At 53.9% G+C, this 121,896-nt stretch overlaps 5 protein-coding genes across 6 annotated transcripts; 2 read left to right on the forward strand and 3 right to left on the reverse strand.

Annotated features, from left to right (window-relative positions):
* Positions 1–16,632: 16,632 nt before the first annotated feature.
* ACSF3 (acyl-CoA synthetase family member 3) lies at positions 16,633–23,864 on the forward strand. Its single transcript, XM_049786297.1, has 9 exons — positions 16,633–17,289; positions 17,790–17,945; positions 18,579–18,733; positions 19,031–19,176; positions 20,224–20,336; positions 21,298–21,424; positions 22,754–22,888; positions 23,158–23,269; positions 23,708–23,864. Exons 1-9 carry the CDS (start codon positions 16,639–16,641, stop codon positions 23,838–23,840), a joined length of 1,728 nt encoding a protein of 575 aa, XP_049642254.1. The 5' UTR covers positions 16,633–16,638; the 3' UTR covers positions 23,841–23,864.
* A 3,237-nt stretch (positions 23,865–27,101) lies between these two features.
* On the forward strand, positions 27,102–34,672 carry CDH15 (cadherin 15). Of its 2 annotated transcripts, none has more exons than XM_049786294.1 (14): positions 27,102–27,174; positions 28,947–29,108; positions 29,191–29,346; positions 30,080–30,224; positions 30,683–30,843; positions 31,018–31,146; positions 31,723–31,908; positions 32,096–32,349; positions 32,441–32,583; positions 32,659–32,895; positions 33,063–33,302; positions 33,538–33,674; positions 33,832–33,999; positions 34,354–34,672. In XM_049786294.1, exons 1-14 carry the CDS (start codon positions 27,133–27,135, stop codon positions 34,552–34,554), a joined length of 2,361 nt encoding a protein of 786 aa, XP_049642251.1. In that variant the 5' UTR covers positions 27,102–27,132; the 3' UTR covers positions 34,555–34,672. The 2 variants fall into 2 exon arrangements, with proteins under 2 accessions (XP_049642251.1, XP_049642252.1); XM_049786295.1 differs by having other exon boundaries at positions 28,950–29,108.
* Positions 34,673–34,739: 67 nt separating this feature from the next.
* Positions 34,740–36,903, reverse strand: SLC22A31 (solute carrier family 22 member 31). Its single transcript, XM_049786308.1, has 8 exons — positions 36,730–36,903; positions 36,490–36,644; positions 36,200–36,368; positions 35,971–36,116; positions 35,773–35,878; positions 35,442–35,656; positions 35,156–35,267; positions 34,740–35,079 (listed from the first exon to the last, which is right to left on the reverse strand). Exons 1-8 carry the CDS (start codon positions 36,861–36,863, stop codon positions 34,809–34,811), a joined length of 1,308 nt encoding a protein of 435 aa, XP_049642265.1. The 5' UTR covers positions 36,864–36,903; the 3' UTR covers positions 34,740–34,808.
* A 314-nt stretch (positions 36,904–37,217) lies between these two features.
* Positions 37,218–38,039, reverse strand: LOC126028389 (putative solute carrier family 22 member 31). Its single transcript, XM_049787387.1, has 2 exons — positions 37,548–38,039; positions 37,218–37,329 (listed from the first exon to the last, which is right to left on the reverse strand). Exons 1-2 carry the CDS (start codon positions 38,027–38,029, stop codon positions 37,218–37,220), a joined length of 594 nt encoding a protein of 197 aa, XP_049643344.1. The 5' UTR covers positions 38,030–38,039.
* Positions 38,040–44,913: 6,874 nt separating this feature from the next.
* Positions 44,914–119,868, reverse strand: ANKRD11 (ankyrin repeat domain containing 11). The gene is made up of 13 exons (XM_049786292.1): positions 119,784–119,868; positions 78,581–78,661; positions 62,239–62,381; positions 61,357–61,495; positions 56,284–56,454; positions 55,992–56,195; positions 55,377–55,519; positions 54,712–54,859; positions 48,147–54,568; positions 47,631–47,729; positions 47,408–47,551; positions 46,472–46,564; positions 44,914–45,749 (listed from the first exon to the last, which is right to left on the reverse strand). The coding sequence occupies exons 3-13, from the start codon at positions 62,323–62,325 to the stop codon at positions 45,564–45,566; spliced, it is 7,836 nt and encodes a 2,611-aa protein (XP_049642249.1). The 5' UTR covers positions 62,326–62,381; positions 78,581–78,661; positions 119,784–119,868; the 3' UTR covers positions 44,914–45,563.
* Positions 119,869–121,896: the final 2,028 nt, after the last annotated feature.

Raw genomic sequence — 121,896 nt, forward strand, 5'->3', positions numbered from 1 at the left:
TTGATTACAAAGCCCAGCAGGCGACAGCGGGCACAGCTGCAGATAAGGTCCAGCAGTCTGCACCCGGCTGATAAGGGCCGTAGACACCCTCCCTCTGCGTCCCCTCCTCCTTCCAATCAATCTCCGTCCAGGCCTATGGCCGCCCTCACCTCCATCCACCATCTCCTGCAGCTGGCACCGCAATGACTGGTGTGGCTGTGGGCAGAAACCTTCTGAGGTGGGGGAGGCCCATGCTGGGGGTAGTGGACATTCCAGGCCCCTGAGGGCAGCAGCAGCACAGTGGGGCATTGGGGCAGCTGTGATTGGGACAGAGGCAGGACAGGACACAGCTATAATCTCACTTTAAGAAACAGGAAGTGTCAGGTTGTGTCCCTATGTGAGAGACAAGCTGTGTGGGGCTGAGGTCACTGTAATGCTCAGTGTGGGAAGCCTGTTGCATGAAGGGTACTCACTGCCCTCATTGGGCTTCGCCCCCAGATTCAGAGGGCTCAGGCCCTGCCCTCGCCCAGCCAGCTCCAGGCCCTGCTATGTGCTGGCTCCCCATCCTTCCCTTAGGTCTAGGCTGACTGAGCTAGAGCTAGGACCCCTCAGCCCTCCACAGGACACCCTGGGGACATTGCCTGCCACATGGGCCAGATCTGTTGGCCAAGACTCAGTAAGAAGACTCTGAGGACTTGACCCTCCCTTCCTGGTCTGTTTCTTCCCCTCCTACCTTCAACAGCCCCCCAGTGAGGTCCCTAGGGCAGAGCAAAGTCCTTAGGCTGAGGGCTTGGGGTACACTATGTGGAGTGACTAGGAGCCCCTCAAACATGAGGTCCAGTGCCTGGGTAAGGGGCATTACAACCATAACTCCTGGGGCCAGGAGTTGACCAGCTAGTGAGGAAGGAGTCCAGAAGGCAGGTTTGAGGGTGAAAGGCTGGGCTTCGTTTTAGTGATGGGTCTGGGAGCCACAGTTCTTACAACTGGGCATTCAGCTGTGGTCTCCAATGTGGGAAGGTAGGCATGGGCTGGAGCAATAGCACAGCGGGGAGGGCAATTGCCTTGCACATGGCAGACCTGAGACCTATCCACGGCATTCACATGGTCTCCTGAGTACTGCCAGGAGTGATTTTTGAGTATTTGGGAGTGACCCAAAAACTAAAAACCAAAAACCAAATGTGGGGATCGGGCATGGGGTGGGACACAGGGGTGGGCTCTTTCTCTCCCAGGAGCTTCTGGGTGCTGAGTTCTTTCCCCTCCCCTTCGGTGTCCTCTCTGTCCCTGTGTCCCTCTTTCCCAATACAGTATAGGGCTGTTAGGCTGGCCCCAGGGGATGGGGCCACAGGTAGTTTTGGCACAGGTGAGGCCACCTGGTGTGGCACGGGTGGACAGACAAGCTCTGGGGCCTTTCAGGGCCACCCCATCTCCTCAGGCCATGGCTTCTATCATATACACTCACCGAATAAGCCTGCAAGCCCTAGATCTTGGGCAGTGTTAAGAGGAAAGTCGTAGAGGGGCTGGAGCAATAGCACAGTGGGGTTGGTGCTTACCTTGCACATGGCTGACCTGAGTTTGATCCCATATAGTCCCCCAAGCCCTCCAGGAGTGATTTCTGAGTACAGATTCAGGAGTAACCTCTAATCTCGGAAAACAATTCACCCAACTAAAGCCCAGCAGAGGGACCTCAGGGTAAGCCAAGTGGCCTGGTCCTTGGGCAGCACTCTCTGCTCAGAGGCCAGAGGTGCCCTTAATCATGGGCTTCAGTGCTACTCAGAACCCAATGTCCCCTCTGTATCTAAGACCCCCCATTCCTCTTCTCCAGGTACCCACCAAGTCCTGTTCTCCCCAGAAGAACCAGAAAGGTGTGGCAGCCATGTCCCTGGGAAGGTGCTACAGCTGAGCAATCCTAAGGGGCTTTGAGCTAGGAAGGGGCACTTCTGTGCCTGAGAAATTCCCAGCTCAGGGCAGAACATCCCTCCAGACACAGGCCCTGTGGCTGCAAGTTCAGCACTGAGACCCTTTTCCTGGAGGCTTGGACCTTGCAGGGCATAAACTAGAGTCAGGAGCCCTGGAGGGGCCTTGTGGGAACTGAGACCACACAAGTACAGCCCTGAAGCTTCAAGTTTTGCATTTCTTGAACATGTAGTGCAGGAGCAGGTTGATCTGGTCTTTGGGCTACTGGTAGGAAAATTTCTTGCACAGCGGGATTCAGGGCCCAGAAGTCAGAGGGCAGAGCTCAGCCTGGGAGGCACCATGGAGGTCATTTGTCTCAAACTAGTGTGTATCTTATTGTGGGTCCTTGCTTGAACCTGGATGGACCATACGTGTATAGGCTCCTGTCCAGCTGAGCATCACTCGGCCATAGCCAGGAGTTTCAGGGTGCAGCTGCCAGGGTTGGCCAATGGGGTAGGTGATGGAGACAGAACAATGGAGGAGAGGGGAAGGCAGTGGGCGTGCTTGGTAAATGACCTGGGCAGAGACCATGAGGAGGAGGAAGAGCAGGAAGAAAGGAGGAAGGATGGGGAGAGAAACGAAAGATGTGGGGAGATGGCTTGGGGGCCCACGTAGGATGTGAAGAGGGCGGAGGGGAAGCACTGAGCTGCTGGCCAGGTACATGTACAGATCGGGAAAAGCATGAGGTAGGGGCTGAAGCAATAGCGCAGCAATGAGGCATTTATCTTGCATGTGGCCAACCCAGGTTCAATCCCTGTCATCCCTTGAGCCTGCCAGGAATAATTTCTGAGCACAGAGTAAGAAGTATCATCTGGGGACTGAAGCAGTGGCACAGCGATAAGGCGTTTGCTTTTCACGTGGCTGACCTAGGAAGGACCTCGGTTCAATTCCCCAGCATCCCATATGGTTTCCCAAGCCATGAGCTATTTCTGAGTGAATAGCCAGGAGTAACCCCTGAGCATCACTGGGTGTGGCCCAAAAACCAAAAACCAAAAAAGAAAAAAAAAAAAGAAACATCTGAACATTGCCCAATGTGGTCCAAAAACAAACAAAAAAAAAAAGAGGAGGAAGAGGAAAAGAAGAGGAAGAAGAGAAGAAGAAAAAGAGAAGAGGGAAGAATAAGAGAAGAAAATAAGAAGAGGGAAGAAGGAAAGAAGAGAAGATAAGAAGAGGAAAGAAGAGGAGAAGAAGGAGAAGAAGAGAAGAGAAAAGAAGAAGAGGGAAGAAGAAAAGAGAAAAAGAAGAGAAGAGGGAAGAAGAGAAGAAAATAAGAAGAGGGAAGAAGAAAAGAAAAGGGAAGAAGAGGAGAAGAAAAGAAGAAGAGAGCCAGGCGGTGGCGCTGGAGGTAAGGTGCCTGCCTTGCTTGCTGCGCTAGCCTAGGATGGACCGCAGTTCGATCCCCCGGCGTCCCATATGGTCCCCCAAGAAGCCAGGAGTAACTTCTGAGCGCATAGCCAGGAGTAATCCCTGAGCATCACAGGGTGTGGCCCAAAAACAAAAAAAAAAAAAAAAAAAAAAAAAAAAAAAAAAAAAAAAAAAGAAAAGAAAAGAAGAAGAGGAGGAGAAAATAAGAAGAGGGAAGAAGAGAAGAATATGGGCCAGGAGAGATAGCACAGCGGTGTTTGCCTTGCAAGCAGCTGATCCAGAACCAATGGTGATTGGTTCTAATCCCGGTGTCCCATATGGTCCCCCGTGCCTGCCAGGAGCTATTTCTGAGCAGACAGCCAGGAGTAACCCCTGAGCACCGCCAGGTGTGGCCCAAAAACAAAAAAAAAAAAGAGAGGAATATAAGAAGAGGGGAGAAGAGAAGAAGGAAGAAGAGAAGAGGAGAAGAAGGAGGAGGAGGAGAGGAAGAAGGAGAAGGAAGAAGAGAAGAGGGAAGAAGAAGGAGAAGGAAGAAGAAGGAGGAGGAGGAGGAGGAAGAGGAGGAGGAGTAGAAGAAGAGAAGAAGAAGAAGAAGAAGAAGAAGAAGAAGAAGAAGAAGAAGGAAGAGGAGGAGGAGGAGGAGGAGGAGGAGAAGGAGAAGGAGGAGGAGAAGAAGAGGAGACGGAGAAGAAGAAAAAGAAGAAAGAAAGAGGAGGAGAAGAAGGAGGAGGAGCAGGAGAAGGAGGAGAAGGGGAAGAATGAGAAGAAGAAGAAGAAGAAGAAGAAGAAGAAGAAGGAGGAGGAGGAGGAGGAGGAGAAGGAGAAGAAGGAGGAGATGAAGAAGAAGAAGGAGGAGGAGGAGGGTGAGGAGAAGGAGAAGAAGAAGAAGAAGAAGAAGAAGAAGAAGAAGAAGAAGAAGAAGAAGAAGAAGAAGAAGAAGAAGAAGGAGGAGGAGGAGGAGGAGGAGGAGGAGGAGGAGAAGGAGAAGAAGAAGAAAAGAAGAAGAAGAAGAAGAAAAGAAGAAGAAGAAGAAGAAGAAGAAGAAGAAGAAGAAGAAGAAGAAGAAGAAGAAGAAGAAGAAGAAGAAGAAGAAGAAGAAGAAGAAGAAGAAGAAAAGAAGAAGAAGAAAAGGGGGCCGGGTAGGTGGCGCTGGAGGCAAGGTGTCTGCCTTGCAAGCGCTAGCCAAGGAAGGACCGCGGTTCGATCCCCCGGCGTCCCATATGGTCCCCCCAAGCCAGGGGCGATTTCTGAGCACATAGCCAGGAGTAACCCCTGAGCGTCAAACGGGTGTGGCCCAAAAAACCAAAAAAAAAAAAAAAAAAAAAAAGAAGAAGAAGAAAAGAAACCACAAGGCCACCTAGAAGCCCAGGATGCCTGCCATGAACAAAACAGGACAAATTTCAAATTTTGAGCCTCTGCACCTCAGGCAGGTGGTTGTTCCATGACAACTTCTGACAGGCAACATCAAGGCATATATGTGCCATGCTAGGAGCATGATTGTCTGGGCTGGATGGGAGTGGTTTTGGGGGCAGCTGTGCCCTCAGAAACCAGGCAGTGGGGGACTGTAAGATGACACTCAGTTATTAACCCGAAACAAAGTTATTGCTCCAACTTTCTCTTTCTTTAAAACCTATCTTTGATATGTAAAAGCCTTCACTACCTTCCCTCTCGCGGGGAATTGGTATTGGTTTAATAAAGAGTCAGGCTTTTTGTTTTTTGTGTTTTTTTTTGTTTTTGTTTTTGTTTTTTTTGTTTTTGTTTTTGTTTTTGGGCCACACCCGGCAGTGCTCAGAGGTTACTCCTGGCTGTCTGCTCAGAAATAGCTCCTGGCAGGCACGGGGGACCATATGGGACACCGGGATTCGAACCAACCTTTGGTCCTGGATTGGCTGCTGCAAGGCAAACACCGCTGTGCTATCTCTCCTGTCCCAAGAGTCAGTTTTTCATCGATGAAAGAAACGCACAGAATCCAGAGTCTTTAAATATAAAAGTCTGATACCAACTATAGCAAAATTGTGCAAAAGTTTCACTGGGACCTTGAGAATGACTGGAGTTGGATAGACTGGTATGCCTGGAACCCAGAGTCTGTCTTATGCCAATAAACTTCTGGTGTGAGGCCTTTTTGTAATCAGGTCAAGGACTTTTTTTTCCATTTTCTCCATTTTTCTGGACCTATGCAAACATTGGCGATTGCCACTATCACACCTTTACTATATTTTTTTAACTCTTATCCTTTAAGGAAAAAAAATACAACTTACTGAACTTAAAAACAAATTACTGTAGTAGAATGCCTGTCTCGAATACAGGTAGGGGACGGGAAGGGGGGAGGGAGTAATGTTGCACTGGTGAAGGGGGGTGTTCTGGTTATGACTGTAACCCAAATATGATCATGTTACTTAAATAAAAAATATATTTAATAAAAAATAAAATAAAAATAAAGAGTCAGTTTTTGGTTTTGCATGCTTGGAGACATCATGAGGGAGAAACCACTGACTCCATGACTCTCTCCTGACTGGCTTGGTTTATCTATGTGGCTACCCTACCTGCATTAGGCCCTTCCATCTGGGATTAGAAACACAGCATGTGGGGTAATCTCACAAACCATGGGGATTTATTTTATAGGGGACCCTCGAGACTGTATGCTCACAGGGGATCCCAGTGGAATGTCCTGTGTGTCTCATCCATCAGAGCATGGGAAAAGGGGGCCGTGAGGCATGGAGACCCTGGGCCAGTTCCTCAGGTATAGGCAGGGCATGGTATCCACAGCTGGACAGTGGCATCTGTTGCATGGCTGAATGGTGAAGTCTGTCTGTCCTGTTGGCTCTGAAGGTGGCCCACGTGGGTTGCTCTCATGTCCTTCATGAAGCCCTTTGCAACGCCCCAGTAGAAACAGGTTCTTTTTTCTGCCTAGCCCTTCTAGTCATCTCAAAGAGGCCCCTCATCAGCATTGACAGGCACCCAGGCAGGTGTCCCCTGTGGTCTGCCCTGCTCTTCCCTCACTAGGCAGCAGCTGCTGAGTTCATGATGCCCCAGGGCACTCACAAGAGAAGAATCAACAGTGAAAACAGTGAAATCAGTGACTGGCCACTGGTGAGGTGGTGGCCCTGTCTGCCACCTACAACATGGAGCTACAGCGAGGGAGCCTGGCCATGCCCAGAGAGACCAGAACCCTCTTCCCACTATGTGTGGTGCAAGGCCATCTGTAGTGGTTCCTTCCCTGGACTCCCCAGGCTTCTGGTGTCGTGGAGAAGTGAGAAGTAGGGTCAGTAGCTCTGCAGCACGGGTGGCACCATCAGCAGTGCCTGTGTAGACTCCACAGCTGACATGATGGTCTGTGCACTGTGGAGGAACCCAGGCTGGTAGGTGCACATGCCACACACAGGCCCTGTGCACACACGTGTAGCTCACACGGATTCTGACACACAAGCCCAAACAATGCCCTTGTTTTCTCACCCCATGCACAAGTGTCACAATGTAGGAGCACCCACATAGCTCTACTAGGCTGCATATACACTCAGACATGCCCATGGGTCCCCCCACTCTCAGACATGCCCAGGGATCCTCCACTCTCAGACATGCCCATGGGTACCACAAACACTCAGACATGCCCAACCCCTACACCCTGAATTTAGAGGGATGAATGCCCAGCTGCTGACCCTTGAGAACGGCCTTTAGGGAAACCCTGAAGCAGGTGGAAACCCAGGCTGGGTGAGTAAGGGACCCTTGGAGCTGCCTCCCACACCCTTTGCCAGGTCCCACCCCAGCAGGGATGAGCAGAGCTCAGGTTTGGGCCCATGGACTGCAAGGGAAGAAGGCTGGAAGCACTTTGTTCTATGGCTGCACCTGTAGGCAGAGCCTGGCACAGCCCAGCGCCTGCTCCTCACCCTCCCTACCACCAGACTCCTCGCCTCTGCCTCCTCTTCCAGCTCGCTCTCCCCTCCCCTGCACCTCTGCCTAGTCCTTTATCTCTCTCCCCTCCCCATCTCTCCCTCTCCTGAAAGATCTTCTCCCAGCGATAATTATTGAGAAAGTTCAGCACAGACAGTGGTGCCAGGAGCGGGAAGGGAGGACATTAGCATGCGTGCGCACAGCTTGGCTTTGCAGCAGATGTTGGCATAATTAGAGAGGGGAAAAATTATGAAATTAATTTGTGGTTCCATGTAAATTTCAGTGATGGGGGCAGGGGGATCTGGGCGCACTCACAAACGCACACACGCGTGCATGCGCCCAACTGTTGTGGGTGGCAGAGGCTGGCATCGGGTTGGGAATGTAAGGCCCCTCACTGCGTGGATGAGCCCCCAGGAGGAGGCTGGCACTCGGTGGATGCCTGGCCTTACTCCACATGGCACAGTGGCCTGTGGCTCGCACCACACCCCAGCACTGGTGCCAGCCATATCTCTGCATAGCTGGCCTCTGGACATGCAGTGGTCCCGTTGCTGTCCAGCCTAGGTGTGGGGGACAGGGGTTAGGCAGAATGGTCAGTTAGGCCCTGATCATGGCACAGAAGCCTGAGAGAAATGCAAGAGCATGGGGCTGTTTGTCTCTTTGTTGCTGTGTGGCCCGACTGAAGGTTGAGGTAGACCTTTCTTCGAGGTAGGCCCTCTGTCCACCACTGTCCATCTCCTGGGGAGTTGCTGGACTTGGCTGGCACCCCCCTCCCCTGCCTCAGCCTGTTGCCGTTGGCCTCCTCCATCAGATCCCTCCAGCTCTGTCTGATCTCCTCCTTGCTGGAGGGTTTATACCTGTCTGGGGGCGGGGAAAAGAAGGAGGTGCCCAGCAGAGCATGCCCAGGGGACAGAGCAGATGAGGAGTCCGTCCCCACTGGAGCCGTCACATGGGTACAGACACAGGAATTCTGGGGCAGACCCTCAGCCCGGGTCCGAGTATCTACAGGGCTTGGCCTCAGGGAGGATAAGATTACCTGTGTGTCTGATCCACATTTGTGTGTAACACTGACACACCCTCATGGCTGCGTTGGAGGCCAAGGAGTGGGGGGTGCCAGGTGGTACAGAGGCTCACTGTCCACCTGTCTGTCAGCCTGCCTGTCTCTCATGCATCTGTCATCCACCTGTCCATCTGAATGTCCATCCATCTGTCTATGCACCTGTTTCACCTGTTTGTTCATCTATCTGTCCTCTTTCTCTCTGCCCATGCATCTATCTGTCCACCCACTTGCTCATTCATCTGACCATCCTCTGTCCCTCTGTCTATGCATCTGTCTGCCCATCCATCTGTCCACTCATCCCTCTGCCCATGCATCTGTCTGTCCATCCACTTGTTCATTTGTCCAACAGTCTAGCAGTCCAACAGTCTTCTGTCCCTCTGTCTATGCATCTGCCTGCACATCCATCTGTCCATTCATCCATCTGTCCATGCATCTGTCTGCCCATTAGTCTTCTGTCCATGTGTCTGTCCATCAACCTGTTCATTTGTCTAACTGTCCTCTGTCTACCTGTCTGTCCATCCAGCCATTTATCCATCTGTGTCCCCAGGCCCTGCCTGCTGCCCCTTCCTCACGGCCCCACATTCCTCTGACATTTGTGCACATCACGTACTGGCAAGAAGCAATTTACTCAGAAGAAATTAAAAGTTCATTTTAATTGAGCACACACTGCAGTATGCAAATGAGCACATTCTGCGCTGGCAGACAAAGCATTCCTCTGCACTTAACCCTGCGTGCACCGGGTTCTGTTTGGGTGCGGGGCAGGGTGGGCACAGGGCTCGGCCACGGTTCCCTGGATCAGCATGGTCAGGCCCCCAGGGAGGCATGTAGGTGCCCGTCTGCCAGGCAGAGACCTCACAGACTGGCCCCAAGCTTCTGTGGGCAGCAGAGAGGGCCCTGTATTGGCGCTCAGAGCCTCTTTTCGTGGCCCTAACACTGTTAGGTCCCATCCTGACTGTCTCCACCTCTCAGTGCCCAGGCCAGAGGCCTCACAGGGTGTCAGCCACTTCTAATTTCTCTCCATCCATCCAATTCCAGCATGGAGCAAGAGCAGCACACCATGGGAGCTGGGTCTGGGCTGGAGCTGTGCGGGGTGTAGAGTTGAGCTCGTGGAAGGGACGGTACCCCCGGGCAGCAGCATGTGAAGGGACAGCACCCGTGGGCAGCGGCAGGCCACACAAGTCTGCCTAATTCAGTGGGCAAGGGTGCAGAGTACTGGGCCCCTAGTTCTGACCTGGTGCTTCCTGGGTAGGCAGCTGCAGGGTCTTCAGGGGACCTAAGTGCAGATGCCTCTGCATGAGGCCCTGAACCTAGGCACTCTGAAGGGAGCCAGAGATCCCAGAGCCCCAGACTCTAAGAGAGACCCCCAGATGAGCCTCACAGACACAGGGCTGTCCCACTCTCCACAAACCACCAAACTTGGTGAGCATCAGGAGTGAGCCCAGAACCTCAGTTTTATGGGGCACCTGCTTGGGGCACCGGTTCCACCTGACTCAGAGCCCCTCCCCATGCTGGGTTGTGCTTTTGCGCCTGAGCTGAGACCACCTACCATGGTGGGTATTAAGGGCAGGGCTTGGGTGGCTATGGATAATCTCCCACTTTAGCCCTGAGTGAGCCCAGGCAGGAAAGGGTGCAGAGCAGGAGGGATGAAGGAGCCACCCTCTCCACCCAGGGCTAAATTAATATGCAAATTCTCAGCCTGAAAATCAGCCTTGGAGAGCAGCATGGCTGGGGGGGACCCAGCATTGAGAGGCACCCCGCACAGCTGCAGCCCGGAGCCGCCCCCAGATAGCAGGAGGGAGCCCCCACGTGGTGCCCCCAATCCCTCCTCAGTACTAGAGCCCCCACCATGGGGGGGTAGCCTGCTCCTCTTTACCTGCACAGCTGCAGGGTCTCAGCCTCAGACCTGCTTTTGTGCTATGTGGGAGGGGCAGGATCCTTCTGGCCAGGTACCCACACTCCCTACAGCAAGTATGGTGGGGGCAAAAAATAAATAAATAAATAAATAAATAAATAAATAAAATTAAAAAAATAAAAATAAGGGCCCGGAGAGATAGCACAGTGGCGTTTGCCTTGCAAGCAGCTGATTCAGAACCAAAGGTAGTTGGTTCGAATCCCGGTGTCCCATATGGTCCTCCGAGCCTGCCAGGAGCTATTTCTGAGCAGCCAGGAGTAACCCCTGAGCACTGCCGGGTGTGACCCAAAAACCAAAAATAAATAAAATAAAATAAAATAAAAATAAAATAAATAAAATAAAATAAAATAAAATAAATAATAATAATAAAATAAAAATAAATAAAAATAAAAATAAATTAAAAAAGAAGTATGGTGGGGGCGCTAGACACAAACCAGCATCCTGGGACCCAGGAGGGGCAGCAACCTACACCCTGCATCCTTCACCCTCCCCCCCATTTCCTCCCCCCATATCCTCCTCCCTCCACTCTGCACCCTCCATCCACCACCCTCCACCCTCCACCCTGTACTCTGCACCTTCCACTGTGCACCCTCTGACCCCACCCTGTACAATCCACCCTATATCCTGTACAATCAAACCCTGCACCCTTTACCCTCCAACCTTCACCTTCCACCCTGCACCCTGCACCCTCTGCCCTGTGTTCTCCATCCCGAGAGGATCACCAGAAGTCCGAGGAAAGGACTTGGCATCTCCTTAGATTCTGTGACCCAAGTAAATCATACCTTTGTTATCATGCAGGGGCTGTGATCAGGCACCCCACCCCAGAGACCTGGGCACTCTGAGGTCAATAATGGGAACCCATTATGGGTACTCCTAACTGAGAAGAGAGGGATTTGAGTACGGAGTCACTAATGAGCGCTGCCCACATCCCTGTGGTCACCACCTGTGGTGGTGACCATCAGAGCTGCCAGGAAACACTGCTACAGCATGACACCCACAAAGGAGGCACGACCCTAGAATCTGGGGACAAGTAAGGGCATCCTGAGCCTCAGGAAGGGGACACAGTCCAGTACCCATTGCCCAGAGATGCACCTGCCTGGGGGCCTGTCCTGCCCCATCAGCCATGGGAGACTCCAGAAACTCCATTGTCTGGCTTCTCTGGACTCAGGCCTGTGTCCTAGCCCCCAACCCCGAAGAGCAGACCACACATCGCTGCCCTGCACAGCACAGCCCCTGGGTATCCCATGGTCCCCGTCAGCACACAGGCACCCCATACTCTATCCCATGCCAGCTGCCCCGTGGCCCCTCATCCGAGTCTACACTGGAGATTCTGACCGCACTCAGCTCGTGTCCAGTCCCTGTTTATTTGCAGTCACTTCCAGCCTAGTCCTGAGGGTCCAGCTGGTGCTCCCACAACCTGCCCAGGGTCCTCCGCAGCTGGTGCTTTGGCACCGTTATTGAGCTCCCCCAGCTCCCCCGTGAGGGGACCTTGGCTGGGGTCTACCATGCCAGCCTGAGGATGCCCAGCAGATGGGCAGGTAAGAGCATGGAGGTAGGAATATGAAGAGGATACCCTCAGAACTGGCCTTCCACCCTCCGACCCGAGTACCTGGCTGGCTTGAGAAGAGCTCCACCCTGGACACGGACAGAGTGAGCCCCAACCCCCCAGCTCTGCAGAGGTCCCCTTGCTCGTGTTCTAAAACTCACAGATGTCCCCAGCACAATGGACGAGAAGGGTCGTGATGTCCCCCATGCTCCCCAGCACTCTGCCCCACCCCAGCTGGCAACCCCACAGTGCCTACCTGTGTCCCACATGCCCGCTTGGCTGGTCCTCATGGCTTGTTTGCCAAGAGGCTGCTGCTTCAGGCCGGCTGCCAGCGCCCAGCCCATGTGGGTTTTGTCTGAGCCTACCCAAGCACCCGCTGGCAACCCATAGCCGCCTCTGTCCTCCGCACCCCATGCTTGCCTCTCCCTGCTGTCCCCACGCAGCGGTGCCAATTGGAGGAGTTGGCATGGACAGAGTCGCTCTCAGTGAAGCCTGCACGCTTCTGTCTCAAAGACAGGCACGCTGTCGCACAAACACATGCCAAGCCCCCGCCCCTCGCAGCCCATCTCCTGAGAGCACCCAGGAGTTGGCCTGTGCCCGTGCCGGCTGCCCTCAGGCTTCTGAGAGAGCTATCCTGGCTCTCTACACTGTCCAGCCGGTCCATCTAACTATGGAACACCCACAGTCTGAAGCCCCCAAGGGCCATGCTGAAAGGCATTGTCCGTGGATGACATGTATGTCTTCCTGCGGACAGCTGAGCCACCACGGGCCAGGTAGGGTCATAATGTCCACTAACGGGACTCCCAGACCCATCGATGTGGGAGTCCAACCCAATTCTCCCACAACTGCCCTGGTGATGAGACCCAACCTCAGCCCCAGCTGATGCCATTTCACATCTCTCTCACAGAGTCTCTGCCCCGATCACCTCCCCCTGTGTCCTAGTCGGGGTCTAACTAAGGTTCTAGGCTGGCCATGGGCCAACAGTCACCCTAAACTGCCCACCTAAGTCCATTCTGTAGAAACCTCATAGGCCTCTGGGACCTGTGGGGCAGCAGCTCCCAGGTTGGGGATGGTCAACATGTAAGTTATTCTTAGGGGTGCTGGAGCAATAGCATAGCCGTAGGGCACTTGCCTTGCATGCAGCTGACCCAGGATGGACCCAGGTTTGATCCTTGGCATCCCATATGGTCCCAAGAGCATGCCAGGAGCTATTTCTGAGCACAGAGTGCAGGTGGGTATGACCCATCCCCCCCAAAAAAAGTCCTTCCTAGGATACCCAAGAACATCATGCACCCCTTTTTTTTGTTGTTTGGTTTTGTTTTGGGGCCACACATGGCGATGCTCAAGGATCATTTGGGATGCCAGGAATCAAACCCAGGTCTGTAAGCTGCACACAAGGCAAATGCCCTACTGCTGTGCTATCTCTCCTGCCCCCTCCACTCCTCATTAGTTCTAAAGGTGCCTCCTGTTCTGACCAGGCCCTGTCCCAGCTCTAACCCAGGCTCCATCCTCTCTGAGCTCCCAATGGTCTCCCAGTTCAGATTTCAGGCTCTGCTCACTGCTCAGGCACCAAGGTTCCGCCCCTGCTGTGTCCCAGACTCTGTCCAGGCTCCGACCCCTGCTTGGCCTGAGCATCTATTGCACAGACATGGCAGAGTTTAGGGCCAGGGCACCACTGAGCTGTTGTCTTCCATCTGTGTTCACTGCAGCCTTGAGACTCCTGGTTCTACCTTGTGCATGAGACTGTTGGGCCCCAAACAGGGGCCTGTAGGACTCAGGTCTCCATCATTGTGCTTGCTGCCCAGAGCCCAGAAGGCTGCCAGAGTTGGGTACTGAATCTCATCAGTGCTTTCTGTGGTGGTCATGGGAACTGGGTCCCCTGCTCATCTTGTTCTTCTGGAGCAGCACAGAATTGAGGCCCACATGCTGCCCCCAGGTCCTGGCATGTGTTCTCTGCCTATCTGTCCCAACCCAACATGACTTGTCCTGCTGCCTGGCCTCACTGCCCAGCTTCCTATATGGGACACTGCAGCCAGTCTTGGAGGATTCCAGGCTGCACTGCAGCTACTTCTAGAAGTCTCCATGAGCTTAAAGGCAGGCTCTCCCACTGGGCTAGTAACACACATATGTGGAGGGCGAATCTGGGGTGGTAGAGCCCAGACCTGAGCCCGAAGCCCTCAGAGACCAGACCTGTGCAAGGAAGGGGTGGATACCAGGAGGGTTGGGACACCGAATGTAATGCAGCAGCAGAAGTGGCTGGATGCGCTGTGTGTCGTGTGGGCCTGACACACCTGTCCCAGAAGGTGGGGTTTGGGGACGGGGCAGAAGACAGAGTCTGGGAGGTCTTGTTGTCCACATCAGGTACAAGGGAGAGGCTGATCTGCTGGGGTCTGGGCCCGGGGGTTTGGGGGGGCTGAGGGTGGGTTCGGGGTCACTCTTTCCCGCTAGAGACCCTCCTGACCCAGGCCCAGGCTCCTCCTCAGCTCTCCTGGACTGTGTCCCTGGGGTCCAGCCCTGTCTTGCGGTTATCACCCCAGGACGTGGAGCCCAGGAAAGCGCTCGAGGCGGCCTCTCAAGAGGATCCAAGAACTCTGGCTGCCCTGATCGGGCCAGCTTCGGGTGAGGGAAGCCAACAGCTGTGTGTCTGCGTTCCCTGAGCCCGGAACCTTCGAGCCAGGAACCCGCGCGCCCCGGCCGGCACAGCCGGAACGCGGCCGAGGACCGAGTGTCTACTTCCAGTTCCGGCGGCAACCCCGGGGCAGGTGAGCCCCGCCCCGCGCGCCCCGCTTTGTCCGTGGCCGGTTTGGGGGGACGCTGGGCGGGGTCGGCGGGTGGCGGGGTCAGCTCCCACCCTGGGCACCCGCTGCTGAGCCCAGGACGTGCTCCCGAGTCTCTCCAGCCTGTGCGGACCGTGCTGCTCCGAGCGGAGGGCGCCGGGCCGGGCCAGGTCGGGCCGAGGCCTCCGGAGCGGGCGCCCCTGGAAGCAGCCTGCCACGCAGCTCGGCGGCCGTGCAGAGGGACGTGCGAGTCCGGCCTGTGCAGCAGAGAGAGGGGCCTGGTCGTCCATCTGCGCTGCCGGGAGGGTCCAGTCTCCGACTCGCGCAACCGCCCTCTGCCCCTGCCCTTCCGCCTGGAGGGTTTTGCAGCTGTGCAGGCTCCAGTGGACAAACAGTGTCTACCCCGTCTGTCCCACGCACGACACAGCGCCTAGCTGTACATCACTCTTCTATACGCCACATATACCCTTGTCTATACCCACGTACAACACTCGTCTATACTCCACAAACAGCACTCTCATCTCTACTCCATGTATATACCCTGTCTATACCCGGTGTAAAACTTCCTGACTTTACCTATGTACAACTACCTGTGTACAACATCTTTCTATACCTTATATACCTCATATGTTGCACCTCCGCCTATACTCCACGAGCGCACACACTCACACCCCATCTAGACCTTTTCTGTACAGTCTATTCACGTATTGCCCCGTAAACAATTCTTGTCAGCTCCCCTGGATGTACAGATTCCATGGGCAGCCTCTTGTAGACAAAGTCTGTGGACAGCGCCCAAAGGTGGAAAGAGCCATGTATTGGTGCTCAGTGGAGGAGAGAAGCGGATGGGGCTGGAGGGCAGTGCTCCAGGCAAACCAGGCAGGGAGAGCACTGGATGCAGGGCCAGTCCATGTTGGATGTGGCCCCATCAGCCATGACTTCTTTGTGGCTCACTCACCTCCTCTCCCCTCACTTTCACTCCCTGCTGGCCTGTGGAGCCCATGCAGAGGGCACTGCCCACAGCCCTACTGGCAGCCTAGATCTCTCACTGGTACCCTAGTAGGCTACTCTATACTTCTTGGGCCACCACAGTGATGCTTTATTTCTGCAGGAGGAGCAGAGGCCCTGGATGTGGGTGTGTGAACAAGCATTCTCACTGCTTCATGCTGTGCTCAGTGCTTAGTGCCTGGGCTCCAGGCTTGTTACTGCTGCTCTTGTTCTTTGGGGCCTGCATCAAGCACCAAGTTCTGATAGCTTCTGTCCACTCTGGGAGTCTGTTACTTGACATTTCTGTGTGTTCTCGAAATCTTTAAACATTTTCTTTGTTTTGGTGCCGCACCTGACAGTACTTTTGGGACCATATGGATACCAGGGAGTGGGTGTCTAACCTCGTTCAGCTGTGTGCCAGGCAAACACTCCACCCACTGTGCTATCGCTCTGGCCCTAAACTTATTTTCTAGTAGGAGCACACCTGATGGTCCTCTAGATTCTGCTCAGGAGTGAACCTTGGCAGTGCTTGGGGAACCATTTGTGCTCCAGGGATGGGACCAGGTTCAGTGAGATACAAGAAAAGTGCCGTAACCCCTGTACATTTCTCTGTTCCTGAAATAGAAATTGTAATGCAAAGGCCAAAGTGATAGCATAACAGATAGGGCATTTGCCTAGCACATGGCCAACCTGAATTCCATTCTCAGTGTCCCATCTGGTGCCCCAAGCACTACCAGGAATGACCTGAGAGCGTAGAGCCAGGAGTAAGCCCTGAGCACTGTTCGGTGTGATCCAAAAACCAAAAAATATATATCTTTAATAAAATTAAATTAAAAGGGGCCCGGAGAGATAGCACAGCGGTGTTTGCCTTGCAAGCAGCCGATCCAGGACCAAAGGTGGTTGGTTCGAATCCTGGTGTCCCATATGGTCCCCCGTGCCTGCCAGGAGCTATTTCTGAGCACACAGCCAGGAGTAACCCCTGAGCACTGCCGGGTGTGGCCCAAAAACAAAAACAAAATTAAATTAAAAGGTGACGTGCTGGGCATCCAGATTCTCAAGATGGGGCCTCCCGTGTTTCCATAGATGAGAAGAGGCCTCTTCTCTGGGGTCTCCGATTCCTCTCCGGGCTCAAGGGCTGACCGGTGCTCCCTCCCCTGTCTTGCACAGGTCACCCGCCATGCCACCCTACCTGCTCATGTCCTTCAGGCCTCTGACCTATGCCCTGGCCTCCTCCTGGCGGCGGGTAAGCCGCAACCTACATGTGGCACCCACTGCCCCGCCGGACCAAAACGCCCTGGTATTCACTCGTGCCCTGGCCTTCAAGGACAGGCTGGCCTTGGTGGACTGGCAAGGCCCACACACCTACAGGCAGCTGTACTGCCGCAGCCGGCGCCTGGCACAGGAGATGTGTGCGCGGCTCCGGTGTGCAGGCGGGGACCTGGGTGAGGAGAGGGTGTCATTCCTGTGTGCCAACGATGCCTCATACGTGGTGGCTCAGTGGGCGTCGTGGATGAGCGGGGCGGTGGCCGTGCCCCTTTTCAGGAAGCACCCTCTGGCTGAGATCGAGTACTTTGTGCGCGACTCCCGAAGCGCGCTGCTCCTTGCAGGCCCCGAGTTCCATCAGCTACTCGGCCCCCTGGCCCAGAAGCTGGGCATCCCGCTCCTGCCTCTCTCATCCGAGGCAAAGCCAGATGAGAAGGACGATGACGATGAAGAGAAGGTGCCTGAGCGGGACTGGCAGGACCGGGGCGCCATGATCATCTATACCAGTGGGACCACGGGGAGGCCTAAGGGTGTCCTGAGCACCCACCGCAACATCAGGGCGGTGGTGAGTGCCAGGGAGGGATGGAATCGGCTGGGAGGGGGGGCGCTTATCAAGGGCGCCTATTGGGCTGGTCTCATCAGGGCGGAGCCTATGGGTGAGCTGGGCCTTATTAGGGGGAACTGTGAGTGGATGGGGGGCCATTACTGGAGTGGATCCTTATTGGGGCAGTTCCTGTGGGTGGGCAGGTTATTATTAGGTCAGAGCCTTGAGTGGACGGGGCCTTATTGGGCAGGGCGTTAGGTAGCTATACCTTATTGGGGTGAGTCCTATGAGTGAGAGGCCTTATCAGTGTGGTATCTGTGGGAGAGTGGGGCTAGAAATAGGAACTGTGGGCAGGGCTATGTGAGAGGTTATTGGTGGATGGGCCAGAGGCAGGCCTCTTGATAGGCAGGGCCGTGGGTAGGGCATTTGCCCCTTTGCTTTGGGGGACAGTTCATGTATCCCATCCACCAAGCCTGAAGCACAACCAACACAGGTTGAGGCTATGCCTGCCCATGCTACAGGTGACGGGGCTGGTGCGTTCATGGGCGTGGAGCAAGGACGACGTGATTCTGCATGTGCTCCCACTGCACCATGTCCATGGCGTGGTCAACAAGCTGCTCTGCCCACTCTGGGTGGGTGCCACCTGCGTAATGCTCCCTGATTTCAATGCTCAGCAGGTGAGTATCTGGGGCTGCCGTTGCTGGATCATCCCTGGGTCACACCTCTCTGGGGCCTGTGTCTCTAACCTTTTATTCCCTCCTGAGCTGTTGGCCACTCTGGGGGGCAGCTCCCTGGCAGGGATCGTGGCTGGCTGTGCCAGGAAACTGGCCACAGTGGCTTTTTTTGTGGCCGGGGTGATCCTTGAGGGTATTGGTTGAATTTGACAAGGTTGGGCAGCCAGGACCTCTGTCAACCCCTCTATCCTGCACTCACTGCAGAGGTGTCTGACAGCAGATCAACTGTGAGTACAGGACTAGGTGGAGCTGGGGGTCCTGGGCAGGAAGAGAAAACAGTGGGGAGGGCAGACAATGGGCACAGAGGTGGCTGATCTCTGATGAGGGTGTGTCCTGAGCCTGGGGTGGATCAATACACTGAGCTGGGGTCCCCACATGGTCCCTGTAGTGCTCCTCCCCAGTTTCATGTCCTGCCTGGTGAACTCTGCCTAGCCTTCCCCCACTCCCCACTCCTCTGTCTCACTCTCCTATGAAAACCCTGGGTCCCCTGGCTCCATTCTGACCTGTCGCCTAATAGGGTGTGGTGTGCACCTGGGCCCCACCCCAGCTTGTCTGTCTCTTGCTTCTCTGTTCCAGGTCTGGGACAAGTTCCTGAGCTCCGAAAGCCCCCGTGTGAACGTATTCATGGCCGTACCCACCATCTACGCCAAGCTGATGGACTATTATGACCAGCATTTCACCCAGCCACATGTCCAGGACTTCGTGCGGGCTGTCTGCGAAGAGAAGATCCGGTGGGTGAGACACAGCAGCACTGCCTGCTCTACCTCTGCTCCCACCCGATCACCTGTGCCTAGCAAGGCAGCTACCAGCGACACTATATGCCTGTGGGCCCCAAGCTTGTGCTCCTCTGCCCCTGCCCAGATTCTGGGCACTCCAGGAGTGGGACCCACACAGGGGTGTGGACAGTCATAAATATGGAGTGCCCTAGGGTGTGACCACTCACAGATGAGAAGAGGGTGTGGTGTGGTCAACAGTGGCACTCGATGCCTGATGTACAGTGGTCGGTTGTGTCCTGCTGTACCTGGCAGGTTGATGGTGTCAGGCTCGGCGGCTCTGCCTGTGCCCATGTTGGAGAGGTGGCAGCGCATTACAGGCCACACACTGCTGGAGCGCTATGGTATGACAGAGATCGGCATGGCCCTGTCCAACCCCCTGCATGGGACCCGCCTGCCAGGTATGTCCAGAGCACGGGGCTAGCACACTCTGGGCTGCCCTAGGTGATGCCTTCTCCCCGTGTAGACCCTCCTGGGGACCATATAGAACTGAGGGTGAGTACCTATACTGCACTATACACCCAGACTAGCCTCTGGCCAGGTCAGAACCAAGCCACAGCGAGGAAGGTCCCTCAGGCACTGTGCAGGGGTCCCTGCCCTGGCTTCTGCCATATTTTCTGTCTTGGTCCTGGCCCCCCTCCTGCAGGCTGGCAGGGCTCCAGATTGAGCACATGCCAGATTGAGACATGCTGCATGTCCCCCCACTCTGGACTCCGCAGAGTTAAAAATGGCATTCAGGGTTCAGCATGGCTGGGGCCTGATGCAAGGCTGGGCACAGACCTCACTGTGTGTACCCCTTCAGGCCATCCCTGACACAGCCAGTGTCTTGGGTTCCCCAGCTCTGCAGACCCAAGTGGCATAGACTCCAGCTCTGAGTCTTCAGCTTCCTAGGATCTTGAGTGCCTGGCATCCCAAGCTACAGGCAGAGCTGTGGAGGCAGCTTCCCTAGGCTCTGCCTCCATTCTCACATGGGACCATAGGAGCTTCTGGTGTTTCACAGAACATGAGGATATGTAGGCAGCTCTTCTGGCTCAGCTTCTGGGGGTGCAAGGTTTCTTTTCAGATCCTGTGAACTCTGCCCTTCCTGCAATTCAGCCATCAGTAAATACATCATCAATAGGTTTATTCATAATAGATCCTCCCATCTGTAGATTCACAAGTAGATCTGTTCACAATACTCACACATTAGTAGATCCACCCATAAGTAGATCCATCCATAATAGATCCTCCCACCAATAGTTATATCCATAATAGATCCACCCATCAATAGACCTACTTATCTGTCCCTCATCCCCCAACGTTCTTCCCTCCGCTGAAGATGCCCATAGAGCTGCCCACTGCCAGTGACCAACAGCAGCCCCAGACACTCGGTACCCAGCCTTTAGGACTCTTGTGTTGACCCTGTCTTGGGAACATATGAGCCCTAACACATCCTCCTGTTCCCATAGGCTCAGTAGGCACCCCACTGCCTGGTGTCCAGGTCCGCATCGTCTCTGAGAGCCCCCAGCAGGATGGCTGCCAGTACGTGCTGCATGCTGAGGGGGACGAAGGGGGCACCCAGGTGAGTCCCCAGTCAGTTGGAGGGTCCCCCTGCCAGGCTGCTTCTGTCTCAGAGCCCCAGGCCCTGGGCATCAGCTGCCCTATGACTGTGTGGGAGCATATGCAGGGGGTAGGAGGTGGGGATGCCCTGGTTTCACAAGTGCCCAACAAATACCCTATTGCCTACTCACTGGCCCTGCCCATAGGCCTGTCTTAGACCCTCCAGGCCACAGGGGTGAGTTTGGGGAATCTACTTGCTGGGGACAGGATGGGGCCTTTCATTTGATACCTGTTCCCCTCCCCCAGCATTGGCAACACCAGACTGTCTCCTCTTTCCTCTTCATCAGTCCCAAATGGCCCCTGACTCCCTTCAGAGCAACTCCTTGACTCCAGAATAGTGGGAAGTGGCTTACAGAGGGTCAGGGAAATTTTGGGTTCCTTGGTTTCCTTCCATCCTGGGCAGAGTATCTGGAACAGGGTGTTGGCTCTTGAATGCCATCTGCTCTGGGGAATGCCCTCGGGGCTGCTCTGTCTGCCCTGGCTGTTGAGGCCTGCAGGACCTGCTCTTGCCCTGCTGTATTCTGCATGTCTGACCTGGCTACCTCTGTCCATGTATCTCTCCCCTATGGCCCTGGGCACTTAACTCATGGCTCATCTGGACGGATCCTGCCTCCATGTCGTGAGGCCTAAGGCACTGGCTGCCATGGCTGAGCTGTCCGGATAGCCCCTCCATGCTGATCTCATCCTCCCCAGTATTGTACATTCCCATGAGCCTCTGTTGGGGAAGACCCTCATCCCCCGACTCTTGATGTCCTGGTCATCAAGCCAGGGCTGACCCTGATGCCTCATCCTAACTGCGGAGGGCCCATGTAGGGAACCAAGTCTGGGACCAAAGAACTGGGGCCTGTGCACAGGGAGCAGTGGGGAGTCTGGTGTCTGGAGCACTCTTGGGTGCGGGTGCAGTTCAGAATTCCTTTGCCCAGGTGCTGCCTGGCTTCGAAGAGAAGGACGGAGAGCTCCTGGTGCGGAGCCCGTCTGTGTTCCGTGAGTACTGGGACAGACCCGAGGAGACACGCCGTGCCTTCACCCCCGACGGCTGGTTCAAGACAGGTAGGAGCCAGCAGTGTCCCCTAGGTGCCAGTGGAGGAGAGCCTGCCCCTCTGATTGCCATCTCACATGCTGAGCATCTCTGTGCCCAGTGCCCAAGTCCCCTGCAGTGGCACCTGGGGATGAGAAGGTGGAAGGAGCAGTCTCTTTCCAGCTTGTCTGGCCCATGACCTGCTTGATTCAGAGGTTGGTCATGGTTTGGGAACAGCTGTGGGCCTGGTGGGGGAGTCAGTTGGGGTAGGAGCCCAGGGGGGCCAGGACATAGCCAGGGTTCATGAAGGGATGCTTGTGTATATATGTGTGTGTGTGTGTGTGTGTGTGTGTGTGTGTGTGTGTGTGTGTGTGTGTGTGTTAGGAGCCCTATTCAAGATGAATATCTTTGTATTAATTATGGTAAAGAGGTGTCTTTAGGAGAAAACGATTCCGAAATCCCTTTTAATTTCATTGTAATGCGCTGCAAACAGGAAGGAGTGTTGAGTTTAATTGGCTCTCTGGGGAAGGCCTGGTCACAGGCCATTAGCAACACAGTGTAGAAGCTCTCTCACAGCTGCCACCCCTGCAAGAATGGGGCCAAGCTGGTTTAACCCTTCCTTGGCTGACTCCTGAACTGTGCAGGGAACATGGCAGAGGGTCTGGGTTAGACTCCTGTCAGGTTCGAGGCCTGGGTGGGGCCAAAAAACCTCACTGGGAAGGGCTGGATAACTCTGCGGGTCCCTGCTGCTGTGAGGGGCAGGGGTGGGGGGCAGGGATGGAGTTCAGGGGGCTATGACCCGTCTCCCGTGGGGCAGCCTTTACCTCTAGATGAGCTCACAGATGTGGGGGGTCCTGTGTAGCCCCAGTGGCCTCTGCCCTCCTGTCTGCCCAGTGATTCCATCCTGAGTCAGCTTCCCATGGCTGAGACTTTCAGGGTCTGGCACACAGCATCTGGTACACCCCTCTACACACATACATGCATGTGCTCCTGGGAGCATCCCCACCTTGTGTACTCCTATGTGTTTAGCTCAGTCTCTCAGCCCCAATGGCCCTTTCCCAGGGGCCCCCTGGAGGTGGCCCAGACTCCACAAGGTAGCGGGTGCCTGGAGGCCTCCAGGTCTCACCTGTGTGACTGTGAAGCCACAGGACTGCCCCCCCCCTTCCTCAGTGATACCCTAGGGGTCCCTGGGGACTCTATAGGGTCTGCAGGGATAGAAGCCCCCTGGACACAACCTCATGCCTGCTACTGGGTGCCCCAAATCGCCCAATAGCCCCAAGTTCTGCTGGTGGTCTGCTCCTATTTGTGTTGCTGGTGGAGCCACCCTAGGCTGGGCCCTCAGGTGACAGAGTCTATCCCAGGAGACACCGCAGTGTTCAAGGATGGGGCCTACTGGATCCGGGGCCGCACATCTGTGGACATCATCAAGAGTGGCGGCTACAAGATCAGCGCCCTGGAAGTGGAGCGCGTCCTGCTGGGACACCCCAGCATCACCGGTGAGCCCGCCTTGGTCTTCTTGTCCTCAAGGGTTGGGCAATGCATTCCCTCCAGCCCTGTCCCCTTGTGGGAGGCCTCACCCTGTACACCTCAAGTCCACCTATCCAGCTCTTATGTATCTGCTTGGTGAGTGACCATGAGCTGCTACTGATCTGGTGGACAGTGTCTGAGCTGCACTGTGTATGCCTGGGCCACAGCAGAACCTACACAGAGATGCCAGAGACCCTGCCTCTACCCTCATTATGGTCCCTGTCTCTCCTCACCCCAGATGTGGCTGTGATTGGTGTCCCTGACATCACCTGGGGCCAGCGGGTGACAGCAGTGGTCACCCTGAAGGATGGACACTCCCTGTCCCACCAGGAGCTCAAGGCATGGGCACGGTGAGGACTGGGCAGCAGGCAGCAGATACTGGGCAGTGGGCAGACCACCCACCATCATCCCTTCTGGGCCCATGTCAGTGTCATGCAGTGAAGGGCTATGTGGCCACCCTGTTGCACATATACTCACACACATACATATATACTTCTCACATACACTCACACACTTACACATATATACACTCACCTATATACACTCATAAACTTACATACACTCACACACACACTTGCCCATGGCCAGGCCCTTTGGCGTCTTTCCGAATGTCAGAGTAGCTCCTAGCACTTTACCATATGCCCTTGGCTCCAGCTGAGAGTCAGCATTACCCCAGGGGCAGCTTATGCTGGGTGGGCATTCTGGGACACTTCTGGCTATGGGGGTGGGGGATTTAGAAGCTGCCCAGATCCCTGAGGAACAGCATGGCTGAGTCCCTTGTCTCACAGGGAAAGGCTTGCCCCCTATGCTGTCCCCTCGGAGCTGCTGCTGGTTGGGGAGCTGCCACGGAACCAGATGGGGAAGGTGAACAAGCAAGACCTGCTGCGACACTTCTACCCTGAGCAGGGCACCAGCCCATGAGAGAGGATGGGACAGCTGACCAGAGGCCCCGTTAGAGAGCACAGCTCAGCCCCTGGTCTCTGTGAATGGGCAGGGAGTGAGGGGCCTGTGTGGGGTGTTGGCGCCCGGCCTGGACCTGCCTTAATGGAGCTCCAGGACACCTGACACGGCAGTGACAGCCCATCAGGTGCCAGGCACCCCAACTCAGCCCTGCACCCAGAGCAGAGTCTGGAAGCTTTGACACTCCTGGGCTCCAACCTCTCCTGCAGGCTCCCTTCCCTCTTCTGTAATGTTCTGTGACTAGGCAGATGCACGAGAAACAAACATGCCAGGCCTAGCAGAGGACCCTTCCACCTCTGTGTGGCCTGTGAGTCCTCCATGTGTTCTCTTGAGGGACCCCGGCAGTGCCAAAGATACAAATGCCACCAGGGGGGCTGGACTTGGCATTGTGATGCTGACACCATCCCTCTGGCCAAGGGTGGGGCCTGTCCCCACAGTGTGCATTGTGCTGCCCAGCAGACACACACCTATCCCTGCTCACATTCAACCCACAGATCCACGGCCACTCCAGTTAGGTGCTAGGCAGGCACTCAAGTGGCCAAGCATATGCCCTGGATTTGACCTTCACATCACAGAGCAGCACCACGACGATTAAAACACGACTTTGAAAAACACTTGGGACCCGTCTATCTCCTCATGAACTTGCCTGACCCATCAGCGACGTGAAAGTGTCTTGGGTCTTCCAGAATGTTCTGTCCTTTGGGAGCTGCTGTCAGCACTCATACACCTCACACCTTACACCGGTCTCCTGGAGTGCCATACCCTTGCTGAGACCTGCAAGGGCCTGTCTGCAGCTTCTGGGCTTGGAAGGGTAGGGGGTTGGGTGGTGTTGCAAGGGGGGCTAGAAGATCCAGGCTCCTCAGGAGCCTTGTAACATAGTGGGGAAGTCCCTGCCATGCACAGCCCACCAGCCCTGTGTTCTAGGATAGGCCTCTGTGGTCTGTCTACCCAGATGTGTCAGTCTGGCCCATCTGGAGAACAGAGGGAGAGTTCAGCACTCCTTCCCGTTTGTAGCTCATTACAATAAAATTAAACTGGATTTTTGAATTGTTTTCTCCTAAAGACACTTCTTTACCATAATTAATACAAAGATATTCATCCCAAATAGGGCTCCCTAACACACAAACACACCTGCCCACCTGAGGATCAGCCCCACCCATTCTGCAGTAGCGTTGGGGTCAGCCCAGCAGTTGACCTTGCCACACCTACCAGGCTGGCCCAGGTCAGGTTTTGTGTGTGAGCAGGTCATGGGGATGCTCTTTCTGCTGCTAGTGGTTGGACCTGGGTGGTAGGGATGGGGCCAGGGCAGGATCTGCCTGTGCCCCGGAACCCCACCATCTCCCCTCATGCCCAGTTCTTCCCTCCTCTGTCCCCCTCACCTCATCCACCCCTTCCTCTATCCCATCATTTGTGTCTGCACGTCCACCCCTGGTTCTTTTTTTTTTTTTTGGGCCACACCCTGTGACGCTCAGGGGTTACTCCTGGCTATGTGCTCAGAAGTTGCTCCTGGCTTCTTGGGGGACCATATGGGACGCCGGGGGATCGAACCGAGGTCCGTCCTAGGCTAGCGCAGGCAAGGCAGGCACCTTACCTCCAGCGCCACCGCCCGGCCCCCACCCCTGGTTCTTGCTGTCCTTCCATCCCTACTTCTCTGTCCCAGGCACAGTTCCCTCATCAGCCTCTGTTGCTGCAGCGACACTGCCCCCTGCTGGTCGCAATAGGACATTATGTGAGGAATGGCTCCTTGAGAGTTAATGTCAACAGCGAAGGCCAAGGTCCCATGCTTTCTGTCAGCATGCTGGGACAGAGGACAGAGCTCATGCAGACTTAGCCCAGAGCCCACCACTTTCCCCTCCTTGCAAGGGTCCAGCCATACTCTCATCTCTTTATTTGCCTTTTTTGTTTTTAGGCCACATCTGGCAATGTTCAGGCACTACTCCAGCTCAGGGATCACTCCTGGCAGGTTCGGGGGGACTCTATGGGATGCTAGAAATTGAATCTGGATATGCCACCTGTAAGACAAACACCCTTCTTGCTGCACCATCACTCTAGCCCTCCCCTTGCACACTTCCATCCCTATAGAAAGAGTTTGGCTTCAATTTCCCTTCTGCTGCAGAGAGGATGGAAGACCTGGAGCTGTGGAGGTCTCAGGACTGCCACCTCATCAGTGACATGATGCAGCAAGGCTTATTGGAGGCAGGACTTAAAGCATCCCTGGCACAGCCAGCCTATCTGACCCACCTAGGGAGATCCTGGAGAGGCTCCAGTATAAGCAGTGAACACCCAGACTTGAGCTCCATGGAATTGGCTCCTGCCTGCAGCCTAGCCCCATCCACATAGGGCAGAACGTGGCAGATGGTGCTACCCTGCTGGGCCAGGCAGCCTGGGAACCCTCAGGCCTATGTTCCCCGCCCACCCACCTGTCCTTGCTGGGCCAGGCCTGGGCACACTGAGGGCTGCGCACGCGCACACACACACACACACACACTTGCATACACACATGTGTACAAGCTCATAAGCAACATAGCCACACACATTCAATGTTAACACTCATTTACACTCATATATGCTCATCATATTTGTAATACATGCTCAGACATGCCTGCATGTGCAATCATTGGACACATGCTCATCCATACATGTGCACACATACATGAACATGCATGCATCATCACAATGCATGCTCTTGTGAATTCATACACATGTTTTCACATGTGTAATTACAGTTCATCGCTTCTCTGCCTTTTGACTAAGATCAAGTATAATCACAGTTCTTGTTCTCACCAGACACACATTCATGCTCCCACTGGCTGGAAACGGGGGCAGGGCCATGAGGCCAAAGGATAGGGTGGTGCTGGATGTGGGCTGGGTCAGGAGATGCCAAGGCAATTTGATGGAGGCATCGTAAAGCCTCTGTTGGGCACCCGCAGGATCACTGGTGACTGGCAGCCTGAGCTGAGGGACAGTGAGCCCTGCCACACCCTGGCTGGGTCCACCACAGAAGCGTGACTTATATGGGGAGGGGGTAGAAAGTCCCTCTGGTCCCCCCATGCCTGCCCTTCCCAGCCCTGGCACCCCACTGCAGGCCTCTGGCACCTGTGCTGTCACTCGGCCCTTCCCGCCAGGCCCACACATGCGCTGTCACTCACGGTGCCCCGCCCCCCCCCATGCTATCCCTCCCAGGCACCTGTTCTGTCACTCAGTGGGTGCCCTGGACATCGGGCGGGACTCAGCCTGCTGCTCTTTCTGGCCCATGGACTTGATACTGCTTCTCGTGCTGGGGTTGCTGGTCCAGGTAAGCCCCCTCCAGGCACCCCTGGGACCCTGGCTGGGTACAGGGACCTGAGGGCACCCTGGGATACTTGGAGGGCAGCCAGGGAACAAGAGTAACTGCATGGCTGGGGAAGGAGCCTGGCCCTGGGGCCACCCTGCTCCTAGCTGGCTAGAGTCAGGCTACAGGAGAGCAGTCCCTTGTTGACGGGTGCTCTGGCCCCAGTTGGCAGCTGCCATGGGTTCGCCCTGCTGGGGGGGTGCCCAGCAAGTCACTATTGCAGCCTCCAGGAAGTTCTCAGGGACCTATGGGGAGTCGGGGCCAACCTTCATGCAGGTTCCCCGTCCATGCTGCCCTGTGCTCCTTGCATGGGCATGTCCTACTCTGGGCTCCTTTCTGGCAATGGCATCAGCAAAGTCACACTGGGCCCTGTGTGAGGGGACTTGGCCCTACAGCAGAAGTACCCTACTCTTGCCCCAATCCCTGAGCATCCAGGACCCTCCCTCAATAGCTCATCTTCCAGGCTGGCTCAGGGGCACTTGGTGGTCTACAGCTACAATGGAGACCCAGCCATGCAGGGTTCTGGCTAAGTCCCAAAATCTCAGCAAGGGTGGCCTGCTAGCCCCTCATGGCCCTCGGCAGCTGGGCAGCAGGGTGATTCTTCCTTGGAGTACAGTGTTGGGGTGCAGCCCACCTAGGACAGATTCCAGCCAGTTCCAGGATAGTACATGGGCCCTGGCTCAGGGTTCGAGGCCTAGAGGCAGTGGGCACAGGCCCAGCACCCTGAAGCACAGCAGCTGGGGCTGCCACGCTGTGGGGCGTGGACTCAGCCCTGCATTCCTACTGTGCCTCTGTCCTCCTGGAATGCAGAGGCCTGGGGCCAGCCTGAGCTGAGGGCACAAGCCTGAGAATCTGCGGGTGCCCCGTGGGAATCTGTCCTGTCCCCCAGACCGAGACCCATATGTCAACCTCCTGGGTTCTTGATCAGACACAGTTCCCCAAGGGAGAGGCTGCCCTGAGTCACTCAGCCCACATCATCCCTGCTCTTTCCCATCAGCTCAGCACACTACACTCCTGTTCTGTCTCTTCAGCTCAGCCCATTGTACTCCTGCTCTGTAAGGGTCCTATCAACCCTGATTCTTTCAGATGTGTTGAGGGACTCAGGGAACTGGGAGCCCTTAAGCATCCCAATTGCCCCTGGGCTTTGTCATCTGCCACTGGGAAGCCCCCACAGCCCAGCTTCCTTGTCAGATTTGGGGGTACCTCTCCTGCAATTCTTTGTTCTCAGCCCATGAGTGCTCAGGGTCTCCCACATGCCTTACATTGCAGTCCCCAGTCCTGATACCATCTCTTGGTGCCACAGTAGAACAGAGATCCCAGGGAGCTCTTCTCAGACCCCCCAGGAACAAGTCTCAGTTCAGAGCCCATATATATCATTCCCTGAATTCCCTGAATTCTCCTGCATCTCACTGGGGAGTCGTGGTCAAAGGGGACTCTGGGAGCATCTGAGATTTGATATGCTGGACTGGGAAAGGCCGGGAACTCAGGGTGAGAGAGGGCTGAGGCTCACCTGCCACACAGCTGCATCTCGAGCTGAGCCTCACTGCTGACCAGAGGGGTTCAGCTCGAGATGCAGCTGTGTGACAGGTGAGCCTCAGCCCTCTCTAGCTTCTAGCCCTGACTCAGCTTCTAGGCCCCAGGAGAGGGGCCGGGCATGCCTCTGGAGGTGATAAGGGACCAGCTTCTGGCTGCCCTGGGAATATCTGTGCTCTGGTTAGCTCTATGTGTATCTCCAGCAGAGCCCAGGCCTGTCCTGGGGGGCCCCTGGACTGGGCGTGCCGGACACCTTGTACCCTTGGCGCCACGCACCCACGCAGAGCCGCATGCGCAGAGCCTGGGTCATTCCACCCATCAGCGTGTCGGAGAACTACAAGCGCCTGCCGTACCCCCTGGTGCAGGTGAGGCTGGGGGACCACAGTGACAAAGACTGGGGAGCAGCTCTCGGAGGACAACCCCCAAACCCTCCTCCTGCCGTCGCAGATCAAGTCGGACAAGCAGCCCCTGGGTGGAGTCATCTACAGCATCCAGGGCCCTGGCGTGGATGAAGAGCCGCGCGGCCTGTTCTCCATCGACAAGTTCTCGGGGCGGGTATTCCTGAATGCAGTGCTGGACCGGGAGCTGACGGACCGCTTCAGGGTGCGAAGCACACTGCAGACAGGATTTTCACTGAATGAGCCTTAGGGATGATCCTGTCTTATCTCCTGGCGGGCTGGACCAGAGGGGGCTGGACCAGAGGGGGCTGGACCAGAGGGGGCTGGATCAGGGGGGCATGGCTTTGGGTCCTGCCCTCTGTAGGCTGGAGCGTGGCCTGTAGGGAGCTCAGTCCTGTCGTTTTATGTCAGGGTTGTGGCCTGCAGGGTTTTGGTTCCGCCCTCTGCTAGCGGGGGCGTGGCCTGAATAGCGCTTGGCCTCGCCCTCCTAGTGGCACATCTGAATGGATTCTGGAACCTAGGGGCATAGCAGGAGATTTGGGGTCTTACAGAGGAAGTTAGCAGCTCTCTGAGCTAGAGCAAACACCTAGTCTCCCCCAAAACTTTGTGGGGGCCTGCCCCTGCTCTGCCATCCCCCTATCCCTGCCTTACACCCCTTTTCCCCCCTCCCCTGCATCCTGTGTCCCTTTCCCTGTGCTCCTGTATCCTCTCACCCTGTATTTCTTCTTTGGGCCCTTGTGCCCATCCGTGGAACCAGGGGCCCCTCCTGGTGCATCCCTGCTCCTTCTCCTGTGCCCTGTGTCCCCTCACCTGGTTGTTCCCTCCCCTCTGGTTTTCCACCAGACCATCCATCCATCTCTGCCCAGTTGACCCCTCTGCCTGACCTGGTGGCCTCTCCCTGTGCAAGGTCAGGGCCAACTTTGCTCTTGCTCCGACAGCTCAGGGCCTTTGCTCTGGACCTGGGCGGCTCTGCCCTGGAGGAGCCTACGGACCTAGAGATCGTAGTTGTGGACCAGAATGACAATAGGCCAGTCTTTCGCCAGCAGCTGTTCACAGGCCACGTGCAGGAGGGTGCTGTCCCAGGTGAGCAAAGGGACAGAGCCCAGGGCCCAGGGAGAAAGTGGGAGTGTCTGGTGGACTTTGGGCCCTGAAATGGTTGCTGACAATCTAGATGTTTCAGCAGGTGGGGGGCTGGTGTGCTTATAGCGGGTGTGTTCACATGTGGCAGGTGCATGCCTATATAGTATGTGAACACATGTGTATGTATGTGCACCCTGGTATTTTCTGTAGGTACATGTGCTCTGCACACATTCATGTGTCACATGTATGAACAATGTATACATGTACCACACAGGATAGTGCCAGGCACTCTGCATGTGAGTATGCAGACCTACTGACTCCACTCAGTGTTGTACAGGATGTTGTACAGATGTTGTACAGATGTTGTACAGGATGCCTGAGGGCCGGGGTGGGGCAGGTGCAAGGATAGCAGCAGTGGGGCATCAGTCCTGGGTATCACCCCGCGTTTGTGCCCCTTACAGGCACCTTTGTGACCAGAGCTGAAGCCACAGATGCAGACGACCCTGAGACCGACAATGCGGTGCTGCGTTACTCCATCCTCGAGCAGGGCGCCCCACAGCTCTTCAGCATTGATGAAGTCTCAGGGGAGATCCGAACTGTGCAAGTGGGGCTGGACCGCGAGGTGAGGCCCCCCCACAACGTGTCTTCCCTGAGGTGCCAGGTCTCCCATGCTGCGCTCTCCTGCCGACACCTGCCCTGAGGGCTGCCTTTTCCCTGTCTTGACCTTTCAGAATAGGGCACCATAGTAGGGCTGTCCTGAGACCACCCACCTGACCCAGTGCTCCTGTGTCCCCAGGGGGTCGCTGTGTACAATCTGACTCTTCAGGTGGCAGACATGTCTGGGGATGGCCTCACGGCCACTGCCTCAGCCATCATAACCCTTGAGGACATTAATGACAATGCCCCAAGTTTCACCAGGGAAGAGGTAAATCTAATGATGCTCCTGGAAGTGTGGCTCTTGTGGGGTGTGGCTTCTGGTGGGGTGTCGCTCTATGAGGGGCGTGGCGATATGGACTGAGCTTATGTAGGTATGTTGTTCTGTGTGGGTGGGTGGGTCTATGCAGGGAAGGGGCGGAGCTCTTCACAGCAAGTGAAGCTCTTCAGAGTGGGGTCTATGAAGGGGGCTCTGTGCAGGATCTACCCCTCCAACGGCTGGGGCTTTCCCAGGTGGAAAAGGGCTCTGCAAGGCTGGAAGGAAATGGATCTCCTTAAAACTTGGGAGTACAGGGGCCGGAGAGATAGCATGAAGGTGGGGTGGGGCATATGCCTTGCATGCAGAAGGACAGTGGTTCGAATCCCAGCATCCCATATGGTCCCCTGAGCCTGTCAGGAGTGATTTCTGTGTGTAGAGCCAGAAGTAACCCCTGAGCGCTGCCGGGTGTGACCCAAAAACCAAAAAAAACAAAAACAAAAACAGAAACAAACTAGGGGGTACCTCAGGCAGGCATTTGGGCTCCCACTTCGCAGCCTTGGGCGATAGCACAGCTTCCCACCCCCACAGTTCTCCATGCAGGCCACTGAGGCCATCAGCGGTGTGGACTTAGGGCGGCTGGAGGTGGAGGACAAGGACCTGCCTGGCTCCCCAAACTGGGTAGCTAGATTCACCATCCTGGAGGGGGACCCAGATAGGCAGTTCGCCATTCGCACGGACCCCAAGACTAATGAAGGCGTGTTGTCTGTGGTGAAGGTAATTTCAACCTGCTCCTTCTGCCCCATGCCTGGCCCCTAGTGTCTGTTACCCTCTGCCCCACAAGGGTTCCATTTTTACTGGCTGAGCAGAGAAGAACAAGGATGGGGTGGGGCTGTGGGAATGCCAAAGGACTCTCACACCAGCTGCTTCCAGGTGTGACACAGCTAGGCTCTTCTCCCTGCAGCCCCTGGACTATGAGAGCCGTGAGCAGTACCACCTCCGAGTCGGGGTGCAGAATGAGGCACCCCTTCAGGTGGCCACACCCAGGGCTGAACGAAGCCAGGCCAGGGTCAGCGTGCGTGTGTTGGATGTGAATGAGCCCCCCGTGTTCCACGAGAATCCGCTGCGGACCAGCCTGGCTGAGGGCGCGGCCCCGGGGACTTTTGTGGCCACCTTCTCTGCTCAAGATCCTGATATGAACCAGCTGCAGAGACTTCGGTAGGTCCTGGGGGGGCGTCCAGCTCCCTAGAGGACCAGATCAAGATCAAGCCGGCTGGACCCCTGAGGCTTGTCCCTCCTCTGCCCACAGCTATACCAAGGACTATGATCCTGGAGACTGGCTACAAGTAGACGGGGCCACGGGCCACATTCAGACTCAGAGAGAGCTGAGCCCACATTCACCCTTCCTCCAGGGCGGATGGTACAGAGCTATCATACTGGTGGAGGATGATGGTCAGTACCAGGGCAGCAGAGGGCAGGGTGGGCCCACCTCCGAGGGGCACACAGCCCACTGTCTCCCTCCACCAGCTTCCCCACCCAACACGGCCACTGGAACCCTGTCCATTGAGATCCTGGAGGTCAATGACCATGCACCTGAGCTGGCACCAGCAGGGGGCAGCCTGTGCAGTGCCCCTGATCTGGGTGCTGGCCTCCTTCTTGGGGCCACGGATGAGGACCTGCCCCCCCACGGAGCTCCTTTCCACTTCCAGCTGAGTCCCAGGATGCCAGGGCTGGCCCAGAACTGGACCCTCAGCCAGATTAACAGTGAGCTTCCCAAACTGGGGACTGGAGTGTGGGATACGGGGAAACACTGGACACTGGTTTCTAAGTTCTCACGGTGGGGCGTGGGCTCCAGAATAGTCTTGGAGCAGGTGGGGAAACTGAGGCTCACTCCCCATTTAGCAAGCACCCCCTCCTGCCCCTATCTGCAGTGAGCCATGCCCGTCTGCAGCTCCGGCACCAGGTCCAGGAGGGGTTGCACCGCCTCAGCCTACTGCTCCGGGACTCGGGGCAGCCCCCGCAACAGCGTGAGCAGCCCCTGAATGTGAGCGTGTGTCACTGCAGCCAGGATGGCACCTGCCTGCCTGGGGCCTCGGCGCTGCGGGCAGACGGCGCAGGCATCAGTTTGGCTGCCCTGGTGGTGGTGCTGGCCAGCCTCATCCTATTGCTCAGTGAGTGGCCTGGCCCCAACTCTGCCTCGTCCTGCCCACAGCCTCTGTGCCCTGCTCCTATCACAACATACTATGCCCCATCTTTCATGCCTCATCTCTACTTGCCATGTCCTGCCCTGCCCTTCCTAACCCTTGACCCTCTTGGCTGTGACCTGTCCCAGTCCCTATCCTGTCCCCATGGCATCCAGGAGCCCCTCCATGCACTCGATCCACACCCTCTCCTTTGTGTGCCCAGTCCTCTCCCTAGTTGCTGCCTTCTTGGCCCGCTCCCGGCAGAGGTCGTGGGACAAGGTGGCTCTGAATGGACTCCGAGATGATCTTCGGGATAACATCCTCAACTATGACGAGCAGGGAGGCGGGGAGGAGGACCAGGTAGGCTGCGAGCATCACGGGAAGGGGCCGCAGGGCCCAGGCCAACCACCCCGCCCCTGGTTTCTCTGGGCCTGCACTGCCCAGAGGACCCTTCCCCCAGATTATTTCTTCAAAATAAAACTCCCGTTACTCAGACTTGTCCCTCTTCGGCCCCTAGGATGCCTATGACATGGACCAGCTCTGCCACCCTGCTGGGCTCCGGGCCTTGAGTGTGCGCCTGGGACGGCCTCTACTCCGCTGGGATGCACCTTCCAACTGTGGGCACCCCCAGCCTAGACATGTGCTGCCTGCAGACCCTGCTGCCATCCAGGACTTCATCAATGAAGTAGGTGCTGTGGGAAGCAGGGCTATGTCCTCCACCCCTCCATCCCACCCCATGCTCATACTCTGCATGGGCATATGAACCAGTATGCGCACACTCATGAAAGCACTACCCACACACCCAATCACATCCACGCAGGACACACACACAGCCACACAAGCAGACACACAAAACCTCACGCACACATCTCTCCCCCAATACGTGTCTCCTTCCCCATGTGCCAACCCTGCACTAGTTGCCCCATGTGCCCCAGTTCAGAGGCAGCCCAGAGGGGACCAGAACTCTTGGCGCTTCAGGGAGGGACCTGGACAGGGGATGCTGCTTCAGGGCGTCAGCTCAGGGCCTGGTGCTCCCCAGGGCCTGCATGCTGCGGACTCGGACCCCAGTGTTCCCCCATACGACACGGCACTCATCTATGATTATGAGGGCGATGGCTCTGTGGCAGGGACGCTGAGCTCCATCCTGTCAAGCCATGGGGATGAGGACCAGGACTACAGCTGCCTACGGGACTGGGGGCCCCGCTTCGCTCGCCTGGCCGATCTGTACGGCCCAACGTGAGGGCAATCGGGTACACCAGGGCCTTCCGGTGGGATCCACCTGGGCACCCTGGTGGCCCATGGTCCCTTGTGCCCTCCCTAGCACCTCAGAACATGAATTAAAGATGCTTCTCTTGGCACTGCCTTGTCTCAGTAATGCGCGCATGGCCAGGAGAGGTCTGGGGAAAAATTCACAAGGTTGGGGCGCACAGCCAGGTTTTAATTATGTGTACATAAATAGTGCGTGCCTTTTCCGACAGTCCAGCTCCTCTAGAGCTATGGAGTCTGTTGGTGGCCGGTCATGGGCAGTAGCAGTACATCCCGGTGTCGAGACGGCCGGCGTAGGCGGTCTGCGTCCTGCAACGAGTGGGGCAGGGCACGCCCTCGGCTCTCGGGCAGTAGTAGGACCAAGAGCAGCGCCAGCACCGAGAACGTGGCAAATAGGAGGTGGTGCAGGAAGAAGCCTCCGTGGCCATGTATGTCAGCAAGGGGCGCTGCTGTTTGGCCCAGGAAACCAGCACCCAGCACGAGACCAAACCCAGCGCCCCTGCATGAGAGGAAGGGAATCCGCTTAATGCATGTGAGGGAGACCCCTGCTGCCCACCTGGGTGCTACTGGCTCACCTGTGCACAGTGGGGAGCACTTCTGCTGCCAGGAAGCAGCTGAGGGCGCCCAGGGCCTGCGCGGCCAGAAGCCCCAGCGCGGAGAGAAGCAGTGTCACCCACCGAGGGAGGTCTGGGGACAAGGAGTGGATCTTGCAGTGCCACAGGGTGCCCTGGGAGCCATCTGCTGGGGTCCCTGTCCTTCCTGCTCCTGGGCACCCTGGGTCCACCCTCTCTGGGGCTATCCACAGGCCCTTCTGATCTCATGAGTGCACATGGGAATGACCCAGCCCCCGAGCGTGCTCACACTGGATCCCAGCGAGCAGCAGCAGAGATGTCAGGCCTGTGGCCAAGGTGCTGAGTAGAAGCAGCAGCCGCCGCCCCCAGCGCTCGGCAGTCAGCAGCAGCAGCAGAGTGGCTGCTGCATCCAGGCCAGCTGCCAGGAAATACAGCAGGTAGAAGCTGGACGATGACCCTGTCAGGCCACGCAGGAAGCTGGTGCGAATGCCCCCAGCGATCAGCCTACAGGGAGGGCAGAGCTGGGGTCCTGTTCAGGGGGATTCTGGTGTGCCCAACCCCTGGGAATGAGGATGGGGGGTTCCTGCTGCCCCTGCCCACCCTCTCCCAACCCTCCTCACGAACTGAAGGCCAGGATAAGACCGTTCCTCCAGGCAACCTGCGTGTGCCACAGCTCCAGCAGCAGGCAGTGGTGCTGTGGGGCCCCTGAAGGCTGTGTGCCCAGCTCTGTGCCCAGCAGAAGGCAGGATAGTGAGGGAGGGACTGTGTTGCATTTCCCAATCCCCTTGCCTGCTCCTTGTTATGGACAGGGTCATTACCGGTGGCTAGGGAACTCTCCTCCTCTGAGCTGTCCTCTGGATCCACCTCGCTGGTTTCTGCCATGTGCTGAAGGATCTTCCTGGCGCGGGCCAGCTGCCCTGTGGCTAGCAGCCAGCACACAGATTCTGGGAATAGATCTGGAAACCTGGGCAGCAGGAGAAGGTGGCCTGGGTGCCTGTGGAGCCCAGGTGAAAGGTGGAAGGGCAGTGCTGAGCCCCCCACACTCACCCCCAGAGGAGCATCAGGAGCCCCATCACCATGGCAGTGAAGGTCTGCAGCAGGCGCCAGTCCTGGGCTAGCAGTGCCAGGCCGGGCAGCAGCAGGACACCGGCCACCAGGAAAAGGCGAGCGCCCATAGCAAAGGCCAGACGGTGGGGGATGTCACACAGCTCCAGACCTGAGTGGGTGGGCACCGAAGCAGAGCTGTGCTCAGTCCTCACTGGTCTGTCCAGGAGTTCCACGTCTGCCTTCTGGACAGACACCACCCTGCCCCCCACCCCCAGCCTTCAGGTACTCACGAGCCACATAGAGGGCGAGGAAGACACCAGCCAGGGCACCTCCATGCAGCAGCCTCATGACCAGCAAGGCCAGGAAGCTGCTGGACAGAGCCTCGCTGGCACCCAGACCTGCGGCACCTACCAGGGAGGCCAGAAACACAGCTCGGCGACCAAACCTGTGGGCAGCAAAGGCAGGGCTGTGGTCAGGGCCATGGCAGCAGGTGAATGGTTGTACAACCCAGCCCACTCAGAGGCACTCACCAGTCACAGGCTGCACCCAGGACCACACAGCCCAGCAGCCAGCCCAAGAGATGGCTTGTGTGCTGCAATGGCACCTTCCATCTGTCCTCGCACACAAGGTTCCACTGTGGGTGAGGACACATAGTCAGGAGCATTGCAGCTGTTTGCCTAGCCCAGAGGTTCTGGGATGGGTCACCCAATCTCTCCCTGGGAAATTCTTCGGGTCAGAGCCTGATGTTGGGGCCTGGTGGGGGGGGTCCCCCTTTCTCCTGCAGTCTCTCTCCCACCTGCTGGCTTTGTCTTCCCTTGATTTCCCAGCTGGACTGGGACCCAAGGCCCCCACCGCTCATTTCTAGGGATCCTGGGGACAGGTTGCTCAGGTCGAGTTCCCCTTATCTCTGGCCTACTACACCCCCATCTGGAGAGCCTTTTTCTTGGGACTCCAGTGAGAGAGGGGTGGGTGGAGAGGCCAGACAGGTCCTGGCAGGGTGCACCATCTTTCCTCACTCTCACTCTGCCCAGAGGCAGTAGGGAGGGTGTAGGGCAGAGATCGTGGCTGAAACGGGGTGGGGTCCCAGGGTGAGGGGGCAGCACAGACGTCCTTCCCGCTCTACTTCCCACCTGCATAGTTGAACCATCTTGGGACTCAGCGTCCTGCCTGGAGGACGACCCCTGGCCTCCCCACCTGCTCCTGCCTCCAGCCTTGCCTGTCTTCCCTACACCCCCCCATGCCCGCCTACCTCGGCCGCAGTGGGCAGGGCTGCCCCTGGGCCTGCCAACCGACTTGGGCAGGGGCCAAGCCTAAGACAGGTGGGGCCAAGCCCCCAGCAAGAGAGCACCTTGGCAGCCCAAGAACAAGAGTGAGTGGGGGTCTGTGAGGGGGGAATAGGAGTGCAGCCGAGCGGGAGCGGGTGGCGGGCCGAGGGCAGAGGGCAGGTCCCACCTGGGTCACAGGGCTACTCAGCAGGCCAGCAGCAGGCAGCGCATAGTGCCAGCCTCGCGTGCAGGGTTGCGTGCCATTGGGTCGGGCGCGGGGCCCGGGCTCCGAGTAGCGCAGGAGCAGGCAGGGACTCAGACCCCCGTCGGGCCCCAGGCGCGGCACGCTGGCGTCCAGCAGCGAGGGTCCCCGCAGGGCGCGCAGCGCTGGGGGCAGCAGCGCAGGGTCTGGGCGGCAGTGATGCGGAGGCAGCGCGGTGAGCAGCGGCTCCGAGCCCAGCGCCAGCCCCAGTGCCACGCACGGCAGCCATGAGGCGGCAGCCAGCAGGCGCCGGGTCCGGCCGAAGCGGCCCTCGGAGCGCAACACCCTCCACTCGCGCTCCATCCGTAGCCTCTGCGCCCCGCCGCCGGGAGTGACGGGCGGGGCCTGAGAGGGCGTGGCCAGCGAAGGGGCGGGACCCGAGGGGCGGGACTGATAAGGGGCGGGGCCTGATGGCAGGACCAACGAAGGGGCGGGATCTGCGGGGACGAGACAAATGGAGACTGGCGAGGCCTGCAACAGGGGGCGGGGCCGAGGGAGAGGAACGAGACTGGAGAGGGGCGTGGTCAACTGGAATGTAAGAACGGACTCGTGGGCGGGGCCCCGGTAGGCGGTGCCAAGTGGGCGTGGCCTAAAGCTGGTGAAGGAAGGCTGGGCTTGAGGTAGAAGACCTGGGAGGGCGGAGTCAAGGGGAGCAACGGGACGTGGGCGTGTGGGGAGGTCCCAGAGTGGGGGTCCAGGTCCGGGGAGGTGAGGAAATCTTGTGGGCGGAGCTTATGACCAAATGGAGGCCGATTCGTCTGGTTCATTGAGACAGGCCTTAGAGGGAGGGCAAGGCCAGTTGAGGGAGCTCAGGCCTAGCCAGGCTGCGGGAACTGCGAGGGCAAGTTTAGCGTCCACACAGGTAGGCGGTCTCATGGGGCGGGGCCTAAGAGCAGGGTGGGCGGGGCTTCTTCGAGGGTCTGTCAGTCATGTGATAGGCGGGGAGTTCTCGGTGGGCGGGGCCTAAGTGGCAGGAGGAGCGTCGAGGTGTGTGGGTGTGGCACGCAGGCCTGGGACTAAGGTGTGGTGGGCGGAACGTCACTCGAGGGGCGTGACCTCGGTTGTGTGCGGGGCGTCACTTGCGGCCTGGGACATGTGGGCGGGGCTATCTCAGTATGGGCGGGGCTTAGAGGGTTTCCGGTGCTCTGAGATTATTGGCGGGGCTGCCTTACTCCTGTGGGCACAGAACACGCGTCTGTCCCTCTGGGCGGCGGTGTGGGCCCCAGGTCGGAGCGGAGAAGCGGCGGGCGAGAGTCTCGGGTTCAACGCTCAGGACTCGCCATCCAGGGCCGAACCCGCAGGACCCTGCTGCCACCTGACGGCCGGCCTGGGCGCTGCAGCCCCGGGAGTGAGTGCGAAGACTTCCTTCCCTTGGGCCGCAACTTTGTCCTGGGCGAACCGAACCATCCAGCCCCAGCGGTCTCGAACCAGGACAGTCCTTATTCCCTGCCCTGCGCCCAGAACGCGGAGGATCGTCGTGATTCTCTCCAGGAGGAGCGAAGGAGGCCGGGAGCTCCTAGTGCCCCTCTGCGGTGTTAAGAGCTGGCTTGAAAGTCAGGGTCCACGGACCCCCTTGCTCTGGTCCGTCTGCATTCCCTTTAATACCTGGAAACTTTTTTTTGGTTTTGGTTTTTGGGCCACACCCGGCGACGCTCAGGGATTACTCCAGGCTCTGCGCTCAGAAATCGCCCCTGGCAGACTCGGGGGAACATATGGGATGCTGGGAGTCATCAAATCACTTATGGTCCTGGGTCGGCCCTATCGCTGTGTTATCTTCTCCGGCCCCATGGAAACGTCTTGAATCTAAGAATCGATATTCGTTTAAAAAGTTAGACCGATGGAACACAAATAATCATTTTGTGGGGGCCTGAGCAATAAATAGTTCAGCGGGGTGGTCGTTTGTTTTACACGTGATAGACCTCGGCTTCCATCACAGGAATCCTATATAGTCGTCGCCCTAATCCATCATGAGATCAGGGATCTGAGCAGAGAAGAGTAAATCTTGAGCACTGTTGAGTATGGCCCCCAAACAAACAATAAACAAACCCCCAAATGAAACCATTATCTATCTAAAGTTTCAAAGTACTTTCATCATAGCCTGAAATAAATGGCACAAATATCTACTCCCTGGACCACGTCCCACCCCGTCTCTCAGGCTGGTACCTCCAGGGCTGTGTGGCCTGCTGTTGGCTTATTCCTGTTAGCATGACAATTGTCACATGGCCAGGATCCCATTCCTCTCTGTGGCTGAGTGACACTCCATTGTTCATATGTTATCTCTAGCCAATATTACAGATTTGGGTGTGTGTCCACTTTCTGCATAATTGTGACTAGTGTTGATATAAACACATGTGCAAGTATTTGTATAAGTCCGTATTATTTCAGCTAATTTGAGAGTCCACTTTATAGTACAGAAAAAATCGGGGCCAGAGCGATAGACAGCGGTAGAGCATTTGCCTTGCACGTGACTGCCTAGGATGGACCTGGGTTCTATCCCCGGCGTCCCATATGGCCCCTAAGCCAGGAGTGATTTTTTTTTTTTTTTGGTTTTTGGGCCACACCCAGTGACGCTCAGGGGTTACTCCTGGCTATGCGCTCAGAAGTCGCTCCTGGCTTGGGGGACCATATGGGACGCCGGGGGATCGAACCGCGGTCCGTCTCCTAGGCTAGCGCAGGTAAGGCAGGCACCTTACCTCGAGCGCCACCGCCCGGCCCCCAGGAGTGATTTTTTTAAATTTAATTTATTTATTTATTTTATTTTGGTTTTTGGGTCACACTTGGCAGCACTCAGGGGCTACTCCTGGCTCTATGTTCAGAAATCGCTCCTGGCAGGCTCAGGGGACCGTATGGAATGCCGGGATTCGAACCACACCTTCTGCATGAAAGGCAAACCTTACCTCCATGATATCTCTTCGGCCCCTAATTTTATTTTTTTTGGTTTTTGTTTTTGGGCCACACCCGGTGGTGCTCAGGGGTTACTCCTGGCTGTGTGATCAGAAATAGCTCCTGGCAGGCACAGGGGATCATATGGGACACTGGGATTCAAAACCAACCCACCTTTGGTCCTGAATCAGCTGCTTGCAAGGCAAACACCACTGTGTTATCTCTCCTTCGGCCTCTACTTTTAATTTTTTCAGTTTATTTATTTATTGATTGGGTTTTTGGCCGCACCCAGCAATGCTCAGGGGTTATTTCTGGCTGTCTTCAGAAATCGCTCCAGGCATGTTCGGGGGACCAAATGGGATGCCAGGAATTGAACCAGGTCTGTCCCGGGTCAGCCACATATAAGGCAAATGCCTTACCACCATGCTAGCTCTCCAACCCCTCCAGGAGCAGTTTCTTTTTGTTTTTGGGCCACACCGGTGACTCTCAGGGGTTACTCCTGGCTATTCGCTCAGAAATTGCTCCTGGCTAGGGGGACCATATGGGATGCTGGGATCGAACCAGGTCTGTCCTGGATCTGCTGCATGCAAGGCAAACGCCCCACTGCTCAGGCCCCACCAGGAGCAATTTCTGAGCATGTTGCCAGGAGTAACCCCTGAGCACTGCTGGGCGTGGCCCAACCACTCTTCCAAATCCATGGGGCCGGAAATATAGTGCACTAATAAAAAATTTTTTTTGTCTGTTTTTGGGCCACACCCATTGACACTCGGGTTACTCCTGGCTATGCGCTCAGAAATCACTTCTGGCATGGAGGGACCATATGGGACTCCGGGGGGACTGAACCTCGGTCCATCCTAGGCTAGCGCTTGCAAGGCAGACACCTTACCTCTAGTGCCACTGCTCTGACCCAGTAATTAAAAAGTTTTAAAGATAGTACAGTAATAATTTTTTTTTTTTTTGCCACTGCCAAGGCTGGATAGTAAATGGGTAGGATGCTCGCTTTGCATAACTGGACCAGGGTTTGATCGATTCCTGGCACCCTTTATAGTCTCGAGTCCCCTAGGCTTGATTCCTGAGTAAGAGCCAGAGCACTGCTGGATGTAGCCCCCAAACAACACAAAACCAGAACAAAGAAGCTGCATTATCTTTAGCAGAGTGAGTTAAAGAATGGAAAGAATTACATTTGGAAGGCATAGGTGCGGATAGGGGTGGGATGGTGCTGAAATTGTGGAGTGGGAAGGAGTGGGGCTACTCTCCCTGCAGCCTATTGAAGGCGAGTGGGTGGGTGGTTCAGCAGCTGAGCTAGACAAGCAAGTGGACAGCTACAGTTCTGTCCCAGCATCGTCTCCACTGCTCCCCTAAAACCCCAGGTTCTGCCTCAGAATCCTATACATTTGTTTTTTAGTCATACCCGGCCCGATGCTCTGAATTCAAACCTGGGCAAGGCTCACTTCCTGTGAGCGTCTTTTTTTTTTTCCCTCCTATTATTTTGTTTGTCTTGGGGCTACACCTGGCGCTCTGGGTTATTCCAGGCTCTACACTCAGAGAAATTGCTCCTGGCAGGCTCAGGGGACCATATAGTCTGCCGAGGTCCGTTCCAGGTCGGCTGTGTGCAAGGCAAACGCCCTGTGCTATCGCTCTGGCCCCTAAACTTTAACTTTTTTTTGTTTTTGGGTCACAACTGGCAGCACTCAGGGGTTATTCCTGGCTCTACGCTCAGAAATCGCTCCCGGCAGGCTCAGGGGACCATATGGGATGCTGGGATTCGAATCACCAAACTTCTACATGCAAGGCAAACGCCCTACCTCTATCTCTCCAACCCCTAAACTGCAACTTCTATAGAACTGCACTGCATGGTCATGGCCTGGCCCACTGTGCACACCTGGGACTCTTTGCCCTCTAAGTTCCATCAGTATGTCTCCAGCTTTTTTAAATCTTCTTTTGGGGGCCACACCCTGTAATGCTCAGGGGTTACTCCTGGCTGGGGGACCATATGAGATGCCAGGGGATCGAACCGCGGTCCATCCTAGGTCAGTGCGTGCAAGGCAAACGCCCTACCACTTGTGCCACCGCTTTTTAATTTTTTAAATTTTATTATTATTTTTTGTTTTTTGGGCCACACCCGGTGGTGCTCAGGGGTTACTCCTGGCTGTCTGCTCAGATATAGCTCCTGGCAGGCACGGGGAACCATATGGGACACCGGCAACCACCTTTGGTCCTGGATTGGCTGCTTGCAAGGCAAACACCACTGTGCTATCTCTCCGGGCCCAATTTTTTATTTTTAATTTGGGTTACAGCCGACAGTGCTTAGGGTTACTCCTGGCTGACTCGGGGTACTATATAGGATGTCAGGATTTGAGCCACCATCCATCCTGGGTTTGCTGCGTTTAAGGCAAACACCCTACCACTGTGCTATCTCTCCAGCCCCTCCAGCTGTTCTGATGGTTGTGAGTGTTCATCTGCTTCTAGTTCACTCTGATACTAATGATGATCATTTTTCCTATGGGCCTGTGAGCCAGATGTGTCTAGAAAGGCCTTTTGCCTATTGTTTTGTGTTTTTGTTTTTGGGTCACACTCAGTGGCACTCAGGGTTACTCCTGGCAGGTTTGGAGACCTCAAAATTTTGCTCAGAAATCACTCCTGGCAGGCACGGGGGATCATATGGGATGCCGAGATCCGAACCACCGTCCATCCTGGATCGGCTGCTTGCAAGGCAAATGCCCTACCGCTGTGCTATCTCTCCGGCCCCGTTTTTAAATTTTGTTTTTGGGGCCACTTCCAGCAGCACTCGGATTACTCCTGGCAGGTTCGGAGGACCGTATGGGATGCTAGGTAGGGCGAGTGCAAGGCAAACACCTTCCCTACTGTATTATCATTCCAGATCCAATTTTTTTAATTGCTATTTTAAAGATGTTATTTTGGTGCTCAGAGCTTACCTCTGGCTTTGTGCTTTGGATGCCTCCTTGTTGTCTGTTGGGAGCATATGGGGCAGGTGGTGGCTCCTGTGGAGTTGGACTGAATCCCCAAGACCTATGGAAGAGGGCCCAGGGTCCTGCTGTAGGGTGTCTGCCTAGCTCTACCCCAACCCCTCACTGGCCCCTAGTGTCAAAAATTCCAGTCTATCTCCCAATGGTGGCCCAGCACTTGTGCACAGGGGCAGGGGTCCAAAACCCCCAGGGTCAGGATTCCATTGTCACCTCGGATACCCTTAGCTGTTTCTGGGTGTCATATCCTTCCCAGTGGCCACACCCCTGCACATGCCACCCTTAGGAGGCTGTGATTTTCCTGCAGATACTCCTCTGTTCAGTGGCTATTGTGGGTGGAGAAAGCAATTCAGTCTTTAAATGAAAATTTAAATTTAAGCCACTTTACTGTTTTGGATTTATGCTTGGGGATCCCTCCTGGTGGGGTTCAGAGGATCAAATCTCGGTCAGCCGCAAGGAAGGCAAATGCCATAAGCCTTTGACTCCTCCCTCCTCAATGTTTCATTTTGGTTTTTTTTGGCCACACCCAGTGACACTCAGGGGTTACTCCTGGCTATGTATTCAGAAATTGCTCCTGGCTTGGGGGACCATATGGGACAACGGAGATTGAACTGAGGTCTGTCCTGGATCAGCTGTGTGAAAGGCAAACTTCTTAACACTGCGCTATTGCTCTGCCCCCCCCCCCCCAATGTCTTCTAACAAACCATCCTTGGTATATAATGCCCAGCATGGAGGTGCCTTGGGTCTTGCTCTAGCAATCTGGCTTCCAGCCAGCACCCTTCCATTCTTGCCTCTGCCCAAGAATGTGGGCCAGAGTGAGTGACTGGAGGATGCCTGCTTCTGACCTAACTGGGGACTGGGCTAGTGTCCCTAAAGGACCCATGTTTGAGGCACCTAGTGGACTGTCAATTTGTCTCCAAGTTTGGGCCTTGATGGAAATAGACAGCACAACACGGCCTCAATCCAGCACTTGCCCCTTGTGTAGAATACCCAGAAGCCACGGCAGGACCAAGCTGCACCCTGGACAGAGCCCGAAGGGGTGTCAGGTGGGCTTATCTTGCTCTAGTGCAAGGTGTTGGGGTGCAGATAGAGGGAGCACCAAGTAAGTGTGTGAACCTGTTGAAGGTAAAACTAGCTGCAGTGAGCACACCTGCCCAGACAACTGGTGGCCTGAGCAGCTGCCAGATAGAACGTGCTGAGCTTGTACCTCCAGGGATTAGGCTATGCTCCCACCCTCATGGTGTGTCCAGGATGTCCCCATAAGGACACACAGAATGGGAGTCCTGCTTGGGCCCTGACCTGGAGGGGCCACAGACAGCATGTAATTAATTTATTTATTTTTACACATAACTGAAGTGATGTTACAGTACATAAGTTATTTACAACTGTGCAGTAATGTGTTGCAAAATAAATTATCTAGAAGGCAGCAAAAGTACATTGTGAATGTGTATAAAACTGTACAGCGCTTACGGGTACACTTTTTATATGATTATTGGCTCCGTAGTGTTTCAAGTTATGTTCTCAGAAAGAGAAACAAAATGCCCAAGATTAAAGGAAAATATACAAACCACGTGGATTTGACTCCGTTAAAAACGCCACTGGAGAGCCTGACTCAGTCCTGTGGCGGGACAGGGCGGCACAGCCAGGCCCTGCTCCCCGGGGCGGCTCCACGCCCAGCCCTGGTCTGAGGCTGCGGCCCAGCGCACTCCTTGCCCCCCAACCCGCTGGAGGCCACTGCTGCGAGGGCCGGAGCCCAGGCTTTTCCGTCAGAGGACCAGAATGGAACAGGGAGTCATATGAAGGTTCTCGCCTGCAGCTCCTGAGACGCTGATGTGCTGGCTGGAAGCAGACCTCGGGTCACTGAGCCCCTGCTCTCCGCTCTCCACGCAGCCTGGGGTCCGGAGCCGCAGCAGCAGTGCCGAGTGGGCATGTGGCCCTTGCCTGTGTCCTGTGATGACGGTGGCGCAGTGTCAGGCGGGCAGCAGCACGAAGTCGTCGTTGACGTCGACCATGGGCACGTAGAAGGATGGTACCTCGTTGACACACAGAGACTTGTGCCCAGCAGGGTCGAGCTCCTGTACCTTGAGCTGCCACTCCATTCTCTGCACGGCATTAAGAGCTGCGGCCTCGTGCTGCTGCCGCATGAGCAGGCAGGTCTGCAGAGATAGCACAGAGGGCGCATGATCACCAGTGGGGTGGGCACTCTCTGCGCCTCCATCATCAGCCCACACTGACATGGAATGGAGGGGCTATGTATAGGAGTTAGGGGGACAAGGAGCCACCAGGGGCAGAGCTGACAGCAGGGCCACAAGGTTCAGTGTTGGGCTCAGGGGGAAACCTCTAGCTCCAATGCCCCAGGTGCAACTTAGGAGGGAGCATTCCAGAGCAATGAATGGTCCACAGCCCTATACTCTGGCCCAGCACACGACTGAGGTGGACCTGGGCTTACCTGACTGTAACCCTCAGTCCTGAAAAGCCTCCATGGTCCGGATCTGTTCAGTCTCCCTGACTGCATCAAGCAGCACCATGGCCCTGCACCTTTCAGCTCATAGCTGACTCTGAAATGCCTCTGCAGGACCCAATCTGTTATCCCTGTTACTTCTTATACTCCTATGTGATTGTCTAAGCCCGAGTATACTCAGAAGTCGAGGCTCTGGGTGGGCCCAGTTGCGGCCCCACTACTCTGCCCCTCCCTTTGCATGTGTGAAGCAGTGGCGATGGGTGCCGTGACCTTTGAGGAGGGCTCAAAGTGGGATTCCCACAGAGGTTTGACTGCCAGCTGCTGACAGGGCTGCTTCCAACACACCTGGATAGGAGGGAAGACACTTTGAGGTCACATGGGGTGGGCAGGAGACCAGGATGAGCCAGGCACACTCACCTTCATGCGGTCGTACTTGTCGTCCACGTCCTGCAGCCACGAGATGAACTGGCGTGCATTGAAGCGGTCGCGCACCGACTTGTTCTCATCACCCTGTCCAGGAGGCAGCAGGTAGCATGAGGTGAACAATGGGCCTAAGGGCTCAGTGTGGGGCCCAGGGCTATTCCCTGGGTACCTTGACACCCTCCCGGCTCAGCCTCTCGTGGACAGGCTGTCTGGAGAAGGTACAGCACCCTGCACTGGCAGAAACTATGATCTGGGGGCACCCATGCCTTCATGCACGGGAAGGCTGGGGCTCGTGACTAAATGTGAGAGGAGCCTAAGTCATGTCCCGTGAATATATCTGAGAGGCGCAAGAGGGCTGAAGTGTGTCTGGGTTCCCAGCGCCACAGTTGGCCTCCCTGCCGTGGGAATGATAGCCAGCAGGGTGCAGAGGAGGGATAGGGCAAACATGGCTGCTGGGGTGCTAGGACTCCAATTCATGGTGGTGGTCACATCCACCACAGTTGGACCCCAGAGTTCATGCTATATCCAACTAAGGGGCTAGCCTTCGGCAGAAAAGCTCCATCTGTGAATAGCTCCTCTGGTTCCAAAGCATTTGCTGTAGTTTGTAGCCACATTTCGCTTTAGAGGAAAGTTCCCCATCCAGACAGGAATCGGGAAGTTGAAAACCCAGAGACTGCACGGTTAGACCATGAAATCTTCAGGCTCTGGAAGAACTGCCACTGTGAATACACCTTTGGTGGGGGCCCTCATCAGCAACCACTGTGGCCAGGACAGCTTGGGTGATGGGGACCTCACGGCGTGGGTAGATAGGTGGAGGGCGGGAGCTGTTGTGGCTATGCCTGGGAGTGTGTGATGTGTGTGACAGCTCCCAAAAGGGTCACAGAGCACGAGGAGTGTCTCCACCACAGCCCTGAGTCTGTGGGAACCCACCTGCGTCTCCAGGGGCATGTTGTACACCTCTGAATCCAGCAGCATGGTGCAGGCGCTGAAGGGCACCGCCTGGTTGGCGATGGTCCTTGCTGCCCTGCAGTGCACTCGGAGAATCTCCTGTTCACATGACACGATGAGTTTTTCCTGGAGAAGAGGGGCCATGAGCGAGGTGAGGAGCAACCCACCTGCCTACCACGGCTTTGGCCCCAGGCCCGGCCCTTACCCGCTCGATGCTGTGTTGCAGCCGCAGCTTCCCACGCACGGCCTCCTGCTGCTTGAACAGTTCCTTCAGTGGCTCAGCCAGGGAGGGTGGAGGTGCAATCTGTAGCCACAGGGAGAGGTGGAGTCTGACACCTGCCCCACTGCCCCAACATACCCCAGAAAACCCATGTCTGGAGTGGGGCAGGAAGCCATGGGCAGAAAGTGGGGCACCACCCCTAGTGCAGGGAGTGGTGGGCAGGTGAACAAGGAGCAAAGAGATACAAGTTCCCTGCTACAGGCAGCAAACCCAAGGTTTGTTGTCTCTATTTTCCAAATTGCCCAGGACTTGAGGTGAAGTAGAATCAGACACCCACTGACTGGGCTCCCCAGACCAGGCAGTGGGGGAGATATGTGGCTGGCTGCCCTCTCTAACCCCTCTTCCCAGACCCTGATGGCCAGGACCCCTTGGAGGCATAAGGGACAGCTATGCATTAGGTGAGTTCTGGCTTCCTCCGAGGTGTCCCCAGCCCATGCTCACCACGGGGATGTGCAGCTTGCTGAGCGGCTTGCCATCCAGGAGGTAGGAGCCGGTGTAGGTGACGTACTCTGCGTAGCACTGAGGCGCCTGCGGGGAGATGTAGCACAGGATTTTGCGCTTCTCCTCGATCTTCTTACGGATCTGCAGGTACTCGAAGTATGGGTTGGCCCTGTCGCTGTGGTAGGGCTCGATGGCGTCCAGCTTGATGGCGTCGACGATGGCTGCCAACGTCTGCTGGATCACCTCTCGCGTCTGCCGTGTGCCTGTGGGCAGCGGTGGTGGCAGTGGCTGTCCTGAGCGTTGCAGGCGGCGCTTGCGTGGGTGCTGGGCTTGGCTCTCATCTTCCTCGGGACCGCGGCCCTTGGCCCGGGGGGCAGCAGCTTCCTTCTCAGAAGGGGGCGAGCTCTGCTTGCTCTGGTTGGCCAGCATTTGGGCCCGAGTGCGCGTCATGCGTGGGGGGATGTCCTCCACTCGGGGGGCCTTTGGGGCTTCAGCTGCGGGTTTGGGTTCAGGCTCGGCTACTTCGGGCGAGGTGCTCTGGGGAGGGCCCTCTAGTCTCGCCCCACCGAGAGGCTGAGTCCCCTCTGCTGGGTCCTCAGAGGGTTCTGAGGTACAGTGGGACAGAGCTGCAGCCTCGTGACCCTCAGCGTCTGCCTCCTTAGCTGGCCCTATGGGACAGGGCTCAGCCAGGACAGCTTCCTCTGAGGCCCTCCCTTCACACCCGGTCACCCCCTCCCCTGGGCCTTCAGGCTCTGTGTCCGCTGTTGGCCCCTGGGGAGCCTCAGGCTCAGGGCTCAGCCGGGAGGTCACCTGCTCAGAAGGCGGGGGTAGCGAGTCCTCAGGGTTGGCCTCCGCAGTGCTCCCCAGGGTGGGCCCCCCAGCAGGCACACTCTCTGGGGGCACAAGGGGGCTCCCCTCTACAGGGTCCAACTCAACATCAGAAACATCTTTAGTCTGAAGAGGGAGCTCGGGCAGCGAAAACGGCCCAAGATCCAAATCATCCTCCGAGTTGGCAAAGGCGTCAGACCAGGAAACCGGCTCCACCTGGCCAAGGGCAGCCAGGCTGTGCCCGTTTTCTAGAAAGTTTTTCTCCAAAGGCCCCAAAGCCCCCACCTGCGCCACAGTCGTCTGTACACAGGTGGCTTCTGGGGGGCCCTCAGGGGGCGTCTCTGGCAGCGCCTTACAGTTACTGAAGAAGGAGTCCAGGGTGGAAGGTGGGGGGAAGGCTTCGGGCTCCTCAGCAGGGGGCAAGCACACAGGTCCTGAGGACACCACCTTGTCCTTGCTGTCCTGAAGCCCTGGCTCGGTGAGTGCCAGAGGGTAGGCAATGGGGGAAGTGGGGTACGGGGGTTCTGGGGCACCAAAGGACCCCGAGGCAGTAGGGTGGAGGGAATCAGGGGGACAGAAAGACTTTGGGGACTCTGGGAACCTCTGGGGTGACTTGAGCAGGAGCTCAGGCCCCACAGGCCAGGGGTTAGGGCTCTCCACAGGGTCCCCTAGCATGCTGGAAGCCAGTGCCTGCTCTGAGGCAGCTGGGTGCGCCCACTCCACAGGTTCCTCTGTGATGACCGTTGTGAAGGGGCCCTCGTCCAAGGGCTCCAGGTAGCTGGGCTCGGGGGGGATGATGGCCGCTGTGGCCTGCTGGTCCTCCGTGGTGTCCGGGGGAATGCCCAGGTCAGAGGGGAGGGCCCCCTCCATGGAAGGGGCTGAGAGTGTATCTCTGTGAGGAGGGGGGGACTTAACTTGCAGGGTGGCATAAGTGCCCTCTGGAGAGGGGGTGAGTGTGGCCACGGCGGTGGGTGGGCAGTGCAGAGCGTCTGCTTTGGGAGAGGGGGTGCCGTAGTCAGAGGAGTAGTAACCTGGGGACAGGCAGGAGAACTTGTCCGTGGGGCCTGGGGGCACAGGGGCCTTGTCCTCAGCAGGCTGACAAGTCGAATCGTAGCTGGCCACGACAGGCACACTTTGCTGCCGGAACAGCTTATCCCCAACACTGAATTCCTCCTCAGGGGTCCTGCGGATGTCCACAGAGGACGAGCGATACAGAGTTGTGCACAGGGGCCTAGTGGGGGTCTGGCTAGGGGTCTCCGTGATGCTGCTGGCGGCCACGGAGAACCTTTCAAGGAAAGAGGGGGAGCCAGTGCTGGCGGACGTGCTAGAGGCGGGTGGGGGGTCCGTGCAGTCGAACAGGAGGTCGGGGTAATCGTCCGTGCTGCAGGATGGGGTCCGTGGCGTGTGCATAGCCTCCTCATAGCTGGGGCAGGACAGCACCGAGGCTGGGGTGGGGACCCCCGTGGGCCGGCTCTGGTCAGGCCTGGGCGAGGCGGGCAGCGCCTCCTTCCCATGCGGCCCTGACGGCCAGTCCCTAGTGTCTGCAGTGAGAGTGGGGCTGGGCTGAGGCCTGGAATCGGTGGCAGGGGGCCCTGGCTCCTTGGGTTTCCTGTCTTTGGGTGCTGCGGGGTCAGGCCCCGGTGGCGGTTTCTTGGCAGGGACGTCCAAGCTCTTCCTGCGTGTGTCATCAGCTGGCTTGGCGCGCTCCTTGAGCTTGGGGTCACCGGATCGGTGTCGCATCTTCTCCATCTGCTTCATGCGCTCCTTGTGCCGCTTGTGCCGTTCCTCAATCTCCAGGTCCTTTTGGGACAGCATGCGCTCGAAGCTGGTCATCATCAGGTCGCCGTCACCCAGCAGCTTCTCCCGGGGCCGCGCATCCTTCCTGCTTGGCTCCCGGCATAGCGGCAGTCGATCGCTGCCGTTGCTCAGCTTAGACACATCCCCCTTCTCCTTGTCAGGGTTCTCTCGGGGCCTCTCCTTTAGCCTGCTGTCACCTACCCGCATGCCCTCGTCCCGGGCTCTAAAGGCACCTGTAGGGCCATCTTTGTCCCTGGCCGTGAGTTTGGGCTCATCCTTGTGGTGCCGTGGGAGCCCGTCCCCATGCCGATCTCGGTGCCGGTCCTTTTCGTCCCTCCACTTCTCACGGTGTCGCTCACGCCGCTTCTTCTCTTTCAGGAGACTAATGGCACTGGACCCGAAAGGCTTTAGCTCCTTCTCTATCTTCTTGGAGGTGTCTCTCTCGGCCTCGCTTTTTTCTTTCTTGTCAGCGGAGAACAGCTCGAGGGTTTTCTCCAACTCGTCGTCGATGTCAGCCTTGGTGCCATAGGTCAGGCCAAATGCTTCTGCCTCCAGGAAGTCCTTCTCGTACTGACCAGGGTCCTTGCGGCTGCCGAGCTCTTTGCAGTCCTCGGTCCGGTCCCGCTTCTCACCCTTCTCCTTTTTGGCCCTTTCACGGTCGTGACTCTTCTTGGAGGAGGAGGAGGAGTGACGTAGCCGCTCTTTCTCCTTGGCCTTTTCCTCGGGTGGCTCTGGGAAGGCCACATCCAAGAGGGCGCTAAGTGCTGGGTCCTGCCCACGGTCCAGGAAGCTGTCAGAGGAGAGCTCACTTGCCTTGTCATTGGGGTCCTCGCGGTACTCATGTAGTGCCGCCACCTCCAGCTTTTCCAGCAGGCTGCGCTCAGGCTCGCTGCCCCGGGGCACTCTGCGCTCCCCGCGGCAGTGCTCCCGGTCAGGCCGCTCCCGATGCCGGCTCTTGGCCTTATCCTCAGTCCCAACCTTCCTGTCCCCCTTGTCAGTGGCCTTTTGCCGGTTCCTCTTCTCGGATGCACAGTCTGTGGAGGCACGCTCTCTGCGGTCCTTGTACTTGTCCAAGCATTCCCGATCCTTCTTGTCTTTGTGCTTCTCAAAGACTTTCTCCTTCCGGTCCTTACCAGTCTCAGCAGCACCCTTGTCCTTCCTCTTCTCTCGGAGCTCTTTCTCCTTCTGCCTGTCTGCATGCTGCCGATCAGCAGAGCCCTTGCGGTGCCTGTCGGTGGGGCCTGACTCCCGTGCGTCCTCCCGCTCAGGCCCCTCGCTGGTGCCCAGGTACTCATCTCTATCATCCTCACTCTCGTCGGTGAAGATATCAGCGATGTACCAGCTTTTCTCTTTTCCTTTCTTCTCATCCTTCTTCTCGGAGAAGTCATCGGAGAGAGCTCCTGGAAATGCCTTTTCCTTCTTCTCTTTCACTTGGTCCAGAGACGCTTTTCTCTCTTTGTCTTTGCTATGAGTGTCTTTATGCTTCTCCTTGGTGTCTTTTTTCTCTTTAAAACATTTGTCAAACTCTTTGTCCTTTGGACATTTTTCAAGGATGACTTTCTCGCTTTTTTCTTTGTCACTGGACTTGTCTTTGTACTTTTCCAATTTGCTCTTCTCTTTCTTTTCTTTCTCTCTGGCAGAATGATGTCTCTCCCAGGGTTCCAGGTTCTTGCCAAAGTCACAGTCAGGCCGGTCCTTGATGTTGCTGTCAGGGGCACCCAGCTCCTTGGGGTCCTCCTCAGCCTTGGCCCGGCTGTCCTTGCGCTCCCTGGAGCCCTCGGGCAGCTCCTTCCTATCCCTGCAGGCCTCACGCCCACCCTCAGTGCACTCCCTCCTCTTGCGGTCTTTCTCAGAGAGGTAGCTGGGGACGCTGCTCTTGTGCTTATCGGCCAGTTCCCTCCTCTTTTCACAGCTCCTGTCTAGGTAGTCACGTTCCTTCCTCCGGAGCAGCCCATCCCGGTCAGGCCGTCGTTCCCCAGGATCCCGCCGGTCACGAGCCCGCGCCTCCCGCCGCTTTTCCTTGCTGCCTTCCTTCACTGTCTCCAGGATCAGCCTGGCTACGGACTCGCTCTTCATGTCCCGGTAGTCTGTCACGGGTGAGTCCCAACTGTCTTCCCCCTTAAAGTCGAAGGAGGAGTCAGACAGGTCAGAGAACCAGCGTTCCTGCTGGTCGTCGGAGAGGCTAAACTTGGTGTCTTCGCTCTCCAAGAAGGGAGTTTTGTTGCAGAACTCCTCAAATGCAGAGTCTTCCCGGTAGGCTTTCTCCTTCTTGAGTTTGTCTTTGTCTTCCTTGAATGCTTTCTCCTTCTCTTTAAAGTCTAACTTGGAATTCTTCTCTAACTTGGAGGGTCTATCTTTGGACTTTTTCTTCCGTTCCTCCTTGTATAGACGGAGTTTCTCCTCCCGGGGTGACTTCTCCTTCACTGCTTTCTCCTTCTCCGCTTTGCTGGGCCGGTCTTTGTCTTCACGGAAGGACCGGCTCAGGTCTCTGATTCTCTTGAGAGACTTCTCGTCTTTGGAGACCTTCAGCATCTCGTCTTTAAAGAACCACTCTTTCTCTTCTGGCTTCAATTTGCTAAGTTTTTCTTCCTTCTTGAAGTGGTCGCGCTCATGCTTGGATGCTCGGAGCTTACTCTCAGTGGAGCTGCCAGTGTCCAAGAGCAGACCCTTGTCTGACCGAGGCCGTGAGTCCTCATGCTCATAGGTCAGGCCCCGCAGCCGAAGCTCCTGACTGGCTGAACTCAGCCCTTTCTCTCTGCTTTTACGTTTATGTTTCATCTTGTGTTTCTTCACTATCTTTCCTTCCTTGTCCAGCTTGGGGATGGCGCCATCAGTGCTGGTGTGCACAGTGCCTCGCTTCTCAGCGAGGACACCCTGCAGGCTGGGCCTCTTCCGGTGCTCCTGCTTCTTTCTCACGGGCTTCAGTGACTCCACACTGGAGCCATCAGAGGAAGAGTCTGACTCGCTGGTCAGCCGGGTGCGGGTGGAGTCAGAGAGGGAGCTGACCTCCGACCAGGCTGGGGAAGAGACAGCTTTCCAGTTGTCAGTGCGCCAGTGTTTGGCATGTGGCTCCGAGTGGCCTGGGTGATGCTTCTGTGCAGAGCTCCCGTGCGAGGATGTGGAGGAGGCGGAGAGTGAACTGAACAGGGATGGGTCCTTCAGTACTAGTGGGGAACCCTTGAGGCAACCGGAGCTGCCCACCGAGTCTCCGTCATCGTCATCACCGGAGTCAGAGGACTCGCTCTCAGACTCAGAGGAACAGAATTTGTCATTTCTCTTCCCAAACCGAACTTCTTTACTTTTCGTTTCTTTCTTTCGCTTCTTCTTCACCTTGTTTTTCTCCTTCTGAGGCTTGGCGTTTGATGGCTCCCGGGCCTTATTACTGGGCAGAATCGAGTGTGCTGAGAGCCTGAGCTTCTCCCCAGCCCCGATGGCGACGCTGGCCTCCTCCTCATCGGATGTGTCTGAGAGGATGCGATGAGCAGCTTTCTTTGGTGCAATGGTGCTGTTCTTGCTGTAACTTTTCACTTCCATTTTGGGTATGGAAATGAAACTATTGGGCTTTGTTTCTTTCCTGTAGTCCTTTTTCAGTAAGTGCTTGTCGTCCACCGGGGGGACCCGATCCTGCTCATCATCCTCGTCAAACTCATACTCGTCTTTAACGGGGGCTGTGGCTTTCTGGGGCTCTGGGTTCTTGCCCTTGTGCTTTAGGCCTTTCTCGAACTCAGAGTCCGTGTTGTTGCCATCCACCGAGCTGGACGGTGCAAAGGATGGGGCATCGTCCTCCTCGGAGCTCTCTGTGGGAATGGAGGCATGAGTCAGAGGGACAGGGGTCTAAAGCAGGCCTAGGCAGCATGCAGAGGGTGCAGGGGGGCGCAGCCAGCCAGGGGCAGAGACAGATACACAGGTAGGATGAGGCCTAGGTTCATAGACCACTCACCCGTAGAGCTCTCCTCGCTGGACGTGTAGGTGCCTTTGCCCAGCAGCAGGTTCACCATTGTTGGGGAGCTGGCCACCTTCAGGGGAGTCTCACCCTTTCGGTTGCTCTGCTGAGGGTTCCCGCCATAGCGCAGCAACAGCTTCACCACCTGCAGTAGGTTGGTCAGAATGTTCTAGAAACATCCCCTTGTGCTGGACCCCGAGAGCTGAGCACTGCATCTGGTCCCTTATCCCCAGCTCTTGCTGCCCACAGGTGTAATTTAGGGAGCTGCCATGATGGGGCAGGTATGTCCAAGAACAGACACTATTGGACAGACAGGAGTGAGAGACCTTGCTCCATCTTGCTCAGAGAGGGCGGCCCTTCCCGACTCCTACAGAGCCTCCACTAGGCTGACCCAATGGCACTGACAATGTATACCCAGCAGGACTCTGGTGCCCAATGTCCCTTAATGCCCTGGGATGCCTCACTTTTGCTCGGACTCCCAGCCTCGTTTCTCAGAATCCCCAGCTCTCACTGTGCTCTCCAGCATCTGCTGAGACAAGCAGAAGCTCAAGGACACAGTAAGTGGTCAAGAGGCAAGCAGATCTGCCTGCCTCTTGCCCCCAGTCTGGGCTTTTGACCGAGGGGTCATCCTGGCCTCCCCAGTAGTGACAGGCCAGGCCCACCTTGTAGTGGCCATTGTTGGCGGCATCATGCAGTGGCGTGTCGTCATCCAGCCCTTTGGTGTTCACCTCGGCGCCTGCTGCCAGTAGCTGCTTCGCCACATCGTAGTAGCCTCGGTTACACGCCTCATGCAGGGCTGTCCAGCCTGGAAGCAGACACTCAGGCCCTGTCACCTACTCCCAGGGAGTGCCCCGTAGCACATCAGTCTAGGGGGGCTGCCCCAGGGCCTCACACTGGTATGGTGTGGTCTCTGGCCACAGACTGGGAACCTCCCAAATAGCAGACAGATGGGGGCTGGTAGAGCACAGTTCTATGGGCAAAAGGACACCATAATGCCACTGGATATGTGCACAGACCCACACGACAGGCCTGTGTCTATGTCTGGACTCTCCCCCTTGGGAACTTGGTTTCCATTTCTAAGGATCTAAGTTAAGTTTGGCCAGGATAGGGGCCACAGGGCCATGAAAGGACCTAGACTGCCTGTTCCCCTCAGGCCCTCCTGTACTCAAGACAAGTGGGCCTTGGCTCGCACACCAGCATCCAGCCTATGTGCCTGGAGCCGCCTCCAGCTCCAACACAGCCTTGGTGAGAGGGAAGGGTCTGGCTCGTAGGCTCACCAGCGAAGTCCTTGACGTTGACATCGGCACCTTCACTGATAAGCTCCTTGATGCGCCGTGCATCACCGCGGATGGCAGCTCGGTGTAGACGTGTTTCTCCTCGTTCATTTCTCTTGTTTACTTTATCTTTGGTTTTTGAGGCAGAGTTGGGGGTCCCTTTCTGACACACTGTTGCCTGGGAGGGGTGCTTTGGTGTCGTGTCAACTGCAGTGGGGAGGAGAAGGGGGCACACATCATGCCAGGTTCTGAGCTTCTGCAGGGGGTCCCCAGTTATTGCCCTGCCCCATCTCACCTGGGCTATTGGCCGACTCCTCAGCCGTCATCTGCATGAGCAGTGCCACCTGCTGACGCTCTGAGAGGGGATAGCCAGCGCGGATCCCAGACAGCCCCATGCCGAAGAGCAGCCCCGCCTTGCGGGTGGCAGGCTCCTTCTTGACCCGTTTCCTCTCAGGGCCTTGTTTCTCTGCAGGCAGGAAGGAGAAAGGGAAGGCGGATTCATGCACCAGGGCCTGTGAAGCCCTTCCAGTTCCCAGCATCCATGGCACCCCTCTTCCAGAGAGCCAAGACCGTCCAGCACCCTGTCCTGAACTAAGGAACCCGCTGGGCCCACAACCATGCTCCGCTCCAGGGGCCCCGCACTGCTCCACGCCCACAGCGCCCTGGGCTAGCCCAGGACCCGTGTCCAGCAGGTCGCCTCTGATTCGTGCCTCCACGGCAGGACCGTACCTGTCTTCTGGCTTCTAGGGGCCTCCACTGCAGGCCGTGGCGCTTCGAGGAGCGACCCGACCTTGCGGTGCCACGGCAGGGACTGGGCTGGAGGCATCTAGAGGCATCAACACAGAGCACCAACAAGACACGGCCAGCAGCGTGCAAGCCGCACCCCTCAGCCCCATCCAGCACAGCCTGCTGGTCTCGAGCACAAGAAACTCGAGAGGCAGAGCAGGGAGGAGACTCAGCGGTTGAGCTCAGGCTGTAGAAGCAGGAGGCCTGGCTCTATTCCAGCATCACCAGGATCCACCCCTGAACACAGCTGGGTGTGGCCCAAAACCAAGAAAAAGAAATCAAGCTGTGAAAGACTACAGCACCCCCCCCCCCCAACAGAGGAGCCCGAGCCCAAGCCCATGTTCCACTCCCACATCCCAGATAGAGTCTGCGTGAGACCACAACAATGTGTGTGTGGGGGGGTGTCCTCTGGGTCCCACTTCCACTCAGCACATTGGAGCCTTCTACCAGGTCATCACCACATCTGTCAGTCCTACAGCTCCATTAATTTTCTCAGTTGGTCCCAGACCAAGGCCAGCGAGGGCTGAGAATGCTGTTTCAAGGGCCACTGCCCACTGTCAGTCCATCAGCATGTTCCAGGACATCCCTAGCCATCTGATTACCCACAGTAGGGCCCAGGGCTCCCTCAGGCTTCTTTACCCTCACCAAGAACACTGTTGATCCTTACATCATGGAGCCAGGTATACTAACCATACATCCTGGCAGGGTCAGTTTCTAATCTAAGCCATGCTCCAGAAGCTGGCTGTGGTGGGGTACAGCCCACCATACATCTGAGTGTACCACAGCAGGACAGACTTCCTCAGCAGTGCCCTTATCACTTCCCTGTGAATGCAGCCCTATGGTGCTTCCAGCATTGAGATCTGAATGAGCCCACAGAGGTCAGGAGTGTGAGATACAGGAGGGCCTACCAGGCCCAGCATCCCAGCACAGCACTAACATCATGTGGGTGCTGCGCAGAAATCAGTCTGCACTGCCACATTCAGCTAGTTCTCATTCAGAAAAACAAATGGAAGCTGATTTCTAAAGATGTTCAGATTCTGCGTGCAGAACCCAGGCTGCAAGTCAAGTGCCCTTCCCTCCATGCTCCAGAAATCCTCAGGCGCCTCTGAGTCAGTGGTGTCACTGCATGGACCCTGGCCCAAGGGTGGGGTGGGTGTTAAAAGACCTTTAAGCTGGGATATGCAGACTCCAGGATCTTTAATACAGAAGAATGATACCAACAACAGAGACTATGTGAGGAATGGAGGTGTATTGCCACTACAGACTATGACTTGAATTGGACAAACTAGTTTGCCTGGAGCCTAGAGTCAGTCCTGTGCCAGGAAACTTCAGGGGTAGGGTCTCCATGTATTTAGACCATAATTTGTCTTTCCATGTCCCTTATGTTTTGGTGGGCCTATGCAAACAAATGCCACTTTAATATCGTTTTTTACTATGTTCTCTTGACTCCAATCCTTAAGAAAAACAACCCATTAAAACTTTTGAGGTTAACTTAAACTAGTAAGCATGTGCATGGAACTAGATAAATGTACTTTGCCCTCAATGTTTAAAGAGTTACATAAGTCTAATATCTTTAGATTATATGGTGTGCTGCTAAGAAACAATATGTACTACAACTGGGGATTTGAGGGACAAAGTAATTGTATTGTACATGGGTTCAGTTTTGTTTTTCTTAATGTTCTTTGGCTGAAAGTTCAAGGCTGGGATATCATCGATGGAACTACTGAGAATCCTGTTTATGGGTGATTGGGCTTCCACTGTAACTTTACCCTGTCCTCTTTCTTTGCATCTTTGTTGTCATAATTAAAATAATAAAAATAATTAATAAAATTAATAAATTAATAAAAAAAAAAAAAAAAAAAAGACCTTTAAGCTCCTGCAAACACAGGGCAGCAATTCCGTAAGCCCTGCTCACCAGGCCAGTTACCCAATCAGAAGTGGAATCCTGCCCACCCAGACTGTTACCCAATCAGAAACCAAATCCCACCAGCCTGCTACCCAATTAGAAGCACTGTCAGATGCTGATATGTCCCAAAGTAAGACTGTCAAGGCAGGGGCCGGGCGGTGGCGCTGGAGGTAAGGTGCCTGCCTTGCCTGCGCTAGCCTAGGACGGACCGCGGTTCGATCCCCCGGCATCCCATATGGTCCCCCCAAGAAGCCAGGAGCAATTTCTGAGCGCATAGCCAGGAGTAACCCCTGAGCGTCACAGGGTGTGGCCAAAAAAAAAAAAAAAAAAAAAAAAGGACTGTCAAGGCAGAAGGGCCTGGCAAGTTGGACAGGCTGTGGGTGTGGCTACCACAGGGCTCTGGAAGCTTCTCCCAGAGCCAGAGTGAAAGATGTGAGACATGGTAAAGGACAAGCTGATGGGGTTGGCCAAGCTTCATCCTTACAGGCCTGCATCCTACCAGGTGCCTGAGGTCCCACCCTCTGACCCTGGAAGATCACAGTGCCTTGCTACCAGGATCCCTTTCTGCCCTACCACTGGGTCCTGGGGATCCCCACCCCCAACCACTCATGGCAGAAGCTGCATGTGAGCCAAGAAAAGGTTTCCAGAGAACCCAAAGACTCTGAGTTTAGGGGCCACCTCGCCATCCAGGCCCTTCCTCACGGGCTTTCCTGCTCATAGACTGGAGTCCACCTCACTGGCTGAGGCCTCACCCCACATCCTGCAGTCTCTCTTTACCTAGCATTCTGCCGACAAATCCAGGTCTGGGCACTTGGACAGCTCAATGTCCAATGCATGTCCACAGAGCTCATGGTCAGGACACCCAGGTGACTTCAGCAAACAAGGCTTGAACTCCAGGGCCATATGAGAAAATGGTCCCTGGTAGCCTGTTCCCATGTTCCTGAGGCCCCTCAACACTACCTTTGCAACTTATCCCCAATCTCCATGGTCTGTGACTGCTGGTGGCTGGCAGCTGGCAGAGGTGTGAGGCCTAGGGACTAGAATATGTAGAGAACCTCCTGGCCAAGGCTAGAGAGATGAAACTTTAGCTGGAGGTCTGTGTGTGTTTCCAGCCTAAGGGTTTGCCTTGTTGGGGACAGACCCTGCCTTGGGGTGCTGGTCAAAGGTTACTATTAAGCCCAGACTGCCTGGCACCAAGCATGGGCTTTGGTTTATCAAAGAGCTGGGCCAGAGGGCCTGTGGCAGGTGGTGCCCTTCAGTCCAACTACCTGGCAGGATGCATGAGCTCGCCTTAGCAGAGGAGCAGGCAGTAAGCCTAGCCCAGTTCCATGGGTATTTCTGTCTCTGTTGGAAGCTGTGCTGGTCTATTTCTACATCTTTCCTTCCATGAGGCCCCTCTCCATGAGCCTCCCCCTTCCTGCTTCTTAGCATGCATCAGGGTCATCTGCATCTGCATGACCTTTGCAAGCCAATGTCCATGTTGGTGCCCACCTCAAGGGCTGCTAGCACCACAGGAAGCTACAAGAGTAGGAGAAATGCTTGAGCCCCCTGCTGGTCATGGTCACTGCTCCGCCTGAACCCAGCCCCTATCTCCACTTCAATCAAGCATGGGAGGTGTGGGGTGCAGGGAAGAGGATCTTCATTGATCATCCTCACAGCATGGAGAGTATAGGCTCTGGACAGAGAAGGGATGATCTACATATGGCTGCCTCCAGGAGGCCATGGGCACAGCATCCTGGCAAAGTCCTTGGTTTGCTCTGGGCTTGTTCTGACCTGGGCTGAGGGTCCACAAAGCCAAGGCTCACCTCAGGCATGCAAGTGGGCATCCCACAGGAAAGGGGCCAACAGGCCATGTCGAGTCCTTTTTACTGGGACAGGGTTCTGGAGAATTCTAATTCAGCCCATGCTCACAACTTCCACAGGACAGGGGATGCCCCAACTGTATCCTACTCAGATGTCCTTTCCTATATTCAGACACCTCAAGGGGTCAAGTGTTCCCTAAACAACAAAAAGATGTGGCCCCAGATACAGCAGGGACATTGATGAGGCAGCTTTACCAGAAGTGACCCACAAATCCCTTGGGACACTGCTTTGCGTGCGTGTGAATGCATGTGTGTGTGTTTGTGATTTCCCCAGAGAGCAAACAGCCACCTATCCTGGGCTGAAAGTGCAAGTTGCTGTGGTCACCTGCACACATCCTCAGAGTGTGTGTGTGTGTGTGTGTGTGTGTGTGAGTGACCTCCCCAGAGAGCACTCATCCAACTATCCTGGGCTGAAAGTGCAAGTTGGGCTGAAAGTGCAAGTTGCTTGTGGTCACCTGCACACATCCTCAGTGTCTATGGGACACTCAGCAGTAGGGAGATGCAGACTCCACTCTCCCAGCCATCTCTGGAAGCCACACGGGCGCACATATGCACAAACGCACACGCACATACATGCATAGGCACCTGGCGGGTTGAGTCATGTGCCGATACTCCAGAGAGAATGTATCTCCTCTTTGACACGAGACTGGATACACCAAATGTGGGGGCTGGGGGGGGGCATTTCCACTCTAAAATGAACTGCTTCTGAGTGACTTTGGATCCCTGACATTAGGGGTGATGCTGCAGAGTCCCTGAGTAAAGCCACAAGAGGCCAGAGCTGGTCGCCTTCCCTGGGGTGTGGCTGTGTGGGTACCTGTGTCTGAGTCCTTCTGCTCCCCATTGGCGCCCACTGTGAAGGGCAGCTTCCGCTTGGTTGTGCGCTCTCTCACTTCCTTTCCGCCATCACTGCGATCCAGCTTTGGGGTCTTGGTCAGGGAAACTTTCTCTTTATCCTGGAACAGAAAGGGGCACCTTCACGTTTCCTCGCCAAATGAGACTCCAGCAGCTGTGGCATAGTCGGCACCAGGAACCTTGCCCCACACCACCATATGCCCGATGTTGGGAGGAAGGTGTCCGTGGTCCCATGAACCTGCAGAACCTCTGTATCAGTCCAGGCCTGAGACAACACAGGGCCTTCTGGGGACCACAGGATACATCCTTTGCTCGTTGGCCCTATGTGGCCCTCACCTGTGATCAGAGAAAGTTTCTGCAGCCTCACCAAAATGTAGGAACGAGTACTTTTCCAAATTTGTGCTGCATCCCAATCCCACAGTTGCTCCCAGGATGCTCCAGAGCAAGGCAGGTTGATGGAACAATGATTGGATTTATCGGGAGGAGTTGCAAAAGACAGTGCTCAGGGATCAAACACTGCCCAGTAGCTGGCAACACAAGTGCCATTAAACTAAGTCTGAGACCCACATTCTTGTTCACACTGGGTCAATAGTGAACAAAGGTTCTGGAGAGTCTGGGCAAGTGGGGGTCAGGGTCATTCCCTGCACCAGAGATGGGACCCATGACAGACTGAGAGTAAGGCCCCACACAGTGTCCACGTGAACTCCACACATATGGGGGCTGAGTGAACTTCACACATGTTGGGTTCTGAGTGAACACATACACTAGGTTTGAATGAACCCCACACACTCTGGGTGGGCCCCAACAACAGAAACCTTGCCCCCACTCCTGGGCACAGACCTACCTTTCTCCCTGTCTGCTTTTCCACCATGTCGTTGCTGAGGGGACACTCTTCTTGTTGTGACGTTCTAGAACACCCACCCTTGGGCATTGTTCTGTTCCTCACTCGCTCTTCATTCACTCGGCCACCGCATCGTCCTCACCCGTCTGCGGGGCAGAGCAGAGTCAGTCCTAGTAGCTGTACCAGCCCTGCTGTGTGACCAACAGGTCCCATTCCCCGGAAGCAGGAGCAGGATGCCGCACACAGGCCTTGGGCAGACTTCGGGCAGTCCCTCTACTGTGCCACTGCAGGGAGCCAATCTGTGCCATCTGCCCTGCTGAGCCCAGGAGCCAAAGACCAACTTTGTACTGACTATACACACTATTTTGAAGTTGGATACCTTATGAGTCTCCACTGTTTCTGTGCATGCACCCTTGCACCAGAGACCCTGCAGGTCCAGGTTACCCACCCACACAAAGCCCCCAAGACATACTGACCAAGACGCCCTCCCTGAGGACCATTTTTCTATCATTCCTGTCTTTAGCCCCAGGTCTGTGTGCCACCACCAACCGTGGACATGACTCTGGTTAGGAGCAGTACCTATACCTCCTGCTTAGTGGCTCTGAAATGGAGAGACCTGATCTGATCTGTAGAGGATGGAACAGGACCAACAGCCTCTCATGGGGCTCAAGGTCCCTGGTCCCTGCCCGCGACCCCCCCACCCCCCAGTCCTGAGTAGGAAAATGCTGGTTCACTCTTTGAACATGTTTCTTCCTGGTCCACGTATATGGTAGTGGCCTAGATGCACAGCTCCTAGAGCCACTGTCGTCAAAACACCTACATCGGGGGCCGGAGAAATAGCAAAGTGGTAGGGCATTTGCCTTGCATGCTGCCAACCCAGGACAGATGTTTCGATTCTCGGCATCCTATAGGGTTCCCTGAGCCTGCCAGGGGGCAATTTCTGAGTGCAGAGCCAGGAGTAAGCGCTGTTGGGTGTGACCTAAAAACCAAACCAAACCAAAACAAAATAAAACCCAAAACAACAACAACAACAAAAACCCACCATCTTTAGAGTCTCCAGAAATGAGACAAATAAGCTTGTCACCAAGCTGGAACATTCTTTTTGTTTTGTTTTTGGGTCACACCTGGTAGTTCTCAGGGCTTACTCCTGGCAGGCGTGGGACCATATAGGATGTCGGAATTCGAACTACAAACCTTCTGCATGCAAGGCAAACACCTTATCTTTATGCTATCTCTCCGGCTCCCAAGCTAGAACATTCTAAAATAGCAACTTCTCTCCTCAGGGCAGACACTTTATGGCTGAGTGTCCAATGCTTCTGTCGGGTCACTCAGGGGTGGGAAGAGCAGCCCATGTGACTGATGGGTGAGTGAAGGCTCAACACAGAGGTAGGTACCAGATTTCTACCAGGGCCAGCAGCTGCTGAGACTTTCTCCCACTATGACTCCAGTGAGACAGGTGCCAGGGACACTCCACAGCCTCTGCCTGTATAGGCTGAGTGGAGTGAAAGGTGCAGCCACGCTCTGGCACAGCCATGCTGAGGTGCTCATGAGGCTTCATCACAAGGTCCTGCCTTTCCTGGTCTCCATTCATCACCCTGGTGCTCTGAGAGTGGGAACAGGGCCATACAGGCAGGCAGAAGAGGTGCTGACATAAATCTCTCCAGGGAGCTCAGACCCTCAGGGTTCCAAGCCTGACATACCAAGTTAGGGGACAAGCTGGCAGCAGGGAGCCAGGGGCTGTGGGCTGCTCACAGGTTGAAGGAGAACATGGGGTACCCCAAGAGCACATGGCAGTGTGGGACCCACCAAAGTTTTTAACTAAGTGAAGAGCAGCTACACAGCAGCAAGAGGTCACAAAGAATAGTTCCCAGAACCATTCCATGCGTCAGTGTGAGTCTGAGGGATGGCAGCCAAGCCGTAAGAACCATAGCTAAGTGTGTGAGCACTGCCACCGAGCACTCATATCCTATAGCCAGCATTTCTGAGGGAAGAGGAGAGATTCAAGCAGCCACTCAGAAATGAGAGAACATCGGCTTCTAAGAACCCAGGCAAAAGCCTGGCCTGGCACCAATAACTCCCTCAAGATTCCTTTAGGGACACACCCCACCCTCGGCCAAGAGGCTTTTCCACAGAGTCAAACTCAAAGGAGTGTGGGCTCAACTCCACTAACATTGGGGCACCAGATGAGATGGTTCCAGGGAAATCATCTCCACATGAAAACTGCTTCCAACATACTGCCAGGGGCTGAACAGATGGTACTAAGGCACTTTCCAGGCAAATGACTGACCTGAATTTGATGCCTGGCACCCCTTAGGGTGCCCTGAGCCCAGCAGGTGTGGCTGACCCTCCAGCAATGATTGGAGATGTGCAATCCAGGGAGTGGTTTTGGGTGCAATGTGGGTGGGGGATGTGACCACAGGAGGTGCCAGGCAGCAGTGGGCAGAGACTGACTCTTCCCTTCCCTGGGCTCCATAAGAGTCTGCCACACATTCAAACAGCTTCTCTGAATGGCCCTCTCCCCACTTCCACACCCTGCTTCAGAACCATGAGGAGGCTCCTGGGCCCACAAGGTAGGACAGAGATGCCACACTTGTACACACCAGCAAGGGTCACGGAAGGTCACAGACTTGCCTGGAGTTTTTGTGTGGGTGGGTGTGTGGGTGGGGGCATGTGCAGATGCCTGGGCTGAGTTCCCTGGGATCCTTAGGTTCACTAGAATACCACAACAGGCAGAATGAATGCTGAGCACCAGGCACATTACACATCCCACATATAAATACCCCCAGCAGACACACACACACACACATATATACATATACACATGCACACCAAATATACATGCACACACACTCCTGCACTGAGTCTGTACAGTGAGACAAAAAATAGCCTGTCTCTGGACTGTGAGACCAGCTTGTCAAAGGGCTGGCTGGGTCTTGCCTATCTCTGGACTTCCCTGGGCCTACACCTCAGGTCCTGCCCTAAGGTGCTGGTCAGCTGGGCAAGCAAGCCTTGGGTCCATGCCCAAGTACATGTCCTAGACAGGGCAGCCTGGCGCACTGCCACTGATCTCCATTCCCTGTAACAGAGCCAAAGTGCAGGGGGAGCAGTATAGGCTCTACCTCAGGGGGGTTTCGTGGTGTTTTGAGCTGTCTGTGAAACATGGAACTGACCCCGCTGCCCTGGGGTCAGTCAGACACTAGCAGTCATGGCCATAGCTGTAAACAAAAAGGGTCCTGTTTCCCACAAGTGGGTCTGCTGGCATGGCTAAGAGGCCACCAGGGGGCGCTCATGGGTCCCAGAAGCTGTGGGCCCGGCCAGACTGAGCTTCCGTGCAACCAATCAGTGGGTTTATAGGTGGGTTTTCCTAATGGGTGGAGAGGTCCCTGATGCTATTGGAAGGGCAAGGATGCTGCCTGCCTGCCCCAGGCAGGCTCCTTTCTCAGTACCTTCCATGTGCCCCCACAAATTCCCTGACCTTCCAGGGCTCTGCAGAGAGAGCCTCACCCCACCAGAGCCATGACACACACAGTGGTCACTGTATGGTGCCTAAGTGTGCACAAGCTGATTTCGATGAAAGACCAGGAAGAAGCTCATCCTTTCTTATTGGTTCCAGGGGAGAGTGAGGGTGTTCTCAGTGGGAGCACCCCCAGCCCACAGGAAAAAAAGTCCCCCAGGTGGCACTGGCACTTCCTAGCCTCAGACAGAGGAGAGTCCACATAAGCTGGACCTTTATCTTTATTTACTGTTTTTTTTTTTTTGGTTTTTGGTTTTTGGGCCACACCCGGCTTTGCTCAGGGGTTACTCCTGGCTGTCTGCTCAGAAATAGCTCCTGGCAGGCACGGGGGACCATATGGGACACCGGGATTTGAATCAACCACCTTTGGTCCTGGATTGGCTGCTTGCAAGGCAAACCCCGCTGTGCTATCTCTCCGGGCCCATTTACTGTTTGATTTTGGTGCTCAGGACCTAGACTTGGCTCTGCTCAGGAGACCATGATTCAACCCGACTAGATCCAGTTTGGGCCTTACCTCCACCCTGCTTTTGGCTCACAGGCCTTCAGTTTTATTTTGTACTGGGTTTGATTTTTCGGGTTTGATTTTCCTAGGGTCCTGGCCATGCTAAGCCATCTCAGCTACGTTGACTGCTCCTGGTTCCCACCATAGCCTTGCTGTGTGACCACCTCGAACCCTATGCTCCCCTGCCTGTCCTCCCAGTAGGTAGATTTTGGGATGGTGCTGCATGGTTCTTGGCAGAGGAGTCTGTGAGCTCTGATCTAGATCAGCCCCTGGACCCCCAGGAGAAAAGCAACAGTCAGACATCAGCACCAGCAGATACACCCAGGGAGGAGCCCTGTCTCCTGCTCCTCAGACTCAGCCTAGACTTGGAGCCTGACCAGGGCCAGTGAGGGGACTTGGAGACCTGTACCCACTCCTTGACCCAACACAAAGTGCTCAGTGTGAGTGACAGGAGCCCCTGGGGGCTTGGGCAGTGCTATGGAGGATGCATCCAGAGCCAGCAGAGCCTGTGTGTGTGTGTCCACCAGGCCCTATGTTCCTACTTAGAGGGACGAGCCAGCAGTTCTTGCTCCCAAGCTGTGCCAACAAGCTAGGATAGGGTCAAATTGTGTCACCATAGGACACACGAGTCTGAGCCCAGGAAACTCCCGGGTTCAGCCTCCGACTCCGAACATCTCGGGCAGGTGTGGCCAGAAGTCACCCTGGTCTTCCCTGCTCTGGGCCAGGACCACGAGCTCCACCCTGAAGGTGACCTGGGGCTATCCCCAGAGAGGAGTATGGGAGACAAGGAATTTCTTAAGGCCCAGGGGCTAAGTCTGCACAAGAGTAGCTTCTTCAGAAGCTATCAACCCATATGGTCCCTTAAGAGCACTTGGAGTGAGCCCTGAGCACAGAGTCAGGAGCGACCTTGGGCATCACTGGGTCTTCAGGTCTCCACCTCAAAACAGAGCCGATTCCCTAGAATCAGGTTCTGATGCACATGCAACCCCCCCACACCCCCAAGATGCAAGTGATCCCAAGGCACACGCATGCATACTTTACGTGTCCCACCTAAGCTTAAGGTGTCCAAAGTCTCCAGGATGAGCACACCCACAACTTTGAGGCCAACAGGAAGCAGGTCATGAGACCAGCTCCACTTTTTGCTGTAAATGTGAACTACAAGGACCGGGAAGTGTTCAGAGATCCAGGAAAGAAAAGTGCAGAGTTCAATGCCTGTGGCGGTACAGCTGCTGACTCCAGGTATAGGAAGCACCGAGACAGACAAGTTGAGCTTGTGAGGTCCAGAGCACAACCGGAGGCTGCAAGGCTGTCTCCAAAGACAAAATGAAACAGCACGCAGACTGAACAGGTACTCTGGTCCGGCATGGAGAAAAGCAGGTCTCGGAACTAGAGAAGGACCCAGCGCAATGACACCAGACCTGTGTGTGACCCCATAGCCTCATCTTAGCCAGATGACTGAGGCTGTCTAGGGGCTCTTCAGAGCTGACTGTGCTCCTCTGACCACCTGACCTGTTGTTTCTAGGAGGAGGCAGGAGAACAATGTGATGAGAAATAGGAGACAGGAGCAACGTTTACACCCCACCCCCTGGGGTTTCCTTTCTCAGCATGAGTGAAAGTGCAATGTCTACATACATGCACAGGGTATCTTTCTACAACACTCAGTGACCAACACTTCTGGCTTCTGGCACCAGACTTATCATCCGACTGTGTGGGTAGGAAGCCTGACTGACCACTCAGTGGTCTCCAGACCTTTGCAGCCACACCAGCGGGACAACTGAAAGGCTCTGCGTGCACCCTGGCCAGGGAGTGAACTGATTCACAATCCAGACAGGCAATGATAGGGAGAGAGGAAGGAGGTAGGGTGGGAGGGGGTAGCAGGCACCACTCTGACCACAGGCCACTTGACCTTGGGGACATGTACTATCCAGGTGTGAGGGAGCCCCTGAGAGTGGCCAATAGTGTGACTGGAGGGAGGAGGACAGAAAACACACAGGCTGGACACTGGTCTGCTCAGCACAGTCTCAACCAGACAAATGACTCTGTGTGTCCAGAGCCTAAGGACATTCCCCCAAAGCATTGAGTGAGGCAAGCTTATCTACTCACTGTGGTCCATACCCGCTGCAGGGCCCAGGCACACAGAAAGGAGAGAGGAGAGAGATCATATGTACAGAGCTAGCCTTGCAAGCAGCCAAGCTCAATCCCCAGCAGGCAGGCATGAGGCTGGGGTCTGTCCACATCTCAGCAAAGGCCAGTGGAGCAGAAGCCAGCTGGTCATTACACATCATGGCCAAGAAGGACAGGATGGTTGGCTACAGAATGATCAGCCCTAAGGACCAAGACATGCATTCCCTGGTTGTGCCTACAGATCTGGGTCATCCCAGGGCATTTAGAGCAGTTCAGGCACAAACTTGGACAGACATACTGAGCCAGACATAGGCGAGGCGCTCCTCTCTCTGCCCCCTCAAGCCATCAGACTCCACATGTGGCCTGTATCAAAGCACAATAAAGGGACCAAGGCAATAGCACAGGGGAAGGGCGCTTGCCTTAACCAAAGCCATCCTGAGTTTGATATCTGACATCCCATATGGTCCCTGAGCACTGCCAGGAATAATTCTTGAGTATAGAACTGAGAGCAATCCCTAAGCATTGCTAGATGTGGTCCCAAAACAAGCAAACAAAAGCACAACCAAATCCTGGCTAAAGCATAGCCTCTTTCCTTACTGTTTTAAAGATGGGAACCAAGAAAGGACTTATGTCAATTTTATGACTAATGCTGAGTTGGGCCATTAGGACTGTCCCTCTCCCAGGGGGCTGAGAAGGATCCTCATTAGAACAAGAACAAACATTCCAAGTTTTCATATAAAACCCCAGAAACGTTGGAAGACAGGCAGTTTCAGTAACTACTGTTGCCAGGTCAGACAAAGTGCTTGCTGTATGTCCGGCTGCCTAGGTTAGCTCCTCAGCATCATATGGTCCCTGATCATGAGCCAGGAGTAACCCCATCTTGCTTAGGCTGAAAGCATCTGTGCCTAGGGAAACACCTTCCTGTGCTCGTGTGAGCACTGTCTGCACAAAAGGGTATTCAAAATCTCGCTCAAATCCTTTGGAGCCTGAAGGTCAGGGGAAGGAAATGTCTCCCCGCCCTGCACTTTCCGTGGGGGTCAAAGCTCCTGGGTGACCTGAGGCACAGGCTGCTGGCAAGGGCTGAACCCTCAGAGGAAGATCCGAAGTGGGTGCCATTTATGGACCTGGAAGGGCACTTGGATAGGCATGAACAAAACTAACTAACCTAAGGTTGGAGTGGTAGTGTGGTGCAGTTGGGAGAGCAGCACACTGGCTGTGGATACAACCAAATAGATTAGATCCCCGGTATCCTATATAGTTCCCTGAACCTTGCCAGGAGTGATCCCTGAGCACTGCTGGGTGTGCCCAAACCCAAACCCCAGCTCAAGTGCCCCTGCACAAGCAGACTCTTCCATAGCATCGCGGCCAATGGGAAGTCTGGCAGCTGTCTGAATTGTGGTACCAGTTCTGACACCTTTGAGGACTCACAGATAGGATCTCCAGAACTCCACAGTGGAGGCCAGGACTCAGACCAGTGCCCCATTGCCTGTCGGCTTGGTGGCCATAAGTGACTCTTCCTTTCCCAAGGAGGCAGAAACCTGGCAGCTTGGCACAAAGTGGGCATCACCTGAACCCACCACTGTGGCCCTCATTGCCAGGATAGGGAGTGAGGGTGCTCGTCAGGGGCAGCACCCCATAGCACCGCTGCCAGTGAACAGCAAAGGGCTGAGAAACCCATCAGAGCCACACCCCTCTGTGTTGGTACCATATAGGAAACAGAAGTGCCCGCTCTGGATGGCTGTGCACAGCAACCCTGAGTGTACACAGGCCCTGAGGGGTGCAGTCATGTCCAAGTCCCCTTCCCTACCTCCTCATGTGAGAGAGTCCCCATTCCAGTGGCCAGCAGAGCCACTGAGGGAGGCAGAGTCAGCCTGATAAGCCTGAGACAATGCTGCCCTCATCACCACAGATCCCTGACCAATAAACTCCCAGGATAGTGCTCCCTTGCTACCAGAGCTTCCTGACTCCCCTTAAACTCCTAGGACAGTGTTCCTCTCGGCACCTCAGACCCCCTCTGACCTATGGGAACTCTGGACACAGAGCAATAACAAAGTGGGGCTTGGCTGCAAGCACTTCTCCAGGGAGCAGTAAGGCCACTTGACAGAAGAGTAAGTGGGCCAGTTTTGGGAAAATTACATCTATGAAAGATGAAATTTGGCTGGAGAGATAGCACAGCAGTAGGGCATTTACCTTGCACATGACCAACCCTGGATAGACTCCAGTTAGATTCCCAGCATCCCATATGGTCCCCAGGAGCGACTTCTGAGCACAGAGCCAGGAGTACCCCTGAGCACCGCCAGGGGTGACTCCACCTACCCCCCCCCCAAATAAAGAGAAAAATGAGATTTGGTTTATTGGGGGGGGGGGGAACCTACCTGGCTCTGTGCTCAGAAATTACTCTGGGCAGGCTCGGGCACAGTATGGGGTGTGAGGAATCGAAACCAAGTTGGCTGCATACAAAGCAAATGCCCTCCCTGCTGTGTTATTGCTCTAGCCCCCAAAAGATGAAATTTGTAAAGAGTTCCAGTGACCTCCTGAGCAGATGGCTCCTCAGAAACCCTACAGGACTTGACTTCATACTTTCCACAGTCCTAGGAGTATCCCTTTGGTGTCTGTTGTAGGGAACCCTGTGAGCATGGGGTTCCCTAGGACAGGGATGCTCAACATCCAGGAAGCTGCTTCCAGAATGCACCGGGCCCTACAGGACAATGCTGGTCTCCAGATTGGATCCAGGCTGCACACACGGGGCAGCAATCAGGTCTTTGGGACATAGGAGGGCATCAGACAGCTCTGAAGGTACTGAAGACAGTCTAGAAGGTAGGGGGGAGAATAGAGGGAAACAGTGGGAGGTCACATCCCCCCATGAGCAGTGTGGAACTGTCTCTCTCAAAGAGAGGGAGAGAGGGAGGCACAGTTCCGGCTTTATTTTGTTTGGCAGCCACACCCAGCAATGCTCAGGGATCACTTCTGTAGAGCTGGAGATCAAAGCTGGCCAGAACCTTACCCACTATCCTATTGCTCTGGACCCCACCCCAATTCTTTTTCTTCTTTATTTTTTAGTTTTTGGGCCACACCTAGTGGCACTCAGGGGTCACTCCTGGCAGGCTCAGAGGGAACCATATGGGATGCCAAGGATCAAACCCGGATCTTATGTAAGCAAGGCAAACATCCTACTACTGTACTCTCTCTGGCCCCCACCATAATTCTTAATACACTTGCCATCCAGACACCCAAGCTGGGACCCTGGGGGAACAGCAGAGCTGGCCCAGGGCCAGGCTCCTTAGATGATCAGGGCTACAGGTGTGAGGCCTTGAGTTTGACCCTGGCACTGCCAGGGTGCCTCTTCCTTCAGCACGAAAACTGGCATCAACTGTAACAACTGTAAGTCACCTAACCTGAGTTCAATCCAGTAAAAGGACTCTCAGGGAAGGCAAGAGAGATAGCACAGCAGGTGGGGTGCCTACCTTGCACATGGCTGACCTAGTTCAAGCCCCAGCATTCATATGGTCCCCTGAGCACCACCAGGAGTGATTCCTGAGTGCAGAGCCAGAAAGAACCCCTGGGCACCGCTGATGTGACCCAAAAACCAAAAGCAAAACAAATCTAAATGGCTTGTAGGATTCAACAGGAACTGGGGGCTGACTCTTGTGAGTCACTTTGAAAATAGAAAAAGAAAAAAAAAAATTCTGAAAGAAAAAACATTCTGTAGAACCTTAGCATTTCACAGTTTCTAACCCTCATTTCTCAAAAACACACACCTTCATCTTTATTCACCAAACACTCTATTTTCTGCATCTCCAAACTGCTCAAGCTTCAATTCAGGTCCAAAAATATAAATGAGTAGATACAGACTCCTCCTTCCCACCAAGAAATCCACTGTGAAGACGTTATTTCTGGCACTCCAGTTGCAGAGCGATCGTTCCATTTTTAACTCCTTTCCTCAGAGTCCGTCAGGGTCCTGAGACCGCAGGGGTCTCTCAGTGGCCCGTGAGGCCTACATGCATGCCCCACAGCTCTGCACTAGGGCCCGAGCTGCCAATGCTGTCTGCATGAGGGACAGAGCTGGTGCAGAGTCCAGGGAGGAGGAGGGAGAGGGCGCTCAATTAGCAGTAGTGGTGGAAGCGCAACCGCGTTGCTGTGGGCCAGGGGCGGTGGCAGGAAGCATGTCTACACAGGCCTGCTGTGGGAGCAGCCAGTCCCAAAGAGGTAGAGAGCCATGTGCGAGGACAGTGAGTGGATAGGGGCTCTGTTCTGCTGCCCAGACTTGGACTGCAGTGTCCAGATGCACAGACAGGCCTTGAATCAGACCCAAGTGTTCTCTGCAGTGCTTTCCCAGTGAACATGGCTCTGAGCTACACCATGATGAGGCTTTTTCAGTCCTAGGGCTGAGCAGCCCCTGAACCTCACTGAGCCCAGGCACCGAGTCCAGGGGCAGGGAGGAAGCCAAGACAGAGACCATGGAGTCTGATCCAGAGCTCTGCTCCTGCAGCCTCCAAATTCGCTTTTCTTTTCGCAGTACTCGGGGGTCATCCTGGCTCTGTACTCAGGAATCACTTTGGTGGTACTTGGGGATTGAGCCTGGGTAGGCTGTGTGCAAGGCAAACCCCCTTCTCCCCCCACTGCTGCACTATCATTCAGGCCCCGCTCCCTTTTCTTGTTTTCTTGGGCCACATCCATTGGCATCATAGAACACAGAACCCAGCCTACTTAGCTGTGTGCAAGGCAAGTGTCCTATTGTCTTATCTCTACCTAGGAACCCACACCTTTAAGCCAAGGCCCTGACACCAGCCCCACAACTAAGGCATGGCCATGGGAGAAGCAGGTAGATGGGCAGCATGTTTTCTGAGACCATCCCTTATGCCCTGGAACTAGGTAGCACTCCTGCCTCAGCCAGCAGAGGACTAGGAGCACATCTGGGAAATAGGGGACACTCAAACACAGGGCACCATGCCGGACTTAGCTCTCATATATACTCAGCTAGCTAGAAGGCCACTGAAACGGTCTCCAAGAAGCTTCCCAGGTAAGCGGCCAGCACAGAACCCCATCTGTTCCAGTCACCTGACAACAACCTGCTAGAGGGGTCTGCACTTGCCTACCATCCCCTGTGCAGAGAGCTTGCTCAGCCTCCTAGAAACCACCACACAGGTGTCCCCAGGGGACACTAAGCCCAGGCTCCTCCTCTAGTAGAGACTACTTGGCTATAGGGGTTGGAGAAGGAAGAGGAGTGGGACACTACCTCCCTCTCTACTGTAAGCATCTGGCAGGAAGACAAAACAGGAGTGGCTACGAAACACAGGCCACATTGACCACTGATCCAACCACACATCCCAGTGGGCTCTCACAGCACAGACAAGTCCTGAGTGTCTTTCCTGTGTGACCCAGACCCCCAGGGACCACCAGAACCAAATAGCCCCCTGTGTGAACCCTACCAGTGAGAGTCCCCAAGTCCTCTGGGCTCCACACAGCACTGCAATGGGTGAAATTGGGGAGGAGGGAATCAAGGTGGCTCAAGAGGGCCAAGACCCCTCCTCTGCCACTCGCCAGGCTATTTCCTGCTCTTTCTGCAGGACCAAAGGGCTTTTGCCACCTGGAACCGTGCTCCTGTGACCTCAGCCATCAGGGTGAGACAGATGTGAGGACAAAGGTCATCTAGATCATTAAACAGGGAGGATTCACAAAAGAAAAATGATTAACTTGGGATGAAAGTTGAAAGATAACAGAAACCAAAATCATGGATCCCAGATTCCAGATTTCCACAGCAGCTGCTGCTCAAGGGGGTGGAGGTGGGTACAGAGTCTAGCAACCCATAGACACCATCAGTCTCCGCAGAAACATGCAGAGTTGAGAGACCAAAGGCCACTATCTTGCACACCTGCAGCCCCCCAGTTATGGACCCTGCTCAGGTGCCTGCAGCAACCAGGCCACATGGCCACCTAGATCCTGCCCATGCAGCACCCTGCAGGGATAAGCCAGGTCCAAGCGTCAGTGTCCCCAGCAGTCCCAGGAACCCTCCTCTGTGCCAGGATGGGCGCTCAGGATCTGAGTTCAGGGCTGCAGGTTCTTGGGACAGACACTGCTGCATGCAGGCAGCCTCTTGCTCTGGGGCACTGGTAATCAGTGACTCAGGTAATCTGAGGGACTCAGGCTGAGCCAACATCCAGAGCACAGATTCCATTTTGTTGGATCTCAATTTGCAAGGACCAAATACCAGGAAAACAGCCAGGAGGCGCAGGAAGGCTGAGGGAAGGGCCAGATATTAAGGAAAGGGAAGACGAGTCTCCCCACAAAAGATCCTGAGCAGGTCTGTGAGCAGGACCCCTGCCTGCCTGCCTGCCTGCCTGTCTTCCATGCCATGCCATGCCAGTCATAAGAAACCTAGTCAGTCATTTTCCTTATCTGTTTGTTTGGGGGCCACACCTGGCTCTGTGCTCAGGGCTTACTCTGGCAGGCTCAGGGAATCATACCAGGTCAGCCACATGCAAGCCAAGCACCTCACTTGCTATTCTATCTATCCAGCCCTAAATATTCTCATTTTTCCAAACTGATATGAATACCAGTAGCAGGATTACATGGTTTTTATTTCTCTCTGAAATCTGACTTTATTGACAAAGTGCCGTTTGCTGCATTGTTCCATACTCCATTCCTGAGATCCACCCAAGAAGTGAACACAGCTGGAAGCTGGGTGTCAGCACACAAAGGAAGCCAAGGCCACTGGCTGGTGCTAGCCATGAGGACTGGTGAGGAGGGAAGGTGAAGAGGCCACTGCCACAGGAAAGGGGGTGCAGGGCCCACAGATGAGAACAGATGCCCTTGCCTGTACCTGGTCCTGCCCTTGTTTCCCAGCACAGTGGGGGCCACCATGGTAGTCACTATGATCTGATGTGCTCAGACACAGTTGTGTTTCCTGCTAACCACATAGCTCAGTGCCTCAAGGCACAGAGGTCAAGGAACAGAGGTCAAAGAAGCAAGCCATCTAGGATATGTCCACTTCTATGCTCACCTGAACTCATTTCACACTGTCCCCTGCTGCCCCTGACCTCGGGGCATTAACTAAACCTGAATCAGGTTTGCTTGACTCTGGCCTCAGCAACCTGGGGCTAAGGAAATAGTGCTCACTGACAGTGTAAAGGGAGTTCGAAAGAAGTGGGGCTTGCCCCAATTTCTATGCACCCCAGCACCTGTGCAGCCTAGCACTCGCCCTTCCAGCTTCAGTGCCCACACCCTACCGATGGTGCCAACCACTACTTTGCTTCTGCTCAGACATATATATTTCAACCCTACAAAAGGACTGCTCGGAAGAGGCACTAGGGCCACAGTAAGGCCCTCCCAGGCCCCATCCTTCTACCACGAGCATCAGCTGGTTGCAGAGGCCACTTCCTGCAGACAACTCCAGGGACTGTTACAGGCACCAGGCAGGAAGCAGGGCTGTCCAAGCAGCCACCTCAGCCTCGCCCTCGCACATACCCACACTCCTATAGTGTGGGGCTCTGGAGAACAAGGCGAGGTCTAACTCAGCTGATGTGGCACCAGCACCATCCCAGCAGCTCTGCCAGGTGCTGAGCACTGCACCCAGAGCAGTGACAGTGGGCCCTCCTCAAGCACACCACCAGAGAAGGAAGGGACAGGGAGGTTCAGGAGGGCAAGTACGTGACCCAGTCAGGCAGCATAGGTCCTGCATTGTGCAAGAAAATTGGATGCCAGGAGCCCAAAGGCCTGTCTCAGGAGCAGCCACACTCAGCCCTCAATCCAGGCTACCACCATCCTCAGCACTCAGACCCTCTTTGCTACCTCACCAACCTTTCCAGCTTGTAGGGAGAATAAAAGGACTTATGAGGAGAGTATGGTCACCGGTTTTTATAAAGATCCAAAGAATAACAACATTCCAAATTTGATATGTAGCTTCAGGGAGTGAACCCAAGATTACCTCCAGAAAGTAAAATTATTACATTAGTTCATTAAAGCATATTACCATCATTAGTTATGCATATTTTTGATAATAAGATGAAAAAGGCTTTTATCTATTTTAAATTCTAACAAAAGATCTTTGTTAAAAAGGCAAGTAAGGGGCCAGAGAGATAGCACAGCGGTAGGGAGTTTGCCTTGCAAGCGGCTAACCCAGGACCAACGGTTGTTCAAATCACGGTATCCCATAGGGTCGTCAGTGCCTGACAGGAATGATTTCTGAGTGCAGAGCCAGGAGTAACCCCTGAGTGCTGCTGGGTGAGGCCCAAGAAACAAAACAAAAAGGCAAATAAAGTGGCATTAGGACCCAAAAGCTCCTTACAACAGGCAATTCTAACACCTGTCCCTGAATCTCCCTCTGGCCCAGGCAGGGCAGAGGGTGCTCATGTGTGCAGGTGCCCAGCAAACCCACTACAGGCAGGTGGAGGTCACCCCACCATTCTTGGGCAGAGTCTGAGGGCCTACTTCTCTCCTCCAGCCTGGCTATTTAGGCCAGAACACTCCATGCTGGACCTTGGTGAGCTCCACGTTGCCCCATGGAACAGACACATTCATGGTCCTTCCTTCAACTCCAGGTCCAACCAGAGAGAAAAAGTTGAGGCTGGGGTGACCCCTGAGCAGGTCAGATGGACCCCAGCCCCAGGCACAGCCAATCTACTTCCTGCTGCTCTGGACAGAGCTGCCAGGAGGGTGCACCAGAAAGTTGTGGTCAAGGAGAGGCCCCTTTCCCTTGCAGCACCAGTCCCTCTGAGGATACTCATGGGCCATGGCTGCAGTCACCCCACATCAGGCAACACTGAAGAAGTCGCACAGCCCAGGGTACTGCACTGATAGTAGAGCTTGACATCTGAAGAGGGTCCCTACTTCACTCAGAGCAGCAGCAGGAGATGGGAGACCCTGCAGCATTCTTCTCTCTCCAGAGTCCACAGCAAGTTGCCCCTGCATGGGCGCAAAGCCTATACACCTCTGGACACTGACTGATCAAGGCCCCAACCTGTGAGGGGCATCTACAAGTTTGTTGGTGCCCCACAGTGAGGACCCATCTACCTAGAGCACAGCCAATCCGGCTTCCATCCCTGGCACCCCATATGGCACTCAAAGCTCCACCAGGACTGAGCTTTGAGCTCAGTTGCATTCCCCCCCTATGCTGGAAAACACCAGAAACAAACAAACAAAAAACACCAAAAACAAAAAGGGACATAACACAGCTTTAATGTTGACTGGTAACAAAGAGTGCCAAGGGTCGTGTGGCTGGTCAGAGCCAGGCTGGTTATGGTGGCAGTATGGGAGGCAACAACCCCTCCCAGTGTGAGTAAAGATCACCATTGATCTCCAAGAGAGTTAGGGTTATTTAGGTATCTTTTATCCCCAACAGAATGCACAAAGGTTTGTGCCAGCAATGTCTACCTGGAGGAGTGCCCACTGCCCTCAGCAGCACCCTGACACCTTCCACCCAGCCTTACCTGTTGCTAGAAAGAGGGCAGCCAGAGAACAGGGAGGGACATTCCCAGCTGCCCTGGATCTGCAGGAAATGATCCTAACTCAGTCAAGAGCGTTCTTACCAGGGGACCATGGCCGATAACAAGGAGGTCACTTTCCTGGCATGTGGCTACCCGGATTCAATCCCCACAAACAGTTCGTGGGCACAGAGTCAGGAGTTAAGCCCTGATGACCACTACTCAATGTGGCCCAAGACAACATTTTTTTAAAAAGAGCATTTTCTAGCTGCTACCAACACAAACACAGAAATAACCCATGTTTATGAGGGTCACACACAACCAGCCCATATCAGCTGGCCAGCCTGTCCACAAGGACACCATCCAAGAGCTCATGCCCCAGAGACCTGTGTCAGGAAGTCACTACCCTCACCTCCCCAGATACCAAGAATCAGGGGACAGAGTTAGGCCTGAGCAGAACCCATCTCTTCCCCCATTGACCATATGTCCTGGGGGGAGCACCCTGCTACCAGCTGAGAGCCAGCTCCCCATATCCTGTAGAATGGCCTTGCTGGAGCACAAAGTCAAGCACCCCGATGGAGGAGGACAGACAAGGAATCGGACCTCAGGAGGAGCCCAATCCTCTGGGAGCCCTGCCCCCAACATGTTCCAGGCAACGCAGGTACTAACCACTCAGGGACAGAACCCACAATACAACACAACACTTGGGCCTCATCAACCCAAGAGAAGCCATAGGCAGGTGTGAACAAGGCTAGATGCCTTGTGACAGAAAATGACCAAACTTACCGATTCCATAGCTGAACGTCGAGGCTGATGACAACTGGATAAAATCCCAAAATGGCGTGGCCCGAGCACTGCTGAGGGACCCTGAAAATGGGAGAGCAGTCAGCTTGTGCATACTTTCCCTGTTCCCCACTGAATCCAAAACTCTCCCCACCTCTGCTGCAGGGCGATATGCAAACCCACGGCTGGCATGGCATAGCTTAGAAAGGGATGGCTTTCTCCCTAGCACTGAACCAAGATGGGTCCCTAAAACCAAACTGAACTGGAGCTACAGCATGGCCTTGCATGAAGTAGAACCAGGCTCCATTAATTCCTGATACCCTAAAGCTCCCCCCTCCCCGAACTGCTAAATATGGCCCCCAACAAACAACAGTCTAAACAGTATGTGCTTAACCCCAATGAGCCCATCCCTGGGGCCTCTTCTCTGGGACATTTCCACCAGACATACTACTCCTTCTCCCCTACCCAGCAGGGCATTAGATCACACACTCTTCAGAAATGCATCTCAACAAGGTGGGGGTCCTCAGGAGTCTGCACACTTGGTGGCTGAGGTCCTCTGAAGAAGAGGAGCTGGCCCCCAGAAGTCCCCTCAGTGCTCCCTCCAGAACACAACCCACTTAAAACTGCTGCTGGGGCCCAGACAAATAAGGAGTGAGAGCCTCTGGATTTGGTCTCAGTACATCTGTGTCTGCAGTGAAACTTAAATGTGGCCTGCTTGCCAGATATACAATAAAATACTAACATACCACATTATCATACAATAAAAACACAAGTATTTTAACACTATTGATCAAGTGGGATGGACATGGGGAGTACACCAGCAGCCTTCAGCTCCCAGGACACACCCAGAACTCCACCCCCCATTGAGAACTGCTTTATCCATCACTCCCAACTAGGGTAGAGATACAAGGACAGACACTTTCCATCAAGTGTAGCGAATCAACAGTGTGGAAGTGAGTCCAAAGTCATAAACAGAGCAAAGGGCACAAAACAACCTTGAAAAATCATGAAGGCCACAGCTAACTGCGAGTTTCTCAAACCTCCCACCACAAGCAAATCTGATGGTCAAGCGCCCACTCTACTGTCACCTGAGCACAAGCCGCCGCCACTGAGAAGAGGGAGCCTGTAGGTCAGTTCCAGGACACCCCAGCATTAACCAGGACTCCCATCTCTGTGAGCTCTTATACCTGCAGGCAGCACGGTGCTCAGTTCCAGGACTGCCTCAGAGCTAAGTGTACTTCCATCTGTGATGCCTGTCTGGGGGCCACCCCTGGTGGTGTTGGAACAGAACCCAGCTCCAGCACTCCATGTGGCTTGGGGGCTCTGTGGCAGGTCCTCAGATGGACACAAGGTGAATGGGAACCTGTTTGCAGGCCAGCACAGATTCTGCATCCATGTCCACTGCTGCTGCTCTGGTTTCTGGCAAGACCGTGGGGGGTGGGGGGTGGGGGGGCATATGTGGTGCCAAGACTCAGACCCAGGTCAGCAGTATGCAAGACAATGTCTTCCCCTGCATCCCTGTCATGGCTGGCCACCACTTGGCTCATCTTGACTCTTCCCAGGATAAGAAAATGAACCTTGTCTTTGTTTCCATCGGTGATGGAGATGGTCAGCTGTCTCATGGCTGCGAGTGCCAGTCACACTCACTTCAGTTGGGGGCATAGTCACAAAAGGCTGCAGAGAGAACCAGAGAATCCAAGTGCCTCCTCCAATTGCCATCAAGGATCAAGCAGAGAAACCACGGGGACTGCCCATTCTGGGCCTGCAGGCCCAGCACACCCACCAGAAGCCTAGGCAGAAGGGCAGGTGGCCTCCCCTTGCCCCTGGCAGAAGTAGCCCATACACCAGGGCCCTCCACAGGGGAGGCATACTCTGCACAGGCCCCTGACCCTTACTGACACAGGACAGAACAAATCTGCTAAGTAAGGTACCTCAACCCTCTTGAACTCCTGCTCACAGAAACCTAGCACCAGGCAACAGACCGCCCACATCTCCAGGGGAGCAAGCACCTAGTACACTCAGCACTCAGCAAATACTGCTTAACTAACAGGCAACACCTGGCACCAGGTGCGCCCACTGGCCACGGCGAGCTGAAATGGAATGAAAGAGCCATTTCTAAGAACAGCCAAAGCAAGGAAATGCTGAGAGAAAAGCTGAAGCAGACAAGCCTGCCTGGCTGGCACAGAGACAAAGGGCAGGCCCATAAAGGAAGGACGCCCAGACAACCCCATGCTTGCTTTCCAGCATTTCCTTTACAGCTCCCTCAACTTTCTTAGCCAGCTTGAGCTCCACGGGACAGCCTCGAGGTGCTTAATCCCTAGGTGTTAGCCAAAGGACAGTGGAGTAGTGGGGGACACAGATGAGACACAGTATGGGACAACCACAACAACTCAAGTTTGAGGACACATGTGTGGGCTGGATCTGCCAATCCCTATCATCACTTTAGTTCTAAAGATTTAAGATTCCTCAATATCCAGCCAAATACTGTCTCCCTTAAAACAGACATACTGGGGCCAGTAAAACAGGGCATTTGCCTTACACACAGCTGACTCCAGTTCCATCCTTAGTAGTCCTATATGGTCCCTTGAACCCCGCCAGGAGTGATTCCTGAGCCCAGAGTAGGAGTAAGGCCTGAGAACCACTGGATATGGCCTCAAAACCAAACAAAACCATGCTCCCAACAGTATGTGGTACCAGGGACCAAATCAAAGCCCATGCACAGGGTATGAACTCTTGCCTCTGCCTCACCTCCCTGGTCCCAAGAGACAGCAATCCCCTATCCTTGACATATCAAGCTGGATTCCCTCCCTTCCTCTCTCTCTTAAGCAGTCAAGGCAGCAAGAAGGCCTCATAGTGTCACTCATACACACCCGCACACTGCCAGGTCCTTGTGCCAACCCTGCCTGCCCTTACACACACACACACCCGCGTACTGCCAGGTTCTTGTGCTGACCCTGTCCTCCCTTCCTCCCTTTCCCTTGCCAGCACCCAGGGCGGCAGGAGGGCCCCACACACTGCCAGGTCCTTGTGCTGAGGGGTCTGTGCACCACTTACTGTGGCCCAAAATTGCTCCCCCAAAGACAAGAAAAGTGTGTGTGCGTGTGTGTAGATATAAAGTGAATTGGGAATGCCAAAAAGTCACAGTCCTGGCACTGTGGGAACATGGGCCTCACTGTAATCAAAGACTTTCTTAAATGAAAGTGAGCTGGGGCGAGAGACAGCATGGAGGTAGGGCGTTTGCCTTGCATGCATAAGGACGGTGGTTCGAATCCCGGCATCCCATATGGTGTAGAGCTAGGAGTAACCCAAGTACTGCCGAGTGTGACCCAAAAACTAGGGGAAAGGGCCCAGAGAGATAGCACAGTGGTGTTTGCCTTGCAAGCAGCCATCCAGGACCAAAGGTGGTTGGTTCGAATCCCGGTGTCCCATATGGTCCCCCGTGCCTGCCAGGAGCTATTTCTGAGCAGACAGCCAGGAGTCACCCCTGAGCACCGCCGGGTGTGGCCCCACCCCCCAAAAAAAAAAGAGTGGACTGCAGGGGCTGGAGTGGTGGCACAAGCGGTAGGGCATTTTCCTTGCCCGAACTAACCTAGGATGGATCACAGTTCGATCCCCAGCATCCCATAGGGTCCCCCAAGCCAGGAGTAACCCCTGAGCGTCACTGGGTGTGGTCCAAAAAAGAAAAGTGAGCTGAAGAGGGAACAAGTACCCAGTGGTGTACAGCCCAAAAAACAAGGAGAGGGAGAGGGTAGAGGGGAGTGAGAGAATGGGGAAAAAAAAAAGGCCCATCTGCCTCTAAACCCTTATTTTTACTTCTTGAATAAAGCTGATTCAGCACCTTGCATGCATCCAGTTCAATCCCAGGCACCATATATGACCCCACGCCAGGTGTCACTACTAAACACGAAGCCAGAACAACCCTGAGGGCCGGAGAGATAGCACACTGGTAGGGTGTTTGCCTTGTAAGCAGCCAATCCAGGATGGATAGCGGTTCAAATCCCAGCATACCATATGGTCTCCTGTGCCTGCCAGAAGATTTCTGAGCACAGAGACAGGAGAAACAACCCCTGAGCTTTGCTGGGTATAACCCAAAAAACCCAAAACAAAATAAAAAAACAGAACAACCTTGAGCACCAAATGTGGCCCAAACCTAGAATCAAATGCTGAATGATAGATAATTCTAGTTTGACTGGCACCTGAACCCCACACTATATAGTCCAGGGCAAGCATCCCATACATGGAGATGATGGGGTGGGAAGGGTCCGCCAGGGTGAAGCAGCTATGGAGTAGAGCTAGAACTGAAGACCTGCTTGCCTCTGAACAGACAGGAACCACGGTGCCACTGGGCCCACCCTCCACCCCCCCGGGACACTTATCAGTAGCCAAATGGAAGAGTGGCCGTGACTCAACATGCAAGTGTAGGCACAACCCTGACTCCATTCAGCCCCCTCTTCTTGGCAAAAGGGTCAGGATCCACGCCTGGCACTCAGGCATGAGCACACATGGTGGGGAAGGCAGCCACCACCTACCAGTGGTTTAACTCTTAGAACTGCGATTCTCCCTGTGTGAGACAGGGACATGCAGGTGTGGGTGAGCTGAAACAACAGGGACAGGAACAGGAACTCAAGCCCCAATCTTGAGACTGCAGCTCTACCATCCAACGCACTGTGCAATCATCACTCCTGGCCAGGTATTGCCACACACACTGACTGGAGACATGCTCGGAGGCAAGGTCCCTTGGCAGCTCTGGCAGAGTTTTTTGAACACATGCAGGTGTTCTGCAGCCCTGTGACAGTGAAATCTGGGATCTTACTCTGGGGAGTCACCAAGAAACGCCCCAAGACCTGGCAACTATCCTATCCTGTGTTCTTTCTCTCACACCCCTCTCCCTCTTCTATCACTGATTGGCCTTCAGGGATAGAGTGAGTCCTTCACAGGCCTCCAGAGTTCCACCTCATCTTTTTTTTTTGTTTTTGTTTTTGTTTTTTTTTTTTTTTTGGTTTTTGGGTCACACCCGGCAGCGCTCAGGGGTTACTCCTGGCTCTATGCTCAGAAATTCCTCCTGGCAGGCTCGGGGGACCATATGAGATGCCGGGATTCGAACCAATGACCTTCTGCATGAAAGGCAAACGCCTTACCTCCTTGCTATCTCTCCGGTCCCCTAGCTCATCTTTTAAAACAAGTAGTCATGGTGTTGCAGGGACAGTACAGGGAATGACAGTACAGTTGGGAGGGCATTTGCCTTGCATTAGCTCACCCAGGTTCAATCTCTAGGATCCCACATGGTCTCCCAAGCACCATCAGTTCCTGAGTGCAGAGGCCAGGAATAACCCCCAAGCACTGGCAGATGTGATCCCCAAAACAAAATCAATTAACAAAGGGGTGAGAGCAATAGTACAGAGGAAAAGATTCATCGTCTCACTTGGAGCTTGGAGACATGGGGCCCAGTCAGTGCTATGCCTCTCACTGAGCTCCAGGTATGTTCACATGTGAGCTCATTCCCAATGGATATCCAAGACCTGTGGCTTTAGGAGGTGGGTGAAGCTTTCAGGCTCTAAAATGCCTCAATTCGGGCCCGGAGAGATAGCACAGCGGCGTTTGCCTTGCAAGCAGCCGATCCAGGACCAGAGGTGGTTGGTTCGAATCCCGGTGTCCCATATGGTCCCCCGTGCCTGCCAGGAGCTATTTCTGAGCAGACAGCTAGGAGTAACCCCTGAGCACTGCCGGGTGTGCCCCCCCAAAAAAAAAAGAAACCCTAAAATGCCTCAATGCCCACCATCACCCAGTTAGGCTCCTGCTTCCCGGAAAGGCTTTGGGCGAGACCACAGGGCTGATTTCCTTGCAGGCAGCTCCTGCATCACCACCACCCCCTTTCATGACAAGGGAAACTACAAGTCTGTCTTGTACAACTACAGCGTGTAAAAGTGTCATCTCTGAAATGAGTGTCGGTAACATTCAGTCAGTAAAACCAACTATCCTGGGCTCCAAAGAGAGATGGGTGGAGAGAGAAGAGAGGAGAACGGGAGACAGAAAAAAGGAGAGAAGAGGGGAAGAGAAGTGGAAAGGAGGAAGAGAAGGTGAAGAGCACACAAATATCCCTCTCTGCTCCATACTGCTGCACTTGGAGATTCTCCCCACATGTGGAGAGGTGGATGAGTCTACGCCCCACCTGCTGACACAGAGAGGCTTTAAGCAATACCCTCCCCACCTATAGGCTGCCAGGCCTGTTCATCTCTGGACCAGCCTGTGCAGGCAGGAGATGTACTTAGGAGGCTCAGGAGGAACAAGGGTGCCAGGTCTCCTCTACATGGAACAAGACGGGAAAAATAGGATGCAGCATGGGGCAAAAAGTAGAAGTGCAAGTGGGGTGGGGGTGAGGCTCCCCAAGGTGCGTTGAGCAGGTTCAGGAGGGACCTTCAGCCCACCAGCATTGGGTCAATTAAAATTCATAACTGGAGGGCCCGGAGAGATAGCACAACGGCATTTGCCTTGCAAGCAGCTGATCCAGGACCTAAGGTGGTTGGTTCGAATCCTGGTGTCCCATATGGTCCCCAGTGCCTGCCAGGAGCTATTTCTGAGCAGATAGCCAGGAGAAACCCCTGAGCAGCACCGGGTGTGGCCCAAAAACCAAAAAAAAAAAAAAAATCATAACTGGGGGCCGGAGAGATAACATGAAGGTAGGGCATTTGCCTTGCATGCAGGACAGTGGTTCAAATCCCGGCATCCCATATGGTCCCCCGAGCCTGCCAGGAGTGATTTCTGAGCGTAGAGCCAGGAGTAACCCCTGAGCGCTGCCGGGTGTGACGCCCCCCAAAAAAAATCAAAACTGGTCATTAACTCCTTTTTACCAAGGCAAGTACTTTAATAATTTCATGCTCTAACATAAAACAGCAGCAAGCCTCCCGATCAATACAGCCTCTTGAGTCTATCCATTACCAGCAAGGAAACAGCACGTTCTCATGAGTGTCTGCCTGAAGATCCAAAGGGCAGTTAGCATTATGTAAGGGGGGTGGACCCAGAGCAGATAATAACCTTCTAAGGGTGAGGCCCTGGGTTCAATCCCCATCCCAGGCAGTTGGACATTTCCCCAAGCACTGAGCCAGGATCACCTCTCAAGCATCACTGGGTGTGTCTCAAAATCAACAACAAAAACAAATCAGCAAAAGATCCTATCAGTGAGGAAAACGCTTACTCCAGAGCGGATCATCATTCTACACTGAATTACTTACTTTGTTGTTGCTGGGACTCAGTCAGGGACTACTGATGCTCTGCTGAGGGTCTGAATCTCTCAGGTCTCTGACAAGCAAAGCACAACAGCAGCCCTCAAAGCTGTTTCCTGTTCCCCTGAACCTGGTAGCCCACAGAAATTCCTCAAGCATAGAGGAATTCTGCAGCAAAGAGCTGCTGAGCACAAAGATGTCCTGTCAGTCCCCCTGGATGACTGCTCTGGAGAAGGGTAGGGGAGTTCAGTGGGGTCAGCTCCACCATTGAACCAGGCTTTACTATATGCAAACAATGAAGTAGAAGATGGGGGGTGTCCCCTTCACAATTATGCCTCATAAAATCAAATATCCGTACAGAGAAAACTATAAAACGCTACTGCAAAAAAGAACAGAGCCCACGAGAAAATAAAAACATCCAGATTGAGAGGATCACTGTCATCAAAATGGTAGTACTCTAAAGCATTATACAGAAACAGACACACCCGATGAGGATACCCAAGACATTTCCCCAAGAAATATATCAAACACTCCTGAAATTCATACAGAGCAATTACACCCGCTGAATAGATAAAGCAGTCATTTTGGGGAAAGAAAATGGGAGATAACACTCTCTCAACTTCAAACTGTACTACAAAGCAGCAGTAATTCAAACAGCATGGTAGGGGCCAAAGAGATAGTACAGCGGGCAGAGCATTTGCCTTGCATGCAGCCGACCAGGGTTTGATCTCCGGCATTCCATATGGTTGGTTCTCTGAGTCTACCAGGAACAATTTCTGAGGGTAGAGTCAGGAGTAAATGGGGTGCTGATGAGTGTGGCCAAAAACAAAAAATTAAAAAAATTGAACAGCATGGTCGTAGAATAAGGACAGACCAGGCCTCTGATCGGTGGAATAAAACTGAAAATCCTGAGATGAACCCTCAAGTATACAAACAGCTAATTTTCAATTAAAGGATCCGTAGATATGCAGTAGAGTAAGCAAAGAGCCTCTTTAATAAGTGGTGATAGAGAAACTGGTCTGCCACATGTAAAAAAAAAAACAATTAACTTGGCCCTCTTCCTGATGCCATGGACAAAAGTCAAATAAGAATCAGAGTAGACCTCAATATCAGACCTGAACCATAAGGCACACAGAGGAAAACAGGTGAGCCACTGACTACTCGAGTGGAAGCCAACAAACAAATGGGACCCCATTACTTCTGCGCCTCAAAGAAACGAAAACCAGGAGATGAAGACAGCCTACAGTCTGGGAGAAATTATTTACCAGCACTCATCAAATATTGGGTTAACAGCTAAGCTTCCCCAGGCTGGACCTCCCTGGATTCCATCAACCATCTGATCCCAGAACAGCTGCCCGAGCACAAACCAGCCCAGGCATTCTCAGCCCAAGCAAGGAAAGAGAAGGCAAGCCGAGTCTCACAAGCACAGGTAATCAGCTCTGGGTTTCTCAGAATGCGAGGGAGAGAGGCTCCCTCAAAAAGGCCAGGAGGGGGGCCAGAGAGATAGCATGGAGGTAAGGCATCTGCCTTTCATGCATAAGGTCATTGGTTCGAATCCCGGCATCCCATATGGTCCCCCGAGCCTGCCAAGAGTGATTTCTGAGCTTGGAGCCAGGAGTAACCCCTGAGTGCTGCTGGGTGTGACACAAAAACAAAAACAAACAAACAGCAACAACAACAACAACAAAAAGGCCAGGAGGCAGCAGGGAGGGGAGGGTTTGGGAGGGGAAGGGACAAACCACACCTGCCACGGGATAAACTGTCAGCCAGGATAAACTCTAGACTGAGCAAAGCTCACAGATAGGAGTCTCCGCTATCTCCCCCACTCCCCAAAATTAAAATCACACTCTCAAAACCTTTTGCTGTCACATAACCAGATTTTCAGTCCCAAAAGTGAGATAAAAAATAAAACCTGGGAGATCCACGCCTCTACCAGGGAAGACCTACCACTGCTTTGGTGCTCTCAACACCCAGACGACTCAGCAACAGCCTGCTTGCAGGGCAGATCGCTCCGCATTTAATGGTATGCTGAAACTAGAGGATGCTCCACATCAGCCTGACATTGATGAAAGAAATGCACAGAATCCAGAATCTTTAAATATAAGAATCTGATACCAACAATAGCTAAAGTGTGAAAAAGTTTCACCAGGACCACGGAGAATGACTCTGGTTGGACAGACTGGTATGCCTGGAACCCAGAGTCGGTCTTATGCCAATAAACTTCTGAGGTGAGGCCTTTTTGTAATCAGGTCAAGGATTTTTTTTTCCATTTTCCCCATTTTTCTGGACCTATGCAAACAACGGCAATTGCCACTATCACACCTTTACTATATTTTTTTACTCTTTTTTTTTTTTTTGGTTTTTGGGCCACACCCAGTAACGCTCAGGGGTTACTCCTGGCTATGTGCTCAGAAGTTGCTCCTGGCTTGGGGGACCATATGGGACACCGGGGGATCGAACCTCGGTCCCTCCAAGGTTAGCGCAGGCAAGGCAGGCACCTTACCTTTAGCGCCACTGCCCGGCCCCTATTTTTTTACTCTTATCCTTTAAGGAAAAAAAATACAATTTACTGAACTTAAAAACAAATAACTGTAGGATCCTTCAGCCAAACGGGTTGAGAAAATAAAAAACAAATAACTATAGTAGAATGCCAGTCTCGAATACAGGCAGGGGATGGGAAGTGGGGAGGGGGGAATATTACACTGGTGAAGGGGGGTGTTCTGTTTGTGACTATAACCCAACTATGATCATGTTACTTAAATAAAAAATATATTTAAAAAATAAAATAACAAATTAAAAATAAATAAATAAAAACCTGAGATCTGGAACACTAGCATGGCAAGGAGGATGCTTGTCTCACACATAGCTGACCCAGGTTTGGTTCCCAATATTCTAAAGTATCCTCCTAATGATCAGTGAGCACACTGCAGGAGTAGAATAAGTCTTGGGGTGGGGATCCAACAGGAGTGCAGCAGGGAAAGTGTTTTTTTCTCGCACATTTCCAACCTGGGTTCAATCCCCAGCTCTCCACACAGCCCCTCAAATCATCAGGAGTGATCCCTTACTGAGAGTAAGCCCTGAGCACTGCCCATCCTCTCCTAGAGATGAGCAATGTAGACTGGCTCCCAGCACAGGTGTCCCTGACCTCGACCTCCAGCATCACATCAGCATCCTAGGCTCTGACAGCAGCTATCATCGACCAGCACTTACTAGCTCTGTTTTGGTGTTTCACAGGCAAATCAAGAGAGGTCTCCCAGTGAGCATAGCAGAAGGGCTCAATGAAAGAGGGCACTGGTGATGAGGACCAACATGTACATGCATGCACAGGGATACCCACATTCCCACATTGTACACATACATCCACACTCCCACAAGCGCTCAGGCTCCAGATGAACGGGAGTGGAGGGTCGACAGTGGCGCAGGAGGTTGGTGGGAATGAGGCCAGGAAGGCGATGGGAAGGAGTCCAGGATGCATGGTGGTGACTCATACAGGGGTGGCATGTAGAGGCACTGAGCTGAGGCGAAGAAAATGTCCGGTGGAAACACGTTCTTGGCCTTGGCTCACAGCTCTGGGGCCAAAGGGAGGGAGCCTGTTTTTGGATGGGGGGGGGAGCCACAGCAGTGAACCCTGAGTCTCGTGAGCAATGTGACTTCAATGAAAAAGAGTGTCCTGAGGCTGGAGCAATAGCACACTGTGGGGAGAGAGTTTGCCTTGCATGTAGCTGTTCAGGATTTAATCCCTGGCATCCCATGGGGCCCCTGAGGCTGCCAAGAATGACTTCTGGATGGAGAACCAGGAGTAACCTGAGTGCTGCCAGATGTGGCCCCCAAATGAGGGGAGGAGAAGGGGAAGATAGGGGAGGAACAGTGTCCTCAGAGGCGCTGAGCCTGGCCTAGACAGGCTCCCCGTAACCTGTGCTCTGAACCCTCGAGGGACAGGACATGCCATGCACCACCTCCTGTCCCCAAGCACAACTAAACCAGAGAAGGGTGCCAGCACACAGACTTTACCCGACACTGTCTCCTATCCCTATCATTTCAATGCTGACCCCCCGTAGGGTGGGGTCTCCACCCCACCCCACACACAAACTCAGCAACCTGTTCCCCAGCATGAGAACAGAAGAGTCATTAGACCAGAGATGGGAACACATCCCATCCCTGATCCTTCCTGGCTGATTAAAAACATGATTTTCTGGTTCCTGTCTAATGGGGGAGGGCAGGGGAGTCCGACCCCTCACTTGTACTGGCCAGTGCAGAATCTGGGGTGATGGGGTTTTTCTATCACAAATCTACGTACCAGCAGCCTCTAGGGGAGCACCCACTAAATCATGTCTCAAACCGGAAGTTTCCCAATGACTCCCAGTCAGTAGAGGGTCAGGGACACCCTCTCGGGCCTCAGCCAATGGTTGCCTTCCTGCCTGCCTGGTGGCCCTCCCTGCTGCTCACACCCGCCAGGTCTGTGGGATCATGGACAGAACACTGCAGAGCCAAGCCCAGGACCCTGGGCTCTTGGAGCTCCAGTAAGAAGACTAAGATGCACAAAGAAAAGCTGGTTGGAGAGAGCTGCCCCCCAGATCCCACTCATCAACACTGGAACTGCCAAGAACCAGAGAAGTGGCCCCCTTTAATGACACAAGTCTGGGTGCAGAAGATGGGCAAACTCTGATATCACAATGGGCGGGCTCTGGGTTCACTCACACATCCCAAGCACCCTTCATTGGAGACTGCTCCATTCAGCTACACTTACAAACAGAAAACCTATGCTCATAGCTCAGTGCCAAATAGGTCTAGATCCCTGGTGGCTCTCGTGCAGAGCTGACAGCAGCACCTCTGAGGCAAGAGGCAGCTAGGGGGCTCCTCAGGAGGACACAGGGCTAGGACAAGGATGAGTCTAGACTATGGCTGTGGAGCTCCCAACAGACTGCAGTGCAGGCCCTGTATTGCAGGAACAGTTTAATCCTCAGCATCACCAGGTGGGTCCATGAATCCCTCCCAACGCCACAACATCCCTGGTACTGGTTAAAATAGCATCAGCACACACAGGACATCACGAGACAAGACAAGACAGCAGCAAAGAGGCTTCCAAGCTTCTCCCAAGGGCAGATCCCAAGGGAAGGGTACCTTGAACTGTGACAGAAAAGCCCCAAACCCACACACTATCAACCCTGAGACTGCAGCCATCACACAGCAGAAAGAGCGCTTGTCTTGCATACAGCCAACTTGGGCTTAGTCCCGTCAGGAATAAGCCCTGAGCACTGCCAGGTGTGATGCCACCCTCAAAAATAATAATAAAGGGGCCGGAGAGATAGCACAGCGGTAGAGCATTTGCCTTGCAAGCAGCCGACCCAGGACCAACGGTAGTTCGAATCCTGGCATCCCATATGGTCCCCCGTGCCTGCCAGGAATGATTTCTGAGCATAGAGCCAGGAAAAACCCCTGAGCGCTGCCGGGTGTGGCCCAAGAACCAAATAAAAAAAAAAAAAAAGGGAAGAAAAATAATAATAAAAAGAAAAAAACTCAAAATGTGAAGCTATCTGCACCTCAGGTTCCTTAATGGTCAAGGTCGGGTATAGGAGTGGGACTCACCTTTCCTTCCCCCTAAACAAGAGGTAGGAAACCATGTCTACACATGGGCCAGAAGGTGGTAGGCCCAAGGGATTAGACATGCCAAAGAGGTTGAGGAAGGCCTAGGTCATGATGGGAGGCCAGGGGCAGGGGCCCCAACCCCATCCACCAGTCCCAGCATTGTGGTGGGTGTTGCCTCTGAATGCGCTGGGTGTAGCCCCAAATCCAAAAACAGATTTTGTCAAATAAAAATCAGTCTCTGGGCCAGAGGGATGCTCCACAAGTCGAACACTTGCTCGTTTGCTAGCATACTGACAGGCCCAAGCACCACCATACAATAAACATACCAGGGAAGGTTCTTGTTTGAAGAGAAGCAGAGGAAGAGGAGGGAGACAGAACAGCAGGGAGGGCACTTGCCTTGCACAGAGTTGGCCAGGTTCAATCTCCGGAAACACATGATTTCCCAAACCCCTCCAGGAGTGGCCCCTGAGCACAGAGTGAAGAATAAGTTCTGAGCACCTCTGTGTAGCTCAAACAACCCCTCCAATAAAATGAAAGATAGTAATAAAATTTTTAGATGTGGGGTATTAATTCAGCAACACAGCATCTGAATGAGGTCCTGGATTCAGATCCTTGTACTACTTAAAAAAAAAATTTCCGGGGCCGGGCGGTGGCGCTGGAGGTAAGGTGCCTGCCTTACCTGCGCTAGCCTAGGAGACGGACCGCGGTTCGATCCCCCGGCGTCCCATATGGTCCCCCAAGCCAGGAGCGACTTCTGAGCGCATAGCCAGGAGTAACCCCTGAGCGTCACCGGGTGTGGCCCAAAAACCAAAAAAAAAAAAATTTCCAAAAACCTGGGCAAAAGAGTTAGTACCTGGGTAGTGTCTAACACGCACTTCATCCCAGCATCACATCACCCAGGGAATGATCTCTGAACACCACTAGATATGGCTGGCACCATACACATGAGGGCAAGAAAAATGGCTGACTCAGGACTTAGGGGTGAACCAGGCCAGGCTCTACCCCCACCTCCAGCATAAAAGGGCATTGCCCAAACACAGGATTCACCCTAACCAGAACAAAAAGAGGAACTGCTACAAGGGCTGTCGCAATAGTACAGTGGGGTGTGAGGGTGTTTGCCTAGCATGCAGCTGACCCTGGTCAATCCTGGCACCTCATTTGTATGGTCCCTTGAGTACACCAGAAGTGTCCCTGAGCAGAGTCAGGACTAAGCCCAGAGCACTGCTGGGTGGTGTGGGGGTGGAGTGGTGGTGGTAGTGGTGGATTAACTGCTATTTCCACCTAGCCAGGCTTAAAAGAAGACTCACACTGTTCCAGAGTAGCTGCCCGACATTCAGGAACAAAGCCCATGGATATTTATAGTAATACCAAATACTCAGCAACAAACAAGGTGAAGCTAACAATGTCTGGCATGCAGTCAAAAATCATGACAAGCAAAGCAGGGGAGCATGAACCACATTGAAAAAAAGGAGGGGGGGTCAATCATCCAACCAGAACTGGCACAGACAACAGCTAACAGGCAAAATCAGGAACGTTCTAGATTCAGAAGTCTGAAGAGTCTGTGCGCTCACACATGTGGAATGTTAGATGAAATCCAATCAAAAGTCTGAAAATAAAAGCTACAATGCATGGAACAATAACAACAACAACAAAAAGGGCAAGACAAAAATGCCAGACCGGGGATCAGAGCAAGACAGTACAGTGGGGAAGGCGTTTGCCCTGCATATGGTCAACCCGACTTTGCTCCCTGGCACCCTGTATGATCCCCAGCCTAAAACATCATAAGGACGGATTCCTGAGTACAGAAGCAGGAGTAACTCCTGAGCATTGCTAAGTATTGCATCCTCAAAAAACATTTGTGTGTGTGCGTGTGCGCATGCCACACCTGGCAGCACTCTGGGGTTACTTCTGGCTCTACATTCAGAAATTACTCCTCCTGGCAGGCTAGGGAGACCATATGAGATGCTAGGGATTGAACCCAGCACACAGCTGACCCCCAGTACCATCCACGGAACAATGAGCCCAGCACCACTGTGCCCAGCCAACCCCCTCAAACAACCTTTCTGCAGAGATGATGCACTCCATTTCCCTGGAGCAGCATTACTGTATCAATCTGACAAGCCATGTAGAAACACACTGCCCAAAGGACCCACAAGGAGGGAGTGAGGTGCATAGGCTTCAGGGGAAGAGAGCAAGAAGGCAGCCTGTGCCTGAGTCTGCCTACCCAGACCCCAGCAGTTGGCTGAACACAGTATGGCACATGCATTCCAGACTCTCTATATGGCAAAGTGCCTTCCTAGGGTGCATGAGACTGAGTTTCAACAGGAAAACGGCTGAGCTCCTCTACGAACTGAAAGAAAATAAGGGCTGTCACTATACTCAGACTAGTGGGGCTGGTTCCTCCAGGGTCTTCTCAGAACAGTTGGGACCTGATTCCCCCTTTCTACCTGAACCACAGCAGCCTGGTGCCCCATCCTACACCCTCAGACAGAAATGGCCCTATCCACAACTAAACCTTATCCAACTGCCAAGACATCAAATTTGTTTCAGATCTATAGATCCTGGGCAGACATCTCAAAATTTCATGGTGTGTCAGACAAGCCAAGCAGTCTTACAGGAAATCTGGTGGAAAAGTTACATCAGAATCCACCAAGCTCAATGAGCCTGAACACACACAGAAGCTCAACTAGCACCAATCAAGCCTAGTCACTGTCTTTAGTAATACCGGGAAGGGCGAGAAGAATTATTTCAAATTGAACCTTGTTAATCTAAGTTTTGATAATCCCATCTGTCTTGTGTCCTAATAAACATATGAAGTAAATTCGTTTAGGAGGCAAGTTAGGGTGGTAGGTGGGAAAAAGATCACACTGGTGGTGGGGGTTGATGCTTAAACACTTAATGCCCAGAATGACTGTATTATGAACAGCATGTTAAGTTACAGTGTTATTTAAAAAAAAAAAAAAAAAGAGGGGCCAAAAGATAGCATGGAGGTAGGTCATTTGCCTTGCATGCAGAAGGACAATGATTCGAATCCCGGCATCCCATATGGTCTGCTGAGCCTGCCAGGAGCGATTTCTGAGCATAGAGCCAAGAATAACCCCTGAGTGCTGCTGTGTGTGACCCAAAAACAGGGAGGGAAGGAAAAAGGGAGGGAGGGTAAGAGGGAGGGAGGGAGGGAGGGAGGGAGGGAGGGAGGGAGGGAGGGAAAGGTTGGATGCCCCAGCAGTGAGGAGAGAAAGGTAAGGACAGAATTCACAGGGAAATGTAGATCTAAATGAGCAGAACCACAGCAGAAGGAAAAGTCATCGTGAAGGTGTGTGGGAGGGCTGGGAAGGGGAAATGCAGGTGCCCGTTCAAATCCTTCACCTAACTCTGGCCACATTGTGACCAAGTGTCTGAGACCCCGGTCCCTACCACAAAAAAGGGGGAGGGAAACAATTTGTCAATCAGGCCAGATATTGGCAAGCACAGTTTTTTTGTTTTGTTTTGTTTTTGGGCCACACCCGGCGGTGCTCAGGGGTTACTCCTGGCTCTCTGCTCAGAAATCGCTCCTGGCTGGCACCAGGAACCATATGGGATGCCGGGATTCGAACCACCGTTGGTTCTGGGTCGGCTGCTTGCAAGGCAAACGCCCTGCCGCTGTACTATCTCTCCTGTCCGCACAGTCTTACATATAGGAGGTCCTAGGTTCAATTCGAGATACCAAGGGGGAGTGGATGCGGCAGAGAATCTCCTGCAGGAACTGATTTCTGGAGCTACAGAGAAAGGAGAGGAGAGAGTTGAGAAGTCAAGCCCTAGAGAATGGGACTCTGCAGCAATGACAAAAGCAGATGGGAAACCTGAGGGGAGGACAAAGACAGTGAAACTGGGGACATTCTCCTGACACGGGATATAGTGGCCAAGGCTTGTCAAGTGTCAGGAAAAAAAAATATAAAGCTATCTGAGGCACAAGCAGCACCAGGCATTAGATGTCACACCACAGAAAGCTAAACAGAACACACTACAGTCCTTAAGAGGCTGACAGCGGCCTGGTTCTTATCAGAGAACCAAAAGGTGACTCATGAGAGCAAAGGTTGCTGCCCAGCCTGTCACTTCCTCCCACAACACAGCACAGGGCCCACCCACCTCCACCCAGGGTCCCACCTCCGCCCTCACAACAACAAAGCACAGGCCACACCTCCGCTCTCACAACAACACAGCACAGGACTAGAGTCAGAACACATCAAGGAGGGAGCTTGCCCTGCACACAACAGACCCAGGTTCAATCCCTGGCATCCAACAGGGTCTCCCAATCCCTGCCAGGAGCGATCCCTGAACAGATAGCCAGAAATTAGCCCTGAGCACTGCTGGGTGTGGCCCAAACCACCACCACCCTAGAAAAAGAACAACAGCACAGTGCTCAGGCTGCTGGCCAAGGCAAGGTCAGCCACTAGAATGGAAGATCTGGTGAGTGGCAGGCCCAGGGCAGAGAGCCATGGACTTCGTGTGTCCAGACAAGATGTGCGTAGGGCACAGAGCCCAATGTGCTGTGCCAGATTTTGCAGGCAGGACCCAGGCTCCTGACCACCATAGGGATTGTCCCCAAACCCAGAGCTAGAAATAAGAGCCCCTAACAGGGGTCTCAAACTCAAATTTACCTGGAGGCCGCAGGAGGCAAAGTCGGGGTGATCCTTGAGTACAAAGTCAGTAGTAAGTCTTGAACATTGGGGGGGGGTGGTGACCCAAACAACTAAAACAAAACAAAAAAGATTCCTCCAGGGCAGTGCCACAAAATGTTGTACGGAGGGCCGTTTGCGGCGAGTTTGAGACCCTAAGCACTGCCATGTGCAGCCCCAAAGCTCTGATACAACTCCCAGGAAAGCAGGGGACCAACTGCCAATGTTCTTCTACTCAGCCAGGCCACATTTGGCCTAGAGATGGCCCCAACTTCCGACTGCTATAAGGCAGGGATACAGTGCTGTTGCCCTATCCTCATCCATGTCCCACCATCCCTGTCCCATCCACCTTCTGACCCAGCCCTGTGCCATTCACCTCCAGACCATTACCTGCCGCATCCACCTCCTGACCACCAACCCTGTTCTCATCTACCTCCCACCCATCCCTGCTCTGTCTACCTCCTGACCCTGACCTGTCCTTGACCACCCCCTGACCCTGCCCACTTCCTGCACTGTGACCCAAACCTTGAATAGAAGCCACCACACCAAAAGTGCCATAAGTCCTGGGAAGAGACAGGAACTGAGTTCCTATGTGCAGGAAAAAAAACAGGACAGAACACAGGCCAGAGCGGACCCTGTGGGGCTGACTTTGGGAACCTCTAGGCCACCATCTGAACCACGCTATCAGCACTGGAGGGCATAGCCATGCCAAGAAGGGCACATGTTTCCATGGGTTTTGTTTAGAACCATATCTAGCAGTGCTCAGTGACTACTCCTGGCTCAATGCTCGGGGACCACATGAAGTCTCAAGTAGGCACAGAAAGGACATGAGCCTTCGGCACTCAGCCGCTTCTCTCAATTTTCTTTCGGCCACAACCAGAGGGGCTCGTGGGCTATTCTGGGCCGAGCTTGAGGGGCAGTAAGTGGAGTCACAGGGCAAATGTCTCACCCCTTTCCTTTACTATTTCTTTGGCCTTTATCCTGGTTTTATGAACACACCTGGCAGTGCTGAGAACTTGTGGCTCTGTGAAGCACAGAGGGATCACCCCTAGCAAACTGGGGAATATGGGTTGCTGGAGATGGAAACTGGGTCTGCCACATGCAAGGCAAGCACCCTCCCCACTGTCCTATCTTTTAGACTTGTCTAGATCCCTTTAACAACTATGACCCTCTCTGTTGAAGCAGCTGGAACTGCCCCATCTTCACTCTGGCGAGTCTGCACTCTGGGGGGGTCCAGCTCAGCCCAGGTTCCCACAGCTGTCCACAAGTGACTCCAGACCCAGCAAGAGAGTACTAACCTCATGCAAAGTGACACACAGGTACTACCCTGAGCCCAGGCTCAGACCCAGAGCAGATCTCCCTTGTGATATGATCCAGTGGGCCAGACCATGCAATAACATGCCAACGGCTGCGTGCATTCCCACACTCTGGGCCTGGGCACCAAACGAAGTGGCCCCTAGCAGAAGACAATGTTTCCAAACTACACCACCATGACACAAGAAGGAGCCACTGGATGGGCCCAGGCAGTCAGCTTCCACATGGGATCTCAGGGCTGAGAGCCTAACAGGTACCATCTAATGAAAAAGACAGCTAAGGAGAGGCTGGTCCCAACCAGCAAGGAAGAGACAAGGAGGAGGACACCAAGACTGAAGAGATGAAGGCAGCTCATTGGGAAAGCTGGGCTTGATGGGCCCAGAGCAACCAAGAGCTGCCCAGTCCACCTGCCTGCCAACCACAGAGCAGAGAAGCTCAGTGGAGGCGGAGTCAGAGCCACCCTTTCAGAGGATCTGTGGAGATGGTGACAAAGGAGAAACTGCAAGAAACAACACTGGCTTGTGGGGACAGTATGAAGTTGGGAAGGAAGTAGTGAATGCCAACTAGCGGCCGGAGTGCTCCCAGAGCAGATCAGCAGACACCCTCCAAAGGATTGGCCTGCTCGGGGGAAGTGGGAAGCGGGAAGGAAGCAGCAGCTCTGGCTCACTTGACTCAGACACTCGCATTCCAGGGGCCTGCCTGGCCAGTTCCCCAACCACACCCACAGTCTCCTGGCCTCCCCAGAACCCCGAGTGTGGGTAGGCAAGCAGGCCTGCTGTACACTGGGGGCGGGAGCAGGGGCGCCTGTCGCAGGCCCAATGCCAGCCTAGAATCCAGGGAAACCAGTTCTCAGAAGAAGGCGTACGGGCCAGCCAGCACGTGGGAGCCCTGAACATGGCAGGGTGGGGTGCCTACTCCAGCAGAGCGCGGAGCCATCCAGTAGGCCTGCCCTTGCATGTCAGCACCCTCTGACCACCTCCCTGAGGGGCAGGCTTCCCACACTGGCAGGGACCAGAGCTCAGGAGGGAACCAGGAGTGGCCTTCAGGCCTGGAGCCCAAGATGCTAAGATGCTGCAGCAGGAGGAGAGCAGCCCTATGCCAACCCCTCCTTTCCTGCTTCAGGTCAGAGTCAAGTGGAACCCAGCTAAGGGGTACCTTGACCTGGACACAGGTTCCCAAGAGTAGCAGCATTGAGGCCAGGCTGCAGCAAGTTTCATGTGGTCCAAGCAGGGTGAAAAGCTGCTTCCAAACACAGGTAGCAGAGGCTCAGACAAAAGAGAGTTTGAAGTTTGAGATCCTGACTCCAGATGTTCCCCACAACCTATTACTCAGATCATGCCGGCCAAGCTGAGACAAGTCCTGGGTAACTGACCTCAAAGCTGCCAACAATATCGATGTTTTGAACACAATGTTGCTCTCCAGACTGGAGTCAGCTACCAACTTCAGTGCACAGGAGAATCAAGTTCACTGAATTATACACAAAAATCTGAGCTAAAATCTAATATAAATCTTTTGGAGTCAGAGATGCTGCTCAAAAGCCAAGCAGAGAGAGAAGGGGGATAAAAGGAAGAGGTGAGAGGGAGAGGGGATAAAAGGGTCAGGGGTGAGGAAGAGGATAAGAAAGGGATGAAGAGGAGGGGAGATGAGAGGAAAGGAGGGTAATGAGAGGGAGGGGGAGAAGAAACTGGACCCAAATGTCTACACAAAGGTGCGTGTGGTTTGAACTCTGAATGGCCTTTCAGCATGCTACCCTTGCCCCAGCCTGCTGGACACAGAAAAGCGGCAAGTTAGGGCAGCGGCAGGGGCTGCTGTTAACCCAGAACACTCCAAGATGAAGCTGGTGGAGGGAAGAGAGGAAGGAGGGGAATGGGGAGAGGGGAGGGATGATGGAAGAACAGGAGGAGAGGAAGAAGAAGGAAACCACGGACACTCAATGAAGGACAAAGGCATCCAATGTCTGAGCTGGAAGAAAAGCCCGTTCCTTTCATCTGCAGAACCCAGTGCACTCTCTTACTTGCTCACACACTCTCAAGAAAGCAGGTGGAGAGAAGAAAAGGCCTGGGGCTTCCCTCACACCACTGGGCTACCGAGGGGAGCTGAGCTGTTATCTAGGCAGTAACCTGGCACTTGATTAGCACCACCACACTACACCGTTTCTATAGCAACCAAGAAGAAAATAGAAAGCAACCGGTTTTACATGAAAATTATTCTCCATTACAATGTAATGCTGCAGCCAGAAAATGCATTTTGATCGAGAACAAGGTAGATAGTATCGATAACCTTAATGTTAATTATCTCTACGCCATCCACACATGGAACTGTTTTCCCTTGGATTCTAAAACAAGCTTTTCCTGATCACACCCCACATCTGACAGCTGTTCCAGGAACACAACGCGCCATGGGGGACAGTGCTGAGGCTCCAGGGTAAACGAGCCAACCAAGGCAGGACCTGACATCAGAGCTGAGGATTTGACAGGCTCCATCCAGGGACAGTCTCTGCCCCCACCCCTGCCCTGTCAGTACAGCAAAGGTGGAGCTGCTGACCTAGAAGGTATATGTGGATGAACCCATGCCCTGCTTCACTGCAAAGGCTGTGGCTATAGCAGCAACTGAAGACAAGAGATGCAGGACCTAGGCTCGCAGGCCTCATCCTACAACTCCACAGACCTGGACTCTGTGCTGTAATTCCCCAGCCCAGCACCGCCACCCAACAAGAAAAGAAGACCTGGGGTCCGGAGTGGTGGCACAGTCTATAAGGCATCTATCTGCCTTGCACGCTCGCTAGCCTAGGATGGACCACAGTTTGATCCTCCGGAGTCCCATATGGTCCCACGAGCCAGGAGAGATTTTTGAGCGCTTAGCCAGGAGTAATCCCTGAGCATCACCGGGGGTGGCCCAAAAACCAAAAATCAAAAAAAAAAAAAAAAAAAAAAAAGAGGAGACCAAGAGAGCCAGCCTGGCCCTGTAGCTGTCCTTGTGTGCGCAGGAAGGAAGCAAGGAAGCAGCCAGTGGGCAGGATAGGTCCTGAGATGGTCAGCAGGCCAGCCACACATCTGTGGCTGTCCAAGGGTGGCGAGGTCTCCCTAAGAGAGGCGTCTGCAGGCCAAGGAGGCCAGCAATGGACAGACAAACCCTAGCCTCACCATCATCTCCATGGAGAAGAGAGAGAGAGAGAGCACAGGCTTTGACAGGAACAACAGACCCTACAAAGTGATGACCCCGCCATGCCACAGCTATTCTTAGAGGCTCACCAGCCTGACACTCTCTCAGGAGCAGAACAATCCTGCTTTGGGCCCTGAGTCACTGCCACAAATTCAGTCAGTGCCAGACACAGATGGTCTTCAAAGGGTCAAGAGACCTCAGCTCAAGGGACTGAGCAGAGTCTTTGTCTGTGGGAAGCCTGGGTTCAAATCCTGGTACTGCCTGGCTACTTGAGCCACAGAAATTCCTGAGCACACAACAAGGAGTGAGCCCTGAGTACCAATGGGTGTGGCCCCCAAATTCCCAAATAAATAGAGGTGCAGCCTAGGGATGGCTCAAGGGTCACAGCAGGCCTTACTTGCACCACTGAGAGCCAGGTACTCCCAGAAGAGACGTTCACTCAGATCCCTGATGTGACAGATGTTACTAAGTGTCCACTCTGAACTGGGGCCACAGACCTGCTCAAGGGCTCTTAGACTCCTTCCTCCTCAAGCCGCCTCCCTACCAAGGATCTGACCTAAGAAAGAGGGTGGCCTGCTGCAGTCTGAGGCAGAGACAGGTAAAGTGTCATCCTGGGCCTGGCTGGCTATTGAAGAAGAACTTTACCCCAACACTGCCTGGTGGCCAGAGAATCCCATACCACAGGACCCAAGCAACACCTCCTTGGTCCTAGCATTGAGCTGTAAGTCCTGGGCATGTGTAGAGGCCACCAAGTAGCAGTCACTTCTATCAGAAAACAGCAGAAAGTAGTATTTCACAATATGTCTTTTGTTGGATAAAACCCCTGAAGGGCTTTGAGGACCACATGGGGTGCCAGGGTTCTAACCCAAGTCTGCCACGTGCAAGGCAAGCACTCTCCCTGCTGTGCTTTCTATCCAGCCTCTATTTCACAATATTTTCATACTGAAATATGAACACGAGGAGACTGGGAGGTGGAAGAGACCCCACTCGGCCACTTGGATGCTGACCACAGAGCCCTTGCAGTGCAGACCCACAAGGCCATCCACAAAGTCATTGGTACACAGAAGCCAGTGCACTATTTTCAACATCATCAGACTTACAGCTCCCAGAAAATGTTAGTGTTCCCAGAACAACAAAATGAGAGGGCCCCATACATACTCCACACACTCAGATGCGTGGGGTTCAGAGAACCAAGTGATGGCCAGGAACTGATCCCAGGGCAGCATACTAGGCAAGTGCTTTATCACTGAATCTCCTTCCTCAGCTCAAAATCAAGATATAGTTTGCTTAAGGAGAACAGATGGGTGCCAAGGATGGAACCTCAGCAGCCTGCATGCTGGGTCCAGCCCAAAGCCCTAATTGCCACTCTATTTAGGAGAGGAAAGTAGAAAGGGAGCACAGGTAAGGAAGGCAACTGCCCAGTGCAGTCTAAGTGCACGCTCCCTGCTCCTAAGAACTGCCCACTGTGGACAAAGAAGAAACAGTACCCTGGCTGCAAAAGGGAAAGAGAACACAGAGGACACTGAGGAAGGGTTGACTGACAATCTGGTGCTGGGTGGTAAATTTAAATATGAAACAGTAACACAGAAGTGATAGTAAAGCATATTGTCTCAGTACAAAGAGTACTCCTGAGCCAAGAATGGACTAAACACCAGAAGTTCCAACAGCAGTAGCTTTGGTTTTTATGTTTTGTTTTGTATTGTTTTTTTTTTTTGGGGGGGGTGGCCACACCCAGCAGTGCTCAGGAGTTACTCCTGACTCTGCACATAGATATTACTCCTGGCAGGCTCTGGGAACTATTTAAGATGTAGAGATCAAATCCAGGTTGGTTCCATGCAAAGCAAACACCCTTGCCTCTATGCTATTGCTCTGCTTCCCCCCTTTTTGGTTTTTGGGGCCACACCCAGCAGCACTCAGGGGTTTCTCCTGGCTCTGCCTTCAGAAATTACTTTTGGCCGGCTTGGGGGACCATATGGGAAGCCTGTCAGCCCCAGGCAAGGCAAATGCCCTCCCCCTTCCCTTTTTTTAAGTACTTCCTAGGGCAAGAGAGTACAGCAGGGAGGGCACTTGCTTTACACACAACTGAATGCCAGTTCAGTCCCCAGCACCATACAGGGTCCCCTGAACCCCACCAGGAGTGAACCCTGAGCACTGTCAGGTGTGCTCCAGATATACATTACATGCACACATAAACATGTCTTTCTTAAACAAGCTATTAAATATTACATGATAGGGAATTAGTGTTTACCAAAACTCAGTAAGTATAACTTACTGAGTTATACTGAATGAGTGGGGCCTGTTCTAAAATACTTGAAACAAGGGCCGGAGTGATAGCATGGAGGTAAGGCATTTGCCTTGCATGCAGAAGGATGGTGGTTCGATTCCCGACATCCTATATAGTCCCCCGAACCTGCCAGGAGCGATTTCTGAGCGTAGAGGCAAGAGTAACCCCTGAGGGCCGGGCGGTGGCGCTGGAGGTAAGGTGCCTGCCTTGCCTGCGCTAGCCTAGGACGGACCGCGGTTCGATCCCCCGGCGTCCCATATGGTCCCCCAAGAAGCCAGGAGCAACTTCTGAGCACATAGCCAGGAGTAACCCCTGAGCGTCACAGGGTGTGGCCCAAAAACTAAAAAAAAAAAAAAGAGTAACCCCTGAGCACTGCTAGGTATGACCCCCCAAAAAAAACAACCTTCTATTGGGACCAGAGATATAGCACAGCGTTAGGGCTTTTGCCTTAGACGAAGGGCAGTGGTTCAAATCCCGGCATCCCATATGCCCTCCCCCCCCCCCAAGCCTGCCAGGAGCGATTTCTGAGCTTAGAGTCAGGAGTAACCCCTGAGTACTGCCGGGTCTGACCCAAAAACAAAAGTAAAAAAAAAATACTTGAAACAAATTGTTATCAGTGTGAAGAAACTACTCACTGCTGCAACTGGTGACTAACTGCCACAGCAGCTCACTTCTAGTCACTGGCTACTATTCTGCATTTTTAGTAAAAACAAGATGAAGCAGGCCGGAGAGATAGCTAGCATGGAGGTAGAGTGTTTGCCTTGCATGCAGGACGGTGGTTCGAGTCCCGGCATCCCATATGGTCCCTTGAGCCTGCCAGGAGTGATATCTGAGCGTACAGCTGCCGAGTATGACACCCCCCCCAAAAAAAAAAAAAAACAGGATGAAGGAACAGGGAAGTCACAGTGGGCTGAGGAATTGACACTCCACACACTGGAACCCTGAGTTTATACTCTACACCACTAGGAGCAACACTCAGGGATCATATCAGGAGGAGTCCTGAGCACTGTTGCGTGTGACCCACCCCACCCCCAGCAAAATGTTTTAGGTGTTGCCAATAAAAGGACCATAGTACAAGGTGCTTGATTTACTTGCATCATATCAGTTCAATCCTCGGTACCTCACAGAGTTCCCAGTGCAGAACCAGGAGTTTATCCTGAACACTAACGTTCGACCCAAAAGAACTAAACAACTTAAAAAAAAAAAGTGTGACTACTACTGGTGTGTCTGGAAAAGACTGGCAGCTTCTCTAAAAATCACCATATGACCCAACAATCCCACTTCTGGGTCTTCACCGTTATGAAGTAATAGCAGAAACTTAGCCAGACACTGTCACCCCACCCACATCAGGCAACACAGGCAGCTCACAACAAAGGCAGCTCTGCGCCCCCAGCCCCACAGCTTCTCCTCTTTAGAGAAATGTGGGGTGGGCACAGAGAGAAAGGAAATGAGGGAAGAGGGAGGGGAAAGGGGCAAGAAAGTGAGAATGAGAGTGAGAGAGAAGGAGAGGGAGAGGAAGAGAGACCTGTCCCACAGACTTAAGGAAAAGTGTAGCACATGCACTTGATGGGCTATAGTCAGCTTTAAAGAAAATTTAGGGGCCAGAGTGATAGCACAGTGGGAGGGAGTGCCTTGCACAGGGGGCTGAGTTGGGTTTGATCCCCAGCATTCTATATGGTCTCCCAAGCCTGCCAGGAATGATTTCTGAGCTCAGAGCCAAGAGTAATGCCTGAGTGTCACCAGGTGTACCCCCAACAAAGGAAAAATAATTGGTGCTAGAGCAATAGTACAGAAGGTAAAGCAAATTGTCTTGCATGTAGCTGACCAGGGTTCAAACCATGGCATCCTCTATGGTTCCCGAGCTTGCCAGGAGTAACTCCTGAACATGAAAAATGAGGGAGGGAGGGAGGGAGGGAGGGAGGGAGGGAGGGAGGGAGGAAGGAAGGAAGGAAGGAAGGAAGGAAGGAAGGAAGGAAGGAAGGAAGGAAGGAAGGAAGGAAGGAAGGAAGGAAGGGAGTTTTCTTTTTTTCTTTTTGAGGGGGAGAGGCAGGCCACTGTTTTTCAGTGCCAGGGACTGAATCCAAGACCTCAAACACGAAGTGTTGTACTTGAGGATGTTGAGTCACATCCTTAGCCCTAAACTCTATCAAGGGTGAAAGAGGCTTCATGTGGGCATGGAAGAATGCGCTTTAGTAGGCCATGAGCCTTTTTGGATCTACCCGCTCACAAACCAACCTTGGCCTTAAGGCCCCATGCAGGTAGAAATCCAGCCTCTGCTCCCCCAAACTCACTCCAGACCCTGAATTTACCACCATGCTCTGGCACAAGTGAATAATACACTCAAATCTCTTGTCCAAGTCCTTCCAAACTATCTAACACATTCCACTGCAAACATCTCAGGTGCCTTCCCCCACATGGGCCTCCCCAGTCTCCAGGGAGCAGCATCCACATGGGCCTCGATGGCGAACCTATGGCACTCGAAGGCCTTGCAGCTAGCCTGTGGGAAGGGATCCACAATTAAGATATGCAGCGTGGCGGGAGGAGAGTGTGCTGATGTCTGCTTTACAGCTCACCTGGCAACATGGCCAGACTGGCCATTGGGAGGACCGGGCACTGTGCGGCAGTTTCGGCACTTGGACTCAAAAAGATTAGCTATCACTGTCCTAGGCTTTGATGGCATCCACAGTGAGGGACATGTAGGCACAGGCAAGCATCCTCACACTGCACCTGCTCTAGGATAGGTCCCATCAACAACCCTTAGTCCCCCAAACGGAACCTCCTAAGACAGAACCATTAACTGTTTCAAGAGGCTGAGAGCTGTGCCTGACATAGCGGGACTGAGATGTTGATGGCCATGGCTTGAGGGAGGGAGACCCTGTGAGGCCCCATTCATGGCAGGTTAAATGAGCAGCCTGCGAGCAGGGTCACTTCAAGAACACTCATTCTAAGGAACATCTGCCTTTTTGGATGTTTTTGGATGTTCTTTTTTTGGAGCAAACAAATGTGACATGATTTTAAAAAGTAATAACAATTCACAGGGCCGGGCGGTGGCGCTAGAGGTAAGGTGCCTGCCTTGCCTGCGCTAGCCTTGGACAGACTGCGGTTCGATCCCCCGGTTTCCCATATGGTCCCCCAAGCCAGGAGCGACTTCTGAGCACATAGCCAGGAGTAACTCCTGAGCATTACCGGGTGTGGCCCAAAAAACCCCAAAAAAACAAAAACAAAAACAAAAAAAAACAATTCACTGGTGGTGCCAAAGCAAGAGTACAGCAGGCCTTGCACAAGACCAATCCCGGTTTGATCCCTAGCATCCCGTACCCGAGCCTGCCAATAGTGATACCTGAGTACACCAACAGGAGTATCCCCTAACCATCACTGGGTGTGGCCCAAAAACCAAAAGTAAAATAAATAACTCACTACTCAGAAGTGACATTTAATAAAAACTGAAGGCTATTTAAAGCCATCTTTAAAAAAATCTACCTTGATATTTGCTGTTGGATAAATTCTGTCCATGGACTTACTTGTATGGTTAATGCATGAGATTTGGGGTTATACCCAGCAGAGTACAGGAGGCCTTGGTCAATGATGCAACCTGCAAAGCAAGTGCCTTCTCTACTGCACTCTCTCGAGTCCTTGGTTTGATCTGGTTTAGTCTGGGGGTCATATCCAGTTATGGGAAACTTGGAAAGAAGGAGGGAGGGAGGTGGGAGATACACTTTTTACAAAAGGAGGGAGAAAGAGAGGGAGTGAGTTTTCTTTTTTCTTTTTTGTTTTTGTTTTTTTCGGGCCACACCTGTTTGATGCTCAGGGGTTACTCCTGGCTAAGAGCTCAGAAATTGCCCCTGGCTTGGGGGGGACCATATGGGATGCCGGGGGATTGAACCTCGGTCCTTCTTTGGCTAACGCTTGCAAAGCAGACACCTTACCTCTAGCGCCACCTCGCCGGCCCCAAGTTTTCTTTTTTTCTTTTTGAGGGCACAGGTCATTGTTTTTCAGTGCCAGGGACTGAATCCAAGACCTCACACACAAAGTGTTGTACTTGAGGATGTTGAGTCACAGCATGCGGCAGATCTGCGTTCAATTCCAGGTATCCCATAGGATCCCCCAAGTCAGCCAGGAGTGATTTCTGAGCACAAAGCCAGGAGTAACCCCTGATCATCACTGGGTAAGGTCCAAAAACAAAACTAAAAACAAAACAAACAGGGGCCAGAGCGATAACACAGCAGTAGGGAATTTGCCTTGCTTGCAGCCAATGCAGGACAGACCCAGGTTCGATTCCTGGCATCTATATGGTCCCTCAAACCTGCCAGGAGCAATTTCTAAGTGGAGGGTCAGGAGTAACCCCTGAAAGCCATCGGTACAATCAAAACAAACAAACAAAAACACCCACATAGAATACAATTTTTTGTTTGTTTTTGGGCCACACCCAGAGATACTCAGGGATTACTTTAGTGCAGGGGTCTTGAAACTTTTTAAACAGGGGGCCAGTTAGTTCACAGTCCCTCAGACCATTGGAGGGTCTGACTATAGTAAAAACAAAACTTATGAACGAATTCTTATGCACACTGCATATATCTTATTTTGCAATGAAGAAACAAAACAGATACTAATACAATATGTGGCCCAAGGGCCATAGTTTGAGGACCACTGCTCTAGTGTTACTTTCTGCTCTTAGAAATTGCTCCTGGCAGGTTTGGGGCCAATATGGAATGCCAGGGATTGACCCTGGGTTAGCCACATGCAAGGCAAATGACCTATCCACTGTGCTATCACCCCGGACCCAGAGTGAAGTTTTTTGTTTTTGTTTTTGGGCCACACTGGGCGGTGCTCTCAGGGGTTACTCCTGGCTGTCTGCTCAGAAATAGCTCCTGGCAGGCATGGGGGACCATATGGGACACCAGGATTCGAACCAACCACCTTAGGTCCTGGATCCCACCTTAGGTCCTAGATTGACTGCTTACAAGGCAAACAACGCTATGCTATCTCTCCGGGCCCCCAGAGTGAAATTTTTAAATGAACAATAAAGGCATTTCCCAAACAGGGAAAGCTTAAAAGACATAGCCAGTCCTGCAAGAAGGGGGAAATGAGCTGTCTCTCTGAGCACCTTGCCACTTCCATGGCATACCGGGGGCATTGGGGAGAGGCTCAAAGAGCTAAGAACATGCCAGCATCTGGTCCTCCACAGTCAAATGGAAACAATACCTGAACAATGAGCCTAAAGTTGTCCCCAAATACCACCTGATATGGTCCAAACCCCTTCCTACAAAGATAAATTTTTTTCAAAGGGCTAGAACATGCATGTGGCTCACCCAGGACAGACCCGGGTTTAATTCCTGGCATCCCATGTGGTCCCCCATGCCTGCCAGGAGCGATTTCTGAGCATAGAGCCAGGAGTACTCCCTGAGCACTGCTGGGTGTGACCCAAAAACCAAAACCAAAACAAAACAAAAAAAAACCCAAACTTTTTCCAGATACTGTGAACATCTCACCTGTCATATCTTCCATTGCCCATGTGACTACACACCCCACACCCCAACACACACCCCTCACCTTAATATATACCTGCACATCAATATACATCTCACACACATAACACATGGCAGTACACACCAGATATCAGTACATAGCCCACACATCAATGCACACTTCAGATATGCCTGGACACGCCCCATACAATGTGAGCCTTCAAACAACAGAAGGACAGAACTGGGCTGACAGAGGTGAAGGCGGCCAAGCAGGGGAGTCCTAAGCTCAAACCCAGGGTCTAAGCAGGGGTCTCAAACTCAATTTACCTGGGGGCCGCAGGAGGCAAAGTCGAGGTGATCCTTGAGTGCAAAGTCAGTAGTAAGCCTTGAACATTGGGGGGTGTGACCCAAACAACTAAAACAAAACAAAAAGATTCCTCTAGGGCAGGGCCACAAAATGTTGTATGGAGGGCCGTTTGCACGAGTTTGAGACCCCTGGTCTAAGGGCACAGGCACAGCCTCCAATATCACCCAAGGACTGTTAAGCATCAGGCCTTATCCCTCTGATGTGCCCCAAGTCACGGAACGCCTAGCTCCAGAGCTTCAGCATGCCCTGTCCCTCCAGGCCCTACTAAGAAAGAAGGACAGATTGTGGGGACAGTGGGGTCTGATGACACAGGGGCTGAGATAGAGACTGAGCAAAACTGTGGGATGTTCCATGAAAAACCCCCAAGAGGACAGGGATGGGAATTGATGTAGAACAGGTATGTAGTGTGTATGATGCTCTAGAACAAGCCCAGCAAAACATGCATGCAAGCATGGCACACACGTTAGTAAATACCACACACATCGGTATCCACTTGTGAACCACACAAGCACATTCCTATGTACCCTAGTCAGTACACATCATATTGGTATCTGCCCGTGTATCACACGAGTACACATCTGTGTACCGTAGTCAGTCTATACCACACATTGATATCCACATGTGTTCATGTCAGTACACCTGTGTGTCGCACATGAGTATTAATTATGTCTGTGTACCCCACACCCACATACACTAGTGTATATACCACACCAAAGTTCTTCCTGGGCTGAGGTCCTTGTTCTGCTGAACCTACCATGGTCAGGCTGTCAAAAATTCTTTAGTCCCTATCTCCATTTCTTTCCTTCACATTTTCAAGAGGGGCACAGGGACAAACATAGGGTTGCTCAGGAAACATGCAATACTAGAAACCAAACCCAGCAAGGCCCTACGCTGAGAACATGTACAGAAAATAGGAGCCTCAGGCTCCGTCTCCAGCACTGCACAGGCCCCAGCTCTGTTTAGAATGACCCAGAGCACTGAGATGGGAATAACCCCAGGAGCTATGAGTGCTGTGAAAACAGGTAAATAAACACCAAACCAACAGAGCCAGAAAGACATGCCTTGCAGGGGAAACTAGGTTTTAGTTCCCACCGTTCCCACCATCCCCAGCACCACTTACAGTCATCCCCATGCACAAGTCAAGAGCAGTCCTGAGCACTGCTGGGTGTACCCTAAAAGCAAAAGGCAGTATCCCAGCCACGAAAGGCATGCGATCTGCCAATGGACTCACCCATGTCCATTACTTTCTTGTTTGACTTAGGAGTGACTCCCAGATGAGTGCTATGAGGGAGGAAGAATCAATCTTGGCAGTGCTCATGGAACTCTGCAGTCCCCTAAAACTGAACCCATGGCCACATGGCCTCACACCCACCCAGCCATGTGTGCCTGTGACGAATTGTTCAGCCAATACAGAAAACTCCTCAAAGGAGAAAGTCCCCCAACCAGAGTCTCCACAGTCAGATGAACTGAGATGTTCTGACTGTGCCCACACAAGCCAGAGGTCAGCGTTCCTGGTCTCCCCATGCAGGACATCAGCATGACAACGGGTCAGCCCAATGAAGGAGGCTCAGCTTGGCCAGAGGCAGCCCCTCTCCCACCTCAGCTCACAACTGCAGGTGAAGAAAGGAAGCAGAGGCCAAACCCATCCTCTCCTTATTTATACTGGCTGGTGTGAGAGAGGCATAGACCATAGCAAATGCTGGTAAAGGGACAGGCAGAGGCCTTGATGAATTAATTACTGGTGAGGCACAGGTACAGATCACAGAGCTAATTCAACCAAGGATCAGGACTGCCTCTTGCCTATTCTTCCCTTTCCTGTGAGTCATGTTTCAAATCAGAATCCCCCACCCCACATAGGGTCTCCCAAGTGAACTCCCGCCAGGAGTGAACCTTGAGCACAGAGCCAAGGGTTAAGCCTGAGCATAGCTGGGTGCGGCCCCGAAACCAAACCAAAACAAAGCAAAGTAAACCTCTAGGACTGGAGAGCAGGAGAAGGGCCACACCCAGGAGTACTCAGCACTTACTCCTGGCTGTGCTTAGGGAATCACACCTGGTGTGATCAAAAATTTTAAAGAGGGGCGGAGAAATAGCATGGAGGTAAGGCATTTTACTTTTCATGCAGAAGGTCAGTGGTTCAAATCCCGGCATCCCATAAGGTCCCCTGAGCCTGCCAGGAGCGATTTCTGAGCATAGAGCCAGGAGGAACCCCTGAACACTGCCGGGTGTGACCCAAAAACAAAAAAAAAAAAATTTTTTTTTAAAGAAAAAAACATTTCTGAAGAGGTCAGAGAAATGCTCAGAGGCTAAGGACAAGCTTCCATGAGTGAGCCCATGTTTAATGCCCTCCTTGCGGCCCTGAGCAACACTGTGACCAGCCTCAGAGCCTCATAGCAGCATGGGACCCAAGCAGCAAATGTCAAGTGGGGCTGCTGAATTCAAGGAGAAATGACTGGCCCAGACCCACAGTTTAGGAGGGCAAAGGAAGAAAAGGAGGATGATGGCCAGAGCAACAGTACAGCAGAAGAGTGTCTGTTCTTGTCTTGCATGCGGCCAGCCCAGGTTTCATTCCTGGCACCATGTATGGTCGATCCCCAAACCTGTCAGGAGTGAACCCTGAGCAGAAAGCCAGGAGTAAATTCTGAGCACCACCAGATGTGGCAGAAAGAGGAAAGGAAAGAGGAGGCATTCATTTTGAATGTTGCATAGTTGGAGGGGACTGGGGAGGGGAACTTACGTTGTTCAGAGTACCCATGTAGGGTTATGGGCATCAAAACAGGTCAGCTGCATGCTATACAAAAGTCTTACTTCCTTCTGTATGATTCACTCTAGCCCCTAAATTCAAACTAAGAAACTTCAAATTTCAGGGGGAAGGGATGAGAATAAAGGAGCCAGGCACCTGCCCTGCATGAAGATAATCCCAGCTCAGTCCCTTGAGCATCAGGAGTGACCACTGGGCACAGAGCCAGAAACAACCGATTACTTCCAGGTGTGGTCCAAATAAAAGAGAACTAACATTTCGGATGCACTGTTCACCTGCACAAGTCAATCCCCATCTTCTAGAAGCCAATCATCCCACTCTGTCTGACAAGGCCTGCCAGCCCCACACCTCATGTCTCCAGGTAGCCCCCACATTTCTACCCACCACAGACCTGCAGGCTAACACCACAGGTACTCCCACACACCCATCTCCAGTGAGCTGCCTCCATCCAGAGCTGCCTTGGCTGCTTCTCCTCTTGGTTCTGCTCTCACTTCCTGTTTCACAGGATGCCGAGCTGTACTGGCCAGGCCAGCTCCCTTCCCCCGAGAGGGCCTCCTCTGCCCAGACCAGCTGACACAGCACAGCCATCTAACCTCAGTCACAGGATCCCCCCCAAATTAAATGAACGTCTTTACGGTCTGTTGGCTACTTACAGAGGCAAGATAGACATGTAAACTTGATCCTAACTGTGGTCTAAACCCTGAGGAATCAAGGCCAAGGATATGGCTTACATGGAAGAGTCATAGCCTTGTAGAGACACTCACTGTATGTGCAATGTCCTGGGTTCAGTACCCTACACCATGTGTGCCACCCCAGCACTGCCCACTGGATGGCCTCTGAGGATGACAAACTTCTACTATTTATATTTATTATTCTGGGGTTTTAGCAGCTGGATCTGAGCAATACCACTGAATGAGAGGAGGAAAGGACATTTGTTAACAGCTGAGAAAAGACCTACTTGCTATAGTTGAAATACAAAACAACCACTGATATGACCCCTTTACAAATTCACTTTTTTTTTCCGGGCCACACCCGTTTGATGCTCAGGGGTTACTCCTGGATAAGCGCTCAGAAAATCGCCCCTGGCTTGGGGGAACCATATGAGACGCCGGGGGATCGAACCATGGTCCTTCCTTGGCTAGCGCTTGCAGGCAGACACCTTACCTCTAGCGCCACCTTGCCAGCCCCACAAATTCACTTTCAATTCCAGCCATTCTTTAAGGTTCCATCGTGCAAAACTGAAGAATTATTGAAGAGGAGGATATGAACGTTAGTTAACCTAGACCCCCCTCCACCAATCACTGATTTAAGTGATCAGAAATGATGGGTCTGGAAAGAAAGTATTGAAAAGGCACTTGCCTTGCATGTGGCCAACCCAGGCTTGATCCTTGGCATCACATATGATGCCTTAAGCATCACCCAGATCCTGAGCCATGAAGGGTGAAGAATGAAAGGACTGGGTCAAGGTGAAGGCACTCTGAGTTCCATTCCACAGCTCCAGAAACCCCACAGTTCAAAACTGGGTCTGAATTGAATTAAGTGAGTTTTCAGTGGGGAAGTAAATCTGACATATATATAGTACAAGTTTTCCAGGGCTGAGAAGACCGAAAGTTGTCTCTTTGACCCCAAAAGGCCTCTTTGGGGCACCCTCTCCTCCCCCCAGGCCATAGTGGAGATACTGTCTGGGGTCCTGCTGTCTTGAGTCCTGTCCTTACTGGCTGGCCAAGGGCAAAACCTGTGTTTTCAGCCCTGCCCTTGGCGCCTGGGCAGTAAATTATTTATTACCCTGAAAATCTGTAGGCACTCGTTTCATTTGCCAAGAAACCATTCTGCACCTGTCCACTGGCCTGTTCTCAACATGCAGTAATTCTGATCACTTTTTTTGTTTGTTTTTGAGTCATACCCTGCAATGCTCAGGGGTGGCTCCTGTGGTACTCGGGGGAACCCATACAGATTCAGTGGACTGAACCCACGTCAGTCTCGGGCAAGATAAGCGCCCTACCCGCTGTACTGTTGCTCCAAAACCCCCCAAAGCAAACTTGTCAATCATATAACAGGTTTATTCTTATAAGGTGAAACAGGGGGCTGGAGAGATAGAATGGGCAGGATGCTTGCCTTACTAAATTCAGCAGCCTCCAGGTCTATCCCTCAACACAGAATGTGGTCCCCTAATCATTCTCAGAAGTAATTCCTGAGTTCAGAGCCAGGAGTAAACTAAGCACCACCGGGTATGCCCAAAAACCAAAGCCCAGTGACTGGAGAGCTCAAACAATAGGTAAGGCATTTGACTTACACGCAGCCAACCCAGATTCAATCCCCCCCACCACACACCACACACACACACACACACACACACACACACACACAAAAGGTCTCTTGAGTATGACCAATAGAGATCCTTGATCACTACCAGGTATGACACACACACAAAATTAAGTTTGGGGCTAAAGGGGAAAAATACTTAGAGGACTGGCTCACTTTACAAGTGGCAGGCCCACGTCCAATTGCCAGCATAGCATGAACCTCAGAACCATTAGAAACAACCCAAGTACCAAGCTGAGAGTAAGACCTGGGCATACCGGGTGTGATCCCAAAACAACAGAAACACTGGGCAGGAGGAATAGGAGAGTGACATATCAGATCTGGTTAAAATAAATTTAAACTGAGATTATCACATTCAAGGAACTTTTTCATCACAAGTTGGAAGAAAATAAATTCCAATGCTGGGGACTTTCTAAGGGCACCACTGGAAAACCAGACCTGCATGCATCAGGGATGCTCACAGGGGACAGTGGCTGGTCACATGCAGGGAGGCAAACAGCCAGGCTAACCCTGATCTTTAAGGGAGTGGCACCTGGTTTGCTTTGTTTGGTTGGATTCTTTTTGGGAGGAAAGGAACCCATACCCAGTGGTGCTCAGAGGACCAGATGGAATGCTGGGGATGGAGCCAGGGTCTTGAGCAGCATCTTTTAGTCAGGGGAACTTCACTTCCTTCAGACTCTGGCACGGAAACTGCTTTCACAGAGCACATCCTTTACCCACCAATCTTCCCATCAGAGCCGTTTCTGTCCCGATCTGAAAGTGGTGCTGGTCACTGAATCGAAGCTATAAAGGCCCACTTGTAAGAAAGCAACCTAAGTCAGAGAAAAGCTCCAGATTCAGAGCCAGAGTCAGTACAGCAGGGAGGGTACTCACTATATACACAGGCACCCAGGTTCAATACCTGGGACCTCAAATATGGTCTTAAAAGCACTGCCAGAATTAATCCCTAAGCATAGAACAAGGAGGAAGTCATGAGTACTCGTGCAAAAAGTTTGCAACCTTAAAAAAAAAATCAAGAACTTCTGAAATTTCATCATTTGGTTTACATTATGAATGTGGGGGCTGAAGAGAGCACAGCACATTAGGCACTTGCCTTGCATGTGACCAATCTGATTCAAACCCAAGTAGCCCCTAAGGTCAGTTAACTGAACAATACCAGGAGTGATCATTGAGCACAGAGCCAGGAGTAAACCACTGGGTTTAGACCAAAAACAAAAACAAGCTCCTGACTCTAGACTTTACTAAATGAAGCACAGCAGCAGAGTACTCTCTGCTGTGGATGCATGAGGCTCTAATCTATCTCTAGGGCACAAGGACGGGGACACACACACACACACACACACACACACACACACACACACGTGTACGCACACATGCAGAGCCCCGACCTATCTCTAGTGCACAGGGAGGGAGACACATAGACACACATGCACAATGGCAGAGCCCTAGTCTATCTCTAGTGCACAAGACACACACACACACACACACACACACACACACACACACATATATACTGGCAGAGCTCAGGAAATACTAGTATCCCTTGGGCATCCTGGCAACTTAGTTATGTGACAAGGCACACACAAACACACAAACACACACACACACAGCCCAGGAAATGGCACCAACCTGGTAAACATGTGGTTGTGTGAACTTCTATTATCTCTCTCACACACACATACACACACACACACACACACACACACACACACACACACACACAGCCCAGGAAATAACACCAACCTGGTAAGCATGTGAGCATGTGGCTGTGTGAACTCCTAGTATCCCTCGTGCATCCTGGCAACTTGGTTATGTGACAAGGCTGCCAGGATTGATTCTAGCTCCACATGCTGTCTAACCCCTCTGATCTATCTCCCTGGTCCCAAAATAAGGTGTTTTTGTTTTGGGGCCTCACCGGGTGGACTCAGAGGACCATATTGGATGCCAGAAATCAAACCTTGGCTGGTCACTTGCAAGACAAGCATCTTACCTGTGCTGTACTACCTCTCCAGCCACCATGATGTGGCTTTAAACAATGCAGTCAGGGGTTTGAACCCTGAGCATGACAGGGTGTGGCCCAAACCCCAACACACACACACACACACACACACACACACACACACACACACACACACTCACTCCAACAAATGTTTTTCAGTTGGTGTTTTGGTTGGCTAGCTGGATTCTGGGATGCTGAGATGGCACTCAAGGATCCATACATGTAAAGTATGCACTCAATACTGTATCACCTCCCTAGTTCCCAACAAACACCTCAATCCAAATCTGCAATACTGCCATTCTAGGACAGAATTACACTATTATGCCTCATTAACACTAACCTCACAGACTTCCTGGCAGGAGGACACCTGCAAACCCATCAGTACATATTTGTCAACTTTGTTCTCTGTGGCAGTACCCAGGGGGACTCTTAAGAGTGATGATTAAGATTTTCTAAGAATAAGCAATATTAGGCTTGGGAAGATAAAGCAAATGCCTTGGGTACATGCCAAGCCTGTGGAGACCCTGAGCTCAATTCCAAGCATCATATGATCCCAGAACACCAGCATGGGGGCTCCAAGTATAGGAATAGCCATCAGTTGAAAGATACCAACAATACTGAAATCAGGGGATGGAGTTATAGTACAGCACGCAGCCAACCAGGACAAATCCCCAACCCCTGAGCACAGAGCCAGGAGTCATTCAGGAACACTGCTGGGTGTGGTCACCCAAAATATTGTAATCAATTAAAATAAACAGGGCTGGGAGAGGGCTCCATCAGCTGTATCACATAATCTATGGGCATATGCTCGTGATCCATTGTGTACTGAATCTGGAGTAACCGCCACAAGTATGGCCCAAAAAACAAAGATGCATATTTAACTTAACACAAAGGCTAAGTAGAAGTTAGTTATCTCAGAGTTTCTTTCCTTGGATCAGGAGGATGTAGTTAGAGATAAAACATGCATGGGAATCAGGAGATGCTGGAAGGACCAGGTTGAGACTCTGCTTCAAGGCCACTGAGAAATAAGGGACTTGGCCTGACCCAGGAATGCAACAAGGCTCCAGAGGAGCAGTGTCCCAGCGTCTGAACTAGGTTCTTGGGGAAGAGGTCAGCATTCTGGGGAAGAAATACCATTATGGGCATCATCACAAAAACTATTTTGTGGGGCCAGAGCAATAGTGAAGGGTTGGGCGTTTGCCTTGCACACGGCTGATCCAGGATGGACCTTGGTTCAATCCCCTGCGTCCCATATGGTCCCCCAAGCCAGGTGTGACTTCTGAGCACATAGCCAAGAGTAACCCCTGAGCATCACTGGGTGTAGCCCAAAAACCAAAAAAGAAAAAATCTATTTTGTGACTTTACTGGAATATAAAACACCAAAGATGTTCAAAGGTGAATTTAAAGACAATTTCAGGGACAGAGAAATGGCACAAATGCCTTGCACACAGCTGTTTAATCTTGGACACCCCCTAGAACCCACTGAGCATGGCCAGGAGTGAAGCCCTGAGCACTGCCAGGTGAGGAAGGAATATTAAAATACAGAGTAAAAGGAACAGTAATCAAGACAAGCACAGAAAAACAACTAAATCAGCCACTGGCATATACAGCTGAGCCTGAATGAATGAATGAAGACAGCAAAGTCATATTCAAAAAACTACTTAAGACAGAACCCTGCCCCCCACCCCAAGCTGCACAGAGTGGCATTGAAGAGGTGCCTCCTGACCCTAAAAAGCATGCAACCTGGGCCAGGGCCATAGTGTTTCAGGTAGGGAGTTTGTTTTGCACTTAGTAGACCCAGGTTCAATTCCCACATCCCATATGATTCCCCCAAGCACACTAGGAGTAAATCCTGAGTATAGAGCCAGAAGTAACCCCTGGGCATTGCTGAGGGGACCACACAGGTTGACACCCTCAAAGCAAGTTAGGAGTCCCAGAAGCTGTGTGTTGGCCAGCTACTCAACCACCATAGAGTTGAACTGGAAAACAGATCTGCCCAGAAGATTACCTGAGATGCAAAGGAAAAGACTACACAGGCTGCAAATATTCCCTGCAATGAAAAGCTTGATTACAGGGGTTCAATTCCACTTTTTTTTTTCCTTGATTTGGGACCGACACCTGGTTGTGCTCAGAGCATAATCCTGGCTCTGCACTCAGGATGGCTCCAGGACCCAATGATGGCGGGAACAGAACTGGAGTTGGCTGAGTGCAAGGCAAACAACCTCCAGGCTGTCCTACGCTGTCCCCTGTCCATTCTTGTCTAAGGTTTATCAAGCGGTCCAAACTCCAGCCCCACAGAGCTCTGACTCAACAGCAGTCATAAACCAACACAGCACGCCATCCAACCAGCAATGCATCATCGTTTTCACCTACTAACATGCAACTAGCTGAGCATTAAAAGAAACTCATCTGTTCTATTTACCCACTTGAGGAACTAAAGAACTTAAGACAGGTAATACACAGATCAAAACACTTGTTTTGGCAGCAGATACAGAGTATGCTCTGAACTGCATTTACTGGCACTCTCTAATTATGTTAATTGACGATGGCCTCATTACCCATATGCAAAGCAACTCTCAAAGTGGTGAAACACGACCATACCCTGTCAAATAACTTTTCTAACACCAGAGGCCTGCCTAAGTTGCCTGAAAAATACCCTCAAGAATCAAGAGCAGTATCTCCATCGGCACTCAGCAATGGGGGAGGATGGCGCACAACACAGCGTGTAAAAGAGGCTGATCCAAAGGGTCAGGACCAGCCAGCCATCCGAGAGAGCTGACACAGTGAGGGCTGGGCCGGGACATGTTCCGGGAATTTTGTTGTGCCTGCACATTACACCACGTTTCTTTTTTAATTATGGAGAAACGAAGTGTAAGTTTCAGATCTGGGTCAGACTTCGCCCTGCTAAGTCCAATGTGGCTTTCGCACGGGCTCCGGAGGCCTCACAAAGAGCGGGGCAGCGTCTTTGTCCCTCTGGTCCCATTCAAGAGGCGGCCTATGGGGAGAGTGGAAGTACAGAAGCAGAACAACAGCTGAAGGCGGGTGGGGGAGGACGCCACAGCGAGATCCAATTCAGGGTCACAATCGGAGTTGAGCAAGATGTTTTTCCTCTTTAAAAAAAAAAAAGAAAGAAAGAAAACAAAACCTCCAGTTTCAAAGTAATATCGGGGCACTTGTGCAATCGCTCTCAAAACACCAGCCGGGCGGGCGCTCGGGTGTCGCGGGGGAAGGAAGCAGGAGATCCAAAAGGCGTCCGAGGGCCGTCTGTGGGGGTGGTCGCGGCCCTGCCAGCCACAGCCACAGCCACAGCCACCAGGTCGGCGCGAACCCGCCTCGGGGCCTCGGTGCACGCAGCGCCGCCGCCTCCTCCCCGCGCCCGGCCGGGACCAGGAGGCCACCGGCATGCGCTCCCAGACGCTCCGAGCGGCCGCCCCCGAAACGCGCCCGGCCGCGCCGCCTACGAGGCCGAGGCCGGGCTCTCCGCAGCGCCGAGCCCGCACGGCCGAGCGCTCCCCGCAGACTCGGGGCACCGGCTGCAGCGGCAGGCCTGGGGCGCCCCAGCGTTCCTGGGCCCCGCGCCCCGCACATGTGGCGGGCCGGGATGATGAAACGCGAGACGGAAATGAAAACACTCGGGGCGACGTCCCACATCGCTCCCGAGGCCCGCCGCACGCCCCCCGCACCCCGGGCCCGCATTCCGGCCCCGCCCGGCCGCCCCGCGCCCGCTCCCCCCTGCAGGCGCCGCCCGCCGCGGCGCCCCGAAGAGAACGGCCACGATAATGGGGGCCCGCGGCTGCCCCTCCGGACGCCCGGACCCGCCGCGAGGCTGCGGCGCTGCCCGCCGGAGCGCCCGGTCCCGCACCCGCCGCGCGGCTCCTGCGAGGCGCGGCTCGCTCGGACCCCGAGCCCGGACCCCGGCCGCAGGCCCGTCGCGAGGCTGCAGCGCTGCAGGGTCACCCGGAAACCCCGAGCCCCGACCCCGCAGTCCTCGGCCCCGCTCAGGCCGCACGCACTCCCCGGGGCCGTCTTGCCCCACGGCCGGCCCGGCCCGGCACGACGCGACGCGGCTCTCACCGGGCGCTCTGCGGGGCGGCTCCGCGGGCTTAGCGGCGCGGCGCGGGCGAGGCCATGCAGCCCGGCCCCGTCTCCCGGCCGCGCGGCCGGCCCGGCGCGAAGGCGACTCCGAGGAGCGCGGCGGGCGGCGGCGGCGGCTCAATTAGAGGGCGTCGGGCCGCGAGCTCGGCGGCGGCGCCTCCCCGCCTGGGGCCCTCGCTCCATCGCGCTCCGCCTCGGGCGGCCTCTGGCTCCGGGACCCGGCGGCGGCGGCGGCGGCGGCGGCGGCGGCGGCAGCGGCGGCGGCGGCGGCGGGCCCGCCGCATGAGACGCCGCCGCCCATTGGCCCGCCGTGAGCGCTCCCGCCATTGGCCCAACGCGCCGGGCACTGGCGCTCACGTCACGCGTCGAGGCGGAAGTGGCGCCGCCAAGGGGCGACCGCGGGACGGGCCACTTCCGCGACGCGGAGGGAGCGGCGGCGGGGCCCGACTACGCAGGCGCGCGCGCGGGGGTGGCGGGACGCCGTGTTCTCGAGCCTCCGGATTGGTCGGCGGGAGCGGAAGGGGCGGGTGCTCTTTGTGTCACGCAGCGGGGGCGGGGTGGCTTCGGGCGCCGGAAGCGGCCAAACTAGAGAGCGGAGGTAAGTGATACCAGTCGCCTTGTCTCTGCGCGGACACGGACGCGGCCGTGGGAAGTCGGCCCGGGTGACCAGGAATTGTCGTCCGCGGGTTGGTCAGCTGGAGCGCAAAATACTGAATCAACGAGGCCAGTGCCGGCTCTTCAGTGCGTGCTTCGACGTTCCCTCTGGACAGACGGGCGGCCGCGGCCCGAGGACGGCGGATCACAAGGCCCACCCTTCCCCATAATCGGAGAAGGAAGAGCACCCCGGAGCGAGCGTCTTGGATCGAAATCCTAAATCTTGGATCACTCCGAAATCTGCGCCTCAGAACGGAACACCCGGGAACAAAGCACCTCAGAGAACAAGAAGCCACAACTAACCCCCACGGGGACAGAGCGTCTCTGAACGAGAACCCCCATCCCTTCAGAAGTAGCACCCCACCAAACAAGCCACAAGGAGCCCCCGCGGAAACAGATCGCCCGGGACAAGACTCATCCCCCAAACGAGTCCCCCCCCCAGGAAATGCATCCCCTGCTGTCTCCACCCCAGCGGCCGCTGCGACCAGAACCCTCCCTCCCAGCGGCCTGTAATGACCCTTTCCAGGGCCACGGAGGAGCCCGCCCAGATGGCCTTAACTGTCTCGGTGGTCTCCAGTTGCGCGCCCGGGCGCCAGGTGGACAGGAACCACATCAGTGTGAGACCTTGCTGGGCCCGAACTTACCTGTCGTGTCAGCGTAGATGGGAAAGAGCTAGGAATTGACTTTGCAAGGGTGGAACCGCGATCTAATCGGGCTGCAAGAGGTCTCCCCACCTGCTTCCATTAGTGTTGGTCCAGGAGGGGAAAGTTGCAAAGCAGTAACTACCTTATCCAGACAGCTGCTCCTAGGCAATGTAGACTGACTGGGATTGAAGAGCCACTTGCCTTGAAAACAGCCCAGAAGGGGCCGGAGAGATAGTGTGGAGGTAAGGCGTTTGCCTTGCATGCAGAAGGTCAATGGTTCGAATTCCGGCATTCCCCGAGCCTGCCAGGAGCGATTTCTGAGCCTAGTGCCAGAAGTAGCCCCTGAGCGCTGCCGGGTGTGACCCAAAAACAGAAAAAAATAAAACAACTCGGAAAATCAACCGGGAAAGCCAACTGCATTAGGGTCAGAGATAGTAAGTACTAGAGCCATCCTGAGCATTGCAGTTCCCCCACCCTCCCCAAACAGCCTACAAGGGAAATATTTACTGAGGATTTGCTCTTGGCTAGTGCTGTGCGATGATGAAGTGCAGCTGCAGGACTGGTCTGCCAGTCGCTGTTGTTTCAAGGAAGCCCATTGTCATTGCTAAGCCCCAGGACATCCTTAGTAGCTTGCTGGCCCTGGGAGTTCTGAAAGAACTAAGTGAGAGCAGATGGTCTGGTCTGAACTGAGGAAACTACCACAAGTACCCATTTTTTGTTTGCGGGATGGGTATAGAATTCAGGTCACTGGAGAGAACTCAGTGGACAGGGTGCTTTCCTGAACACAGCCAACC

The sequence above is a fragment of the Suncus etruscus genome, chromosome 14 (assembly GCF_024139225.1).
Source record: "Suncus etruscus isolate mSunEtr1 chromosome 14, mSunEtr1.pri.cur, whole genome shotgun sequence".
Classification (NCBI taxonomy): Eukaryota; Metazoa; Chordata; class Mammalia; order Eulipotyphla; family Soricidae; genus Suncus; species Suncus etruscus.

What these genes read in the sequence shown, in the direction of transcription:
- ACSF3 (XM_049786297.1), top strand. Translation starts at nt 16,639, where the DNA reads ATGCCACCCTACCTGCTCATGTCCTTCAGGCCTCTGACCTATGCCCTG. An exon ending in GTCTGCGAAGAGAAGATCCG is followed by an intron (nt 18,734 to 19,030) that starts GTGGGTGAGACA and finishes TGTACCTGGCAG; the next exon opens with GTTGATGGTGTCAGGCTCGG. An exon ending in GAGCTCAAGGCATGGGCACG is followed by an intron (nt 23,270 to 23,707) that starts GTGAGGACTGGG and finishes CTTGTCTCACAG; the next exon opens with GGAAAGGCTTGCCCCCTATG.
- CDH15 (XM_049786294.1), top strand. Translation starts at nt 27,133, where the DNA reads ATGGACTTGATACTGCTTCTCGTGCTGGGGTTGCTGGTCCAG. An exon ending in GAGGCGGGGAGGAGGACCAG is followed by an intron (nt 33,675 to 33,831) that starts GTAGGCTGCGAG and finishes TTCGGCCCCTAG; the next exon opens with GATGCCTATGACATGGACCA. An exon ending in TCCAGGACTTCATCAATGAA is followed by an intron (nt 34,000 to 34,353) that starts GTAGGTGCTGTG and finishes GGTGCTCCCCAG; the next exon opens with GGCCTGCATGCTGCGGACTC.
- SLC22A31 (XM_049786308.1), bottom strand. Translation starts at nt 36,863, where the DNA reads ATGCTCCTGACTATGTGTCCTCACCCACAGTGGAACCTTGTGTGCGAG. An exon ending in CTCCTGATGCTCCTCTGGGG is followed by an intron (nt 36,117 to 36,199) that starts GTGAGTGTGGGG and finishes CCTGCTGCCCAG; the next exon opens with GTTTCCAGATCTATTCCCAG. An exon ending in GGAGAGTTCCCTAGCCACCG is followed by an intron (nt 35,879 to 35,970) that starts GTAATGACCCTG and finishes TGCTGGGCACAG; the next exon opens with AGCTGGGCACACAGCCTTCA.
- LOC126028389 (XM_049787387.1), bottom strand. Translation starts at nt 38,029, where the DNA reads ATGGAGCGCGAGTGGAGGGTGTTGCGCTCCGAGGGCCGCTTCGGCCGG. An exon ending in CTTGTTCTTGGGCTGCCAAG is followed by an intron (nt 37,330 to 37,547) that starts GTGCTCTCTTGC and finishes TCAACTATGCAG; the next exon opens with GTGGGAAGTAGAGCGGGAAG.
- ANKRD11 (XM_049786292.1), bottom strand. Translation starts at nt 62,325, where the DNA reads ATGCCCAAGGGTGGGTGTTCTAGAACGTCACAACAAGAAGAGTGTCCC. An exon ending in GGAGTCGGCCAATAGCCCAG is followed by an intron (nt 56,196 to 56,283) that starts GTGAGATGGGGC and finishes TCCCCACTGCAG; the next exon opens with TTGACACGACACCAAAGCAC. An exon ending in CAACGTCAAGGACTTCGCTG is followed by an intron (nt 55,520 to 55,991) that starts GTGAGCCTACGA and finishes GTCTGCTTCCAG; the next exon opens with GCTGGACAGCCCTGCATGAG.